Raw genomic sequence first — 125000 nt, forward strand, 5'->3', positions numbered from 1 at the left:
AGGTGAGTTTAAGGTCCCATACACTTTTCTGGTTCATGAGTGCAGAGTAATGGTCCAAACCAGTGCTGTGGTCCCCACTGGGTAGTGGTCCAGGTTCTCTTTATTCATCTTCATGGCCAGTTGGAAGTGGATTCACATGAGGATTATGGAATAGGGTATGGTTACCATCTCCCCAGGGAAAGGGCTTAGACCTGATGCGGAGATAGGGGTAGGTGATGAACTCAGGTCTCCCCTCCTCTCTGTGGTGCTTCAGGAAGATGTTCAGCGTGCTCACTCCCACCCCAGGAAGCGCCACAAAGTAGGTGAGGGCCTTCCACATGCGAGCTGAGCCCTCCTCACCATGGCGCCACTCGACACAGGCTGCTCCAGCTGCAGCCGGGAACGAACCTCGCAGCCCAGAAACCCAGGATCCAGCTGCTGCCACCATTTTCCACCTGGATCCAGCATTTTCTTAAGAAGTTAGGTATACTCCTAACCATACAACTTAGCCATTCCCCTCCTAAGTAATCCCTCCAGAGGAATAAACCTGGATGTGCACAGAAAGTCTCATACGTGAATATTCATAGCAACTCTATTCACAATAGCCAAAAATGGGGGAAAACAAATTTCCATCAGTAGACCAATGGACAAACGAAATATGGTATTATTCATATGCTGACCTACTAGTCAGCAATAAGAGGGAACAGACTATTCATACTTGGGGGAAAAGGATGAATTTCAACATCATTATGCTGAGTGAAAGGGGCAGATATCAAAGGGTACATAATGTATGATTCTGTTTCTACAAAAATGTTAAATTGCAAACGAATCCCTCATGACAAAAAGCACATCACTGGTTGCTGGGGCCAGGCAGCTTCACTAAAACTCAGGATTCCTGTTCGCAGGAGTAGCAGCAGTGAGGAATCTTTTGGGGCTGATGGAAATGTTCTGTCTTGACTGGGGTGGAGATTTCATGGATGTGTGTAACCACCAAAGCTCTTTGGACTGTACCCTTTAAATGGATGCCTTTATTGTGCATAAACTGTACCACAATAAGACTGATTTAAAAATCAATAGCAAGGGGCTTCCCTGGTGGCGCAGTGGTTAAGAATCCGCCTGCCAATGTAGGGGACACGGGTTCGAGCCCTGGTCCGGGAAGATCCCACATGCCGCGGAGCAACTAAGCCTGTGCGCCACAACTACTGAGCCCCGTGCCACAACTAGAAGCCACCACAGGGAGAAGCCCGCACACCACGCAGCAACAAAGACCCAATGCAACCAAAAATAAATATGTAAAAAAAAAAAAAAAATCAATAGCAGGGACTTCCCTGGTGGCGCAGTGGTTAAGAATCCGCCTGCCAATGCAGGAGACATGGGTTTGAGCCCTGGTCCAGGAAGATCCCACATGCCGCAGAGCAACTAAGCCCGTGCGCCACAACTACTGAGCCTGCGCTCTAGAGCCCGCAAGCCACAACTACTGAAGCCCACGCACCTAGAGCCTGTGCTCTATAACAAGAGAAGCCACCGCAATGAGAAACCTGCACACCGCAATGAAGAGTAGCCCCGGCTCGCCGCAACTAGAGAAAGCCCGCAGGCAGCAATGAAAACCCAACGCAGCCATAATTAAATAATATTATTAAATAAAGTGTGTGCGATTCAATGGTTTTTAACATATTACATTATTAATTTTAAAACTGTGTTAAAACATGTATAACAAAATTGGGCACTGTAACCATTCTTAAGTGTACAATTCGGTGGCGAGAGTTACACTCACAATGTTGTGCAATCATCGCCACTATCTATTTCCAAAACTTTTTCATCATCCCAAACTGAAACCCCTTCCCAAGGCCTTGGTAACTCTAATCTACTTCCTGTCTCTATGGACCTGCCTGTTCTGCACATTTCACATAAGTGGAATCACACAGTAGTGGCGTCTGTGTCTGGCTCTCTCACTAGACACAGTGTTTTCAGGGTTCGTCTACATTACAGTGTGTCAGTGCTTCATCCTTCTATAGCTGAATGATAGTCCACGGTGTGGATGGACCACATTCCTTTATCCGCATCTGCCGATGGTCATTTGGGCTGTTTCCATCTTCTGACTAGCCCCCACCTTTGCTCCACTGGTTCTGGGGGAAAGAGAGATGGAAACCGCCCTGCATATCTACACGTCAAACTGTCCCCTCCAGTATTAGAAGAGCCCTCCTTTGTCCCCCAGCCTCAGCAAAAGCCCCCTATGCTATAAACCCTCTCCATCACCCCAGCCTAACCGACCCTCATCCTGCCCCGATCCCAACAGCACTTATTATCCTCACACATTTTTTTGTAAACGTTCTCTGGGGCATTTCAGTGAAACTAAGTTTATTTTGTATTTGTCTGGTTCTAACAACAAGTGAGAATGTTGAGATTTCAGGCATCGTACCCCAGACTTTCGTCAGATATTGCCAGGACGGCGGGTGCTGGGGCCCGGAAGCCCACCAGGTACAGTCCCTGGTGAAAGCCCCTCTCGCTGCTGAGAAGGAAGTTCCCATCCTCGGAGCCAAGAGGAGAGGCGGCAGGTGCTGGAGGAGGCCGCACCAACACCTAGGCCTCAGGCACCTGGACGTCACAGTTAACCCGCAGGTAGGTGAGGAATCACCAGGTACAGCCCACATCAGAACAAGAACCCCAAGAAGAGCACAGGCTGGGATGGGCCCCCAGCATGTGAGATCATGCCCTGCCCGCGGGGTATTCTGGGGCTGATCCTGCCAAGGCACCTTCAGGGCTGGGCCCACGTGGTTCCCGGGGATGTGCCAGACTTCATCACTGGCGTTTTCTGGAAAGCCCCATTAAAAAATGGTCATTACCTGTACATGACGACTCAAGAACTGAGTCCAGCGAGCAGCGGTTCTGTCTCAGGTAATAAACTCTCACAGGGAAATGAAGTTTTCTCAGGCTGGTCTTTGAAATAACCGCGGACTCTCTCCAAGAACCCCAGGGCTCTGCACTGAGCCGCAGCCTCGGGAGGAACGGCTCCCCATCCCCGTCACTCTCATTTTCTTCTCTTTTCAACAGACACTGGGCGTCTCTGCGTACCCGGCGCCCTTCTGGGTTCTTGGGCTGCGTCCGGAACCAAGTAAAGCAAGTCGGCTGCATCTCTCCCGGGGCGGAGATGGCGGGGGCCGCACACCTGGCTGGCAGGTGAGCCCGGGACCGCTAGGGAGGCGCCTCGCCTCCCCGCCGCCCCTCTGCCTCCCGGCCCGCGCCCAAGCATGGGGGAGAGTGAGAGGTGCCCGGGGCCGCCAGCAGGGGGCGCGCGCCTTCCAGACGCCCGGCTGCTTGACCAGTCGCGCATGAACCATGCGGACGCTTTCCGGCAGCATGGCGGAACCGCTTCGCCGTTTCGCGGCATTTGGCGACACCTGCGCGCGGCGGCGGGCGGCAGTGTGGCACCATGGCGTCGCTCTTCAGCGGGGCCTTGCAGCTGACGGACCTGGACGACTTCATCGCGCCGTCTCAGGTGGGCAGGCCGAGCGGCGGCCGTGCGCGGGGAGCCCCCTCCGCCGCAGTGTCTCCCCTGAGAGAGGGGCTCAGAAGCGGGGCTGCTGGGTCGCACAGCCCCGTAGCTTCCGCGTCCCCTTCCCGGGCGGCCACTGCAGCCAGACTCACCTAGCTTGGGGCCCGGGAGACCCTGCCGAGCTTCCCTGCCCATTTCCTTGCGTGTGAACAGAGTGGGACGGCCCCACCCCGCAGTGAGGGCTTGGGAGGTGCTCCGCTGGAGTCACCGCGGTGGTCGTCGTAGGTGTCGCCCCCGGGGGGGAAGACAGAGCTTGCCCCCAAAGGGGACAGGACAGCTTCACTTGAGAGCCGACCGCCCTTATCTGGTGTCCCCGCTTATCGGTTGCCACCAGCCGTGCAGGACCAGGGCTCGGAGGGCCATAGCTAAGCCGTCCCAGGAGGAGGAACGGGTGCGGCTGGTCCCGGCACAGCGGCAGGACGAGCTCGGACAGGCCTCCCACCAAGGCTTTCTGGGGCTAGTTCCCTTTGGGAATGCGATGGCCAGGGAGGTGCTCCTGTTGAGAGAGACCGCGAGAACTCCAGGAGTTGGGCAGAGAAAGGAACTTTCTTCCAGGAACTGGGTGGGGCCAAGCGTTCCTAGCGACCCCTTGGCTTCCTCCCAGCAGTCACTGAAAAACTGGCCACGGTGCCCCGCTAGACGTTTACGCTGAGGAAGGTGAGGGTGGGGGTTGGTGCTGTCTGCAGACAGGTTAGAGTGCAGGCCCAGTCAGCACCGCCTCCATCTGACTGTGACCTGCAGAGAGACTCTTGGTCGGACAGAGTGTCTGACCAGGCGTGAGTAGGGTAAGTAGTGACAAGATCCATAGCGCTAAGAGTGCTTCTGCTGCAAGAAGACAGGAATCAGGGCACAGTTTTCGTCCCAGGTGGTGGTGTGGCCATCAGGGTGCCCCTTTTCTTCCGCCTCTGTGCACTCAGGTGCCCGTTGGGGTTTCTTACTGGTATAGGATTGCATCAAGCCCATGAGGGTGGATAAGAGGCCGGGAAGTGGCGTGGCCAAGATCCACATCGAAGATGACGGGAGTTACTTCCAAGTCAGTCAGGTAAGTGCCAGCTCGGTTGGCCTGAACCACGTTTCACTGCTCCATCGAGTGATAAATGCAGGCGCCACAGGACCTTGCACGTCTCACCAGTACTTTCTCAGATATGTTCTGCAGAGAGCTCTTTGCAGAGATGGCAGTTCCCGCATCCCCTCCCTCTCTCCTTCTCTAAGTTGTAATTGTGTGAAATTTTCTAGTCCAGACCACTTGTTCTAGGGAACACCTACTTCCTTTGTAATTTAGCAATGACAAGATCCTAATCCGATGGCGTTAAAATTTACCCCGACTGTTTGCCATTTGGACTCTCAAGAACATCTGTGCTGTCCCAGGGAGTGCAGGCACCACCAGGCACGCTGGCCCGGGGATCCTGCCCAAGCAGGGGAGGAGCCACAGGATGGTTCACGGTAGGGCCAGACAGCAGGATCCAGAGTTCACAGGGAGAGAGCCACTGTTCACTCAGCCCAGGAGAGTGACGCAGCACCACACCATGGGTCCCGCCCAAGCCCAGCACAGCACGGAAGACTGGGTCCTTTTTAGGGACCCAGTGGGCGCTGCTCCAGAGCAGCAGTGGTTGATCTGGAGGGAAGTAGGAAGCACATCAGCCCCCTGCTCAGCACAGCATCACAGCCTGGCCTTGAGGCCAGTCCAACCTGGGAAAATGCACTGAGCTCAAATTGTGGCTTTGGTGCTAAGTAAGGCCTAGTGATCTGGGCTGGAAGGGAGTTCCAGTCTTGTCAGCCCCCTGGTCACACTCTGGGCCCCTGAAGCTCGCCTGGCCCTGGCTCAGACCACTCCTGTGTGTGCAGAGTGAAGGAGCTCTACTGGGATCATTTGCAGCTACGAAGAGTTGCCCAGCCTGGAGGCTGGCTTGAACACCAAGTTCTGCAAATGTCTGGCCGAGTCTGACACTGTGACTGCCCCTTGTGTCCCTCACCCACTCTTCCGTGTGTTGGCACTGGGCAGGCACAGCCCAGGTGGGCACAGGCTCCCGCCATCTCCTCCCTCTGCCCCTCTCCTTATGCCTCTGTCCTTTCTTCCTTAATCTTTGCCCTGCCTTTCTCTTCCTCCTCCATTTAGAGCCTGGCCTTGGGCATTTTCCTGTCCCCACAGCCCCGTGAGGGCAGCCTGGGGACCAACGACTGTCCAGGGCCTCTGTGATGAGTCAGCTACTTCTTTGCAGATTTAATACCCGTCTCCCACCCCTGGCGGGCAGCAAGCCTCTTCAGTATGATCTGACGTGCCAGCCAAGTTTGTACCAAAGTTAGAATTTGGTGCCACTATGAAAATCTAGAACGTGTATACATGTTTCTGCAATAAATAATTAATTTTTAAGAACTTACAGCACATAAAGCCAGTAGTTGGTTGTCAGTGTTACGAGACGGAGAATGAAAGTTTCTTGTGGGTCCCATCATCTGAGAGCTCCACGTCCTCATGCGGAGGGCCCTTGGGGTACCAGGTTCTTGTGCTTCCAGGATGGAGGGACGAAGAAGCTGGAGAGGGCCAAGATCTCACTGGACGACTGCCTGGCGTGCAGTGGCTGCGTCACTTCGGCAGAGACCGTGCTCATCACTCAGCAGAGCCACGAGGAGCTGCGGAAGGTTCTAGGTGCTAATAAGGTGAGCGGTGGGGTAGTCTTTGGGATGCCACTCTAACCCGACATCAACCCCAGCATCCCTCACTCGTGTTGTCAGGGCAGCTTATCTTCTCGTGCCCTTTGTCCTATGTCTCCTAGTGACTCCTGGCATTTTTAGGTCTCATCGGTGGGATCTCAGTCAATTACTTGTATTTTGACATTGAAGTGTTAACCCTAAACTTTAGGTTCTACGTGTTTGCAAAAATGACACGCCCTGATGGAATTAGGCTTGGAATCTGTTAAACACACAGGAATCTGTTAAACACACAGAGTGAGCGGCAGGTCCCTTGCTTTGCAGATGGCGGCGCCCGATCAGCAGAGGCTGGTTGTCATCTCAGTCTCTCCCCAGTCCAGAGCGTCGCTGGCTGTGAGATTTCAGCTGAATCCTACAGACACCGCCAGGAAATTAACTGCATTCTTTAAAAAAATAGGTAGGTGCTGAACCTTGGGTGAGCTCCAGCTTGGACACGAGGGCTGGTGGGGGGCTTGTCATGCCCCGCTGTCACGGGGCTTAAACGCATCAGAAACTCTATCTGAGGTTGACTTCAACTTGAAGTTTTGTTTTGATACGGAGAGCAGTGCCTTTTAATAGAAAACTGTCTGAATTCTGATGTTGTACTTCCCCGAGTCTGGAATTTACCCACTCCTAATACTGTTTTTAAACTATCACCATCAAGGCACATCTCCCAGGTCTGAGTTGGGTTCTGGCTCAGATCAGCTGGTCGACCTCTGTGTGCTGGGAGCCGGGCTGGGAGGATGTGGGGTGAGCCCTGGTGTCGGCGGCTGCCCTAGGCAGCACGCAGGGTTTGGCCTGGTCCCTGGCAGCCACCGATCTCAAAGGAAGGAAGGCCCAAGGACGCCAGGCTCTCTGCACACCAGCGTGTCATGTGATGCCCCACGGGAAGGCAGAGCCCTGCTTCCGGGGCGAGGTGGGCAGTGCCTGGGGCTGTGGCCATCCTTCTTAGGGTGAGGTGGGTGTTCCCTTGTTGCAGGGGCACACTATGTGTTTGATACCACCTTCTCGAGGAACTTCAGCCTTCTCGAGAGCCAGCGGGAGTTCGTGCGGCGATTCCGAGCACAAGCCGATTCCAAGCAGGCCTTGCCCGTGCTGACTTCCGCCTGCCCAGGTATGCTGATGCTGTGGACCGATGTCAACAGCTGGACATGGGTGACGGGAGTGCTGGGGGAGGGGCTCGTCAGCAGGCACTGCCTGAGAGTCACCTGTAGTCACTTCAGTTCCCAGAGGGGTGATCATAGGGACACCTGAGACACGTGTCGGCAACAGCAGAGTGGGGGCTCCTTAGTGGGCTCCTAACTCCTATACAAGTCGGTCCACCCCAGAAAGTCACACCCATGCCCTGCTCGCTTGCCCCACCACCCCCACCCTGTGTTGGCCTCAGGCTGGATCTGCTATGCGGAGAAGACCCACGGGAACGTCCTCCTCCCCTACATCAGCACCGCCCGGTCCCCGCAGCAGGTCATGGGCTCCCTGGTCAAGGACTTCTTCTCCCAGCAGCAGGTAACAGGGACATCTTACAGAATAAGCCAGACTGCAGTGGTCACGGACCCACACGCAGAACTGTGCTCCCAGCCGTGCCTGTGCTGTCACCCCCGCCTCAGCCTTTGCTGCTGGGGCCAGGCAGCTGCACCACTGCTGTGTTCTCCACGCAGCATTTGACCCCCGACAAGATCTACCACGTGACGGTGATGCCCTGCTACGACAAAAAGCTGGAAGCCTCCAGACCCGACTTCTTCAACCAAGAGCACCAGACACGCGATGTGGACTGTGTCATCACAACAGGTGCGGGGCCCCGAGCCTGCTGGCGCTGTGTGCCCAGCGTAAGGCCCAGCACAACCCCCCTGGCTCATGTTGATCACCCCATCTGTGAGTTGAGCAGCCTTGCAGAGGCTCCCAAATGCTTAAAAGAGAAACGAGCGCCCACCCGGGAGGCAGACGATCCAGGGAGGGTCGCTGTCCAGGGACGTAGTGCCCTGCCCACTCCAGGCGCATTGTGGGGCACCGTAGGGTCAGGCGCGTCTGCCCCACCGCAGCACCGGGAGGCCCTTCAGAAGTGGAGTTGCCTCTGGCTGGGTTCATTCTCCACTCACAAGCAGGGGCTGGACGTCTGGCCACTCACAGGTTGCTAGGGATGCAGGTAGCTGGGGGGGATCTTTCATGGTCTCTGTTTTTGTTGAGATTCAGCTGAAGAGCGTCTGTCTGTGCTGTGGTCTCATCGTAGGAGAAGTCTTCAAGCTGCTGGAAGAAGAAGGGGTCTCGCTGTCAGAGCTGGAGCCGGCTCCCCTGGACAGTCTGTACGTCGCACCTGCCACGTCAGGGGCAGTAAGCTCGTCCAGCATTGGGGTGCTCTTGACCTTGGGGTCACAGGTGTCCTGGTGGGCAACAGAAGGGACGAGGCAGGGGCAAGGGCAGGCACTGTCCTCCCCCCTCTTCTCTGCCTCAGCTTCCTTCTGGTTGGTTTTCCGTCTTCCCCGTGGTATGTGTTGGTGTCCAGAAGTGGTTGAGTTCACGAGATGGCCTGTGGACAATTGGCTGATGGTTATCAGAGCTGACCCCAACTTCATACAGGTCTGAGCTCCCCAGACCAGGTGATATGACGGAGGGGACAGTCCTTTTCCCCCAGAGCCTCCTCCTGACACACCCACAAAAGCCCTGGAGTCTGTGACTCATCTTCTACTTAGAAAGCAAGTGCTCTCAAACATGACAGACAGAGGTTACCCAGAAGCCTTGGTGGACAGCAGCCCCACTACCACCTGAGGCCATGCCCTCCTTCCCAGGTGCAGCAGTGTATCTGCCCAGGAGCCTACCAGCCATCAGGGTGGGGGCTCAGGGGGCTACCTGGAGCACGTGTTCCGGTATGCAGCCCAGGAGCTCTTTGGAATCCACGTCACTGAAGTCACCTACAAACCCCTGAGGTCAGTGGGAAGGGCTGGAGCTTGGGGCAGGGCAGCCTCTCGGGGCACCAGGCAGGAGCTGGGCCCTCCCCTCTGGCTCATGTGAAGGGACCAGAGCTCTCCAGCCCTTGGTCTCCTCATCATAGGGCTCAGTGTCCCCTACCCACAGCACAGTGACCCAGGGCCCCAGAGGCCCATGGTGGCAGGATGGTTTTCCTGGCACAGGGTGTGTCCCAACGTGAGTCCCCATTCCAGGGAGGGCGGGCTGGGGCCTTTGTCAGACCTTGGGAAGGTGGGGTTCCCATTCTACAGACCAGGAAACCAAGGCTGGGGCTGAGGCCACCTGCCCCACTCATTGAAGGGAGCTTTCTACCCTCCCCTGTCACTGTCCCCAACCCAAGAGGAAGCCTGGGCGTGCCGTGTGGACAGCCTGGTCTGTGTCCCCTCAGGAACAAGGACCTCCAGGAGGTGACTCTGGAGAGGGAGGGCCAGGTCCTGCTGCACTTCGCCGCGGCCTACGGCTTCCGCAACATCCAGAACCTGGTGCAAAAGATCAAGCGAGGGCGCTGCCCATACCACTATGTGGAGGTCATGGCCTGCCCTGCAGGTAGCTGCAGACAGAGTGGGCCCTCTGGGACCCCGTGTGCTGACACCCTCCCCTTGACCACACTTCTGCCCGTCCTTCTCTGCCACAGGCTGCTTGAATGGTGGAGGCCAGCTCAAGGCCCCCGACATGCCTGGCAAGGAGCTTCTCCAGCAAGTTGAGAGGCTCTACAGCATGGTCAGGACCGAGGCACCAGAGGACGCGCCTGGGGTCCAGGAGCTGTATGGGCACTGGCTGCAGGGCGAGGGCTCAGAGCAGGCCAGCCGCCTGCTGCACACAAGCTATCATGCGGTGGAAAAGGCTGGTTCCAGCCTCAGCATCAGGTGGTAGGAGGCCTCAAGGATCCACCCAGCCCAACACAGCCAGCACCGTGACTCCCAGGAAGGCGTGTGGAGTCTCCAGCAGGGAAGTCACCCGAGACCCCAGGGCACACCCCCAAAATGCTGGATGAGATGTGGGGACATTGGGACCCACATAGAGATGGGACTCAGGACCCCCAGCCAGTAAAGGTGACTTCCAGCCTGTGCTCACCCGGATTCCCCGCTGCAGGGGGCCAGAGGTTCCACCACCTTCTGGAACCTCTCCATGGGCCCAGATCCCTAGAGGTGCCCTGACTCCTCCTGGTTGTGGCGGCCTAAGCTGTGAGGGTTTCAGCTCGTCCTGTGAGGCAATAAAGGGAGAGAAAAGGGGGGGGTTCCTCATCCCCCATTTCTAGAGTCACCTGAAGCTGCGATGTGGAGGGTGGTGATAGGCTGGACCTGCCAGGCTGGTCAAGCTCACAGCAGAGATTGGGGAACCCTGCCACAATGGGCAGCAGAGGACACTGGCAGGAGACAGGCACCTGGCCCATGACCCCAGCTGGGGATGGGTGTTCCCTCCACCTAGAACCAGGTGTTCAACGAAGCTGCGGTCTCTGGGGCTTGAGAACCTGTGTCTTGGGGGCTGAGTCCAGGTGGGAAGGACTCTTGCTATCAGGCCTCAGTGGTCTCTCTGGCTGAGTCCTGTGTCCACAGCTGGACCCCCACTTAAGGGGCAGGGGGAGGGCAGATTGCATTCAGCCCACCAGGCCTGGCCCCGAGAAGCTCACTTCTAGTAAAGGGAACTCTCTGAAACCGGCTTCTCTTCAAGAGTGTTTACCAGCATCAAAAAAGAGGCCTTTCAAAGCTTTATTCAAAGTTCAGGAGCCCTGTGCACCCCACTAGGCTGCTTCGCAAACACCCAGGTCTCAGGGCTGACTGTGGCCCAGAGAGGGGCCCCGGGTGTCCAATACCAGGAAAGGCCAGGGTGCCCACCCTCTAAGGCTGGGCAGGGCTGGGAAGTCTCGATCCTCCTGTGGGTCAAGGGAGGAGGGGCGTGTGGCCCAGCCCACGTAGGGCTCACTTTGGCCGTGGCATGCTCAGGAGCCCCCACTGCAGCGCAAGGAGTGCCCGGGCCTGTGGCTGCAGCGGCTCAGCTGCCCGCTCAAAGCTTGCTCGTTCTCTGCAGAGCACTTCCAGGACTTCAGCTGGGGCGACCTTTCCTGTGAACTTGCGCACAGGCTCCTCTCTGCAGGGAGAGAGGATTCAATGGGAACCGCTGGGCAAGCTGGACGTGGCGGTGGAAATGAAGCCACTGTCGGAGGGCACTTAAAGAGCAGCCTCTCCCTGGTGCCAGACAGCCCAATAACCAGTCCCCCAACACCTCCCTCAGCATCCAAATGACTGCCAGGGAGGCCCAAAGAACAAAAGTCAGGCCCTGTGCCAGCCTGTTCAGCAGCGTGGCTCCTGGGGAGGACACAGGTCCTCCCGACACACACTGGCTCAGACCCTGCCATGGGCTCCCCAGCCTGCCCCACAAAGAGGGCCCGCATGCTGGCCAATACTCACGCCACCCTCAGGAAGGGGTTGTAAAGGAGCTCCTCGCCCAGGGTTGAGGGCACCGTGGGCACATCATCCTCATCCCTCTTCTGGAATGACCACAGGCCTTTGTCACAGCCTTGTCTGGCAGCTCCAGGCAGGTTGGCTCAGCTCACCAGTCTGGGGGCTTGAGCCTAGACCCTGAGGGCAGGCACTCATGGGCCAGACCTGCAGGCTGCCCAGCTCCCCTCCCTCACCAGTGGGAGCCTTGGCTGGCAGAATGCCCTGGACCAAGCCACATCTGGTCAGCCGGGTCGGTCATGGTGGACTCCCCTGCAGCCTCCCTGGTTGCAGTCCTACCCCACCCTCCAACCTTGCCACTGAGAGGGGAGAAGTGGTCACACCTTGGCCCACGATAGCTTGGCCTTCACGTGGTTGTTCCAAGGCTCCACTTTTTGTGCAAACTCGAGGTTGCCCAGTGTGTGCTCGTGACCACAGAACACCTTCTGGAGAAAGAAGGCACTTGGGGTGCACAGCACCACCACAGGCAGAGATGGGCAGAGACACTCACCCCAGTGGCCCAGCCCCTCCCCCCTCGCCTGATCCACTTGTCCCCACAGCTGGCAAGCAGTCATCCTGAACCCCGGCATAAGGCAGGTGCAGGGCGCACCGGTTATGTAGGAGGCTGGGCCCCATGAGAGGGTAAGGGGCAGGCTGCTCACTGTCTCAGGGGGCAGGGTGCCCAGGGTCTCCACCAAGCTGTGGTACATCTGCTGAGCTGTCGTCTCCAGGCGTGAGCCGCAGCCGGCCACAGACAATGCGTCCCCTGGGGAGTTGGGTGGGTCAGAGAAGGTGGATGGGGCAGAGGGAGGTGGGGTGGGTAGACGCAGGGCAGCCGGTACCCGAGAACACGGCGGGCGGGTCCAGACACTCATCTTCCCACAGGAAGTAGCTCATGTGGCCCAAGGTGTGGCCGGGCGTCAGGAGGCAGCGCACGTGGATGGCCCCAAACTATGGCAGAGGAGCAGGTGGGCCTGTAAGATGGTTGGGCCCAGGGCGCTCTCCCCACCCCTCCTGAGTGCACGCTCACCCGCAGCTCCTCGCCATGTGCCAGCCTGCGGGTCAGCGCACAGATGCGCTCATCTGCGCCCAGCACCACCAGGCCAGGCAGCAGCCTTGCCAGCTCCGTGTTGCCCCGGGCGTGGTCCCTGCGGGTGGGCGGAAGCAGGATCACATGGGGTCAGGGTAGGGGTGACACCCTCCTGCCTCAGCCCACCCTGATGGCACTCACCAGTGGTGATGGGTGGTCAGCACAGTTGTCAGTGATACCCCCTCCCGGCCCACGATCTCCAGCAGCTGAAAGGGATGGGAGTTAGGGAGATGCAGGTGGTCCAGGTAGCTGCCTGTGTTGGGGCGCCAGGCCCGGGTGCACAGTGCCCCAGGCAGGGGACGGGCCTGGGGGTAGGGGAGATCCAGCAGACAATTACTGAACGCCCAGCGCACACAGTACAGTTAGGCACCATACGCAGGGTAAAGAGGAGACCTGAAACGGCTCTAACCTCAGAAGAGACCCAAGATAATCAAGAAACCCTAAACGCTAAATAACCAGAGATGAGACAATAGGGGAAGGATCTGGCCCCGGCAACGTAGTCTGGAGAGCCTCTCGGAGTGTGGACTGACGGTCGCGGCCTACGATGCCTGGGCCCACAGCTGTGCTCCCGCCGCCCGAAAGCTGCCCTCACCCTTTTGGGCACGGCCACGTCCACGGCCACAGCCTCCCGCGTGTGCTCTTCGATGACCAGGTACATGTAGTTGTCCTCAAGCACAGGGATGACTTTGACCTTCATGGTCGCAGAGCTCAGCCACCCCGAGCCTCCTGAGCCCCTTTCTCAGGGTGGGACTACCCTCTCCAGACCCTAGGCAAGGCTGTGCGTGGGAGGGGTCAGCTCCACAGACACTCTGGGGGCCAGGAAAGGAACCGCGCTCCCTGCTCCCGGACTTTCCCGAGGGCCCTTGAGGAATCCCAAGCTCCCGGCTTAAGCTGACCTGCAGCTGCGGGGACCAGTCTCTCGCCAAGACTCAGCCCACCGCAGGCCCCGCCCCCGCGCAGCAGGCCGCACCCCCGACGAACCGCGCCCTCTTCCGGCTCCGCCCACAGCCACGCCGCTGCCCCGGTAGGCCCCGCCTGCCTCCCAGGCTCCGCCCCCTCCCCAGGTGCCCTCCCGCCGCAGCGCAACCCTGGACCAGCCCCTCTCCAGGCCCCGCCCCTCAACGTCCTTCCGCAGGCCCCTCCCTCCCCCCCAGGCCCCCTCCCTCCGAAGTACGACCCCGGCCCTCCCCCTTTTCCGGTCGTCCACTCACCCCCTTGGGCTGCGCCAGCTGGTCGCAAGGACTACCTGAAGGACAGCCGGACAGAGGCGGGCCTCGGGCGCCTGTCACGGGGCCTGGACGGAGCGCGCCTCTCATCCGGGCCGCCGCCAACGGCCCGCGCCCCTGAGGCCCCCGCCCGCCGGGCCCGCCTGGAACCTGCGCTCGCGGGGACCTGAGCACGGTGCACGGAGCACACGCGTGCGCGGGAGGGAGCGCGCGCGTGCGCGGGAGGGAGCGCGTGCGTGCCCGAAGGGGGCTGCGCGCACGTCTGGCCAGGCGCGCCCGGAGCTGCGGCGCCTCCTCCGCGAAGCCCTCCTGGCACCGGGCTGAGACAGTCCTCCTGAGTACCCCGGACCCGGATTGGGACGTCTGAGCCCGCTTCCGTCAGGTTGAGGGGTGCAGAGATCTGTCCAGTTTGTTTGCCTGCCCGTCCAGTGCTCAGCGTAGGGACCTAATGAGTGTGCGAACCCACATGGTACCGCAAAGCGCGCTGTGTGAGGACAACAGTAACAGCAGCGGCATCTCCATACCATGCGCGCTGTCCCACACCTCCCCAAGCTGGGCCCTTCTATGCATTCGTGGTTCCATCCGTGTCCCTGATAAATGCTGGGGTGCCGATCTGCGTTTCCCAGGCAAGGAAAAGGAAGCCGGAAAGAATGGATCGCCAAATATGGAAGAAGTTGAGAGTTTGCACCCACCTCCCCAACCACTGAACTGTCCTGCCTGCCCTCGTGGGCGGGGCCCCGGAGTCTCCTGGGGACAACAGAGGCCTTGGCAACACAAACCACCGTGTTGCAGCAACAGGCCAGTAGTCGAGGCGGCACCAGGCTTGGGGCAGCCCAGAGTCCCTTTTGTCTATGGAGTATGTGGCAGCCCCAGGCCCCAGCCCAGGGGCCCCACCTCGGGCCACCAAGAATGTGAGTCCTCCCAGGACGCTGCTGCTTCTGGGCTCGGGGGTTCTCCCTGTTCCCTCAGAGACCAGGAGGGGTGTAGGTCCTCCCAGGACCTGGGCCTGATCCTGGCTGTGGGAGGGCCTGCCCCAGCTCTGCCAGGCTGAGGGTGTGGGAGTGGATGGCTGGTGGCTTCATGAGAGTGGAGGACACAGCCCAGGTCTGAGACGCACCTGGGGTGAGTGGTGGTGCCTCCCTAGGTTCTGCCGCGGGCCGAGACCTGGCTGCCAGGAGTCCCTGGGGCTGCCCCAACCTGGGCCACCAACCTTGAGACAGAGGTTCTCTCAAATCTAGAGCTGAGTGAGGAGCAGCGGCTGCAGGTGGGTGTGGGGGCCCTCGGGCACTGGCAGGAGGGAGGGCATCCCCAGGGCCCCACAGGCCCCACCTCTCATCCTGGCCATCCACAGGTCTGCAAGGAGCTGGTGGACCTGCAGATCAAAACCCATCGCCTGAAGGAGCAACATGAGGCTGAAATCTTCGAGCTGAAGAGTGAGGTGCGCACTGATGTGTGCCAGCCTGAGGGCATGGGGGGAGAGTGCACACTTAGTGCCAGAACTGTGAGGGGTGCAGGTGTGCCCCATGTGACTGTGCACACGCAGTGTCTGTGAGTCCCCACCTGTCCTGTGTGTGCTGTGTCCCTGTGGATGCCCAGATGGATGATGACCTGGTCACCCCGCAGGTCCTGTGGCTGGAGAGCCGGGTGCTGGAGCTAGAGCTGCACGGAGAGCAGGCAGCCCCAGCAGAAGCTGATCCGGGGCACCGCCAGGCACTGGCACAGGAGCTTGGGCACAAGGCCTCGGGGCAAGGACACTCCAACCACCACAGACTCCAGGTCACCATGAGCGCATGGGTGGAAGCTAAACGGGTCCAGCAGGGGAGCAGTGAGGCTGAGACCGGCTCTTCTGTGCAGGCACAGCCCAAGGACTTCCTGACCGCTGAGAACGAGCAGCAGAAGCTGGGGGATGGTGTGAGTGTGCAGCCACCTAGCCCGGGAATCTGCTGAAGTTTCTCCCAGCCCAGGGTGGAGGTGGGGCAGTGCAGGGGACCCAGAGCTTGGGCTCTCACCCAGCCAGCCCTTGTGTACCCCGCAGCCACAGCGAGAAGTAAATCGGGCGCCAGAGCAGCACAGGGCTCGGCAACAGGCACTGGAGACGCGTGTGTGAGTGACTGTCTCAGCTGGAACAGGAGGGCCCAGCAGGGCACAGTGAGCAAAGGAGCTGTTCTTAAGGGGCAGAAGGAGTCACCTGCCCTAGGCCCGGCTAAGCCTCATACCCATGTCTGCAGGGCAGCCCTGGGCTGGCAGCTGCAGGGAGCCCAGGAGGAGGCCAGGACAGCTGGGCAGCAACTGTCTGCACAAGCCTTGGTGAGGCCCACCCCTACCTGCTTTGAGGTCTGGCTCAGCAAAGGTCCACCTTGCAGGATATAAATTCAGGGCCATCTCCACCCCCAGGTATTGTCTGCCTGCCGGGGCCAGCTCCACCAGGCTGAAGCAGAGAACGCCCGGCTGCAGCTGCAACTCAAGAAGCTGAATGAGGAGTACGCCATCCGACTGCAGCACTGCGCCCGAGCCGTGGCTGTGAGCACTGGGCCGGTTGGCCCTGTGTTGAGTGGGAGGCCTCTGGGTCCTGGGGAGCCCGAGTCTGGCCTGGGTATGCTAGACCACTTCAGAGAGACTCTGATCTTGTGGGAGACTTCAGGCCCACCCAGCATACTGTCGTCAGACCAGCTCCATGGAGGGATTTGGTGGGGCGGGGGGAGGTGTGGACCCGCTCCAGCCCGGCCCTATCTCCTCCAGGGGTATGCAGATGGTGCAAGCCCGAAGCCTGCATCCACAGCCCTTCGGACATTCCTGGAAACCACTCTGGAGGACATTCGGGGGGCGCATCACAGCCGTGAGCAACAGCTGGCCCGGGCTGCTCGCACCTACCGCAAGCGCCTGGCAGATCTGAGCCGGAGGCACGAGGAGCTGCTGGCTACCCACAGGTGGGCCCATCCCTGAGCTGGGCACCGGGGTGGGATGGCCCTAGGTGACCTGGTGCGGGGCTTAGTGTGCAACAGGTGCTGGTGGATCCCAACAGGGCACCCAGGACCCCCAAGGCTACCTCTGGTGCAGCCACCTCAGACGTGGAGCCGCCGCCCCTGCACATGGTCACCAAATTCGGCCACTTGAGGGAGGACCAGGCTAGGCTGGAGAAGCAGCTCCAGAAGCTCCAGGCCCAGGTGACCCCTCCCTGCTGCCCCACAACTCACCCCAGGACCCATCCCAGGCTCAGCAAAGCCCCAAACCCAGGGCCTCTGAGCAGCCTGCCTCATTCAGCAACCACTGTTCTTGTTCCCACAGAAAGAACCCAGTGAAGCCTCTCAGGGGAGCCCATTGGAGCAACAGTGAGTACCTGGTATGGGTGCTGGGGAGACCCATTCATTTATCCTATGAACTAACTGTTTAGAGGGGTTCTGGTTGCTGCAGTGAACAAGGTGGCCTATCTGTACTCTCCAGTCTCAGACTGCTTACGAGACACTAATAATCGCAAAAAAAAAAAAAAACCAACTGCCTGGAGAGAGGAGGGACTACTCTCCTGGATGGAAGGGGGGCTACCCTTGAATGGGAGGGTCAGGGAGAGACCCCCAAGAAAGGACACTTCAGCTGAGACTCGGAGGGCCCATAGCTAAAGACCTGTGGTGGCATGGACGGTAGAAGTCTTGACCCCAGGACAAGGCAGGAGCAGGCTACCAGGTGACCTTCACAGCCTTTGCCTCTGCACCTTCATGTTCTCAACTGTGCAGCAGGCAGAAGCTGGGACAAGTCGCCTGCCTGGGGTTTTGGGAAATCCCCCAGCATGGGGGGAGCCCCCCCCAATAGCATCCTTACAGACACTGGGGTCACTGTCTCAGCTGGCCTTGTGGCTTAGCTTTCTCTGAGTGGCCAGTGGCTGCCCCCATGCACAGATGGCTCCAAGCCTCACAGGGCCCATAGTGGAAAGGCAGCCCTATACTGTCCCAAACTCGCTCCCAGCAGGCACCTCAAGGACCTAGGGTCCCTGGCTTGAGAAGGGTCATTGGTCAACACCTGGGTCCATGCCAGCTTTCATGCCCACCCCTCCTCCTCCCCTCACAGGGGCCTGGAAGCTGCATCCTGGGCCCAGATCCGCCAGAAGCTACAGGACTTCTCCCTTGGCACCCAGGTAGTGGGCAAAGCCTGGCCAGAGGCCCCTCCTCACAGTGTGCCCGGGCTCATGGCTTATGTTCCCCCATTCCAGGCAGAGTTGGAAAGGGAGAGAGCACAGCTACTAGTCCGAGCCACGATGGCTGAGGAACAACTTTCTGAGCTACAAGAGTACGTGGACCAGCACCTGGGCAGGTGGGCTCTAGAGGTGGGCTGGGTAAGACCCAAGGACCTCAGTCCCAGGCACTAGCAGCAGGGCTTGTCCACAGCCAGGTGGTGACTATGCCTAGTTTCTCTGAGCAGATACAAGCAGGAGATCCTGAGGCTGAGGAAGCTGGTGGGTACAGGGAACTCCTGGAAAGCGGGGGCCACACCTCCAGGCAAGCCGCAGCACCCAAGGACCCGCAGCCGTTAGCTGGTCAACAGATAAACTTGGAGCAGAATTCTTCACAGCCAGCATGGAGCCCTCCCCACAGCACCCCCTTGGGAGATCATTCCACCCAGCTCAACACCCAACAAAAATCAGGCTGGAACCCACTGAGTCTTTATTGTGTCCAGTCAGCCAACCTGAGAATTGGGGGCTGCAGGTACGGAGGCAGAACTAGGCCCTGGGACAGCCTGCCCAGCTGGCCCACCGCTGCGGACATCATAGGCCCAGACGCGGTCCAGGCCCTCACCCAGTAGAGCCACAGGTTGCCAGGTGGGGAGGGGGAAGCGCCCAGACACCACTCGGGCTCCCTCAGGCAACTCTGCCTGTAGCTTGTCCTCCAGCAGTGGGAGCTATGGGGGAGAGGGGAGGTTGGGGTGGGCAGGGTGGAACACAGCTCCCCCTACCCAGCTCCTCCAGGCCCAGCACCTACACTGGTGCTGGGGATGGCTTGGGCCTCCCATGGGGTCAGCAAACCCCAGACCTACCACGCTAGGAGCCAGGAACACAGACACATTGTAGCAGTCCCTCAGGCTCACCTGCAGGAAGAGGAAATCACCCCAGCAGGCAGGGAGGTTTGATGAGCATGGGGTAACTGCAGCTTCCAAGTCCCAGCTCCAGCCTGCCCAGGTGGCAGAGGTACCTGGCACTGTCAGCAGGGTGGCCAAGCTAGAACTGGAAGCATGGAGATCAGGGGTGGGGTCTGAGGGGGTCCAGGACTCCCTGGATTACCTTCCAGAGGTTCTCACGGCGGTAGCTGACATTGCCCGCACATCCTGCCCTCCAGGCATGCAGCCACGCCAGCCCCACCAGCCACGGGTTCAGCTCATAGCCCACAGCTGGGCGGAGACCGCACTTGTGGGCAGCCAGCACCTGTGGGCACAAAGAGCATCAGGACCAACAGATGGGGAGGTGCGCTCGGGAGGGGTCAGCAAAGACGCTCCCCAACACACACACACACACACACACACACACACACACACACACACAAACACGGTCCTTACAATCCTGCCGTCACCAGAGCCCAGATCCACCATCTTTCCTGGACGGCCTCGCAGCAACGACAACACGTGCTCCACCTGCCTGGCACTCGCGCCAACATAAGGCACCTGTACAAGGAAACAGGCGGGACTGTGAGGGTGGGGGGCCTGCCTCCTGGGCTTCCTTTCTTTTTTGTGGTATGCGGGCCTCCCTCTGCTGTGGCATCTCCCGTTGCGGAGCACAGGCTCCGGACGCGCAGGCTCATTGGCCATGGCTCACGGGCCCAGCCGCTCCGCGGCATGTGGGATCCTCCCAGACCGGGGCGCGAACCGGGTTCCCCTGCATCGGCAGGCGGGCGCGCAACCACTGCGCCACCAGGGAAGTGGGCTTCCTTTCTTAAGAGTGGCCTATCTGGTCCTACCTGAAGGAGGTCCCAACCCACAGACGAATCGGCCCTGGAGTAGCTGCACCCTCCCCCTTAGCGCCACACTCCATGCCCCGCCCCCAGCCCAGGCCCGCCCGGCCGGCAGCTGGTCCCCACACCCCTTGGCCCAGCACCTGCAGCCGCAGCGGCACGCGGCGGAAGCCCGGCTGCAGCAGCAGCGCCCACACGGCGTAGGCGAGCAGGCCCGAGCCCGCCGCCACCTGCAGCAGCTCCAACGCGCCTAGCCGCCGCTCGCGCAGCTCCGTCAACGCCTCGGCTGGGTCGTCCTGCTCCATGGCTGCGGGAGAGCGGCTCAGGGTCGCCCCACCTCAAGGCCCCTCCTCTGCTCAGGTCCGAGACCCTCATGCCCCGGCCCGGACCTGGAAAGGGCCGTCCTACCCACCGCCCCCGGCCTGCGCGGCGCCCCTCTTCCCCGCTCCGCGCGTACCAAACCCGAGGCGCCGCGCCGGAAGAGGCGGCCGCGGCGAGACACCGGAAGCGGCCGGTCCGCTCGCGTTCCGCTCCGTCCGGGTCCAGGGACCCTCCCGCGGGTTCCGGACCGCGGAGCCCTGGGGTCCGGGGCTACCCTCGCGGTTCTGGCTGTACAGCATCCTGCCTGTAGCCCACGCCGCGGATGGTTGCTGCGGGCCTGTCCTGGGCGCTGCGGACCCCTGGGGCTGCACATCCCAGCGCGGGGAGACGCCCGAGGGAAGCGGTGCCGTGGATCCAGTTGACTGGCAGCGGAGGCCCGTGCGGTGTGGCTGGAGCCCAGGGGCGGCGATCAGCCCGGCGTGAAGGGCTCACCGGGGAGACGCCGCCCCGCACACCCCGATAGCCAGCCAAGCCCAGGAGCAGTCGCGGGGAGGCCACCCGGGCCCCTCCCACGGCTGAAGGCAGGCAGCCCGAGTGCGCGGGAAACGCAGGATGCGCAGGGTTCGGCGGGGGCGGTGGGAGTTTGAGCTTGGCTGAGGGGCAGGGCGGAGGGGGTTGATAAGGAGAAATTTAGCAGAACCGAGAAGACAGATGTTGGCTCTCTCTGAGCGTCATGGGAGGGGAGCCGGATGTGAGGTGTTGGGCGCTCTGGCAGCTGGCCCAGTCAGGGGGATGGGAGGAAGAGCCCCAGGAGCTGGGGAGACCACCTTCCTTCTCCAGAAAATGTCACACACACGAAGAAAGATTGAGTTCTCGGAAGTGACCTGATGAAGCCTGGGAATGGGAGAGGCAAGTGGGGGGACAGAGCCAGGACCCCCTCCTCACCCCACCCTGAGGCCAAACGTCCTTGAGTGGCAGAGACTTGTCTGCACACAGGCCCTGGCCTGGCTCCTCATCCATCCACGGCATCGGTCAGGAGGGACGGAGGCTGCCTCAGACAATGAAGGCATGCTGGAGACCACTGCCCCCATCCCCAAGTGCAGACTGCCGCACACTTGGCCCCAGCTGCCTCCACTTGGGAAAGACAGGTGTTCCTGTGGCAGGAAACCCCGGTGCCCTGCTCCCAAGACCTGAGCACTGGAGAGGAGGAGGGCTGCTCCCCATCCCCATCTCAGAACCTACTGTCTCCTTCCTGGCTGTCACTGGGCCCTACCCATAAAAGGAGGATGTGCACTGGGCTTACACAGCATCCCAGTCTTGTCTCTTTTGTTCCTTGTATTATTCCTGGTGCCTAGAGCAGCACCTGGTACCTAGAAGAAACTCAATAGAAGCTGGTCGACTGAATGAAGGCACCTACCCTGACTCCCCAGTGTGCACACCCAAAAGTCCCTCACCTTCACACCTGCACCCTGCTCCTCACCTTTGGGTACTGGGCACTCGAGTGCATACCTGTGTGAGTGCACATGCCCAGAGGTGCCCCAGAGGCACCTGCTCCCATAGCCCCAGCCCTCATGCTCACCCACACCGTTTCCCCTTGGCCACTCCCCTGTGAGCAGGCATGAAGCCCCTGGCCCAAGCCTTCCAGGCTCCTCCCAGAGCATCCGGGGGCTCCTCTGGCCCTGTCAGCCACACCCACTTCTGCCCTTTCTGCTCCTTTTGCTGGTTGCAAAGCCAACACTTTCTCTGGAGGAGGGTGTGCGCATAGGAGGCGCTTCCTGGGGCAGGTGGGCAGAGGCCAGTGTCCAGCCTAGGGCCCAGCCCAGAGAAGATGCCCTACATTTTTCTGGACAGATGGTCCCAGAGGTAGTCCAGTGACCACACTGGGTGTGGCCATGGGCCTCTGTCCAAACAAGGCTGTGGGGAGCTGGCCAGAGAATTAGGGCAAGAGCCAAGGGTGAGGTGCTCCTCAGCACTGCAGGGGAAACACTCCTCGGGTCGGGGTCTGCATGGGCAGTGCAAAAGCCTCCCAAGATGGAGGAGGATGACAGGAGAGCACACTCACCTCCTCCTCCTCTGGTCTTTACTGAGATACTCCCTGGTTGGGGGAGGGAGAAACAGGGATACAAGGGTCTGCAGTCCAGGAGAGAGGTCCAGGCTAGAGATCCAAATGGGGGGTCATCAGCATGTTGATGGTATTTAAAGCCAGAAGGCTGGCCCAGTTCTCCAATGAGGGAATGTCGGAATGTGCGTGGAGAGAAGGAGAGGTCTGGTGCCTGAGCTCTGAACAATCCATGGGTGCCAGTTTGAGTTTGGGGACGCGAAAGGGCACAGCAAGGAGCCTCAGGAACACCAGAAGGTGGGAGGAGCCCAGGGGAGCCTACCATCCGTGGTGACTGTGCTCCCACCACAATTCTCACCAGTCCCCACAGCAAGTGGCCTGTCCAAGTGAAAGGAGTGTGTACCTGACACGAGTGTAGCCTTAGACAGGCCGCCCCACGGAAACTCCAGGGCAGCCACTGGAGTGATGCAGTGTCCACAGAGGGTGTGGCAACATGAGGCACCTATATCGGCCGAATCTGGCAGAAGTGGCCCTGTGTATCCTTGTTCCTCTCCCAGCCTCAGTTCCTGCCTGCAGGATGGCAGGGCCCCTTCTCCAGCGAGGGCTGCCAGGCAGAGATGGGAAGTTGTTTCTGGGGCTCAGCCCAGGCACCCCACCAGACCTGAGCTGTGGCCCCTCTCTCCCAGGAGCTGTGGGGCTGGGTCAGCAGAGTCAGCTCCCTCTGGGTTCAGTAGTCCCACGTGCACCCCCATCCTGGGGCCTTTCAGCCTCAGGGCCGTCAGCTTTGTCCAGACCACACTGGCCCTTTATGTGGCTGAGGCTGGAGAGGAAGGCGGGGGCAGCGACAATGAGGCCAGTGGCGGGAAACGGTCCTTAGAGACCCCATTGTGTGCCCCCGCCCACTAGAAATGGGCAACAAGCACGACCCTGCAGAAGAGACCCCACAGCCGTCAGGATGCTGGGCACGTTGCAGAGGCCTGTGGACAGAGGGGCCCATTCTTCCCCAGGGGCAGAGTGGGGCCAGGATGACTCTGCTGAGCTTGTAGCGAACCATGAGGGGAAGTCGGTGGCCCGCCAGATTGCAGCCCCTTCCCTCAGGTTGGGAGTGGTGTCGCCTGCCTCCCCCTACAAGGGCCTCCACCCGCCTCAGACCTCGGGTGTTATGGCCACTTTTTCACTCCCACTCTGAGCAGTGGAATCACCTGGCATTGGGGGCAGCAGAGCTGAAGGTGACGTGAGTGGGGAGTCCCTGCATGCCCCTACCCAGCAGCAGCCCCTCTCCAGGGTGTGGGCTGGGTGGCCTTAGATATGGCACCACTGCCCCAGAGCCTCAGTCTCTGGCTCTGTGAAGTGGGAACTGGGCAGTGCTGGGGGCTGTGGGAGAATAAAGTGAAGTGAGGCAGGCCCAGGGCTGGGCTCAGGCACGAGCACCCGATGCACATTGGCTAATGCAAGCAGCATTCTTATTGGTTATTGCTATTACCTCGGAAGCAGTTGGTACTGTGATGCCCTCTGGAGGCCACCCCCCCACCCTCCTACCCGCCCCTCCCCAGCACCCTGCTCCCAGGCCCCTCAGTCCAGCACCACCTCACAGGGATGGAGGTGGTCAGCATGGGCAGCCGTGTAGGCACGGCTGAATTCTTGGAAGCGGGGTGCACAGCCCAGCCAGGCCTCACCGAAGCGGCTCCAGCCCATGAAGAGGAAGGTTCCAGGGCCAGGGTGGACACCACAGTGCAGTGGGGTGTGAATGGAGGCCTGCGCCTGGCCCCCAGGGCCCCCCACCCGGAACAGCGGCAATGTCTGGCGGAGGACACGGGCGGCGGCCACGGTGATAACAGACTCCTGCAGCTCTGTGTCGTGGGCAACCCCGTGGATGGTTCCATGGATCACTGTGGGGACACATGTTGGCCAGTGGCATTCAGGGGAAGGCAGGCCCCTGGCTCACCCCACAGCGGGGACACTCACCAAAGTCGCTGGTGCACACGGCCAAGAGGAGCTCGGCATCACTGCAGGGTCTGCAGGCAGCTGGCATGCAGGGGAGGTCATGAGTGGCGGCCCTGCCCTCTCCAGGACTACCCGAGCCCTCCCCCAGCTGGACACAGGATAGAGAGGGCAAGCTACCAGACCCCCCATCAGGGCCTGATGGCAACTGGGGTTCTCAGGGATCATGTGTACACACCCTGAAGACACCCTGTACTTGGGGTGACACTGCAGGCTCGTGTATGCATCACACACACGCACAGACACGGGCCTGGGGGCTGTGCCCAGCATGCAGGAACAAAAACCCACCGAGCTGGAGCTCAAGGGTCTGGGTGCACGAGGCACATGCTCTCGCACACCCATCTCACAGGCAGCACCAGCAGGCGGTAACCCCTTGGTCTCCCAGAGCTGCTTCCTGGGGCCCAAAGTCACCGGCCCAGCCCACGTGGCAGGAGGTTATGGCGGATTCGAGGGTCAGGAGACGGAGCAGAGACCCCCATCCCCTGTGAAGTTAGGCTCCAAGCTCCAAGAGAGCAAAAAGCCGGGCCTGGTGCCCTGCCGGGAGGCGGGGCTGCATCTCCATGGTGACCGGGCTCACAGTGGACTTCTGTTGTACTGGGCTGGGGGAGGGGAGGGAGGTCACCGCTGGGCCAGGGAGCCCTAGACAGCTTTGGCCGTAATCCCCTCCCCCAACCCTTCAGGGACCAGGGGCCCGGGTTGCCCCGCCCGGCCTCCCCTTCCGGGATTCTGCCCTCTGTCAGCAATTTCCCTAACCCGCACGGTGAGGGATTGCCCCTCCCCGCCACACCTGTCCTGGCGCTGCTACTCACTAGCTGTGTGCCTTTGACAGGCTGCCTCGGTTTCTCCCTCTATACAGTGGGGAGGACAGGCAGGTTCCCACCCAGCGAGGCCAGGGAGCGACTCCACGACTCCCGCCGGTCCCCACCGAGACCTGCACTCACCATCTGCACTGAGGCCGTGGGCCTGCGGAGGCAGCTCTGGACTCCCGTCCTCCCGCAGTTCGAAACGGAAGGAGGCCACGCGACGGCTGATGTCGGGATGCGGGGTGGCCTGCAGGAAGAGGGCCCGGCGCTCGCGGGGACCCCAGCGCACGCATCGGCCCCCGGCCGGGCCTGGGCCCTCGGCCAGCAGCAGCTCCAGCACGCCGCCCGCCCGCTCCGCGAAGACTTGGGCGCCTGCGAAGGGCCGCGCCGGCCGCAGGCAGGCGATGCCGGGCCGCGCGCCGGGGTCGGAGCCGCCCAGGGTGAGGCGCAGCGCCCCGGCCGGGTACAGCCACTCGATCCCGCCCTCCGCACAGGCCAGGGCGAGCTGTCCCACGCTGCCGGGCTCCTGGGTCAGGCCGCTGCGGACCGGACGGGCGGTGCTGAGGCGGGCGGCCGGCGTCCATACCCGGCCAGCCCGCTTCCCCTGCACCCTCTCCCCGCAGCCATCAACAGCTGCGTCCACTTTGTGGAGAAGGAAACTGAGGCCCAGCGTTCTGGGACTCGGCGGGGGGCGGGGAGGGCAAGGATTCGGTGCCGGATGGGAGCGCCCCCCTCCCAAAGGGCTGGCGATACATCTTCCAGCCCCCTCCTAAGGGGCGCGCAGAGTCCCAGAGGGTTGGCCCGCGCGGGGGTCCAGTGGGGCTCGTACCTGCCCCTCCAGCTGCAGCGGTCCTCCGAGTAGCCGGCGCGGGCTGCCGTGGCCAAGAGGCCGAAGCAAAGGGCGCAGAGCAGCGCCGGGGGCGGCATGGCGCGCGGCGACGCGCGGGGGCGCGGCGGGAGCAGCCGGGGCGTTGGCCCCGGCCCCGCGCAGCCCCCACCGCCCGCGCCTGCCGGCCGCCCACCCGGCCGGGAGCCTGGAAGCTGCTGGGAGGCAGTGGGCGGGCCGAGCGGCCAATTGCGCCGCGGTGCCCGAACTTTCCACCAATTGCAACGGCGCTCTCGGGGGTGGGCGGACCAGCCCGTGGCCCAGGAGGCGCTGGGGAGGGGGCTCAACGGCCGGACGTGTTCCATGTCACCTCCTCGAGGTACCCCCCTACTTCCCCCCCACACCCCCGCCTCCAGCCTCGCCTTGCTTGCCGTCCTGGTTGGGCCACTGTCCTCCAAGCCCGGCCACTGTCCTCCAAGCCCTTGGCCGGGGTGGAGGTAGTGCCCACTGGAACCTCTGGGGGAGGGGAGTTCATCTGGGTGGCTCTCTCCAAGACTGGTACCTAGGCTTCCATCCCCCATCTCTCCCTAACCTGGCCCTGGTGACTTCCCACAGGCCACGCTGTAACCCAGCGATGAGGGTCCAGGCACTGGGGCTGCAGGCACCGTGGAAAAGCAGGAGCAAGGACAGCCCTGAGCCCCAGAATCAGGCCCCTAGTAGGTCGGGACAAGCTGAAACAGGGCCCACTCTCATAGAGGAAACTCCGTCCCCAATGCCAATGTGTAGACCAGGGACCGGGTGGGTAGTAGGTTGTCAGGTAGGGACTGGAGAGAATGCCAGACAACAGGGAGGAGCAGACAGCCTTGGCCAAGGCCCTGAGGTGTGGACCCGGTGGATGGGACCCAAGAGCCTGGTGAAACCGTGGCGTCAGATTACGGAGCCCTTAGGCACAAACCCAGGACTCCAACCTCACACTGGAACCCTTGGGATCACTGAAAGCTTTAGCTGACATAGACTCTCTGCCGCCTGTGGGTGTGAAGTGTTTTTTTTTGGCTGTATTGGGTCTTTGTTGCCGTGCGCCGGCTTTCTCTAGTTGCGGCGAGCGGGAGCTACTCTTCATTGTGGTGCGCGGGCTTCTCTTGTTGCAGAGCACAGGCTCTAGGCAAGTGGGCTTCAGTTGTTGTGGCACACGGGTTCAGTTGTTGTGGCTCGTGGGCTCTAGAGTGCAGGCTCAGTAGTTGTGGCGCACAGGCTTAGTTGCTCCGTGGCACGTGGGATCTTCCCTGACCAGGGCTCAAACCCATGTCTCCTGCATCGGCAGGCGGATTCTTAACCACTGTGCCACCAGGGAAGCCCGGGTGTGAAGTCTTTACCCCACTGTCCCCCCAACCCCAGCCCTCCTGCTGCCCTGGGCCAGAAGTGCAGGCTGACAGATGAAGGCAGATGGTGCCAAGGGGAAGGGGGGCATTGGAGCCGCTGCCAGACTGAGCATACCACTGCCCCCTCCCCTGGCTCCAGGGCCCTTCAGGGCCAAAGAGGGGCAAGGCATCCTCAGGGCTCAGCTGGCCCCTCGCCCTGGGCAAGGTGGGGTGGGACCCAGCTATCAATCATGATAGCCCAAAGGTGGACACAAGCCAAGTATCCATTGACAGATGATGGGTAGACAAAATGGGGTCTATCCATACCGTGGAATATTATTCTGGTTAAAAAGGAAGGAAATTCTGCCACATGCTACAACATGGATGAACCTAGAAGACATTATGTTCAGTGAAATAAGCCAATCACAGAAGGACAAATATGAGTCTATTCATTTGAAGTACCTAAAATAGCCAAATTCATAGAGAAAAAGTAGAATGAAGGTTGCCAGGGGCAGGGGGATGGGGAGTTGGTGTTTAATGGGGACAGAGTCTTCAGTTTGGGAGGATGAAAACGTTCTGGGGATGGTGGTGACGGCTGCACAACAGTGCGACTGTACTTGACACTCCTGCACACTTAGACATGGTTAAGATGGTTTTGTGTGTATTTTACCCAGTTACAAATTTAAAAAGGGGTACACAGGGCCTGGTGCTGGGCACATTGAAGGCAAATGAGGCTCCACTAGAAGGAAGGGAGCGGGCACCCCAGTCAGCTGCCCTTGCTGAGACAGTGGGTCCACTTCTGGCGGGTCACTGGGGCCCTGACTGCCCTTGCATAGGCCTGGGAGGCGGACAGTGGGCTCCAGGCGCCCTCTGGTGGCAGTGTGAGGAGTCAGCCTCAGACCCACCTCCCACCAGTCTGGGGCCCCTGGCTCCCCACCCTCCTCCTCCCCCGGAAAATGGGCTAGTGTCCGTGGGTGCCTTGGAGGGGTTCCTAAAGGTGACCTAGTCTGGAAAGGACTGAGCTGGCCCCCTCAACACCAGGCTTCCCCTGCCTTCTGCCCCAGCTGATTCTTCAAGGGGCCCAGTGGTGATGCTGTCATCCACAGAAGACCACAGAGGCTGCCTCTCCTCACAGCTCCTGGCCCCACGCCCTGTGTGTGCTTCCCTGAAGCACCCAATGTCATAAGCCATCAGAGGTCTGCCACCCACAAGACAGGGCACCCAGAAGGCCACGCCTGGCCTTGCTTGCTGTGGGTGCAGGAGCAGACATGCTCAGTAAATACCTGAAGAGTGAGTGCATGGATCGATGAATGATACCCCAAATCTCAGGTAACTCCCCCAACATCTGTGCTCGGTTTGGAGGCTCCTTCATGTGCCCCCAGCTCCAGACCCTTCAGTGCCCTGACCCTCCAAAATGGGCCTCTCTGCATTCCCACTCAAAACCCAAGTCCTGGCAGAGGACTGGAGCAGATGCTGGGACAAGGAGCAGTCCAGGTGAGCCCTGCCCCTCCAGCAGGGGAGGCAACCCCACAGGGTAGGGGGCACAGGTGAGGAGCACACGTGACCGAGGGGGTGCTGGGCTGGCCAGGGCCTGTGAGAGCAACACAAAGCCCAGACAGAGGCAATGGGGGTGGAGGGATGGGAAGAGTGCCCCAGGTCTGGATGGAGCTTAGGGCCAACCAGGGACAGGAAGCTGGCCAGTGGGAGGTAGAACTTGGCTTCGAGGGGACAATGAGCCTAGCTCCTGAGGAAATGGTGAGAAAGCCCAAAAGGGTCAAGTTCTCCCAATTGCCCAAGACCTCCCACTTGGGCTCCCATTTCAGCAGAAGCGGGGGAGAGGGAGAGATGGGGGCTAAGCAGAGGCCAGATCAGCCTTGCCCCAAGCTGAGCCTGTGGCCGCCCAGACCCCTGCAGCCAGGACCTCTTGAATGTGTGCTCTAGTTGGCCCAGGGCAGGGTGCTTGCACCCCTTGGAGGGGCTGGGAGCAGGGGACAACGGGAACATTTCCCACAACTGAGAGCCAGGGGGTGCCAGGAAGCCGCCATCAAGTGACACGCTCCAGTGGTGCCCACCATGAACGCTGGCCTGGAATGCTCCTGACCAGCCTGACCTAGGGAGCCCTAGGGTGCTGGAGTGACCAGCCCTCCCAGAGACCCCATCAGGGAGACAGTCATATCTGCCAACTCTTCCGGGTAGCCTGAGCTGGTTCCGCTTCACCTGCACACCCACCCCACCTTCACTCCCAGGTGGAATCTGGCCTTGCCCACCTATGAGCCTGTACCTTGGAACACATGACAAGTTGCCTCCCTTGATGAGAAATCCACCCCCCTCCCCGCCCCACATACACCTTGCATCTTCTCTAGGAGCCAAAAACGCAGCTGCAGATTGATTTGCAGCTGAGCTAAAAATAACTGCCAGGCTCCAGCCAGGGCCCGGGAAAATATCCCATTGCTAGGAGACGTTACTGGGAGACCAACATTGCTAGGCAACAGGGTTGCCATGGTGACAGCTGGGCCCTGAGTCATCCTCAGCCCCGGCTGCTCCACCCCCCTGCCCCTGGTGAGTCGGGCCTGCGTCCTGGGAGGAGGGAAGGCAGGGAGCAGAAGCTGGAAGCAGCAGAGAGGCCTGCTGCCCACCGCCCGCCACCCACAGCTGCCAGGGCCACCCCACGCTGTGAGGTTCTCACTTCTGTGGGCGCCCATCTGGCTTCGGTGGTGAGGACTGTCAAACACACTTGTGGCCTTCCCACCCCACATGGTCCCCTCCCCAGGCACTCTCGGGGCTCCTGCCTCTGGGTGGGGAGCAGAAGCAGTGAGGGGCCCAGTGTCCATGTGGCCCCACAGCTTCAGAGCCGGCCTAATCACTAGGGAGCACAGGGCTCTCACCACCTGTGCTGCACTAGGATCTTCAGGGCAACCCCTTGGACCCCAGACTCATTTTCCAGGCGGGGAACTACTTGTCTGAGGCCCCATCCACAGAGGGAAGACTTGGGCCCAGGCATGTGGTTCCAGGGCACACATATCACCCCAGAACTCCCAAGGAAAGGCCTGAGGACCTGTGAGGAGCTTCAGGGAGTTTCAGAGCCACTGCCCCAGGCCTCCGGAGCCATGAGGGTGACCTCCTTGTTAAGAAGCCCCATTCCCTGATGTGACAGTGGCTCCCTCTCTCATAGCCTTCCAAGGTCTCAGATCCTCACCCCCTCATGCTCCAGAGCTGGAAAGCCCCAGCTGCCTGGACTGGGGAGACTCCTCCATGCCTAGGCATCAAGACAAGGGGTGCTCCAGTTGAGGGGTGAAGGTACTCCAAGTGAGGGGATGCTCCAGATGAGGGGTGCTCCAGGTGAGGGGTGCTCCAGGTGAGGGCATGATCTAGGTGAGGGACATGGTGCCTTCCTGGCCCTGGAGGGAGGCCTGTGTAGCTGAGACTCCAAGAGCAAGGGGCCAGGTACAGGGCAAGGCTGTGGGCTGGCAGTGCCAGAGACTCAGGGCTTTGCAGGCTGCAGCAAAGAGCAAACGGAGCCCTGGGAGCAAGGGGACCACATCTGCACTGTAAAGTGATGCCCCCTGCACCTGGGAGAACAGGTGGGGGCAGAGGTGAGCAGGGCACAGGTGTTCAGGAGGCCCCCACAGCAGTATGCATGTCCCTCTGAGCAAGATCTCTTCACTCAGATTCTCCCAAGGCAGGTGGCCTCTCGGGCCCCTTTGAGGGCATAACTTGCTCTCTGCCTGGGGCCCTGGCACTGCTGAGGGGCAAGAGCCCCTCAAAGTGCAAAGTGAAGTCCTGCCTACCAGTCAGGGCACTGTCCACATCGAGGTCCGTGCCGACCCATGCCTGCTCTCATGGGGTGGAGGCTGAGCACACAGTGGACATGACCCGATGGGTCAGAAAACACTCTCCCGGTCACCCCGAAGTCTTCACGCACCCCCTGCCTGTCCCACCAAGCCTCCCCCTTTGATCAGTGTCAGCAGGATGGTGACTCTTCAGTCCCTGCCACACAGAAGAGCTGCCTTCACCCCCGCCAGCATCCCACACACAGCCAGAGTGGCACCCCCCAAACCAGCCAGGGACAGGCCAGCCTGCTCCCTCTCCACTGCCCTCACCTCACACCAGCCCCACTGGGTCCTGCTTCCTGTCAAAATGTTGCAAACAACAGCTGGTTTCATTTTCTGTCAAGACTCTCAGTGGGGCTGCCTCTCTGCCCTGAGGCGCTTTCCCTGGTGTGAAAACCCAGCTTTGCTCTCCCTGCACCTGGGCCTTCTGCCATCTCCATTCCCAGGAGGTCCCAGGATGGGCAATATTAGCCTCTGTCTGAGCCAGCTGGGAGGCCTGGCATCCCCAGTGGCCCAGACAGAGCCCTCCACCCCCTCCTGCCAGGCCCCATTGTACCCCCCCAGCCTGCCCTATAAAGCTGCCACCACCGCGGCCTCCAACCCATTCCAGAGGGAATTTGCCTGGCTCCTTAGGCCTCAGGACCTTTGCACATCCCTTCCTGAACAACTTCGTCTGACCTTTCACCCTTGGGGGACTCAGTTTAAGCGTCTTGTTCTCAGGAGCCCCACTCCCACCACCACCCTCGCGGTCACCATCACGTGGCCCTCTTGAACGTTCACCGCACTCGTCACTCTCTGAAATGATCTACTGGTCTCTTGTTTCTCGGCTCTGCGGGTGTGCAACTGCGCTCCTCACTGAGGGAGGTTCCTGGGCCTGGCACCCGGCAGGTGCGCGGAAGATGCGAGGGCCGCGCAGGGGGCCTGGCCACCGGCTCCGCAAGAGGGGCCGGGAGGGGGAGGGTCGGACGGCCGGCGCCCAAGAGCTCGAGTCCTCTCCGCCCCGCAGGATTCGGGGTCCCCACAGCTCCGCAAAAGGCAGGGTTCTTTCCACCCGGCTCTCCCTTTGCGCGTCCAGCCCTTCTTTCGCCTTCCTCCCTCTCCCTCCCTCCCCTGCCCTCCTCTTTCCTCCCCGCCCCGCCGTGCGCCAGGGTTTGTTATTGTGCGGGCGCCCGTGGCGAGGGGAAGCGGGGGTGAGGACCGGGCTGGCGCGTGCCCGCGCGCGCCGCCGCGGGAGCGCGCTGTGCGCGCGGTAGGGCGCGGCGGGGCTCAGCATCCTCAGCGCCCCAGCCCGGGCTCGCCAACCCGGATTGGCTACCGGCGCCGGGGGCGCGCGAGGGAGCGGCGCGTAAGGCCGGGCGGCGGGCGGGCGCGGCGCCGCCGGCGGCTGGGGAGGAGCGCGGGGAGGAAGGCAGAGGAGGAGGGCGGGGAGGAGGAGGGCGGGGAGGAGGGAGAGGGGAGGGAGGAGGCGCCCGCCCGGCTCCCTGCAAAGCGGCCTTATTTATCTGGGCACAGCCTCAGCCTCCCCGGTGGGAGGCTCGGGGCGGCCGATCCTCTCCCACCCGGGAGCTCCTCTTCGAGGCGCTGCAGAGGGGGCCCGGCCAGGCCGGGCGCGGGGCGCCGGCCGGGCCCTGCCTGCCAGACCAGCACCTCGGCCGCCTCCCCGCTTCGCCGGTGCCCATGCCGGGCTCCCCATGACGGGAGGACGCCCGGTGGACAGCGTGGCATGAGCCAGGAGCCCGGGCCCAGGTAAGGTGTGTGTGCTGGGCCAGGCTTACAGGGCGGGTAGGGGTCCAGGCCACAACACCGCGGAGGCCACAATGAGCATGAGGCGGGGAGGGGGCTTGGGACAGCGCCGCCGCCACCCCCGGAGGGCTTACGTAACCGCAGCCCCTTCCCTGGCTGCTGCAGCTGGGCTTCCAGCCCTGCCAGGCCTTCCCGCAGCCCTTCACCCCAGTGGCTGGCCTGTCGAGGCCCGATCCCCATGGCAACTGGACCAAGGCTGGGGGTCGGTGCCACTGTGCTGTTCCCCTGTGGAAGCCGAATTGCAGGACCCCAGCTGGGTTGGCTGGGTGAGGTCCTGGACCCCACTGCACTCTGGGCTCCCCACCCCAGCACCATGAGCTCCTGCGCCTGTGAGACAGGTGTTATATACAATTACACTCCAGGAGGAGCTTGTGAACGCGTGGCCCGGTGGCTGATCTGCCTCTGGACACCTGAACCTGGCCCTGTTTGGAGCTGCCACAGTGGGAAGACGAGGCGAAGGGAGGGGGCTGGCCACGTGCCTGGCTCTGGAGGAGGGGTTGGGCGATGTCCAAGGCTGAAGGGCCGCAGAAGGAGAACTGGGCACCCTGAGACTGCTGGGGGAGGGTCTTGTCCTTCTGGGAGTTTGAGTGGGTGGGGAGAGTCCCCACCCATGACCCCAGAAGGAGAGAAGGCCTGGTTGTTGGAGCATCAGAGAACCCACAGCCCAGTGGCCACTCCTCCAGCCCCTCCCAGCCTCTGCACAGGAAGCCTTCCCTCCACGGAGAGAGCAGATGGCAGATGCTGCTTCACCTGCCGCCTCCGAGGGCCCACTGACCAGGGTCAGCTCAGGCCTCCCTGGGGCCAGGTGGGGCATGGGGCCCTTTCTTCCAGCAGACTCCTTTGAGGGATACTGGACAGCAGCCTTGGAGCAGAAGGCCTGAGCTGGGTCAGGACCCTGAGAGGTTTGGGGTCCCACAGACCAGGGCAGAGGCCTGATGGAGACCCACTGGCTTGGCAGGAGGTGGCCACAGGGCTGGACCGAATGCTATCTGGGGAGAAGGGAAATTCAAGCCCCAGTCATAAACACTGGCAGAGCAGGGAGGGCTGTTCAGCCCTCAGGGACCCCAGGATTCATCTGGCCCAGTGCCTGCCACGTCCACGGCCTGACCTGGCTCTCCCACCTCTACCACCCCTCACCTTGGGAGGCCTATGGGCACCTCTAACGCTGGGGAGGTTCATGGGACAGATGCCACCCTGCAGCTCACACCCGCTTCCAGGGCACTTGCATGAGTCCTGATTCCCCCTGCTCAGAAGGAAACAAATGGCCCCGAGGTCAGGGCACCTGGGACACTCAAGACAGCTGGGCCTCAGGCAGGCCTTCTCAGCCAGGGAGACACCTCACCTAGAGGTCGGGGAAGGGGTTCCTTGGCTGGCACTGTCAGCTGTCCACAGCCCCCATCTTGTCACACGTGGGAGCTTGCTGCTGTGTCTCAGAGGGCTGGCTCAGGGGAAGAGCGACGGTGGCAGCAAAGGAAGCACTATGGGGTAAGTGGGTGGCCCAGAACCTTCCCTACCAGTGGCCCGGGAGGAGCCTTAGCCAGACCAGCTGAAGAGGGTGGGCTCAGGCCACATTCCTTCCCTTGGCAGTGTTTGAGGCACTAGATGCCCCAGGCCTAGGCCCTGTGGGGCTCAGGTCCTTCAGAGCAGAGAGGCCAAGATGAGGACTGAAGCCCAACACCCACCCCCGAGGCACCCGGCCCCACAAGGCCGAGCTGCCCTGAGTTTGGCCTCAGGACTTGGTCTGCTGAGCACCGACTCAGGTCTCTCCTGAGGCCCACGTGCTCCCTTCCCAGAGCCCCCAGTGCACGGGTGGGGCAGCCCGCACCCCAGAAGCATCTCCGAGCTGGGGGCGGGAGGGGAGCGCTGCTGCTAGGACGTGTGCAAAGTGGCAGGGATGTGAATGTGCCTGAGTCACAGGGCTTGTCATGGAATTTGTCAGCCTGCGCTGTGTCCCCAATCCCAAACTATCCTAGCTGTCAACCCAGCCTCTGGGGCCACCACTGCAGATCGACCTGATGTGAGTTTTTCTGGCTACCAATGCCCTGCCCAGCTCCATGGTCTTCAGCTGGCAGGGAGAACTGGTCAGTGCAGGTTCTACTGGAGCCGGGCCCCCCAGCATCCAGGGCACACTGCCTTACGTGGGGGCATCAGGGATGAAGAGACCTCTGAGCTTAGGGCCATGAGGAGTGGGGGGTTTCCTGGGCATGAGCAATCTAAAAGAAGAGTGTCCCAGTGGTTGACATCAGCTTGCAGCCTCTGGAAGGAGGGCAGGGGCATGACAGGGGCACGCTGGGAGAGACCCCAGCCGAGGAACCCAGGCTGGGAGGGCACAGGGACTGAAGCAGAACAGAGCAGAGAAAGGAGGCAGCAGCAGGCTGGTGGGGGCCCGGGATTGCCCTCTGGACCACCATGCCTGACCTGAGTCTTGGGGTCAAATCCCAGCTTTGTACAACTTCTGAAAATTCACTCTCTGAGCCTCTCTCTCCCCACTTGTGGTCAGGCAGTGTTTGATGGGCTCAGACCAGCAGTGGGCGGGGGTGGGGGCCACGTGGTGCTGGGAAGAGCAGAGCAGCACCAGGCTTCCCTCCCTTCTGGTGCTTCCTGTCCCCTGCCCCCTGGGTCTGGCCAGATTATGGGGAACAGGCAGCCAGCTTCCTTAACTCTGCAGCTCTCAAGGGGGAGACTCAGTCAAAAAGGAGACATGAGCCGTCCTCTTCCCAAAGGTCTGAATAACGGCAAGGCCCACCCCAAGCCCCAGGGTCTTGGGAGCCTTCTCAGGGACTCTGGCATCAACCCCTCCCTCCCCTATGGACACTGGCCTCTGTCACAACCAGGACTGACAAGCTGAGCTACAGCTCTTCCACTGACTGCCTTCCATCCCGCCTCCTGGGCCTCTGTCAGCTGCACCCCTTTCTGCATGACCCTGATAAATGGACTGCCATTCTTTTCATTCAGCAAGCACTCAGAGGCCACTCAGTAGTCATGCTGTCTGTCCTCAAGGAGTCCCCAGCCAAGGAGAGGCAGACAGGTAGACAGTGATGATAATCCATGTGATGGCAGAGACTCTGGATATGCTTTCTCAGTGCTGGGGGGTCCCTCAGGGAGAGGCAGGGGCAGTGCTCACACTGAAGGATGGAAGAGAAGGAGCTGGCAGGGTTAAGGAGCAGGGAGGCCTACTGAGCAAGCAGGGGGACCAGCATGTGCCCAGGCAGAGAGGGGGAGGGGAGGAGGAATGCAGGACAGAGGGTCTGGCTGAACTGTAGGGTCAGGACTGGAAAGGGGCCAGAAGTGAGGCTGTAAGATGGACTTGCTGGGTCTCGGGGCCCAGTGACTTGACTTGCAGAAGAGGCAGCTCCTTATGAAGCCCCAGCATGGCAATCTGCAGACTCTTAGCCTGGAAGCCACCAAGGTCTGGAGTCCTCCCGCGAGCCCCTGGGACCCCCCCCATGCTTCACATGAGTCTGCTGGGGAAACACAGAGGCATGGTTAGCTCTCCCAAGTGGCACCCTGATCCAGCTCTGGCTCAGGCTGATGAGGACAAGACAACTAAAGTAGTGACCATCACCTCCGTCCTTCTCCTGGGGTGAACCCAGGACCCTCGAGCCCCTGCAGCCTATCGCAGGAGGAGGCCTCCCCCAGCACTCCACTCCACACAGAGACACAACACACCAGGGGCTGAGGCTGAGAACAGTGCAAGCCTGACCATCTTATTTTAAAAGGCTCTTTTCCTGGCGTTAGCTCCTGGTGCTTATCCCTAAGGGGGAAGTAGCCCCCAGTGGACTGGCAGCTGCCCCTTCCCCATCCTGGCAGGAAAATCCAAGCAGGTCCTCCTAGCCCCACTGGGTGCAGCAGGGGCAGGTACCGAGAAGGTGGGAGGCTCTGCAACCCGTCTGGCTGGGGGGATGGAGCCAGGGTCAGGGCCAGGCAGAGGGGCCCTCATCCCAGCCCCCCAGGGACCTCTTGCCTAACTGGCAGGCAGACCCATTTCCGAAGTGAACAGTGAGCATTCTCCCAAAGCCCTGACCCCTGGGCTAAGGTGTGGCTGTTTCTAGTTTTGAGCTAAAGAGCCAGGGCTCAGGCTGGGTCAGAGGCTTAAGGATGAGGAGCAGCTGGAGCACAGGAAGACCATGGACAAGGTTGAGGAGCGGCAGGGCTGCCTCTGTGGGAAGGCAGCTCCAACCCAGGGCATGGGGGTGCTGACCAACAGGCTGACCAGTGCCTTCTGGCCGGGGATGGGGTGTGGGATGAGGGGCAGTCAAGCCTTGGACACTCCCCACAGGCTGCTGAGGGCCATCTTTGGCATGGCCCCTCCCTCCTGTGGGCTCTTTTACATGGGCCAGTTCCACCCTGAGGTATGGAGGGTGGGGATGGGACTGTGGGTGTATGCAAATGTGAGCTCCTGTCGGGGACGGGAAGGGAGCCCCGCAGATGCCCGGGGCATACACGTGATCCCCCCAACTCAGGCGCTCCACGTGCACACCCATGGCTGGGAGAATTTTCAACCTAAATCGGCACTGCTCTTGAGTTATTTCTCCCCTGGTGCCGCCTCCGCCGCCTCCTCCTCCGGATCTTAGCCGAGCGGGCGTCTCCTCCCCCCGCCCCACACCCCAAGCCTCCAGGGCCCCTCCCAGCTCCAGCTGAACTGGGTTTGCCGGGCCGTACCCCTCCCTACCCCACCCCGCCGCTGTCCGCGGTGGAGAGGGCCGGGCCTGGACTGGCCTCCTAGCCCGCGCGAGGCGGCTGGAGGGGCGCTGTCCATGGTGCTGCCGCCGGGCGTCAGGCCGGCCGCGCCTGCTCTGCAGGAAGCCGGCGTGCCCCGCTCTGGGGACACAGAAGGTATTCAGGCTGGGGCTACCCCTCTGTACCCAGCACAAATCGCAGGAGGGAGTTGCCAGGATAGCCTCTCCACTGGCCCCAGGAGTGGGGCAGGGGCAGTTGTGGGCTTCATCCTGTCCCTCCATGAGGCACTGCTGTCCCAGGATGGTCCCCTCCTAGGTACTGGCATTAAGCGATATCGGGCAGCCCTCATGTCAGGCCACCCCTGCCACTGTGGGCAAACTGTACCTCCTGGGAACCTCCTGTTCCTAATCTGAAAACGGTGGTAAGAGTAGTGCTTTCCCCTGTGCCCCCCACCCAGGCTGCTGTAAGGTTGAAATACACAATTATGCCGGTGGGCATTCAGCAAATGTTGTTAGGGATGTCGTGTATCAGCCAGTGTGAGGCTGCTATTACCTGGTCATGAGCTGTAGTGAAGGGGCAGCCAAGGTGTGGGAGCCTCCTCTGGGGAGGGAGGCCCTGGGGTGGACTGCCAGCCTGGAAGTGCATGGCTACCAGGGCAGGAAGGCCTTTGGACCCAAAGCTGGTTGGCAGCCGTGAGGGCCACATGTCCCAGTAAGACCCTTGGACCCAGCCCAGGATGCACCCCCTCCCCAGATGTGGAATACTGGCAAGTGTTGTCCTGTCCAGGGCTTGGACGCCAGTGGAGGGTGTGGTGCTGGGAAGAGCAGGGCAGGACCACTGGCTCCCCTCCCTCCTGGGAGCTCCTGTCCGCTCACCCTTGGGCCAGCAAGCTACGAGCCATGCACTGCACGTAGTCCTTGTCACATGCCGTCCCGTGGGGCAGTATTGTCACTTCCCAGACTTTGAAGTGAGGAAAGTGAGGTTTGGAGAAGGAAGTGGCTCCCCAAAGCCACATAGCCAGAGTGGGGTGAGCCACTGGGTACGCTACCTCCTCGCTGAATGTCTGAGGTGGGGATGGGCAGGAGATCTGGAATGTGGGACAGATGGTAGTGCTGTGGGGGTCCTGCTGCCCCTTCTCTCCAGGGTCGTCTGTGCCCAGTGCCCTCTGCCACCCATTCACAGCCTTGGAGGCCTGAGGAGGGGAGCTGGGGGTTGGTCTCAGCCCCCACCCTGTGGGAAGCTCCCTACACATAGCCTTCCACAGCCAGCTCAGCGTCCATGTCTTGGCTCCACCACTTACTATGACCTCAGGCAAGCAACTCATGCTGCCTCAGCCATGATTTCCTCATCTGTACAGTGGGTACAGTCATCACATCATCGTCCTCAGTGGGTTGAGTGGAGGATTAAAGAAACAGTATGTGTGCAGGGCTCACTGTGCTGGCATCACGGTAAGCACCCTGGGAAGACACCTGCCTTTTCTCTGGGTAGATTCTGAGCCACAGAACCTCCTGTAGCCACTGAGATTCTCAGAGGCTGGTGTGTGAGTCTCAGATGGCTTACTCAAACCACTCCAGACAGCTACGCTGGCACCCCATAGAGGAGTGGCCAGAGAATGCCCCAAACCCTCAGTTCCCCAGCCCCTGTCCAGCAGAGGCAGGCCTGGCAGACATTGATGGTGAGCAGCACAGGTAAAGGGAGCAGTCATGGGCGAATGTCCCTCCATCTCTGTTCTGTCATCTGTAAAATGGGAGCCATAGTACCTAGGTATCGGAAAGCTCTGTGAGTGGGTGGAGGTTGAGCTCAGTGCATACAGTAGGTGCTCAAGGAGTGTCGTGGTCATGACCAGCCCTGCCTTCCTGTAACTGCTCAGTCAGGGAGGAAGGGAGGAAGGGACTTACACTCAGATCCTTTCTGTTGGGTGGTTCTGGGAATGGCATGGGAGGGGACGCCCATGGATGGAAAGGAGTCCAGTTCTGCCCTGGCAGCAGACTCACTACCCTCTCCTGGACCCTGTCTGCAGACCGAGCGAGGAAGATGTCGAGCCCGGGCGTCAACGGCGACCCCAAGCCTCCATGCTTGCCTCGCAATGGCCTGGTGAAGCTGCCAGGCCAGCCGAACGGCCTGGGCACAGCCAGCATCACCAAGGGCACGCCGGCTGCCAAGAACCGCCCCTGCCAGCCACCCCCGCCCACCCTCCCACCACCCAGCCTGGCTGCCCCGCCACCCCGGGCTGCTCTGGCCGGGGGCCTGTGCCCCCAGGCAGGGCTCCCCCTTGGTGGACCAGCCTTAGCCCCAGTGCCCGGGCCCCCGGTAGAGCGGCCGCCACTGGCCACAGACGAGAAGATCCTCAACGGCCTCTTCTGGTACTTCTCAGCTTGCGAGAGGTGCGTGCTGGCCCAGGTGTGCAAGGCCTGGAGGCGTGTGCTCTACCAGCCCAAGTTCTGGGCGGGCCTCACGCCTGTGCTGCATGCCAAGGAGCTCTACACAGTGCTGCCTGGAGGTGAGAAGGAGTTCGTGAACCTGCAGGGCTTCGCAGCACGTGGCTTTGAGGGTTTCTGCCTGGTTGGTGTCTCCGACCTGGACATCTGTGAGTTCATCGACAACTATGCCCTCTCCAAGAAGGGTGTCAAGGCCATGAGCCTCAAGCGCTCCACCATCACTGATGCCGGCCTGGAGGTGCGCACCACCACTGGCCCAGAAGGGCAGGGATGGGGGGCAGGGCCAGGCAGCAGCCACTCAGCACATGTGGGGGGAGTAGGAAGAAGCTTGGGCACACAAGCAGCAAAGCAGCCAAGGGTGGGGTCGGTGTCCTGAGGAGTGTAGCTCTGGGGTGGGGGGAGCAGGACTGGCTACATAATTTGGGGGACCAAAATGAAAATTCGGGTTCCTTGTTCAAAGATGACTAAGAATTTCAAGACAGCAACAGCAAAGCAGTCAATTAAATGCGAGGCCGTGCATGCCCAAGAAGCTCACATTGGGTAGGGAGGATGCTGGAGGAGGTGGGAGGAACGGGGCAAAGGTCAGAGAAGCAGCTGTGGAGGCAGGCCCTTCCCCAGGACCTGGACTCTTAACATCACATCATTAACACCTATGGCTCTGAGCACCTGCTCTGGCCAGGCCCTGGACTCCCAGGCCCCCTGTGCCCTGCCTCCTCTTTTAGATGTTGTTCAAGTGTAACGAACACACTGTAAAGTGCACTTGTCGGAATACAGCTTGATGCACGTTTACACCACATACACGCTTAAGAACACAGCTTCCTGCCCCTCGGCAGGCTCCTTCTGCCCTGTCTCCTACCATCCTCACCATGCCCTGGGGGAAGGGGCGTGTCTGGGGAAAACGTGGTAGGGTTGCACCCTGGCGAGGGGGAGGTCAGGGCCTCCTGACCCCGCGCCTGCCCGCCCTCAGGTGATGCTGGAGCAGATGCAGGGCGTGGTGCGCCTCGAGCTGTCAGGCTGCAACGACTTCACCGAAGCTGGGCTGTGGTCCAGCCTGAGCGCGCGCATCACCTCGCTGAGTGTGAGCGACTGCATCAACGTGGCCGACGACGCCATTGCGGCTATCTCTCAGCTGCTGCCCAACCTGGCTGAGCTGAGCTTGCAGGCCTACCACGTGACGGACACAGCACTGGCCTACTTCACGGCACGCCAGGGCCACAGCACGCACACGCTGCGCCTGCTCTCCTGCTGGGAGATCACCAACCACGGCGTGGTCAACGTGGTGCACAGCCTGCCGAACCTCACCGCACTCAGCCTCTCTGGCTGCTCCAAGGTCACCGACGATGGTGTCGAGCTTGTGGCTGAGAACCTGCGCAAGCTACGCAGCCTCGACCTCTCGTGGTGCCCACGCATCACTGACATGGCGCTCGAGTACGTGGCCTGCGACCTGCACCGACTGGAGGAGCTCGTGCTGGACAGGTGTGCGCGTCCCCCACCCCGGGGCCATGGAGGGCAGGGCTGGGCGAGGCCTGCCGGACCTCTAAGCAGGGAGCCTAGTGGACTAGTGGACAGGCCTATAGCTAGAGTAGGGCTGCAGCAAGAGGGGGGTGGGGCGGGGCCCTCATAAGAGGCCTGCCTAGTGTGGGCTATAACACGAGAGCAGGGCTGAGCTGTGTCCCCCTGGTAGGGAACACCACCAAGGGGTCAGGTGGGGGCGGAACCTGGTGGGGCGGGGCATGTTGGGGCAGGAGGGGAATTCACGCCCGGGACACTTCGGGAAAAGGAGGAAGGGGTCGGGTGTTTTGAAGGTGGGCAGCCTCCTTCTGTTGCGACCACAGGTGTGTACGCATTACGGACACTGGCCTCAGCTATTTGTCCACCATGTCGTCCCTTCGCAGCCTCTACCTGCGATGGTGCTGCCAGGTATCAGCCCTCCATGCCTCCAGAGATTGGGGAGTAGGCAGGGGAGGTGGGGGGCACGGGGAAAGCCCCCACCCAGACAAGCCGCTGACCTGCACCCGGCCCGCTCAGATCCTTTAAGGAAGTCTGGGATCCCTCCACACCCAAGCGGCCGACGTAAGCGAAGCGCAGAGTCCCCAGGGCCTCACCGACTCCGTGGGGAGCTGAGAACCCTCGTTTTGAACCCACCCCCTGCCCCCTATGGCCTGACCCCAGGAGTGGGGCTCCCTCGGGGCGCGAACGGAAATAGTTAACTCGCCCCGCCTTCCCGCCCAGGTGCAGGACTTCGGGCTGAAGCACCTCCTGGCCATGAGGAGTTTGCGTCTCTTGTCTCTGGCAGGTGAGACACCCCCTGCCGCCCTCCTGTGACCACCCACCCCCATTAGTCCGACTCCGCCAGCCCTGTCGGGTCCCCTGTGCAGACCCATACCTGGTGCTGACTCGCTGCGTCCCAAGTCCCAGTCAGAAGGCGGAGACGCCGGGCAAAGTTTAGCCCGGCCCGGTCCTGCCCGGCCCCCGAGCTCACTCCCCCAGCCCCGCCCTCCGGAGCCCTCGGGCCGCGCCCACTCAGCCGCCGCCCCGCCTCCCGCCCGACGCAGGCTGCCCGCTGCTGACCGCCACCGGGCTGTCGGGCCTGGTGCAGCTGCAGGAGCTGGAGGAGCTGGAGCTGACCAACTGCCCTGGGGCTACCCCCGAGCTCTTCAAGTACTTTTCGCAACACCTGCCCCGCTGCCTCGTCGTCGAGTAGCGCGGGGCCTCCCCGCCTCTCGGCCCCTCGCTCTCCTCCCGGCCCCGCCTCGAGCAGGGAGGGCGGTGGGTGGGCCAGCCCCGCGCACGCACGCACGCTCGGGGAATTTGTGCATGCCCCTCGCACCCGCAACTGCACGCCCGCCCTCCACAACGCCACAGCCGCCGCCATCGTTTGCCCGCCCGCTGGGTGCGGGGGGCTGGGGCTCGGTCCTGCGGGCTCTTTGAGCTCGCCAGACGGCCGCCCCTACCGCCTTCCCCGCCACACCCCGCTGTCTCCCCCACCCCTGGCAGGGCCCAGGGGGATTGAGGGGAGCTGGGTCCCTCAGGACACAGGGGCCCGGAAGAGACCCCAGGGCTTCCCGCATCTTCCACTGCACCGCGCCTGGAACCCTCCGAGGGTTGCGAGGGGAAACAGGCCGCCGCCAAAGCCATGGCCCACCCAGGAGCCCAAGTCCCACCCGCCCTTCCCCCACCTCATACCAGCCTGACCCCAGCGACCTCCCTTCTTACATGCCGCCGTGTGAGACAGGCCGTGCTCGCCCCATCCCCATCCACTGGCATAAGGTCCTTGGGCCCTGGCCAGGCTAGGGCAGAATTGGATTAAGAGAGGGACCGCTGGGCTGACAGTGACCTTGGCATAATCAACATTAGCCCAGCTGGCTCCAGTCCATCTCAACCCAGGGGTGGTACAGCTACCTTGAGAGACCTGAAGCTGGAGCGACCATCAGGGCCTGCAGGCCTTGGGAGCAGTCCTGGGTGGACCCTGCCCCGCAGCCCCTGTAGCCAGCTGGGCCCAGGCCCCTCAGCATCACACTTCACCCAGGGCAGGTATCCGTCAGGTGGAAGCTGGAAAAGGGGGCCCCAGCCAGCGGCTCCGATCTTCCAGTGGCCAGCTCACCCTCAACACCCAGAGGAGGAAGGGCTCCTTTCTAGCCTCACACCCCTCCCCAGCTTCCCAAACTTCTACTTGCCCACATGGGTTCACCGTGTTCTGTCCAATCCCAAGATATTGGGAGGTCCCGGGGGTGCTGGCACATCTTGGCAATTACTGAGGAGGGGGCTGGGACCCCTTTCCATCCCAACCTTGAGCCCCAGGATATACAGCACCCACATCCAACCTTGGGACACTCCCCCCACCCCCCCATCCGGTTGGAAGAGAGTAACCAGTTTCCAGAGAGCCAGAGAGTGAGAGAGAGAGAGAGAGAGAGAGAGAGAGAGAGAAAGAGCGAGCGAGAGATGCTGTTGAAGAGAAACAGTTCAACAGCCCAAAGATTTCCCTGCCCCTGGAGCGCTGGCCAGAGGCTCCAGGGCTGAGGTGGTCAGGAGCCAGTTTCTTCAGCCCCTCCTCCCCACAGCTCCCTAGTGGGGAGGGGCAGCTGTCCATTTGTCCAAAGTATTAATGCAACTGAAGCTGTGATATTTCCAACGACTGTAGGAGGAAAAATTAGGGGGAGAGAGGAAAACAAAACCAACCAACCCCTAAAATCATTTTCTTATTGTACATACGACCTCATTCTCCTGTATATGCGGAAGATATAACCTTATATTTGGTAAGTGTTTCTTGTGCTATTTTATCACGTGACCTGTTTATAAAAATATATATTAAAAAAGTTGTAAAAACATATGTCTGAATTGGTTTTAGGTCATGACGCCATGGTGGGGGGAAGGTGTATCTGTCCTGAGTGGCCCAAGTCTGAATTTTTGTGCACCTCTCAACTCAGCAGACTTACTGGTTCTTTCAACAAACGTGCAGAGGCTGGTAACACTGTGCCAGACTGGAAACCCAGCAGCGACCAACAGAAGGTCCCTAACCTCTCACTGCTTCAGGGGGGGAGAGACACTAAAATCATTACACATAACATTCCCTCCATAATATCTAGGATCTAGCCCATCCTTCCAGAAGGGCAAGAGTGAGGCCTGTTTCATGCACAGGGTAACTAAGGATAGGAATGGGTCAGGGATATTCTAAAACGGGTCCGCAACACCCCCCCACTCCCGGCCGCACAGCAGGAGGTGAGCGGCAGGCGAGCAAGCAAAGCTTCATCTGCCGCTCCCCATCGATTGCATTACCACCTGAACCATCGCTCACATTACCGCCTGAACCTTCTCAGCCCCCACCCACGTCCGTGGAAAAATTGTCTTCCACGAAACTGGTCCCTGGTACCAAAAAGGTTGGGGACCGCTGTCCTAAAAGATCACACAGTGCAGCACGGACAGACCAGGGCTCATACCCAGGAGAGAAAGGCAGGCTCAGAGAGTCACTGATTGAGCTGAGCCGCTTGTGTGAACAGGTCGGGTCAGGCACTCGAGCTCTTGGAGACAGAGACAGATGTGATCCCTGCCTGGTTGAGTTCACACTCGTGTGCAACAGATGATAACCAGTATACAAAGGAATGGGCTGTGACAAGCGCTGTGGAGGTGACAGTGACTGGAGAGGCCACGTTAGATGGGGTGGCCAGGGAAGGCCTCTAAGAACGTGACATTTAAGGTGAACTCTGAAGGAGAAGGAGAGGCCTTCTGGAGATGGCAGCGGGCGAAAACGTGCAATGGCCATGAGGCAGGGAAGATCTTGCCCAGCTGGAAGAAGGGCTAGAAGCCGCCGTGGCTGGAGGTGCGCGGAGAGAGGAAGAGGCCGGGAGTTTGCGATTTACTCACAGCGCGGTGGGGACTTATGGGGGACCTTAGGCCTTAGAGTGGTACCTGACTGCTGTGCGGGGTTCAGATCAGGGGGAACGAGGAACCGAGGGAGAACCGTTAGAAGGCTGCTCCTGGGGTCCCGGGGAGGGCGAGAAAGGAGGCGGAGACGATGGAGGGATTCAGGACTAGTTTAGGGATGCCTGGACTTGCTGATGGACCTTGGGGCAGAGATGAGCACTAGCATTAAAACACTGCGATAAAAAAAAAAAAAACCACCACCACTCGAGGGCGGAACCGGGGGAGCCCCTCTACCCTAGTCCTGGTCAACCCTTCCGCCTCCACCAGCGCAGCTCCCTGATCCGGAACTTTTGTGGCGTGGGAACCCGCCTCCGGCGAGGGGCTGGCAAGAAAAGGACCACGTCCGGCGGGGGGCGGGAAAGAGACGGGCTGCTTCCGGCGCGGCGGTTCCTCCCCGGCCCGGCAATTTTAGGAAATGGTTCGGGTGCTCTCGGAAGAAGAGACTTCTCCGTTCGGCTGGCTCTGTTCCCGCTGCCTCCGCTCCACCGCAACCTCCGCGCCGCCAGCCTCTCCTGCCTCCGGTCCCGCCAGAGCCCCCCCCCGCCCCCCGCCAGGCTCCTTAAACAGCTCGGTCCTTGAAGTCCCTCTGTATCCCTCGCGCCTCTATAGCCTGTGTTCTCCCGGCTTCTCTATCCTTCTGCCCCCCTTCCAGAGGCCGACTTTGCGGACGGTGGGAACCACCTGGCTTCCCGGGCGGGATTGACTGACCGAACGTCCAGTGACTATCCTAATCTGGCAGTTGGGGAGTTGGAGAGGTGGCCTGGCCTGGGACTGACCAGGTAGCGTCTTCCCCAGAAGTCAGACATGGGACTGACTGGCCTCAGGGCAGCTATGGTGCCTTCTGACTGCCCAGCCAGGGTGATGGAATTTGCCTGTGAGACTGACTGACTAATGGTGGACTGCCCTGGACTAAGCAGTTTTGCAGGAACCACCCAGGGTAAAGGCTCTGAACTGACAGGTCCCTACCCCCAGTGACCAGCCCTGCCAACTTCACTGACCTATCCCCACCACCCGTGCAGCCATGGAAAAGATGTCCCGCGTGACTACAGCCCTGGGTGGCAGCACGCTGACGGGCCGCACCATGCACTGCCACCTGGATGCACCAGCCAACGCCATCAGTGTGTGCCGTGATGCGGCCCAGGTGGTTGTGGCAGGCCGCAGCATCTTCAAGATCTATGCCATTGAGGAGGAGCAGTTTGTGGAGAAGCTGAACCTTCGTGTGGGCCGCAAGCCCTCGCTCAACCTGAGCTGTGCAGATGTTGTTTGGCACCAGATGGATGAGAACCTGCTTGCCACAGCGGCGACCAATGGCGTCGTGGTCACCTGGAACCTGGGCCGGCCGTCCCGCAACAAGCAGGACCAGCTGTTTACGGAGCACAAACGCACGGTGAACAAAGTCTGCTTCCATCCCACTGAGGCCCACGTGCTGCTCAGTGGCTCCCAGGATGGCTTCATGAAGTGCTTCGACCTTCGCAGGAAGGACTCTGTCAGCACCTTCTCGGGTGAGGCCCTTGGAGGCGGGTCGGGCAGGTGTGCATCTCTGCAGGTGGCTGGCCTGTCTAGGCGGGTTGAGAAATGCTGTGTGCATCAAAGGCCCTCAGATGTGCTCTCAGAGGGCTTCCTGGAGGAGGAGCCAGCCGAGCTGGCACTGGAAGAGTGGGTGGAGGTGAGCAGGGCAGGGGCAGGGCAGCGGTAGGCCTGGTGGAAATGTGAGGGGTACCTGGAGTGTGGTCACAGCTCTGATGCACTTATGGAGTCAGCAGGAGTCAAGGCTGACTGTGAGATCAGGGAGAGAGCAGGGCCTGAGCAGATCCACAGCCCACCTGGGCAGCTGAGCAGAGGGTTTGTTTTGCTGTCTCCTCTTTCCTTGCCTCAGAGCTCCAGGCCACCTTATTGCACAAAGTCTATCTCCAGGGTCCTCAGCCCAGGGAAGCAGTGGGGAGTGGTGCACTGCTTGGTCGCCCCCCACCTCCCCAGTTCTCTTCCCAGCAGGCCCAGCTCCCTGACAAACCCCCTTGAGCCAGCTCTCCCTTTTCACCTCGATAAGACCAAGTGAAGCACAGGGCAGAGCCCAGAGAGAATCTGAGGGCCTCTTAAGACAGACCTTGAGCCATCTGTGCTGGGGAAAAGCCGGACACTGCACTCAGAGGCTCTTGGTGTGGTGGTCCACAGGGCTGGACGTGTACCCTCAAGGTGTCCAATGCTCTGGGGCTGACCTGGCAGCTCCAGCTCAAGGTGTAGGGACTGGGCAGATCCTGGGGCATCCCATCCATGCCTCTGTGGGCCTGAGGCCCCCGAAGAATTGTATTCGGCCCACTGAGGCCCCTGTTCATTCAATGCTCTTGATACCTGGTCCTGAAGCCGACCACAGCTTCGCCCAAGGACTGATGTCAGGTGTAGAATCCAGGGAAAATCGAGGTCCAGGAGTCTGTGTCAAAAACCACCCAATGGGGCTTCCCTGGTGGCGCAGTGGTTGAGGGTCCGCCTGCCGATGCAGGGGACACAGGTTCGTGCCCCGGTGCGGGAAGATCCCACATGCCGCAGAGCGGCTGGGCCTGTGAGCCATGGCCACTGAGCCTGTGTGTCTGGAGCCTGTGCTCCGCAACGGGAGAGGCCACAACGGTGAGAGGCCCGCGTACCACAAAAAAAAAAAAAACCCAACCAACCACCCAATGTCTTGTGTCCCTCTCACCAGCCCAGGCTATTGTGTCTGCTCTGCCAGGCCTCTCCTCGCCCCTGTCCACCCTGGGCAGGACTTGGCAGTATCTACTCCACCCTCTAGGCCTCCTGGCCTGTGCCATGGGCAGGCATGTGACACCAGTCCACATCCATTCTCAGGGATCCCCCTTGGTTGTTGGAGTCCCTGTAGGTTACCCACCCACCCATCCCCAACTCTCCCTCCACTGACGTCCTGCCCACAGGCCAGTCTGAGAGTGTGCGTGACGTCCAGTTCAGCATCCGGGACTACTTCACCTTCGCCTCCACCTTTGAGAACGGCAACGTGCAGCTCTGGGACATTCGGCGGCCCGACCGCTGTGAGAGAATGTTCACGGCCCACAATGGGCCTGTCTTCTGCTGCGACTGGCACCCCGAGGACAGGTGTGGGGTGGGATGGGGGCCGGGGCAATGGGGCAAGATGGGTGGGGCTTATGGAAGGGCTCTCTCACTGCCTCAAGACCTGTGAGACAGAGTGGGGAGCCCTCCCACCCCAAAAGAGGTCACTGAGGACCTCACGGGCCTTCCACAGGGGCTGGTTGGCCACAGGTGGGCGTGACAAGATGGTAAAGGTCTGGGACATGACCACACACCGCGCTAAGGAGGTGCACTGCGTGCAAACCATTGCATCCGTGGCCAGAGTCAAGTGGCGGCCTGAGTGCCGCCACCACCTAGCTACGTGCTCCATGATGGTGGACCACAACATCTACGTGTGGGACGTGCGCCGGCCTTTTGTGCCAGCTGCCATGTTTGAGGAGCACCGCGATGTGACAACAGGCATTGCTTGGCGCCACCCGCACGATCCCTCCTTCCTGCTCTCCGGCTCCAAGGACAGCACCCTGTGCCAGCACCTGTTCCGTGATGCCAGCCAGCCTGTTGAGCGTGCCAACCCTGAGGGCCTCTGCTATGGTCTCTTTGGGGATCTGGCCTTCGCAGCCAAGGAGAGCCTAGTGGCCACTGAATCAGGGCGCAAGCCCTACACTGGGGATCGGCGCCACCCAATTTTCTTCAAGCGCAAGTTGGACCCTGCCGAGCCCTTCTCAGGCCTCGCCTCCAGTGCCCTCAGTGTCTTTGAGATGGAGCCTGGCAGCAGTAGCATGAGCTGGTTCGTGGACACGGCTGAGCGTTATGCCCTGGCTGGCCGGCCACTGGCCGAGCTTTGTGACCACAATGCGAAAGTGGCTCGGGAGCTTGGCCGCAACCAGGTACATAGGGCTGGGCTGAGGGCCATGATCTTGGTGCAGGGTCAGGGAGCTCCTCTGACTGCTGCGCCCAGACGCTGCCCTGAGTTCAGTGCTCAGTTCTGGTTGAGGTCACCACCGGCTCTTGCCCCAGTAACTAAGGGTGTCCAGAGCCCCAAGTGGGCCAGATGCCAGTGCCATTCCTGGGATGCAAGTCTGGGGTGCTGTGGGGTTGGAATCCCCGCTTCTGGCTTATCCTTGCTTTTAGACTTCCCGAGGTGTCCAGCCCTACAGAGAAGGCCCACACTGCCTCGCTTATCACCTCCCGGGGACCCCAGGCTCATTTCCATCTTTCTTTCTGTGCCTCTACAGGATCGAGGCTAGGGTTTTTGTCTTTCCATGGGCGTCCGTTTCCCACCTGCGGCAGGCCAGGATATTGGGTCCCTGGGGCAGCTGAAAGCTGAGGGTTTGTGGTTCCATCCAGGCAGAGGGGGGCCTGCACGGGGCGCCAGGGACCCAGGACCCCCGTGAGTGACCAGTGCCCACCCCTAGGTGGCGCAGACATGGACCATGCTACGGATCATCTACTGTAGTCCTGGCCTGGTGCCCACCACCAACCTCAACCACAGCGTGGGCAAGGGCAGCTCCTGTGGCCTGCCACTCATCAACAGGTAGACACCTGGGGGTGGCTTTCCCCAGAGGGTGGGATTGTTGGGGCCCACCTATCCATTGGCCTTCCCTGCCTCCAGTTTCAATCTAAAGGATATGGCCCCAGGGCTGGGCAGTGAGACTCGGCTGGACCGCAGCAAGGGTGACGCACGGAGTGACACAGTGCTGCTAGACTCCTCAACCACGCTTATCACCAACGAAGGTAGGCTGGGAGCAGACGTAGGACATTCATGGGAGTGAGACTGGGGCCTCCCAGAGTGAGCTGGCCTTGCAATGCTCTCCCTCCCTCGGGCAGATAACGAGGAGACAGAGGGCAGCGACGTGCCTGCCGATTACCTGCTGGGTGATGTGGAAGGTGAGGATGACGAGCTGTACCTGCTGGACCCGGAACACGCTCACTGTAAGTGGGGGCTTGGGGAGGGGTGGGGCCAGGAGGCGGGGCCAGAGGCTCATACCCTGCCTACCCCCCACCCCCCGCCCGCATCGCAGCCGAGGAGCCCGAGTATGTGCTGCCCCAGGAAGCCTTCCCACTGCGCCACGAGATTGTGGACACCCCACCCGGGCCTGAGCACCTGCAAGACAAGGCCGACTCGCCCCATGTGAGTGGCAATGAGGCAGATGCAGCCTCCCTGGTGCCTGTGGACTCTTCCTTCTCACTCATCTCCGTCTCACACGCACTGTACGACAGCCGCCTGCCGCCTGACTTCTTCAGTGCCCTGGTGTGCGACATGCTGCGCTTCTATGCGGAGCAGGGCGATGTGCAGATGGCCGTGTCCGTGCTCATTGTGCTAGGTGAACGCGTGCGCAAAGACATCGACGAGCAGACCCAGGTGGGTGACAAGGTCGGGGGGGGGTCTCCCTGGAGCAGCTACTACCCCCAGGACTACCCCTGCACGCCCCGCCTGCACCCGCCCCTCTGTCTGTACCCAGCACACTTGGGGGAAGCTCCTCAGTGTCCCCGAAACCCTGGTCTCTTACCTCCTTCCTCCCCTCCCTGCACCACCAGGAGCACTGGTACACGTCCTACATCGACCTGCTGCAGCGCTTCTGCCTCTGGAATGTGTCCAACCAGGTGGTCAAGCTCAGCACCAGCCGTGCCATCAGCTGCCTCAACCAGGCCTCCACCACCCTGCACGTCAACTGCAGTCACTGCAAGCGGCCCATGAGCAGCCGGGGCTGGGTCTGCGACAGGTGCCACCACTGCGCCAGCATGTGCGCCGTCTGCCACCACGTGGTCAAGGGTCTGTTCGTGTGGTGCCAGGGCTGCAGTCACGGTGGCCACCTGCAGCACATCATGAAGTGGCTGGAGGGCAGCTCCCACTGCCCCGCCGGATGCGGCCACCTGTGCGAGTACTCCTGATCCGCCTGCCGGACCTGGATGGGTGTGCGGGGCTTGTGAACCAAATAAAGGAAGCGAGAGACGTATTGAGGCTGCCTGTCACCCGGTCGCGTCGCTTACAGTCCAGTCCCCGCGCGGGCGACTCTGGTGGGCGGGTGGCAGTGTGTCCACGGGAGCTGGCAGAAGCCAATAGCAGCTCTTGGCGCGACCTTCGTCCCGCCTTCCGGAAGTGCCCCCTCTTTCCAGGACGGGCCAAAGGAAGCCGCTTCCGGGAGCCGGCCTGTTGCCACGACGACGGAGCTCCCGGCATGCCTCGCAGCGGCGGGCTATGGCGTTGGGGGTGCGGCTACTCCTGTTGCTCGCGCTCTGGACGCTGGCGGTTCCGGCCCGGAGTCTCCGGGAGGCAGGCGACGGAGGGTGGTGAGCGGCGCCGGGCGGCAGGGCAGAGCGGGGCGCGCGGCGGGGGCGGCCAAGGGCACTGACCAGCTGTGTCGGCAGGCGGCGGCCCGGGCAGGGGGCGCCGGCGGCCGTGGCGGAGGAGGAACGCTGCACCGTAGAGCGCCGGGCCGACCTCAGCTACGCCGAGTTCGTGCAGCGGTAAGTGCGTCCTCTTGTGTAGCCACACCTCCCACGCCCGAAAACCCTGTGGCACCGTCACCCTGCACCGCTGAGGCCGCGCACTGGTCGCCGGCCCGTCCTCCCGGACTTCCTTAGGCCGCTTCCCCTTGAGCTCGTGCGAGTGCGTGTGGGCGGGGGCGGAGGATGGGCGCGGGTCAGACTGAGGCCGTGATTCCGCCTTTTCTTCTAGCTATGCCTTTTCCAGACCTGTCATTCTGCAGGGGCTCACTGACAACTCGGTGAGTGCTCACGCTCCTCGCGACCACCACTCGCCCGTGCTGAGCTTGGCCCCTGAGTACTTTCCCTGCCCCCGCAGAGGTTCCGGGACCTGTGCTCCCGTCAAAGGCTGCTGGCCTTGTTTGGGGACAGCGTGGTCCGGTTGAGCACTGCCAACACCTACTCCTACCAGAAAGGTGAGCTGCCCCACCCTGCAGCCCAGCCTGCTTGCCAGCATCCTGAAGGCAGCACCAACCAGTCCTGACCAACCCCTTTCAAACTGCAGTGGACCTGCCCTTTCAGGAGTATGTGGAGCAGATGCTGCACCCCCAGGACCCCTTCTCCATGGGCAATGGTGAGCCAGACGGGTGGCCATGGGGTGGGGTGGGGTGACTTAGGAGTACCTAGGTGCCAAGATTCTTGCATCCTCCTGTGTTTTCTGCTGTCAGACACCCTGTACTTCTTTGGGGACAATAACTTCACGGAATGGGCATCACTTTTTCGGCACTATTCTCCACCTCCATTCAGCCTGCTAGGTACCATTCCTGCTTATAGCTTTGGAATTGCAGGTGGGTGCCCTGCAGGACCAGGGGATTTGGGAACTGGGTGGGGGAGGATTAGGCTTGGTAACCAGCTGCTCATAACTCACCACACAGGTGCCGGCTCTGGGGTGCCCTTCCACTGGCACGGGCCCGGGTTCTCAGAGGTGATCTATGGCCGAAAGGTCAGCACAGGGTGGGGCTGAGACTTTGGGTTCACTGACCACAGCACAAAGAGTGACCTTGCTGCTCCCACCCTCAGCGCTGGTTCCTGTACCCTCCTGCAAAGACACCTGAATTCCACCCCAACAAGACCACACTGGCCTGGCTCCGGGACACATACCCAGCCCTGGCACTATCTGCACGGCCCCTGGAATGCACCATCCACGCTGGTGAGGTCAGTGGCTGGCAGACGGGCCAGGGTGGGCTGGGCCAAGGGCCCCCAACCAATCCCTGTGTCCCCCCCACTCCCAGGTGCTGTATTTCCCTGACCGATGGTGGCACGCCACACTCAACCTCGACACCAGCGTCTTCATCTCTACCTTTCTCAGCTAGCCAAAGGGGGTGGCTGGGGAGCCCGTCGCACACCAGCACATGCCCCTATAGTGCTCACAGATTTTATTACAGGGACAGAGGTGGCAGTGGCAGCCTCAGCCCAGCCCACTCTCACCCGCTGTTTCTGGCCCAGAAGGGGGATGGGGGAGGCTCGTGACCCAGCAAAACTGATGGGGGTGGGCTTGGGGACACCAGGACAGGGATCTAGGGACACAAACTATGTACAGTGGCTAGAGACTACTGCCCAAGGCCCTCCTGAGCCAGGGTACTGGGCAAGGCGGGTGAGTGGCTCACACACCCGCCCTGCCTCAGTAGTCCTCCACCCAGCCATTCTCGGAGATGAACGCGTCAATGACCTCTTTCATGGCCAGGTTGGGGATGAGCTGTTCCTGCGTCAGGGGGCTCCGAGTCACAGGGTCAAAATGGCCCACACGCTGCAGTGACAACAGAATCAGAATTAGGAGGTGCTCAGTGGGTGTGGGTCCTGCTCCCAACTCCCATGGGCCCTCACCTGCAGGTGCTCCTCAATGTCCTTGCGGTCGTAGGTGATACCACTGGGTGTGATGCAGGGCTCCCGCATCAGCTCAAAGCTGATCTTGCCACACAGGTAGTCGGGTATATCTCGCTTCTGCAGCACACAGTGTCAGGTCAGGGGCTGGGAAGGGGCACTGCTCCGACTCCTGCTACCCACAGACCCCAGAAGACAGGCAGCTCACCTTTCTCTTCTCGTCTACCTGGGAGAAAAGCTCATCCATGTCTGCCAAGTACTTGTCCTGCAAAGAAGCAAGCAGCTATATGTGGGCCTGACACCCCATCTCCCTTCCCCAGGCACCGAAACACAGACCCAGCAGGAGCCAGGGCCACCTCACGTCCGTCACACGCATGCATATACACACAGGACCCACACTTGGGCTGGGGCACCCTCACATGCTTGGCCTCAATGCAGGCCTGCTGGGCCCGGAGGTGGCCATCGTCCTCATCACCCTCATGGTTCCGCTGACACTCTTCCAGCTCCCTGGAGGTTGACCAAAAGCTGATCAGAGATGGGTCTGGCCAGGATGTCAGACTCCACTCCAATCTTAGGCTCATTCAGGCCTCATTCCCCTCCATCTCCTGCGTGCCAGAGTTGGCCTTCAATAAATGACTGTGTTCACGACTCAGAGTTAACCTAAAAGTGGTGACTTCCGGGGGCGCCTGTCATCACCACAGCCCACCTCTCACGCTCGGCCACAATGAGCTGTGTGAGGTAAGAGTGCAGCTCGTTCTCCTGGTGGATGCGCCGCTCCTCAATGCTGTTCCAGCGCTTCTTCTTCGCAATACGCAGAGCACTGGGGATGTCGTCCCCAAAGTTGAGCCGCTGCTCCTTGGCCAGGTTGTAGGCTGGAGGAATAGAGGATTTGGATAAACCGCCAGCCAGTCCACCCGCCTGGTCCCAGGCACCAGCCAGCCTGTAAGCCCACCTCGCTGCAGGTTGGCGATAGCCTCATCATAGCTCTCCATCTCCAACTGGCATTGCCCCAGGAAGAAGTGTGCCTTCACAGACTGCCCGTCCAGCTCGAGGGCGCGCCGGCAGTCAGCCAGGGCTTGCTCATGCTGCTGCATCTTCAGGTAGCACAATGCCCGGTTGGTGTAATACACCGCCACCAAGGGATTCCGGGTCTGGAGGACAAGGGCAGACCAGCCAGCGTGAGGGAGTGAGCTCAGCCTACCCCTCTGTCCCAGCTTGAAGCCCATACCTAGAATCAAGACACTACAGGTTTCTCAGCTTCCAAGCCTCTGGGTTCTGAGGGAGGGTGGAGCCTACCTGAGCCCACCCTCTGGACTCCAGTGAGTCTTGTGAAGGTAGCTTTTCCAGATCTGTGGAAATCACCAGCTTTGGGCTTGGACTCCTCAAGGGGCAAGGGTCCCTGGCCCCCAGCCGAGTGGGCCTCAAGCACTCTGAAGCTCCCACCCGCCACAGTTCTCTGGCAACCAGCACTGGCTCGGGAGCCGTAGCCTTGGCCCCTTTGGAACAAGATCATCACTGAGTTCTCAGAGCCCAAGCACCACCCCCCTCCGAAAGTCGGGCGGGGGCGGCCAGACAGGGGCTCCAGGGAGGACGCGGAGGCGAAGCAGCAGTCCGGCCCCTCCCCTGGCTCGGACGCCGGCCCCCTCCCGCGGCGCGGGCGCACTCACGATGGCGCGGCCATAGCAGGCCGCCGCCTCCGGGTACTTGCGGCCCACGAAGAGCCGGTTGCCCTGCTCCTTGAGCTCCTGCGCGCTCGGGCTCTTTTCCGGGCTGCCGCCGCCGGCGCTCAGCCGCGCGCCGCCCTCCTTCTCCTCCTTGCCCTTCATGGCGCCGCGCGGCACGGCCTGGGCTCCGCTCCCAGGCTCCGCGGCGGGCCCGCCCTACGCCCGCTGCCCGAGCCCGCGATCCGCTCAGGCCCGGTCCAGCGCTCCGCCACCGGAACTTCCGGCCGTGCAGGTGGGCGGGGTCAGCGGGAAGGATGGCCTGCGGGCGGGCGGGGCCGCGCGTGCACCAGACGCGAGGCGGGGGCGGGGCAGGGGCAGGCGGGGGAGCATGCGCTCGCGGCGACGCGACGCGCGGCGTCTGAGGGCTGAGAAGCGCCGAGGTCGTCGGGGCAGGAGCCCGATCAGGCGCTCCGACGCCCCGCCCCCGAGGCTCCGCCCAGGCGCGTGGGGATGGCAGCTGCCCACGGGCTCTGGGGCTGTGAGGACCCGAGCAGCTGGGCCGCCGTCCTGGGGTGCCACGGGGAAGTGCTGCAAGCGCGCGCGAGCCCCCATGGGCGGCTGGAAACCCTGGAGCGATGGTAGGGCAGTGGGGACATCAGGCGGGCTGGCCGACCCCCGTGGCTCGGATTCCCCGTCACCGCCCTTCCCCAGGTATCGAGAGTTGCCCGCGGCCATCGAGGGCCGGGCGGAGAAGCACGTGACACGCGACAAGCTGGAGCAGCTGCTGGCGTGGAAACTGGCGGTGAGGAGCTTCCCACGTGGGGGACGGAACCTTCCGGGGCGGGACGTAGCGCCGTGGGCGTGGCTTCCTCCTGGGGGCGGGCCCTCGCGCCTTGGGGCGGGGGCGGGGCCCCTAGCGAGGTCCAGCAGCCATGACCCCAGACCCGACTTGGCCACCGAGGGGCCGCTTTCGGCCGCGCCTGCAGCAGCTCGTGACCGCCGACTCCCCGGAGCTGGTGGTGCAACGCTCGGCCGCCGCCTTCCGTCTCCTGCCAGACGTGAACGCAGCGGTCCCGGAATTGTGCGCCCTCCGGGGCGTGGGCCCGACTATCACCTCGCGTTAGTAGGGAGAGCTGGGCGTCCCCCCGGCGAGGTCGTGGGCGGGACCTGGCGTGTTAGTGGCCTTATCTGTGAAATGGCCAGACAGCCAGATACGTGACACCGAGAGTTGTTGGGAATGGCAGCCCCACGCCAAGGTGGGGCTGAGTGCTGTCCATTTACTTCCCGCGGCAGTCCTGGCTGCCAGAGCTCTCGAGGTAGCAGCCTTCATGTCTGAGGAGGCAGTGGCCGCAGTGCCCGGTCTGCCAGCCCTGCAGTACACCCTGAAGCACTAGCTGCTCTACCTGGGCCGGGTGCAGGAGTGTGCCACAGCCCTGAGCCAAGGTGCAGTCTGTTGGCGGCCAAGGAGGGCATCCAGGACTCTGGTCAGGGTGATGTGCAGAGTTATCCAGCAGGGTAGGGTGACTGGTGCCTCTGAGCCCCAGACTCCCTCTGCCCCTCCCCAGGCAGTGCCTCAGGCTGTGGACCCCTCACCGTGTGGAGACAGCACTGTGGATCTGGGCTGTAGGGCAGAAGCTGTGCCCTGACCTGCTGCCTGACCTCGGTCCCAGCCTGGCCACCCCTGAGGACACCAGGCCAGCCAAGACGCACAGGACCCAGGCCTACTGACTTGGCTGTGGCCCAGGGCTTGCACACCTACCCTGTGATCTCAGGCCACAAGTCTTTGGACAGGGGGCTGGATGCTGTAGGAGCTCAATAAATGCTTGCTGAACTCAAACCTGACTATGAGGCCCATGACCCTTCCCAGGGGCTCCCATCTCCCATACAGAGACACCTCATGCTGGGTGCAGAAAAGCAAGGGGGAAGCCCAGGCTGCTGCTTGTGTGGAGGGAAGGGCCCTCACAGTTTGATCAGTGAGTTGGGGGGAGACCAGCCCAGCCCGCAGTGCCCCAGTACACCCACCTGGTGCTGTGTAAAATATTTATTCATTCTCCAAAAAGGCTCAGGCTGCAAGTCTCATGGGAGAGGCCAGGGCAGGGTCTCCTCTGGGGCCACCCTTGGGGACCTCCACCGCTCAGCCCAGTCCAGCAGTCCTATCCCTCCAGGCCTGGGAGGGGGCGGCCAGGGCTGGTATAAGGCTTGGCCTGGAGTCAGTGGGCCACAGGGGCCACCTGCACCCACCAGGAAGAAGCAGCCTCAAGACATACACTCACAGAGGACGAACATGCAGGCCTCCCTAGTGGCTGGCCCACGGATGCTGCGCCCTGGCTGGTGTGGCCCTGGGAACTCGTCAGGGTGGCGGGGGAATGTGGGCACCCAGTAGGTCGTAGGCAAAGATGTTCCAGAAGATGGCGAAGAGCAGGAAGGTGCCATAGGCAAGCAGCACCACCCACCAGCCACACTGGTCTCGCAGGCGCTCCTCATAGCTGCGCAGGATGGTCAGGCCCATGCTGACACCCACCACCGCGCCCGCCAGGTGTGCCATGAAGCTGGGCTGTGGGCCCGAGGCAGGCAGTGGCGGGGAGAAGCGCAGCCACACGGCCCGGCCCACCTCGGAGCTCACTACAGAGGGAGGCAGCAGGTGAGAGGCACCCTAGCCATAGGCTGAGGCCCCTCCACCCTGGCTCCCTACTTACTGCACACCAGGGCCAGCACCATCCTCAGCAGCTTGTAGGGACATCTCATCCCAGCCCAGTTCTGATGGGGTGTGAATAAAAAAGGCTGTGAGGGAGGCCTTATAGGTCCCTCCCCGCACCCCACCACAGGGGCTGCCCCGTTACCATGACGACATTGGCCAGGTGTGCAGAGCACAGGGCGTAGACCCCGCCGGAGCCCCCCACCACAGGGGCCCGCATGTCAGTAATGGAGACGGTCAGGGAGCCTGTGTGAGCAAGGGGAGAGCCGTGAGGGTGAGGCCCACCGGTGAGGTGGCCAGGGCGCACGCACCTGCCTCACCTGCCAGCACACCAGCCAGGTAGAGCAGGCTGATGCGGAGCAGGCCATGCACCATCTCCAGGGGCACCCCGATCATCAGCTGCAGGAGTGCGTTGAACCCCAGCTGCTCCAGCCTAGCCATATGGGGCAAATGGGTGTGAAGGGTGGGGTCCGCCAGGGGGCTACCAGCCCCTTGCCCCCACCTCGAGAGGCTGAGCCCTCCCAATCCAATCTGAGGGGTGCCAGAGGTGGGCCCACTCACCCAACGTGCATGAACATGTAGGTGAGAAAGCGCCAGGCCCGAGCACGGTGGCCAGGGTGGTATACGAGGGGGCTTTTCATGTACTCGGGGTGGTAGGTCTGCAGCACCCACTTGTTGAGACGGGCCCCGTAGCACAGGAACACGATGATCTGGGAGGGACAAGCGTGGGAGCCAGGCAAGACCAGGAATGAGGGAGGCTCCCGGGGTGGTGGGCGGTGGACGGGCAGGCCCACCTGGGCGAGGGTGACCGAAGCCATGAACACGGGGGGTGGGCAGCTGCGGTGCCGGTAGAAGTACCAGTGGCGGTCCACCTCTCGGGGCAGGATCTCGTAGGCCACGTAGCGCACGAACCGCTTGTAGACACCCAGGCCTGGCTCGTCCAGCAGCCCGTCCTGGGGCAGTGCCCGCTGTCCATTGGTGATGGCCCGCTTGAAGCTGCTTGAGCGCTTGCTGCTGATCTGGGGGGCGGGGCCTAGGCATAGGCCACCATACTCCCCCCATGGCCGCCCCTCCTGAGTGGTCCACCCAGCTCGTCACAGGGTCTGAGGCCCTGCCCCATGGCTATAGCCCTCCCCGATGGGAAGGGCAGGGAGGAGGGGCCGCCTGCCCAACCCACTCCAACCAGGGCACTGTGCCCACACCCCAGCTGTCCACCCACTGTGGCACTGACCAGGTCCACCAGCTCCTGGTAGCAGACCTGGCCCCGCTCGTTGCTCTGGGCCAGGGCCACCAGCATGTCCAGTTTGGCCGGGTCCAGGGGCAGCTCATGGCGGTGCACCAGGCCAGCGAAGGTGTCCGCACCGATGAAGCCAGTGTTCTCAGGGTCCAGCTGCTGGGGTCGGGGGGCCAGCGGCCAAGGTCTGAGGGTGGGCTGGGCCCCACGACCACAGGGCTGAGCCACGTCAGGCGGGAGAGGCAGGCTCCGAGCACCCTGGGTCCAGGCCCCTGTGCCCACATGGTCCCAGGAGCTAGCTGTAGGCACCAGTACCTAGGTACCCGGTCTCCAGCCCCGCTAGCTCTCCAGCGGTCTCCCCACCTCATTTCTGCCTTGCCCATCCTGGAAGGGTAGGACCAAGGTCTGAGGGCAATCACCAACTCTCTTGCCCCTCCCCAAGCGCCCTAGTGTGGCTCGCCCTTTCCTGGGGTCTCGTGCAGGGGGCCAAAGTCGTGCAGGGAAGGGGCTGCGCTGAGGGTTTCAGAGCTCCGTCCCCCGGGCCCACCCAAGGGCGGAGGGCCGGCAACGGGGGCGGTGCCGGCGCCCCCCACCTCTCCACGCACCTGCTCCTGGATAAGCTGCAGCAGCGAGCTCCTGTCCATAGAGCCAGGCCGGGCCGGGGGCCGGGGGCCGGGGGCCGGGGTCGGCGGCCGCGGCCGGGAGGGGCTTCTCTGTGGACTACTCCGCTCCGCCCCGGCCCTCCGGCTCCGCCCACTCCGCTCGGCGCCGCGTCACGGAGCCGCCTGCCCCCGCCGCACACGCCGCCGCTGCCAGCCCAGCCACTCGCGGTCAGGACACGCGCGCGCCCCGCACGCGGACGTGCCCGGGTAAGAACGGCGCGGGGCGCTTGGCTCCAGTGCCGGCGCCCCCACCCCCACCCGGGCTGCAGCTGTTCGTCCCGCGGGGCAGCAGCCGGGAAACTGAGTCACGCGCGGCATGCAAGCCCCTTCTGCGCACACCCCTTTGCCCCGGGCTGGGCCTCAGCGCCGATGCCACCTCCTCGGGGAAGGCTTCAGGGAACAACCCACTGCTGGGGACTCCCCTCGCCGGGCTCCCTGAAGGCACCTCCCTCCCTGCCAGACATGCTTAACCGTCCTGGCAACAAGAAGGCTCCACGGCCCCAGCGGCGAGCACTGAAGCCAACAGGGTAACTAGCAGGGTTGAAGGAGGTCCCTGCAGCAGGCCCTGCTCAGTGGGTGGGGACCAACACAACTTGGGCTGGAGGTTCCTGACTACTCCTGTGGCCACAGTGCTAAACTGACCCATGGACATGGGGGTGGGGAGTGCCCCCAATGGACAAGGCCCCAGCTGGGATGGAGAGGAGCCCTACTTCCCAGGGAGGACAGGTAGAACCTCTACAATAAGGAAGGTGACAGGCTATGGGAATGTGTAACCATAGCAACCCCTGACAGCACCGCTCAGAACGCCTGTGCAGCTGAGCCTCAGGACAGATGCAGCAGCTAGAAGTAGCATCCTGCCCTGCCCAGCTTTAGTAAGAACTACACCAGGGGTCCTCAGGTCACTGGAGCTGGGGGGCCAGCGGGATGGTTGAGACAACTTCAGGGTGTGACCCCCAGCCCCTACTGGGTCAGGCCTGAGCATCCCCTGCGGAGGAGGCAGCTCCCCTGCCTCTAGAAACAGCTTGTCAGGGCTTGGGGAGGGGCCTGCCTTGCAAAGAATGACTAATTACAGGAAGCAGAGGGGGTACTTGTGTGGCCAAGGCCCTCCACCCAAGCACACCACATACTGCCTCTGCTCCACGCCCAGAATGCACGCCAGAGTGAGCACCTAAACTCCAAGCTGAGCCCCCTCCTCAGCCCAAGAAAGGGTCTCTGTCCCCTTGTCCTTAGGCTGGAGATCTGGCTGTCTCCTGCCCAGTGGGAGGGGCAGAGGCCTCTGGGTGGGGTGTGAGAAGCAGGGCAGCTCCCCCAGACCAGGGCCACCTCGCACACCAGGACATTTCAGCACATCCCAGAACCCCAGATCCTCAGCACACCTCAGCCAACCTGACAGGATGCTGAGGCTTGCATACTGGATACACCTGGCTGTGGGGAGGGGTCACATCAGGGGGTCCTCAGGTATCAGGCCCCCTCCAGCCTCTAACCCTCAGGCCAGCAGGGACCTCAATGGACCTAAAGGCTCTGAGGCTGCAGCTGGGCCATACCCTGGCCTGAAACCTCAGGATGGTGACCCAGAGAGGAGGCGGGCGGGGGAGGGGTCAGGAGTAACATTCCCAGCCCACAACCAGACCAAGGACACGTTTTAGTTAATTCAAGAAGTCATCCTCAGAAAGCAGGACCCAATATGGAAAAGACACAAGTGAAGTTTAATCAGGAAACCCAATCTCATACGTCTTCTGGGAGAGGCACAGCCCAGGACCTGTCTTCAGATTGGGGGGTGGGGGTGCGCACAATGGTCCAGCCATTTCTTGCCTCCACGCCCCTGCCTTTGGCCCAAAGCTCTGCCTTCTTACCCCCTTCGTACCCTCTGGCCACATGGGACCAGGAAGGAGGAGTGGAGCCCTGAGAATTCGGGTCTGGGGTCACTGACTTCCTCACCCACACCTCCCGGTCCCTCCAACACATGATGCCCACAGAAGAGGGTCATGCCCGGCACCTGCAGCAAGGCCGGACACAGGCTGCTGGGAGCCGGGGCCACCCTCAGGGCTGAGGCAGGGATGGGGCAGCAGGTGGACTGTCCTCAGGAGGAAAGTTGAGAGGGTCTCCACCCCGCCCCCAAGCAAGTGGCCCCACACCAGCACCCTGAGATCAGACTGCGGGGTCTGGGGCCTCATCGGCTCTTCACCAGGACCCTGTAGAGTGAGAAGCTGAGAACGGCAGCGACGGCAGCCCCGACGGCCCCCAGCGCCACCCGGAGCCAGAAGGAGGTGGCGTGCAGCTCCCCGTGGACAAGGTGTCTGCAGAAGAGAGGGGAGTCTTGCTGCTGTACACCCACCTCCGTCTCCTACGAAGTCCCAGAGCCCCACTCAGCTGTTCCGTGTCAGTGCCCAGCATGGCAGGACCCCCAGACGAGAGGGCAGGCTGTGAGGCCAGGCCCCGAGGGCCCCGCCTGGGCATCGGCACGGGCACCAAGGCCCACCCTGCAACCTTGACTGACTCCAGTCCTGACACCACAGCTGTGCCACTCTCCTGGGACAGGGAGGGGTCTCCCACACAGGGACTTCGATCCTGGTACCCACGGGAAGGCGGCCATGGTGGCGAGCCGGGTGAAGATGGCCGCGCGGGGCTCGGCTGGGCCGGCACAAGAGAACAGGGCAGGGGCGGGCAGCCGGTGCCTACGGCAGAACTCAGTCGGAGACAGACCAGGCAGCAAGACGCCTTCGGGCAAGTCAGCCTTGGAGGAGACGAAGAGGCAGGGGGTCTGCCTGTCCATGTAGTGGCGCTGCAGGGGGAGGGGCCATGTGAGTGTGCTGGGGGACACCTGCCCACAGCCCTGCTACGCAGCAGGGCCCCCAGGGTGGGCGGGACCTTGCCTTGTAGACACTGGCACACAGCGAGAAGGACCTTGGGTGGCTACTGTCAAACATCAAGCAGGCGATGTCACAGGTGGCGTCGGCCGAGGCGGTCAGGAGGCTGTCTGCGCCCACCTCACACAGCTGAACAGAAAGGGTGGCCTCAGGGGCACAGGCTAGGTCTCCCAGCCGCGTTGGGCGGCTCCCTCAGCGTGCACGCTCTAGGCCTACCCTGGGGACCCCCGCACTCACGATCAGGTACTTCTCCTGCCCGTTGACCTGCACGGTGTCGATGGTGTAGGCAGAGGACTCCCCAGCAGGCTCCCCAGCATCCTGGTGCAGAGGAGGGACGCCCTGAAGCTCACTGCTCGGACTCTTTCCAGAACCCCTGCCCCCCAGGTCCACGCACAGCACACACGGACACTCACCCCCAGGCCATGGCCGAGGAAAGCCTGCAGGAAGGAGGACTTGCCCACTCCGCGGGCCCCCACCACCTTGCACAAGAAAACGTTTCTCTGCGTTTGTCCCTTCTCCTGGTCCAGCCTCTTCTCCCGGGTGACTGTGGGCAGGGGGCAAGGATGAACGTGAGGGAGGGGCTGCCGAGGAGGCACTGGCTGGGGGCCGGTGTGAAAGCGGGCACCCACCTGTGATGGCGTGAGCCTGGGAATCCTGCTCGCAGAGGGTGGGGAAGCCGAGGTAGCCAAGGTGCTCAAGACAGTGCTGGACGTCCAAGTAGGTCACCAGACTTGGGGACGGGAGAAGTGGGGATGTGGCATTACAGCAGGGCAGAGGGTGAGGCCGTGTCTCAGTGGGTGAGGGCTGCACTTACGTCCACTGGCAGAGATACCCGTGCAGGGGCAACCGACCGGCCTCGGTGCGGACCGTGCGAGGGAGCTGGGGGCCCCAGGGAGCAGCAGGAAACACGGTGAAGAGGCTCTGCAGCTCTGCTGGCGAGAGGGCGCCATCCCGGTCCTGTGGGCAGAGGAGCTGCAGTGACATGTGCGGGCGGGAGGCCGAGGGGGGGCTCAGTGGGGCCCAGCGCCCTCACCTGGTCATGCTTCTCGAACATCCTCTGCACAAACTGGTAGCCGCGGTGGTTGAGCTCGGTGCTGCATCCGGGGGGCACACGGAGCCTGCGGGTGCCAGGATGGGGGTGGGGCTGTGCACACCTCCTTGTGCTCCGCAGGGCACCTCCTCCGAACACAGGCCATCCAGGCAAGCAGAGAGTCCCCCCGCCAGGGAGAGATAACCCGATGGCCCCCAGCACAGGGTCCAGGAGCCCCAGGCCCCATCCGACACAGATGGGAGGCGAGCCCGGAGCCCAAACGCCACTCACGGTGGGCAGAGGTAGTTGGCCGTCAGCTCAAGCGAGTCGCCATAGCCAAAGCGCCTCAGGATGGTCCACGTGGTCTCGTGGCGGCCTCGCTGGATGAAGAGTGTGTTCAAGAAAAGGAAGCCTGCTCAGGAGAAGCAGAGAAGCGAGTAACACCAGACACAGCCGGCCTTGCCCCACACCCCACGCCTGGGGTAGGCAGGGTGTCGGGCCTCACCGTCCAGGGTCAGCCGGTCATCCCGCACGCCTCCTGCCACATTCTTGCTCACCACCATCTTCACGTCCTCCAGGGCCTGCGGGGCAAGAGGGTGCCCAAAGCAGGACATCTGCTTCCGAGAGAAAGTCACCATTAGTCAGCCAGCTGCCCTCTCCATCCGTCACAAGGGCAGCCAAGGCGTGGGGTGCGGCTGCAGCTGGGAGGGTGGGTACCACCAGGAGACAGAAGGGGGCGCACCTGGAAAGCGTTGAGCTCCTGGTCACTGAGCACCTGGTCCATGTCCTGGTCTGAGAGCCTGAAGATGCGTGTGAGGGCCTGGGCGCACTCGGGCATCAGCTGTGGGGACAGTGGCTCAGCACCCCCACTGCTCCCTCCTGCTCGCCCTCCCCACCGCTGCCTTCAGCCCACCTGCTTGGCCTCAGGGTCATAGAGGGGGGCCGTGGGGTGTAGCACGGCCTTCTGTGCGTAGTAGAACAGCTCTGAGATGTTTTTCAGGTTCTTCGCCGAGCACTGGGACACGTGGGAACAGACTCAGAGGGGGAGGCAGGGAGGCCCCCTGTCCTTGCCTCTGCGGTCCTGGCACCCCCGGGGCCCTGCCTGCTCACCTCCACACAGGTCTCGATCTCAGGGAACTGGCTCATGATGGGCAGCACAGCCTCCATGGAGCCCCCTGGCCGCAGGTCCGACTTGTTGCCCACCAGGATAATGGGGACCCTGGGGGAAAGACCCACGGTCACCAGGGATCAGGGAGCTTGCGGGGCCCAGCCCCCTTCCCCAAGCCCTGCCTATTACCTGGGCCCCCTCTTGGTATCCCCATTCACCAGTGGGATCCATTTGGTTCGGATCTGAAAGGTAAGACCTGGCCATGAGGATGGGGCCCTGCCCAGCCCACAGCTCCCATGTGGAACTCTCACATGGCTCGAGGAGAGAGGGGCGAGATTGAGGGCCACTGAGAGCCAAAGTCACAACCACTGGCAACAAGACCAGTGGAGAAGAGCAGCGGGCAGGTAGAACCTCATCTGATCCTAGCAGTTCCCAAACACCCACAAAAGGCCTGAGATCAGCAACTCCTCCCGCAGGCCTAAGAGATTCAGACGCAAGGCCATCCACGCTCTCGGCAGGAGACAGGGTCATGGGAACTCGGGGGAAGTTTTGGGGGCCCTGGACAGGGTGGCTCCGTGAAGCTCCCCAGTGGGGCCAGCTACGGGTGCAAGTTGCCCAGAACCCGGGTCAACTGAGCGTCTACCTGTGGTGTGTGCAGAGAACAGAGAACAGGTGGATGACCAGGCTAGGCACCAGTGACAGAAAACTGGGATGGACAGAAAGTTCCCTCGCTCACCTTCTCAATGGTGGCCTCCTCAGACACGTCATACACCACGCACACCACGTTTGCCTGTTGGGGGCAGGGAGAGGGATTGTATGGTGGGATCTGAAGCTCCCTGTTCCACTCACAAGCTGGACAGGACAGAGCTCAGAGACTGGGGGAGCCCACCCTTCCAGCTGCTCCCAGGCCGAGTCACTGGCTGTTGGCTACTCACACCTCAGGCCAGCCCTTCCCTACCCACTTCTGTTGCAGATGCCAGGCCCCAGCACTGCAACTCTGATCAGCGAGTCCCCTGAGGACTCAGGACACAGCCACCCTTAAACTTGACTCCTCAGTCCCAGCCTCAGCCCTTCGCTCCCTGGTCACTACAGGGAACAGCAGACAGAGAACAACAGCACAAGATGGGAGATGATGGCAACACAGTGGCTGTGGCCTGTACCCTTGCCCAGTGGCACCCCCCCAGGACACAGCAGATGCTGCAGGGGCAGCACCCCCACCAAGAGCTTGGTCTGGGCACAGGTCCTCCTATGCAGAGGAGAGCAGAGAGCTAGCTGTGCAGCTGACAGCCCTGGCCATGACACCCGGTGCAGCCCAGAGGCCCAGGACAGTGGACTGGACTAAGGAGTAGGGAATGGGGGTCCTGGGCACAGGGCTGTCCAAGGAATCACTTTCAAGGACTTGGAGACTGCTCCCCAGGGTCCACCAGAAGAGGGAAGGTTAGGCACGGAGGGCTGTGGGCTGGCCAACCACACATGCAGGAGGAAGGAATGGGCCTCTCTCCTGGCTCCCAGCAGAGTGCATCACACGGACCCCAAAGACTCTCAGTGCTAACAGGTCACAACAGAATTAGCGAGGCTGCGGACACTCTGGGCACCTTAATCCAATCCCTCAGAGAATGAAGCCGATCAAACCAAGGCAGCCATACCCCCAAGGCCTGAGTCCTGACACCCGTGCCCAGCACCCCCTTCCCCAGGACCCACTCTACCTTGTGAATCTCGTCCTCAAGCTCCTCGACTGTCTGCTCAGCCTCTGGGTGGAAAAAGAGACCCCACTGCAGACCTGCCGGAGACGCCCGCTCCCGGGCGCAAGCGCGGGCGGGCGGCCTCTCTACCTGAATAATCCACGATGTGGGTGGGCACCTTCTCTGGGGTGACGTCCGCGGGAATGGTGATCTCTTCTGCCCGTGGGGGGACCTGGGGCAGACGCGGCCGTGAGGACAGCCGGGAAGGGCGCAGGGCGGCGGCGCCCGGACCTGGGCCCTTCTTGGGCGCGGGGGCGCGCTCGGCCTTACCTCCTCAGGGAACTCCTCGCCCACCAGCGACAGGATCAACGACGTCTTCCCCACCTGGGCTGCGCGGGGCGGCGCGGTCAGTGCGGCGGCCAAGGTCGCGGCGCCTCTCCCCACTCCGGCCCCAAGACCCCCAACCAGGCTCGACCCCCGCCCGACCCAGGCGCCTACCTACCCTCGCCCAGCAGCAGGATGCGCACGTCCCGCTTCATGCTGGCCGCCGGGAGCTGCAGCCCGACCCCGGTGCAGGCCCGGCCCCCGCCCACGACCGCGACCCCGACCCCAGCCCGCGCTGTAGCTACGCCCGCACTTCCGGCCCCCGCCCGCGCAGCCACACTAGCGAGACGGGCGGGCCAGACCGGCCTAGCAGCCCGGCGGCGCCACCGCGTGGGCGCGCCGGGCACTGCCGGCGCCACACCTGCCAGGGCGGCGGGGCCTTTGCCCAGTGCCGCCCAGCCCCCGCAGCTCCTGTTCAGGCTCCCGCGCCTCTTGCAGGGGTCAGGATCCCTGGCAGGGAGCAGGAGGTCTAGAGGTTGGGCAGAAACTGAGCTCAGACAGTCTGGAGTGACCAGGAGACAATGCCTCAATGCAACACCCACATTTATTTGAACTGTACAAGGTAGAAACAAAAGCCCAAAGGAAAAGAGGCAATAAGCACTTCATACATGTTCAAGGTCTTGATGATTTGCACACACTCCTGGGCCGCCAGGTGTGGAGGGGTGAAGCCCACCCAGCCATCCTGGCCCAGCACAAGGCCCCCGGCCAACCCAGCTTCTCAGCCAAGCCTCTGCCCAGGCCAGGTGCCCGGCTGACCAGCAGGGCAACACCTGACCCCGCACTCCCCACTGGGGGTCAGTGGCCTGTGACTTCCCACACCAGTATCTCATTGTGGGCTACCGTGAAGAGCAGCCGAGCAGATGGGGCAAACCTGCACAGGTGCACCGAGTCATCATGGCCAGCAAAGTCCTGCACGGCCCCCGACACACAGTCCACCAGCCTCAGCACACGCTCTGCCAGGGGACAGCATGGAGTGGGCTGGGGCAGGTAGGGTGCTGTGGGCCCTGTGCCTGTGTCTGTATAGTTTCAGGACCCAGGGTTCCTCCAACCCACCATGGCTCTGTCTCCAGCTGGGGCCAGTGCCTCATTGGGGGAACCTGGCACCCCACCCCCCTCATTTCCTGACCCTATCTAAGACTCCCCTGGAGCAGGTGTCCTCACCCCACTTTCAGGGACGAGGGGTACGGCTCAGTGTGGGGGCACAGGTGTACCCACTGGGACCCACTCAAGACACCAGCACTCACCAGAGAAGCCAATGGCCATAAGGTGGGCCCCAGGGGACAGGCTCATGGACACAGCCAAGAAAGGCAGTGGGATCTTCTCCATCACCTGCAGACAGCAAGCATGAGGCACTGGGCGGGGGTTCCCGTGGCCCTGAGACCTGCCCCTCCCCAGCCCTGGGTCCCTCAGGCTCCCAGAACCACACGGAGGGGTGCACGTGCCTGCTTCTGGCGGAGGCTGTAGAAGATCACCTCATGGTGCACACCAAGGCCCGCACACACCAGCAGCGCCTCATCCCAGGGGCAGAAGGCGGTGAGGGAGGGCGGAAGGCAGCTGGGAACCTGTGGAGGGCACAGCACATTGTGGCAGGGTGGGGGGCACCCCGCCCACAGGGCCACCGGGACTCTTACCTCCGTGAGGGCGGGCGCTGGGAAGCTCAGCCAGTCCACGAGCTCACAGCAGTCCTGCAGCCAGTTGGAGGCCCAAACGCTGACCTGCTGGTCCCCGCTGGCAGCCAGCCACAGGTCCACACCCTCTGCCCCGAAGTCTCCATACTGGGGGCATAAAGGCTGGTGGGTGCTGCCTGCCCTTCTCTCCCATCCCCTTCCCTGCCAGCACCCTCGGCTCAGGCCGGCCCTGCAGGCTCATGAGGCTACTTCACCTCTCTTCTCGTGCTCTGGATGGTGCAGATCGGGGCTCCCCGATGGTCACTCAGCACACGGAAGGTCATCCCCGTGCGAGGGTGACTCACAGCCACGAGCCCATCCTTGTCTCCGGAGAGGATGGTCTGACCTGGGTGAGGCAGAGACCACGCTGTTACTTGCGCGCCCCTAGCCCTCAGCCCAAAGGTGTGACCTGGGCCAGGCAGAAGCCATGCTGTCACCATGAGCCCGGCCTCACCGTCAGCAGAGAAGGCGATGGCCGTCAGTGCAGCCGAGTGGGGATGCATCTTGAGCTCCATCGCTATGTGGGGGATGCTGAAGAGCCGCAGCGTGCCGTCACTGTAGCCTGCTGCCACCCGCTGCTGTTCTGGGCGTTCACAGGATGGGGGGCTCCAAGACAGGCAGAGGCAGCTCTGGGGACCCACGGTGGGAAAACATCAGCACTCCCCTGGGGAAGGGGAAGGGGCCCAGGCCCAAGGCCACAGACAGACACCAAGGCTGGAGGGAGAATGAGGCTGCCGGAGCCCCGGGCGTGCACCCCAGCCCCAGGCGCCCCGCAAGTACCTGGCTGAGCACCTGGAACTGGATCAGCAGCTCCATGCTGGCCACGCTCCACACCCTCACGCTCCCATCGTCACTGCACGTGGCACAGTGGGACTCGCTGGGGCTGAAGACCACCTCGTTCACCTGTGAGGAGCCACCACTCTACCTGAAGCCCATGGCCCTCAAGCAGAGAGGGAACACAGCATGGCCAGGTCATTCATGAGAGCGTCCATCTCCCCCTCGAGCTTACCTGGCCCCGGCCCCCCATATGGCACAAAGAAACTGTCCTGACCTCCCTCCCTCCCAAGTGTCCCCACACTAGACCTGGGTGGAATCCAAATTGCAAGAAGCCCACCAGTCAGTTGAACTTGACAATCCACTTGCTGGGACGTCACAGAAGTAACTGTCCTGACAGAACCTAGAACATGGGACTCCTAGGGGGCCACTCCTGGGCCTCATCACAGCAGGGGGGGTGGGGCTGAGATTGTCGTGTTTGTGTGTGTGTGTGCGCGCGTGCGTGTGTCATGTGTATCGAGGGACAAAAGTTGTGTGATTACACAGAGTCAGGATCTCTGGTGTAAAAAAAAGGAGACAGGCCATGCACCAATGAGGTAAAAAAAATAGCCGAGTCCTGAATGTGAATTTCAAGCATAAGTATAAACTCCTCATGCATTTTATCTTAGAAAAATAATAATTTAGGTCTGTTCGGCTGAGAAGTGATGGGCCCCTCTGGGCCTCAGACCGTGACCTCTAAGCCCATTTCCCACTGGAGCGGCCACAGGCTCTGGAACAGCCAAGTCTGATCTTGGGCGGAGCTGCAGAGGGAGAGGCTGGAGCACCTGTGGTCCACTGAAGAGGGGGACCACCAATGACCACCAGCTCAGGTCAAGAACTCAGCACCGTCGAGCTCATACCCTGGTGGGTGGATAAACTCATCCTATCTGTACCACAGAAGCGTATTTAGCAGTAAATAGGAGTGAAGCACTGACACTTGCTACAACTCGGATGGACCTTGAAAACACGATGCTCAGCGAGAGAAGCAGATAGAAAAGCACCACAGAGTGTGTTTCTGTTCACAGGAACCATCCAGAACAGGCAAACCGACAGAGACAAAGTAGGTGAGTGCCTGCCAGGGGCTGGGTGGTGAGTGCTTAATGGGTGGGGGGGTTTCCTTCTGGGATGAAAGTGACTGCGGTGATGATTGTACAGTTCTGCAAGTGTTTCAGAAACCATTGACGTTACATGGGTGTGTGGCCCACAGATTATACCTCGACGTAAAGCCGTTACCAAAGAAAAAGGAAACATGTAACCCTCACTACATCACACAAGAGTTTCTTTGTTGGCTACTGTTACCCCTGAACAAATGAACGTAGAATTTTTTTAAAAAGACTCAGGAGCCAACTTGAAGACCCTGCCACCAGCCGAGACCAGGACTCCATGAGCATCAAGAGAAAGTGACGGTGGGGAAGCCAGACCCACGTTTCCACCCACCAGCCCTTAATAGCTCTCAGAAAGTAACACATTGGCTGCTGCTGGGGAACCTGGTCCACAAGGGAGAGACTCATCTACCTCTGCCCTGTCCCAGCCCTGGGAAATCTGAGAGCTCTCAAGGCCACTTCCCTCCTGAAGGAACGAGGGATCAGACTACTGCCACCTGCAACTCCTGCCGCCAGACAAGGGCATCACTGGTGGGAGATACAGCGCTCCCAGAAGGAAGTGACGTTGGGACTGGCTGGCCCTGACTAGACCCTGGCCCAGCTTCCAGACCCCTTGGACCCCAGGGAAGCATGTCTAACAACGGTGGTGGAAGACTTCAGGGTGGATGACCAGTTTTCTTCAACACGTAAACTATAAGAGAATAAAGTGGCGGGAAAGAGGAAGGGTCAAGAAGGCCACAGGGCCTGGGGCTGCTGCACGCGGACACCGGACACGGCATGGACCCCGTGCCCACGGGGAGGGGGCGCGTGGTTCCGGGGGTGCAGCTGGTCCTGGGAACGCCTGGACACTCGCAGCTGCGCTTGGGCTGGGAGCACCCTGGGGGCGGGGACGGAAGGAGCACGCGGCAGCTGCCCGGCCCGTGCGGGCTGGGATCCCCTCAGACATCCTCGGCGGCAAGCCGGTGGCCCAGCAGCCTCACCTTGCTCCGGTGGCCGCTGATGAGGCGGGTGCTGGTGCCCTCAGCCCAGCTGATGTACCAGAGCGTGCCTGCTGTGGTGCCCACCACACCCATGTCCATGCTTTCGTGGAAGACCGCACTCACGACGGCCCCGTCAAGGGTCAGTTCACGCTCCATAATCACAGAGCTAGACCTGGAGGAGCAGGGGGTCAAAGGGGTGGCAGCAGCGAGAGCCGAGGGAGCCAGGTGGTTTGGCCCACGGGCCCTGGCCTTGCACGAGCATGTCCCCTGGGGGACGGGCCCAGCTGGCAACAGAGTGCCAGCTCCCAGACACACTGTGGATGCTCACCTGGCCCCGGAGCCCTTGCGCCTCAGCTCCGGCACGGCCCCCACGGCCCACAGGCGCAGCCGCCTGGTGTTGCTGCCACTGACCAGACGCGCGCCCGAGCACAGCAGCACTCCTGGGGGACAGGAGATGCCGTGAGCCATGTCCCCAGATGCCTGGGACTCAAGACGGTGTCCACCGCCCCAGCACTGGGACTCCCAGGGAGAACCGAGCCCCAAGCTGTCAAGGGCCACGGGGGCTCCGTCAGACACCCACCGATCTCACCGTCGTCCGCCTCCCAGGCCAGGAAGCAGCGGCTGGCACACATGTCCCAAACACACACCTGGCCAGCATTGGAGCCGCAGAAGAGCAGGGGTGTGGTCCCGTAGCAGAGCGAGGTCAGCTCGCACCCCCCCACCTCCTCAGGGATGGGCTCTCGGTGGACCTGGAGGAACACGAGTGCAGTGTGGCTCAGTGATGCCCTGGGGCCCAGCCAGACCCCATCCTCCAAAACCTCCTCTGAACCCTGGCACCTGGAGGCTGACGTCACCCTCACGCTGCTGCAGGAGCCACAGGGTGACAGCACCCTGGCCCACACAGGCGAGCTCGCCGGTGTCCCAGGGGTTGAAGGCCACGCCGTGTACTGGCTCTGGGAGGCACGTGGAGGACACAAGCTCGTAGGTGGCCGTGCTCCACAGGGCCAGGGTGCGGTCGCCATAGTCCCCTGGGGGAGATGCACAGTGACCACGTCAGCTGCCCAGGGTTCCCAGGACAGGCAGGGGAGTCCCGAGACCACTGTCCTCCGCCCCTGCCCTGCTGACCCAGCGTGACGAGGAGCCTGTCGTCTGGTGAGAAAGCCAGGGCCTGGACAGCAGTGTCGTGATGAGAAAGGAGCTGCCGACAGGAACCCCCCGGCACGTCCCAGACACGGATCTGGCAGCGGGAGGCAGTGCTGCTTCGGCCTGAGGCAGAGGCCAGCACCTGGCGGGCAGGTGGGTGGGTGGTCAGCAGGAAGGGTGCAGTCCACGGGCCCGTTCCCGCTCTGGGTAAAGGGCTGCTCTGGAAGCGAGAGCCAGCCACACGCAGTTCAAGGAGCCAAGCTCCGAGGCACACCTCGGCCCTGGGCATTCAAGGCGGGCTGCAGGACAAGCACCTGGGCATCGTGGCTGAGGGCCAGCGTGGAGATCTCCTCAGTGTGGCCGAGCCAGTGCTGCTGGACACCAGAGTGCAGGTCCTCCACCACCACCAGGCGACCACATGTGTAGGCGAAGAAGCCTGTGGGCAGGGAGGAAGCGCCCGGCCCATCAGCCCCACAGCCCCAGGCACTTATGCCCACACCCCCCAACCCCACCCCAAGGAGAACTCCTGCTCACAGCAAGAAGTGCCACCAGGAGGACATGCCCGCCCTGCAGCCCAAACCACCTGCAGGCCCCTCCATGGGGCCTGGCCTAGGGGTGGACAGAACTGAGCCCGCCCTGCAGCATCTGGGCCGTGGCCCCCACCTGTGTCCGGCCTCCAGACCAGGTTGGCGCGCCCATTCCCGTTGTAACCCATGACGGCCTTCAGGTGCAGCCGCTCATCGCCGACAGCAGGGAAGGAGAGGCCCTGTGAGGAAGTGGACTCAGGATGCTGGCGCCGGCCCACCCAGCCCAGCTCCCCAACCTCAAGCTCTGCCCATCAGGCCGGGAGTGGGACTGAGCCTTGGTAGATGCATGCTCCCAGGAGGAGGCAAACAGCAGGAACGTGGGCACCAAAGTCTACACGCGGTGGCCAGCGGGACTGGGAGCCTGGCATGCAGCATGCAGACAGGGAGGCAGGAGGAGGAGATGGGGAGGCGCCTGCTGGTGGGGAGGTGAAGGGGAGCCAGGACCATGGAGTGAAGCGAGTGTGTGGGCTCAGCAGGACACGCCTGGGTCCAGTCATCGCGTGACAGTGAGAACCTTAACCAGCCCAGTGAGAACATGGGGCTCAGGGCGGAGGAGTGACCCGTGCGGCGACTGCCACCAAGGCCTGGGCTGCTGTCAGCTCTGGGAGCTGCCCCAGGGAAACCCCAGGGAACCTGTGTCTACCGGGGAGCAGGAGTACCCCCAGACACCACAGGGCCATGCCGCCTGGACCCCTGGGCTTCCAGGATATCCATTGGTGGCAGGGACTATGAGGACGCCCCACCCAGCCAACCTTGGCCAGCAGGGAGGCCTTGTAGCGAGCTGTGAAATGCCGATAGGAGTCTGGGCGAGTGGGGGGCTGGGCCCTGGCTCGTCCAGTGCTGCAGGCATCTGTCAGGGAAGGGAATGAGGCTGTGAACCCCCAGGGACCACACACTGACCCTCCTTGCAGTCACCCTGCCCTGGCTGGTCAGACACTTGGGTTCAAAGGGTACAGATGAGCCATGTCCCATCACCCACCTGGCCCAACAGGGGCCTTGGGCTCTCCATTTGCCCTGTAGGTGACCATCCCTTGTCTGCCAGGGGCAGCCAGGTCTGTCCTTAGGCCACCTGGAGTCCACATGGTACATGCAACTGGGCCCTGGTCCAGTTATGAGTGACCCTGCCCCACCCTGCTGCCCCTCCCCTGCTTACTGGGCCAACCACGGGGATGGGGAGGCCTGCCAAGGTCCCAGGGGCCCCCCATGGGCCCCCAGGCCCCATCACCGGCCCTGCCAGCCTCCTTCTGCACCAGCACAGGTGGGCCTGAGGCCTGGCGGAGACCCTCAGGGCCACGGCTCTCATCTGACATGGAGAAAGCGCCTGAGGAGGGTGGGGAGACAGTGAGACGAGGGAACAGAGCACCCCCATGCCCTTGCCCCTCCCCCAGGCCAGGAGCAGCAAAGCATGTCTGGATGGGAGCCAGACGCACATCCCCTCCAGGCCCTCCCAGGACCCCTGCCCTCACCATCATGGTCCTTGGGGGGCCTGGCACAGATGTCCAGCCAGGGTGGGGACGCCTGGCATGGCATGGGCACCTGCTGCCGGGGAAGCCCATTGGCCCCGGACACCATGTCCTCCAGCTGTCTTGTACCCAGGCCTGAGGAAAGAAGGAGCTCGGCTGAGCTCAGGGCCCGGGGATGGCAGAGCAGGAGGTGTGCCCAGCCCATCACGCCCAACCAGCTCTGCATCGGGACCCCCAGGAAAAGAACAGCACTGTGCACCCACAGCGGTTACAGTGCCAGCACCAGACATCACCATAGAGCCTGCCGGTGTGGTGGGACCACTCACCAGCTTCGCAGGTTGGGGGGGCCCCGGGAGAGCCTTGGACGCTGCAGAGGTGACAAGAGAGATGGTCAGGTGGGGCGGAGGGGTGCAGAGGGAGGCCTGGCAGATGCATGTCGAGGGCAGGAACTTGCCTTCCTGGAGGGGACTTCTCAGAGGGGGCCAAAACGTCCCAGAGAAAGATGGCGTCTCCCACACTAAGGAGCTGCTGCTGGTCGGGGGTGAAAGCCACGGCCCGCACAGGCTCTGAGTGGCCGATGTACACCTGAGGGCAGCAGTGTGGCATATAGAGACCACTGAGGCACAGCTGGAGACACCTGGCCACCAGACTGCAGACTGACCAAGAGGACCCCAGCAGGCACTGGGGAACCTCAGGGACTGTCCTCCACCCTCCTTCCTACCTGCTGTGCGCCCACCCAGAGCACACACCTGGCAGCCAGGGCCGGCCTGTGCTGAGTAGTCCCACACCTTGATGGCCCGGTGGGCGGCTGTGAGCAGAAAACGGCCATCCCCGCTGAGAGCTAGGACAGAGCAGGCCGCAGGGGGGACACAGGACAGCTGTGAGAGAGGGTGATTGCTGAGGGAAAAGGTCGGAGCACACAGGACCACCAGTTGGGGGAGCCCCCTTCTCACAGAACACAACCTCTAGGGAGCAGCAAGCGGCCCAGGGCCTCCCGTCCTCTGGGCACTGCGGGCACCAAGGCCGGAGCCGGGAAGGCAGGGGAGGCCAGGCCACCAGCCGCAGTCTTGGGCTCACCTCCCGGACCAAACGGCCCGACGTGGCATCTAGCACTGCAACCATGTTAGAGGACGTGGACACCACCAAGTGGCCAGGGGGTGCGGGGCCAAAGCAGACGGCCACAGCTGAGTCCAGGCGGCTGCCAGCCAGGTCCAGAGTGCGGATGTCAACCCTCAGCAGCTGAGGGAGAGCAGCAAGTGTCCTCACCACGACCTCCGGCCAGAGCTCGAGCCCCCAGAGCTGGGGCCCGGGCCATGGGCAGCCTTGGGCACCCATCCAGCAGGCTGCCCACAGCTCACATGTCCTCTGTGCCATGAGGGGCGCAGGGCCCAGTTCCTTTCTGACATGAGCATGGCCTCCCACCCTGGGAAACCCGCAGCCGCCAGGGTCAGGGTGCCCACGGGGTCTGTGGGCCAAATTGGCGTGGCTCCGCCCTCACTGCACACAGGGAGGGCTCCAGTTGACTCACCTCATCCAGTGAGGTTGTGTCCATGACGGTCACCGTGTACTTGGAGGGACCCACAAAGGCCAGCAGGCGGCTGTCCCCACTGACCACCAGGGCGCTGGGGCTTGGGCAGGCCTCCTGGCACACCACGTTAGCTGCCGGCACATGGGGACAGGCAGTCAGCTGGGTCGGGGGGGGGGGCGGGGGCACCAGAACAGACACTGGTCAGAGACCTACTGGTGCGGAAGACACCAGCCTGGGCTGGGCAGATCCCACAGCAGCCACCCCATGGGGCCTGGATGTGAGGGCACCAAGACACCAGTGGGCACCACGGACTGCCAGGAAAGCTGGGGGCTCTCCCAGAGTGACCACCAAGTGACCATCTGGCTGGCCCGAGTTACAGTGGCCATGGGAGGGGGCCGACTCCCCTGCTGGCCTGGTGCTCAGGCTTCAGGTGCTCACTTCCTCCTGGGGAAGGGTGGGCACAGACTCTCACTGATCTTCAATCTCGGGGGGCTGGTGAGTCCTAAAACCACACTTGGCTCTGGGGGTCTCAACAGTGCGACTCTGAAATGCAGTACCACAGTCGGGGGCACCACGTACCCCCACCCCCTCGGGGACCTGACCAGGGGATGGCTGGGAGGCCAGAGAGGGGCTGGGGCTGGGCCTGGTGGCCTGACCTGCCACACGAAGGATGCGGCACCGGGGCGCGCCGCTATGGTACTGGGCCAGGGAGCCCCGAGAGCAGGAGCTGAACAGGAGGCTGCCATTGGGGCTGGCGGCCAGGCCGGTGATGGCTCCGCGGTGACACCTGCACACACACACAAGACGACGCTGCCTTGCCCCTGAGCTGCACCTTCCCAGACCTCCTGCAGAATCCCCGAGGAGCAGCAGAGGGCGGGGCTTCCTGTAGACAGCCCTCCCCTGCACTGCCCGGTCTCCCACACTCCCCAGGGAACCCACAAACCACTGGAGCTTCCACCTCGATCGTCTGTGGGGCCAGGGCCAGCTGGCCACCCACCTGTGCTCCACTAGGATCTCGGTGGTCTCCAGGCTGAAGGAGCGGACAGCCCCGCTGCTGAAGCCACAGAAGAAGGTAGGCTGGGTAGGGTGGAAGGCAACAGCACACGGGGCCTCCTCCGGAGACGTGAAGTCGTACAGCTGGAGGACGGCGCCATGTGAGGGCGGACAGGCTGGGGCAACCAGCTGGCCACAAGGCCCGAGAGCCAGTCTCTCTCCAAATGCCTTGAACCTTCAGGCCCCAAACACAGGCAGAAGGACCCAGGGCCCCACCCACCGGGCCTCAGTGTGGCCTGCGGCCCTCCAGTCCCTCCCTACTGGCTGGCTTCCCTCCGGCCACACCCCACCTGCTGCAGGGTCGCTAGGTCCCAGATGCGGACAGTGTGGTCCTGGGACACAGTGGCCAGCTGTCCCCGGCTGCACTCAGTGGCAAGGGCCAGCACCGGGGCGGCGTGGGAGCGCACCAGCATGCTGTACTCCTGGGACAGGATGTCCAGGAAACCCAGGTGGCCCGAGGAGGTGGTGGACAGCACACGCAGGCCGTCAGGGCTGATGCGGACGGAGCTGATGGGGCCCTCATGCTCTGCAGGCAGGGTGGGTAGGTGACCGCCCAGGCCTGTAGTGGGGTGGGCCCGGCACCTGGGCCAACCAGGGCAGGCTGACCATATCCACGCTGTGCCCATGCCCAGCCCCCCTGCCCAGGACTCTGAGGAATGCGCTTCCCTGCTGCTTGGAGCCCCATCTCCCTGTGAGCTACAACAGATGCCTCCCCTGTGACCACCCACTCCTGGGCTCGGCAACGGTGGACCCCAGCTCAGGACACAGCCCCTTGGAGCCCCATGACTGCCGTCCAGCCCGGGGACACAGCCCTCCCGCAGCAACCCTGGTTGCAAGGTGATGTCGAGGCCCCACCTGCCTCCAAGAGCACAGAGGAGAAGTCCAGGGGCCAGAGGCGCAGGTAGCCGTCCTCGGAGCCCACGGCACACTTGGCCTGGGAGACGCTGAGGCTGCTGATGGCGATGCCAGGGCCTGGGTCGGGGGAGGCACGGTCAGCCCAAAGCGTCAGGGCCGCTCATCCCAACACAGCAGGGCCCACCTACCTGAACTGAAGGCCTGCTTCTGTGGGAGGGGGCCACCGGGGGTCTGCGTGGGCAGGAGGCGGCGAGCGTGCCGCACAGCCATGTGCTGGTGGTCAATCTCCAGGATGTGGCCGCTGCGGCTGCAGACGTAGCTGCCCAGAGACGCAGAAGTAACAAGTGAAGGAAGAGGGGCAGAGGGGCGGGGCAGGGAATGGGCGGGCCCTGGCCATTGGGGGAGGGAGGGTGGGGCTCACAGTGTGTGGCCGTCCTGGGCCTGCCTGAAGGCCAGGTCAGTGAACTCCAGCGCGTGGTGCTCCCCCAGGTCCACGGGGCAGGAGCGCAGCCCCCCACCTCGCAGCCGCCACAGCCGCACGCTGCCCCGCCCGCACGATGCCATCCTGCGAGGGGTAGGAGGTAAGCCAGGGAGAAGGAGCCAGCTCACAATTCGCGGGTCCCAGCACGGAGGGTGGGCAGGCGGGCGGCCAATCACCTGGTTTCGTCGAAAAAGGCCACCTCGAATGCCTGGATGTCAACGTCGCTGTGCACCTTGGTGAGGATGACGGCCTCTCCGCCTCGCCCCACCTGGGCTGTGCCCCACACCACCACCGTCTGCAACAAGTCCCCGCTGAGCACCCACCACCCGCCTGGCCTCTCCCACAGAAGCAGGCGCGTTGGCGGTGGGGAAGTTGGCCCCTGCGGCCCGGAGGAACCTACATGTGCCCATCCGGGGCTTCCACAGACATGTGTATGCAAAAAAGGAGAAGACACAACCACGAGTGGGGGAGAGGCCCCGGGTGAAACACCCAACTTCAGAGATGCTGGCATGTTAAACACGCCCAACTCAGGCGTGGGGGACTTGCCACCGAAAAGAGTGAGGCCACTCAGTCAGTCAAAGATCAGCTTCATTCATGAAGGAGTAAAACAGACACTCTGTGGCAAGGATGGCGCAGGGGTGCCCAGCGGGGCTGGGGGAGGCCTGCGGGGGACCCTTGCTGCCTGTCTGCACCCCAGGATGGGCTGCCCCACCTCCCCAGCCTGGCCCGCTTACCATCCGCCCGTGGCGGTCCTTGCCGACACCACAGAGCACCTCCCCGCTGTCAGAGAAGCTGCGGATGGAGAGCTGGAGGTCAGTGTTGCAGGCACAGCCCCCAGCCCCATCGGAGACCCTGCACCCACCTGAGGGAGCAGACGGTGTGGACTGGGCTCTGGAACAGGGACAGGCACTCCCCGGTCTGGAAGTCCCACAGACGCAGCATGCTGTGGGGCCGTGCCTGGGCTGAGGCCAGCAGGGAACCACTCCCGTCCAACGCCAGGGCAGAGACCTGGGGGGCAGCAGGGTGAGGGAGGTGTGTGCCTGCAGAACAAGCCACCCCTGGGCCAGGGTGCCCACCTTGTCTGTGTGGCCAAGAAAGAGACGCTGCTCCCGGGTGTTGACACACAGGACGACGATGACCGCATGGCAAGGGTACACGACGGCGGCCCCATCCCGGGTCCAAAGGGCCTGAGCACAGGGGCCAGAGGCTGAGGTCACAGGCTGGTCGTCTTCATCCCCCCACGCCAGCACTCCCCCGAGCCCCACGCACAGAAGTCAATGGGATGCACGCGCCAAAAGAAGAAAGAGCTCGGGTGCACGTGTGCATAGGCAGGGCTTCCTCTAAGCCCTGTCTGCAACACAAGAAACTTTGGGATTCAGGTGACAAAAGGCCAGAGAGCCCACAAAGACTCGGAGTTCGTGTCCTGGAAGGCCTGGCGAGCACATAGCATCCTCTCCGGCTGCTGTCCCTGCAGGGTCCCACAAGTCTCGCCCATACCGGGCCCCACTCGGCTAGCCGACACACATCAAAGCTTTAAAGAGTGAGCAAGGGCTCTCAGGTCTCTGGAAGCTTGAGTGATTGGACCAGCACCGACCTGGCTGGTATTCACGACACAAAGGGACGCCTGCGACGGGATGTCATCACGTCAAGGAAGCACCGAGCGTGTGAGGATGTGGGCAGGGCTGGGTGTCCGCAGCGGTGAAGGGACCCGACGCCTGGGGGAGCTCGGCTGTCCACACAGCCACCTCAGGGAAACACGGGGTATGCCCACTGTCCCCTCTGTGTATTTGACACTTGCACGACCCAGCAAGAACAGAGGACCCCTCACCCATTTGGTGCTGTGACCCCCAAAGCCGATGACCCCCTTGAGCCTCAGGACCGGATCCGGGAGGAAGCTCTGAAATAGGCAGACTCACAGTGAGACCCCAAAATGGCGAGACTCCTGTCCCACCAGGGCTGCCCCACCCAGAGCTGGTGCCTGCCTCCCAAGAAAGCCACCTGGCTCTAGTGCCTTCTGCCAGCTACTCTATGGCAGGAAATCAGGGATCCAATCACATTGCTAGACCCTCCAGGTACCCCAGTCCTGCGCCTGCCTGGAGCCTGAGCCTGCCCCGGCCCCAAACCACTGGGGCTGGGGTCAGGGCACCAGCCCCCTCCTTACTCTTTGTTGAAAACGATTCTTGCCCAAAGCCACCTCCTGTTGGTTCTGCTTTCTGCCAGGAGACTAGATGGGAAGGGACCATCTGCCCCACGCGTGTTCCCAGTGGGCAGAGGCCCAGCAGCCCTCCATCCACACCTCGTCCACATCCCACCCCCCTCGGTGGCACAGTCCAGCCCCACCTTCCTTGGGAAAAGCACTCACCTCTTGTGGGGACGCATCCTCTGGGGCCGTGGGCTCCACAGTCGTCTGATGCACAGACAAGTGAAGGCTGTCACTGGCCACGTGCTTGTCAGTGGGCTCCACCCAGGCCAAGGGCTCCTGGCTACGGCCACTGGGGCCACCCACACTAGAGACCTCGGAGCGCTCAGAGGACATGCTGACTTCTGGAAGGGGCCTGGGCACAGAGGGGGCCTGGCGGGACTTTGGGAGGACAAGTGCCTGTTAGCACCCTGTGGCCACCACCCTCAGCCCCATCTCCGAGGGCACAGGGCACTCACGGCTGTGGGGCCATGCTTCTGGACCATGAGGGCCAGGCTGTCCTGAACAGGCTTGCTGAAGGCCGCTGGGTGAGAGAGAAGCCGTGGCACAGGCCCCGCTAAGACTGCAATTGAGAAGAACCCACTGAGCAGAGTACAGACAAGCCTGTGAGGACATGGCCACAAGGCACTGGGCAAGGGGCAGCAGTGGGCCCTGGCCTTGCCTACTCTGCAGGAGGGAAGCCACAACAACAGCTGCAGCCCACCCTAGCGTGGGCCCCGGCACCCCTTCCCAGTTGGAAAGCTTGAAGCCACTAGGCACCCTAATCGGAACCTCCCACACTGGGTCTGGGGTCTCGAGACAGCCTCCCCTCACCCTTGCAGGCATCATGCTGCTGCATTCACCTCCCCAGATGCAGCATCAGGCCCCCCTCTCCCACCGAGCTCCATGGGCCCTTCAGGCCTGAACCTGGGTCACCGCTGGCCCCATAGGCCCACCTGCCTCAGAAGGGGAACAGCTCTTCTGAAATGCCTCGGAGGGTGCTTTTGAGCTGTCGCTTGGAAACCTCGGTGGGGTGGAAGGACAGTCAGCTTCCAGGGGCGGCCCTGCCGTCCCTCCACCCAGCTGCCCTCCCTCCACCCGGCTGCCTTCAGGACACAGGCAGAGCCGCTCACCGGATGTGGACATAGTGGTCATGCCAGCTCTCCCCTTTCGACACGGGGAATGCCATTTCTCGAGGTATGGGGGTGATGGGCAGTTTTGCACGCCGGGCTTCAGCGACAGTGACAGCTACGAAGAGCAAAGTCCAGGGAAGCCCACCCAGCTCCCTCTCCCAGCCCAGACAACACCAGGTGCCAGCCAGCAGGGTACTGCCTGGCCACCAGCCCAACCACCACCTCCCCCAGTGGCTGCCTTGGGAGCTGGGAGGCTCAAAGATGGTACAGCATGGGCATTTTCACCAAGTGCCAAGGAGGGTGTGGAGGCCAGCACACAGGAAGTTACAGCAGGTGGGATGCAGGCTAAGCACACCTTTAGCCCTCACCGGGATCGAAGCACAGGTCACTGGTGTAGAGGTTCCTGACCAGCAGGCTAGCACACAGTCTGATGCTCTTGAGGTGACTGTAGCGTCGGTTCAGGTAGACCAGGAGAATGTCATGCAGGTCGAGCTGCAGGCAGGTCCAGCGGGCACCAGGGGAGCCCACACCTGCCAGGTGTGCAGGACAGGAGCAAAGGTCAGAGCCTACCTCCTCACCAACTGGCCCACAGCACTCTCTGTCCTCGGCCTGTCCCCACTCTCATGGCCACAGCCACGCACCCCTCCACCCAGGCTGTCCCTGGCCTGCCTCCCCACTGAGCCTTCTGGCTGGCTGCCTCTCCCAGACCATCTATGACCCGTTCACACCTCATCTGCATGTTACCTTTCCTGGGTGTCCCAGTCTCACAGATGAAAGGAAACTGAAGCCATGTGGCTGTGGACTTGAACTCCTTGAAGAAATTGGAGAATGACACTCGGATGACCTGGCTGTCCTGTGGGTATACAGCATGGCCGTGATGAGAGGAAACTGCAGCAGGAGTGCAGGGCCCCCACCGGCAGCTCCCGCTCTCCAGCTTGTAACCTCGGTACACAGGTCCAGGTGAATGACGAAATGCTTGGCGGCCAGGGGCCGAAACAGCACGTACAGGTAGCGTCCGGTCAGCCCCAGGGACTGGGTGCTGGTTTTGGGGAGCTGGATGTAATTGCCAGCAGAGACAGGGCCCCGCACGCGGTACACCGTGCACTTGAGGGTCTTGTCCTGCAGAGAGACACGGGAGGCGTGGCGTCCCGCTCAGCCCCACGGAGCGCCAGGAGGGCTGCAGCAAAGCGGCCCAGGAGACAGAGGAGAGGCCGCCGCTCCTGCTGCCAGGCGCCCCGGCCCACTTACCGTCACGACGGCCACGTCGCCCTCCTTAGAGGACCGCTTCCACTCGTCCACCTTGAAGTGTCTGAAGACGTTGAGGAACGGCTGCTGCCACACTGGGGGACACGGGGGTGTGAGGTGCCAGACCCACCGCGGGTGTAGGGAGGGGGCCGGGGCAGGGTCTGCGCACTCCCCAGCTGTGACAACCAGCGCAGCGCGCGGACTGGGCTCCGGGCGAGTCTCAGCACCAACCCGTCCGCGGCAGCGCCGGATCTCGGGTCCCAGACCCCGGCGCCCGGCCCCGGGCCCCGAGCCCCCGGCCCTCCCGCCGCGCGCCGCTACCTCGGGCCATGGCGCCACCGCTCGCGCTTCCCGCCTCGGCCGCCGCGCGCCCCACGCAGAGCACGCAGTGCGCGCCTAGCAACGGCCGCCTGGCAACGGCGCCACTTCCGCCGTCACGGCGGCAGGGCACGTGATCGCGCTTCCGGGTCGGGGCCTGACACGTGACCGCGCGACGGGGCGGGGACTGGCGAGTGACCGCGCTGGGGGTCTGGACCCCTCACCTCACCGGCTTTTTCTCGGGGCGCCCCAAAACTTTGCCCGACCACTTACTCTTTTCTGCTGTCGTGCCCCGGGGCATAAGGAGTCTCCGCCCCCAGGCTTCTGCGGCCACGCCCAAGCCGGGACACCCTGGGAGTACTCTAGCGCCACCAGCTGTGGGATCCGGGGAGGTTCCTGACATCCTCTGGGAGTCATCTTTGTATAGGGAATGAGACGCAGCCCAGAAATTGTGAGCTGACTTGGCAGGAGCTGTCCTCACCTACCCTGTTGCTACCTAGCCCTCTGAAGGCACGAGTGTCAGACGCAGGCAAGGTCACCTGGCCCCACAGGTAAAGCAATGTCCTACAGGACCCCAAGGGCTCCCCACCAGACCTGGAGGATTCAGAGACAGCACCAGGCGTCCTGAGACCTGACTGCAATTCTGGGTGGCTGGGGCACCATCTCAGGGCCAGTTATGTAACATTTTTGGGTCTTGAGGCCAGGTTCAGACACCTGCCAATGGCTACGGGGGTGGGGGGATGTCAGGTGGGGCAGGGTGGCGTTTACAGACTTATATGCAAAATGACCTGGCCCAGGACACAGGAAGGCAGCTGGGTAAGAGGCCGGGCGGCGGGGGGGTGACACCAGATTTAGACAAAGCTTCAGCTGTGAGGAGATGAGGCTACAATGGAAGGTTGGGCTGGGCCTGGTGCTGGGACACAAGCGCCCTCTCCCGCATCCACCCCCCACCGTCCCCAAGTAAAGGCCTTTCCAAAGGGCAGTTTCTCAACTTTATTAGCCTGGAGCTCCTCCCTGCCAGCCCCACAGGCTGGTCCCCGGGCACAGTGAGCAGGACTGAGGTCAGACCGTTTCAACCCCTGGCCTCTGGCAGCCTGGAACAGCTGGGCCAAGGGGTCAGCAGGAGCAAAAGTCCAAATTCTGGCACTTCAGGTGTGGCCGGCTCCTGGCCAGGCCCAGGGTGAAGCACGGCCCACCGCAGCAGGTGGACAGGGCGCCGTGGTCCTCTCCTGGCAGAGGGTCCAGCGTGGGGCAGGGCCAGGCCCTGCACGGGCAGCGTTCCTTCCAAAGCTGCAACTAGGAGCAGTTGGTGATCCTGGCCAGGAACTGCTGTGCCCACCACTCGTCCAGGTCGATGGGTACGAAGTCTGCGGGGGAGCAGAATGCTGGGCAATGATGCACCTCCCAGGCTGACCAGCGTCTCCCACCTCGAGCTGACCACAAGCCCCTCACCCAGACCCCAACTGTAGCAGACGCTGGGAAGAACTGGGTCAGGCTCCAGTCCTCTTCCCAACCCCCTGGGGCTAGAACCTGGCTGAGCCAAATCAGGGTTGGAGGAGGTGGAGGGGACACCCTGAGGGTGGGGGAGGGCTCACTCTGCAGCCGGGGGTTGGGGGTCCTCTCCACGTATTGCACTGGCCTCGGCCCGCTCTCACCGGCTGGGCCACCACCCAGCTGCTGCTCCACTTGCTGCCAGGCTGTGGGGAGAGGATGGTCAGGCTGAGCCAGGCCCCTGGCACCATGTCTCCCACCCCAGGGCCTGGTGGCTACCCTGGACCCCAGCCCAGAACTGGGAGTGGGCAGCCTGCTGGATGGTCACAGGAGAAATAGGCAGAGAACCCAGGAAGAGCCCAGACCTCTGGCAACTTCGAGTGAGGTTACAGTGGAAAAAGGACCAGTGGCCCAGGTCACACCCTCGGGCCTCAGCACTACCTTCGGACACAAATCGGACGTTCTCCTCGTGGGCCAGTGTGTAGGTCTCCTGGGTTCCCTTGAGGGACGGGGATGTGGCAGGTGGCCGCCGGCCATTCACCCGATTGAACACGAGCCTCGGCCCTGGACTGTAGGAAGGGGGAGGAGATGGTCAGCAACTGTTCCAAGCCCAGGTGTTACCTGGCAGAGCTCCCGGAGCAGCCTCAGGCCACCCTCACCACCCCTGGGCCAAGCCCAGCCTGGGCACTTCCCTGAACCACAGGAAGGCTGTGTGCTGCAGCCAGTGGCCAAGGCCTTTCTCGTGCAGGCCTGCACCCCCAGCAGCTCAGCTCACAACTGCAGCCCCCTACCCTGAGCCAGGCCTAAGACTGTGGGGGTAGAGTGGGGCCTCTTTGTGTCCCCAGATCCCCTGCAGAGCTCCATGCTCAAGGCACATAGGTGGCCCTCCAAGGGTCTCAGGCACCCCCACTGCCACCAGCCACCCACCTCCCCTGGACCAGCCAGGCCTCCATCAGCCCAGGTTTTGACCTGAGTTAAGGTCACTTGGCCCAACCCCACCCACCAGGCGCAGTTCTTGGCCACTTTCTCCCCCACAGAAGTCTCTCCATCTCACAATGCCCCCCAGTGTGGGATGAAGGACCCAAACAAGAGCTGGCGGCCTTTGCCCTTTCTTCTCCCAGCTGCCCCAGGCCCCCAAGGACAGCTCCTGGTCTGGCTAGACAGCACCAAGTGCTGAGTGGGCCATCCTGAGTAGGGAGGGTGTGACTACAACCCTGGCCCACCCCTGCAGGCCCCAGACGAGGGGCTATGCTCTTGCCCACGGGGGCAGGAATGCTGAGTGAGGAGATGGCCCTGGGTGCTGGAGCTCGGCCTGGTGGGCATTCGATGTCCAGGTGGCCACTGGGCCCATCCCAGCCAGCTGGGCCCAGGGCATTGGTGGGCTGCCCTGGCCAGTGGCAGCTGGCCCAGCCCTGTGCACATGAAGCCCGGGACAGGGCCGTGAAGAGTGCGGGGCCCACACCTACAGCAGGAGGTGGGAGCCGGGAGTCCTGGGCTGCACGTGCCACTCCGCCAGGCACTCGCGGTCCCGCCGGCCTGCTCGCCATCCTGGGCTCAGGTGCCCCACCGCCGCTGGGGTTTCCTCCTCAGTTGAGAGGGGCACTAAAATAAAGAGGAGCGTCTTGAGGGGCACCGGTCCCACCAGCTCCAGGCTGGCAGGGTCGGGTGGCCACATAGAATGTGGAGGGGCAGGGCTCCTCCCAGGCCTCAGCTATACCAACCAGAGGGCATAGATATTTGTCCTTAACTGGAACAGCCCCTCGCCTGCTACCCTTAGCCCTGCAAGGCCGCAAACTCTAGAAAAATTTGGAGACTGAACATGAAAGAAGGCAAAAAAGAATTGCTGTCAAAGGCTGTGAATCGCAAGTACCTAGACAATGGCCTGGCCGGGGCTGAGAAGGGGCCCCAGCAAGCGGGCGCCTGACCACCCGCTGCCGGCAGTTACATAAGGCGGTTCTGCGGGCCCTCTGGGGGAAAGGGCGCAGCTCCCTGTGCACCTATGGACGAGTCCGTCTTCCCCACCCTTCTCGGGACTGGGCCCGCAGGAAAGCCCCGCCCACAGGCAAGCTCCGCCCACGGCAACAGCAGCACCGGAATCCCTGCTAGGTGCCTGCTGATACAGGCCTCGCTTCCTTTTACTTAACCTCCTTCACTACCCTCCAATGTAGACCACCCACCAGTTTTCAGCCCAGGAACCTGGGCTCAAGAGAGAAGTGACCTGTCCAAGGTTACATGTGGTGAGTGGGTGGCAGCATCAGAACTCTATGCCTGTCTGACCCCAAAGCCCACAACCCAGTAGAGCTTCCAAGCCCCCTCCCCCACCAGTCCACCTCCCCTGCACCATCAGGTGGCCCCATTTTCTCTTCTCCCCAACAATTGATCTTATTCTTTCTCGTTGGAAGGTAGAACTCATCACAGGCACAGACTCATGTGGCCTGTCTACCACCACGGGCAGCACCCGGCCAGAATCTGAGCCCGGACATTTAGCAGGTCAGATGCTTTGAGCACCTGTGGTGCACCAGGCACAGAGGGTGCAGCAGTGGCTCAGACTCCTTCCTCCTGGGCAAAGTCTGGGTGAGGGAGGGTGGACAGGAAGTCTGGGTGGAGTGATTTCAGAAGTTTCAGGGGCTCCTGGTGTGGAGGACCTGCTGGTTGCTCTGGCCTCCCAGCAGGGGTACTCTTCAAGGTCCCTGAGACTGGCAGGGGGCAGCTCAGGGGAGGAGTGACCTCAGAGGGAAGGGGGGACGGCATGACCAGCACACACTCTGCCTTCCTGCCGCTCCCCTGCACTCACAGTGCCACACAGGACTGCGGCAGGCTGAGGGGCCAAGCACCAGCACACCCCTGAACCCCGGGACCTGGCAGGTTGCAGCATCTTAAGGGCTCTGCTCTGTCTTTCCCATCTCTCTCCCCAGCACCCTGATCCTGCCACAGACGCACATTTCCTTCCCCATTCCCCAGCAAAGGGGCCATGGAGGAAGCAACAAGTTTCTCCAGGTAAGGGGGCGGGGCTACACACCTATGCCTTATTCCCTCCCCTGGGAGGGAGGGCAGCTGTGAGGACCAAGGCTGATGTCACAGCACAGCTGGGTCCTGGGATGTGCCCCCCAGGGTCCCACTCACCCCTCTCCCCAGGAGGCACTTGTGGCCGGCCTGGAACATTTTCCTCACTAGGACCAGTCTCAAAGTGTCAACATGCTCCTAGCAGGAGGCCCATGGAAAGGGCCTCAGCCAAGAAGGGTCCTCACAGGCTGCCCCCAACCTGTGGCATCTGAGGCCAGTAACTGAGGGTGAAGGCCTCAGCAGGCCTGCAGCACACAGCCCCCACCTCTTAGCCAATCCTGGAAGCTGTTTGTCCTCAACTTGGGAAGAAATCCCAAGGCCTGGTCAACGCTGCCTCGGGGCCCTGAGTCTGCTGCCCCCACCCATCCACAGCCCAGCTCAGGAGCCCTCAGGCCTGTGTGGGCCTGGACTAAGCCCTGGGCCCAGAACATGCATAGAATAAATGAAACCAGAAGCCAGGACCTGAGCCAGAAAGTGAAAGGTTCAGTCCTGGGGGATGGAGAATATGACCTCCAGGTCACAGTCACTTGGAGGCCAAAGTGGTTGAACTGAGCCTCCTACAGCAAAACTGCTGGTCAAGAAAGGCGGAAAAACCACAACTCCAGAAAGCCCCGAGCATCTGCGGGGGTCTCCGCGCCCAGCCAGGGTGTTTGGAGTAAAGGGCAGAGGCGAGCAGTGGCCTGGCAGAGCCAGAGGGAACCACGTGCACTTCTCCCCCACCTGCCCCACAAGCACGGCGCTGGCAGCCTCCAGCCGCGGGCAGAGGCAGGCCACCTGCAGGCCAGCGTCCTGGGCCACCGCGCTCCCGCCCTCTAGGGCGAGTCCCCAGCAGCTCGTCTCAAGCCTTGGCCTCGCAGCCCAAGGTCGGCCCAGGCACCTGACTTAGCCGCCTGGAGCCCCTCAGATCCAGGAGCCGGTCGGCTTTCTCCCGACTCGGTGTCCGCGGGATCCCAGAGGACTCGGAGGTGTGTCACGCACATCCAGTCCAGCCCCCTCGGACCCAACCAGGTGCCAGGTGAGGCGGAGGTGCGGGGCCAGAGCTGCACGCGCGGGCGGGGTCGGCGTGCTCCGCCCCCTCCGCGCCCGCCCGGAGCATGTGGCCCGGTCTCCGCTAACCTTTCCCCAAGGTCACCCTCGCGGCTCCGAGGCGACCGGCGGGGGAGGGGAGGGCCGGGCTCCGACCGCGGCCGCGCGTCTCACCTCGACAGGGGCCAGGGTCCCGGCGGCTGCTCCCGTGGGGGCTGCGGGGTCGGCGGCGCGAGATGCCGGCATTTCAGGAGCTCGCCGAGCCTGCTCTCCACCTGCTGCTGCGTGGGACCTGCAGGCACGGGGAGGGCGCGTCAGCCGCCGTCGCGCTGGGGGCGGGCAGCGCGTGCGGAACCCCGGTCGTCCTCTCCCTACCTTGCCCGCCCCCGCTGCGCACCTGTGCGCCGCTGCGCGACCAGCTTGCTGGGTCCCTTGGTGATGGTGTACATGGTGCGGAGGGGCCGCAGCGCGCCCGCACCCTCCGCGCCCTCCCCGCCCGCCGGCCCGCGGCCAGATCTCGCGCCCTCCGCCCGGCTGGCACTCGGCGGGTGCCGAGGGCGCGGCCCCTTTAACGGGCGGCCGGCGCTGCGGGGAGGGGGCGGGCCCGCCACACACCCCCGGCCCTTAAAGGGCCCGCGCCGAGGCACGCGGCAGGGGTGGAGCTTGGGCCTTTGGGAAACTGGCTAGACCCGCGGCGGGGCCCGAGGCTGGGATTGGGCGGCCGCAAGCAGCGCCCGCCCCTCTGGACCAAGGCCTAGGTCAAGGAAGTTCCCTGAGGCCTGCGCCGTCGTCCGCCACAGGAGGCCAGGGGAGCCATAGGCACACAGAGGTGGCGAGGTTCTGGCCCAGGCCCTCGGTGATGTCCAAGGAGCTGAGGCATTGACAGACGCTGGGAGTGATCTATGTGGACCCTGGAAGCAAGGGTATTCCCATTCACGTCGGATACCCTCCTCCAAGGGGCCTGGGTGGGCCTGGGCCAGTGTGCCGGTTCACCCAGTCATGGAACTGAGGGGGTCAGAGATGAGAAAAGGCGGTCAGCTCCCGGGTTTGGGCAGACATGACGCCCTGGGAATCTCCCTTTCATCCCATGGGGCAGGAACAGAGAGTACATTCTGCCGCAGCTCAGCCTTCCATGCTGATGTTTGCCCCCAACCCCAGGGAGGCAGGAGGTCGCTTACCAATCCAGGAGCATCGTGGGGGCTGGATCCTGGGGGTGGAGAAGGCGGGCGAAGCAACCCAGTTTATGTCATCCCACAGGGGAGAAAGAGCACTTACTCCTCCAAACCCCCCAGGCAGTGGGGTCAGCCTCAAGACCTACTTCAGTGACAGTGCCTCAGGAGGAGCCAGACCTGCTGGAGGAGAGGGGCTGCTGTGCCCTAATCTGCCAGGCAGCGCCTTCCCAGGGGGCTCTACCCACAGGGTTCCTTCCTGAGGATTAGATAGAGATGCCCCTTCCTCCCAGTTCACAGGCTGCTTAGGGCTGCCTCAGGCTGTCAGTGGGGGCAGGGTCATCACAGGGTCTCACACACAGCAGCCTGGGTTGGGGGCGGGGGAACCACACAACTCTTGGGTTTGTGAGCCTGAGGGCCTTTTGGATTCTGCTGGAGGCACCCATCCTCCCTTTGGTTGAGTTCAATCCTTAATGCCCCCTCCCCCCAAAAAACCAAACTCTGCCCAGGGTCATCCAGGGGGTGTGGCATCCGCCTCAGAGGCTTGTGCAGCCACGTTGGTCCCTCAGGGCTCCTGCACTGCTCCCACAAGTATTTGGGGAGGCTCAGTCGGGCCAGCACCAGAGCCTGGGGTGTGTCTCAGTCTGGGAGCCGCTGCCCCAGGGGGCAAGGGGGCTTCCCCTCAGCACTGTGGCCCAGTGGGTTCCTGGAGGGCACCTAGCCCAGCTCCCCCCACACCCCACACCTGAGCGGGCCTGAAGCCTCCCACCCAGGCAGGGCTGAGAAGCCAGGTCGGGCTAGAGCGCGTCTTTCTCCTCATATCACGTCCAGACAACAAGTAGTGTGTACAACATGGCTGGGGGTTAGGGTGGGGGTGGGGGCAACCAGCAGGAGGATCCCCCCACCGCCCTACCCCATGCACCTGTGTGGCTGCTGGTCGAGGTTGGGGGACTGGGCCTGCTGGGGCTCCTTCAGGGAAGTCTGCTTCCTGGGGCAGCTGGGCTGTCCTTCCTCCCAAGTCCCCCGTAGCCTCTTGGCCCTGCGTCTTGTTCTACCCAAGGCCAAAGGATAAGACCCCTATCCTCAGCCCCAGCTTCCCACTCTGTGGGGCTGGGCTGAGCAAAGCCTGTGACCCTGAGAGGGGAGAGCATGTCCAGGGAGTCTGGGCACGAGCACACCCCCTGGCCAAGCTGGCCCCCCTTCCCACCCGAGGTGCCCATCCCTCGTCCCTCCCCCCAGCTGTGTCAAGGCCACCACACTCCTGCCCTGCGTCATCTGTGCTGGCCGCCCTAGTCTCCCTGGTGGCCTCGAGCACAGTGCTAACTCACTCAGGCTGGGGAGACCCCGCAGGGTGAGGGGCCTGGGTGGGCCTGTGTCCTGAAGGCACATGTTCTCGGCAGAAGGAGCCAGGCCCTGGGGTGGGGGAGTACCTCCCCCCAGGTTAACATGAGTTGAGAGCTCCTCGTCTCCCAGGCACCCTCTCAGGCCAGCGTGAAGAGGGAAAGGACAGGGCCTGTTGCTGAGCAGATAGGCCTGGCCTTGATGGTGGCCAAGGCTGCTAGACTCTAATGTCCCAGCCCTGCCCACGGGCCCTGTCTGAGGTCAAAGTTTGGGTCCAAGACCCCTTGGAAGGGCTCCAGGAAAGAGCAGAACAGGAATGGTCCCGACCGGCAGGAGAGGAGGGGGTGCAGGACAGGCTGGGCCTGGGGGAGAAGTGAGAGAACCCAGAGGTCCCTAAAAGACACTGAGCTAAGGGAGAGGGGAGCCAGGGAGAGAAAGGCCCAGTTGTAGGGGGCAGGCAGCAGCGGAGGGCAGGGAGGAGGGTGGGGCTGATCTCCCCCTGAGGCACCTTTCCAGCCTCACTGCTCCCAGGACTCAAGTGTGAGACCTGCCCTGGCCCCGGGACAGAGCCAAGGGGCATGGGGAGGGCCCAGCCAGAGCCTGGGAGAGGTCAGGGTCTGGAAGGGCCTGAAATCAAGATCTCAGTTTGGTTCTCCTGTTAGGGTAGGAACCCTGGCCAGCCTGGCCTTCCCTGGACTACACTGTCCATGATGGTAGGCCAGCCTGCTAAGCCCCCATAGAGACAGTGTCTTGCAGCTAGCAACATTCCCTATTGTCAGAGAGGCTGGAAACCCATCCTGGAGTTGGAGTCATGGGCAGTTGAAGAGGAGGCAGGGGCCTCACCCAGCAGGCTGAAAAAAATGGGTGTCATAGTAAGGAAAGGCCTTTACCTCACTGATCCCAGTTAATCATAATAAAAACAAGTACGGTTTTTCTCTTCTGAAAGGCTCTAAATATGATACTAAAATGTCATGTTAGAGGAGAAAGAAGTTTAAGTTTTCAGTCGTCCTCCATCACTTTCCAGATCTGAAATCCATGCCCTCACCAACCCAGACCAGAGGATGGGCTTCTGCCAATACAGGGTGATCAGTGGCCCCCAGGAAAGGCTCTGGCTGGATGCTGCCACACCTGCCACCGAGTTTCTAGGGATTGCCCATTCCTTTTTTTTTTGGCCTCGTGGCTTGCAGATCTTAGTTTCCTGACCAGGGACTGAACCTGGGCCCTAGCGCTGAAAGTGCCAAGTCCTAACCACTGGACCTCCAGGGAATTCCCAATGGATTGCCCATTCCCATACCCAAGTGCAGTAAGTTGAACAGTGGCCCCCCAAAGATACATCACCCAGAACCTCAGAACATGACCTTATTTGGAATAATGGTCTTTGCAGATATAATTAAAGCAAGGATTTCGAGATAAGGTCATTCTGGATTACGATGGGCCCTAAATCCAATGATGAGTGTCTTTGTAAGAGAAAGGAGAGGTATATTTGGACACAGAGAAGACCAGGTGAAGACAGAGGCAAAGACTGCAGTGAGGTGGCCACAAGCCCAGGAACGCCTGGAGCCACACAGAAGCCGGAAGCTGTGATCACGAAAGGGCTTCCTGTAGGGCCACTGGAGGGAGCTGACATCTTTATTTTGGGCTTCTGGCCTGCAGAACTGTGAGAAAATAAATTTTTGTTTTAAGTCACCAAGTTTTGGGGTAATGTGTTATACTAGCTCTAGAAAATTAATATACAGAGGGAAGCGGTAGTGGGTGAGGGTGAGGGAATGGGAGGGGAAGTGCCCAGGGTGCAGCACTGGAGGGCTTGGGAGGAAGTTCAGTGAATGGTGGGCATGTGGGCCTGGACCTCAGGAAGGAAGCTGGACCCTGCTGTTGGCTCTGGACATCACGGGGCAGCACTAGGGGGGCTTACTCCACAGCCCTCTGTAGATGAGCATGACTAGCAGGAGAGGCCCCTCTGGCTCCAACAGTAATCCGCAGAAGACACAACCCCAGGAGGTACCACTGAGCACGGGCCCGGGTCTGGGGCACTTCCAGGTGTCCCATGTTCAGCATCCCCTGGGGGACTTGGACCCTCCCAGAGTCGGACACACATCCGGCACTTTACAGGAAATATGTGCTCACACTTGTTCACGCAGCTCACACATGCTCACGTGCATGCATTCACACACACACGCACTGCAGCAAAGGCCACCGCTTGGCTGCGCCCAGCTGCTTCTGTCCCAGGCTCTGAGCTTGGTGAGTGCGGAGGGCGGGTGTCAGTTCGCACAGCATCCAGTCCAGAGCGATGAACGTGGCAGGGGGACGTCAACCTGAGGTCAAGTGCCATTAAACAGAAGACGTTGCAGGGCATGTGGGCAGTTCCTCAAGCAGCACCATACAGCATGGGGGAAGCAGGCTCCTTCCCTCTTACAGGACATGAGTGTAAAGGAAAAACTTCTTTTTCTGTACTCACAACACTTCTGACACCAAAAGTGTGTGGGGGGGGTGGTTCTTACTGGTTCTCTAGTGAGAACGCTCTAGTTCTCTTTGGACACCAACTGGATGTCCGACAATTTAACTGGATTCTAACTCTAACTGCCCAGCGTCCGCGCAGACCCACGGGCTGAGGGCTCAGTCCCTCAACACCACCCCCCACCCCCGCAGACGCCAATGAGGAGTCTAGGCCGTCACCTGTGCTTCTGACCAACCAGATGTAAGTCAGGGTTCCCACTACCCCCTCCTTGGGTTCCATAACTTGCCAGAATGGCTCACAGAACTCAGGGGAACATTTTACTTATATTTACTGGTTTATCATAAAGGACACGACTGAGGAACAGCCAGGTGAAAGAGATGCCCCGGGAAGGTGTGAGGAAGGGGTGCGGAGCCCCCACGCCCTCCCTGGGGGCCACCCCCCCAGCACCTCCAAGTTCACCATCTGGAAGCTCCCTGAACCCCTCCATTTGCGGTTTGTATGGAGGCTCCATTACAAGGGCAGGGCTGATTAAATCATTGGCCATTGGAGATTAGCTGTGTCTCCAGCCCCTCCCCCTCTCAGGAGTCAGAAGTCTGAGTGGGGCAGAAAGTTCCAACCCCCTAATCACAGGGTTCCCCTGGCAACCAGCCCCCATCCTCCAAGAGTCACCTCATTGGTATAAATCCAGGTAAGGCTGAAAGGGGCTTGTTATGAATAACAGATGCTCCTCTCACCCCATCACTCATGAAATCTTCAGGGTTTTAAGAGTTCTATTCCAGGAACCAGGACGAAGACCAATTATCTATTTCTTATTATACTATATAATATTACAGGGTGGCCCGTACCCAGGAATGCCATGTGAAGTCACCAGGAAGCGTGGTGCCTCTCGAGTGGGCAAGGAGGGATGAGGGGCCTGGTTGGTGAGGCCTCAGATGACCACTGATCATTACAGGTGAGGGTCAGGGATTCACATTGAGAGACACCTCTTCTCCACCTGGAGACACAGAAAGTGCTCAGCCAACAAACTAAGAGGTGAGGCAAAAGTGAGTCAGGTAATGAAAGCTCAGGGCCGTGAAATGGGAAAGTCAGCTACGAGAAAAGGGTGGTCGTAATGCAGAATGCCAAAGGGGTTGTCTGGAGGCCGGCCCACTGAGTGGAACTTTCCCATCTCCCGTCCCTAAGATGCAAGGTTGTCCTCCTTTTCTGACCACATTCAGACAGTGGCCTCTGGTCCCACTCTGCATGCCCCCTCGACAGCAATCCCAGGCTAAAGTCTCGGTCAGTGCCATTCTCAGAGCTCTTGCCAGAGCGACGTTGGGTATGGGGGGAGGGGTGTCTCACGCGAGAAAAAGTGCCCAGCAAAGGAGATAAGCGAGTCGTGACTGCAGAGCACGGTCTCCAGCCTGCTGAAAGGGCCCCTTCTGAGACATGGGCCCCAAGAAGACAACCAGGGTAGAACCGTGAACACAACAAATCGGCCTCCGACTTGACTCAAAGGTCACCGACCCCTCACAACATCCGTGAACCCTAGGCTAGCGCTGGTCATCTGAGTGTCACAGAGAAGCCCTGAGCATCACAGTCTCAGTTCCGGCAGGCTGGGCCCGCCCCTCCCGGAGCCCCACCCACCGCAAGGAGCCCCGCCGAGCACAACCTCGCCCACATAAGAGCCCCGCCCCAGAACCCCGCCCAGCTGCAGCCCCAGCCCCGCCCCAGCGGAGCCCAGTCCACCACAGGGAGCTCCGCCACACAACCCCAACCACCCGCAGCCACCGCCCAGCCAGGAGCCCGCCCCAGCCAGGAAAGCCCTCCCATGGCCCCGCCCCCACAATTCCGAATGCCGCGGTTGCCATGGTTTCCACGGAGCACGCTCGAATCCAGTCGGCTACAAGCCCACGTAGCTCATCCCCGCTCCTTCCCCTCGAGCGCTGGGTGCCCGAGCGACACCCCGAGACCCCCGCCAACCATCGCGGACCCCGCCAAACCTGATGCGCCTAACCATTAGCGACGCATGCGCGCTAATGTCTCTGCGCGGAGCCGGGGAGGCAGGAGTGGGAAGGGTAGTGGGGGGAGGCTGGTAGTTGCGTCACAATCTCCTAAGTCTCGCGGGCGAGATTATTCGCAACGGCGCCGCTGGTGTAGTGGTATCATGCAAGATTCCCATTCTTGCGACCCGGGTTCGATTCCCGGGCGGCGCAAGTCGTATTTTTTCTTTTCCCTTAACTCAAGAAAACCCCGAGAGATTTCATAAAGGAAAGAAAGACCTAGAGGGAAGTATCCCATTCCGATGCGACACGAACGAGACAACTTTGGAGTAACAAGAGCTATGAAAATGTGCCAGGACATCCACAGGCACCGGGTGCTGAGCCAATGGGCGCCTGTAAACCAGCCCCCCAATCTCCTCGCCCCGTCCCCCTGCGGAGGCCGCGGCTCGCTACCCGCCTCTGCGGCTGCGGGGCCTTTAAGGCGCGGCGCGTGTCCTCCTGGGAATTGTAGTCCTTGGGTGTGTGTGGGGGGGGGGGGCGGGGCGGTGGCTGCTCGGCGGCCAGGCCACAGCTCCCGACGGGCACCGCGGCGCCGGGCTACCACTCCCGACGGGCCCCGCGGTACCACAGCACCACTCCCGACGAGCCCGGTGGTGCTGGACTAACACGCACAACGGGCCCCGCCGCGCGGGACTAGAAAGATGCTGGTGGCGGCGGCCGCCGAACGGAACAAGGAACCCATCCTGCGCGTGCTGCGGCAGTACGTGGACCCGGCCCAGCGCGGCGTCCGCGTGCTCGAGGTGGCCTCGGGCTCTGGCCAGCACACGGCCCACTTCGCGCGGGCCTTTCCCCACGCCGAGTGGCAGCCGTCCGACGTGGACCAGCGCTGCCTGGACAGGTGCGGCGGGAAGGCGGGACCCCGGGGGTGAAAATGTGCCCCCATCCCGCTGCCCTGGATCCCCACGCTATTGTTATCCTTCTAAGCCTCCCCCAAATAGGGTTGCAGAAACGGCTGCACAGGCCACCCCACCCACGGGCTGCCTTCCCGCAGCATCTTGGCCACCACTCAGGCCCAGGGACTGCCCAACGTGAAGGCCCCGCTGTACCTGGACGTGAGGTGGGATTGGGAGCAGTGGGGCGGGATCCTGCCGCAGTCTCTGGACCTGATACTCTGCATCAACATGAGCCACATCAGCCCCCTGAGCTGCACCGAGGTCTGTGGGAGCGTGGGTGAGCTACCCAGGGGCCACCCACCTGCACCGTGCGGCATTCCTTCCCCTGCACTGGGAGGGAGCGGGATGCCAGGTTTGCCCTGAATCAGAGACAGAGCACTCAGGCCGGGGGGAGGTCAGGCTGAGATTCCAGTCCCGGGCCCAGGGCTCTTTTGGGCCCTGGGGAAAGCTCCTTACTGCTGTCCTGCTTCCCCCACTTCCCAGGGGCTCTTCAGAGCAGCAGGACACCTGCTCAAACGCAAGGCGCTCCTCATCACCTATGGGGTGAGTGCTCCTGCCTGAGATGGGCCTCTCCTGGCAGGACGACCCCAGCCGGCCTTGGCTGTCCCTGCCTTTCAGGACTCCTTTCTTGTCTCCGTATTTTCTGTTGCCCTTTTCCCCAGCTTTCCGTTATCACGGAAACACACCCAGGCCCTCCCCTCTCCAACACTTCTCTGTCATCTGCCAGTCTTTCTGCACCCCGTTGGCTCAGCAGCTGGTCCTCAGCTGTCCCCCTCTGGGAAGCAATGATGGGTGTGTACTTTCCATTCTGTGGGTGCCATCCTGCAAGTCTGCCCAGTGGATGACAGGGGATGGCTGAGCCTGTGGATAGCGGACAGAATCATGTTCTTCGTCTCCACAGCCCTATGCCATCAATGGGAAGATTTCTCCCCAGAGTAACGTGGACTTTGACCTCACCCTCAGATGCAGGTGAGAGCTGGGTGGGTAGGGGGTTTGGTTGGGGGACAGGTGGGCTGGGTGACCCCCCAGGCCGATTCCACCTCCTTCTCTCCTGCAGGAACCCAGAGTGGGGGCTGCGGGACACGGCCCTTCTGGAGAACCTGGGCCAGGCCAGCCGGCTGCTCCTGGAGAGGATGGTAGGTGGGGAGGACTGTGGTCACAGGCAGCCTCCCTGGGGACCAGGAGCAGCTTCTCCAGCCAAAGTATCTCCCCCAGGTGGACATGCCAGCCAACAACAAGTGCCTAATTTTCCGGAAAGAGTAAACCCCTTCTCCGCCATGCCTGCGTCCCTGGGACAAACCCAGATCACCAGCCCCTGCCATCCTGGGCCAGACTATAGGGACTGGCCCTCCCCAGACTGGGGATTCTTAGCCAGTGGCCACAGGGCTGCTAAGAACCTGAGAATAAAGTGTTTCCTGCTGTCCCATTGTTGGTATCTGCCATGCCTCCTCCTGGGAGCACCCCTGCAGGGTGTTGGGTGGGCAGGCTGTGTCTCCAAGGGTTCCATCCTGGGGACAAGAAGGGTCTGGCCTGTGGGTCAGGGCTTGGGGGCATCCTGGACTCTGCTGCTCCACTCGGGCAGAGAAGGGAGGGAGGGAGGAAGGACCCAGGGACTGCTGAGACAGGACTGAGCTGGCTACCTGGCCCTCCAGCCGTGGGAGGTGGCACCCGCTTCAGAGGCTGGTCCTCACTGGTGCTCCCTGGTGACCTCAAACTGGAGCCAAATCCCCATGTGGTGGCAGGACTCCCAGCACCGGCAGGCTATGAGGTCCAGGACGTTTTTATTCAGGCGGAGGGTGGGGAGGACAGGGCGGGCCGGGAGTGGGTGATTTGTGGGGAGGGCCGGGTGGGCGGGCTAGTCTTGGAAGCGGTTGAGCAGCTCGCAGGCCTTCCTCTCTAGCAGCTCCGAGATCTTCTTGACGCGCTTCTCGCTGGCCGCGCGGACGTAACTGCCTGCGTCCAGCATGGCCACGCCGTCTCGCACCTCGCCCATGATGACCAGCGGGCTGTCGCCAGCCGTCACATTGGGGCAGGGGCAGGCTCGGTCCATACCACTCAGCGTCACCTCCAGGTACTTGGTGCCCAAGAGCCTGAGGCCCATCTTGTCATCCTTGAGCACGTCGTCCAGGGCCACGCGAGCAATGCCGCCACTGCCCGCCTCGGGCTCCTCCAGCACCTCCGTGAGCCGCCCCACAATGGCGAAGTCGCTGCGGCACAGGCTGAGCGCCAGCTTGCTCCGGAGACGGCAGGCCCGGCAGGGCGGCGTTCGCGGTACGGGGCAGGCGTCCTCGCAGCTCTCGCGGCTCTCGAAGTTGTTGCCATTGCCCTCGCAGCCGCTGTACTCAAAGAGGTGGCACTGCTGTAGCAGCGGACTGTAGGCCCAGCGCGGCTCCCAGCCCTGGCAGGGGCCCTGCACGGCCGGCAGCACGCAGGCGTCCCTGGGGCCACGGGCGCAGGCCTGCTGGCACGCCTCGTAGGTCTCGAAGCCCTGGGCACCTCCGGCACAGCTGCCAACTGGGAAGGTCATGCAGCCGCCCCGCTGCGGGTCAAAGTGCCAGAGGACCTGGCCAGAGGGGGTGCCGACACAGGCCTGCGTGGTGGGCAGGCATTGGGCTGGGGCGGTGGCCACTGGGGCCCCGTCCTCGGCCGGCTCCCGCTGGACCACGGAGAGCGGGAAGTCGGCCCGCAGCAGGCCAGCGGCATTGCGTGCGGTGCACGTGTAGAGGCCGGCGTCCTCCGGCCTGGCATTGTAAAGCACCAGCTGCCCGATGCTCGTGACCACCACGTTGCCATACATCTGGTCTGGCCGCATGATCAGGTTCTCCCGCTGGTCACTCTGCTTCTCCCAGGTCACAGCGGGTGGCGGGCGGCCACTGACGTCGCAGTGGAGGCTGGCTGTGCCCCCTACATACACTGCCTGTGGGGAGGGGCTGCTGTAGAGGGCAGGCGGCACCAGGGCATCCCCGGGTGTCGGGCGGGCGGTCGTCTCGGGGGGCCCAGGGCTGCTGGGTGGCCTGCTGAGGACGTGCTTGCAGGGCACGACATGCAGGCGGAGGCCACGCAGGCAGGCCTCGGCGTCCATGTAGCAGCGGTTGTAGTAGGTGAGGCCATCGGAGGCGCAGGTGAAGCTGGGCTCCTTCTCACAGCGGTCACGGCAGCGGCACACAGGCTGCCCATCCCAGATGTCACAGTCGGAGCCCTGCTGTGGGCACACGAAGCCATCACATGAGGCCGCCAGCTTGGGTGTGGCCAGGCCGCCGTCAGGGAAGCGGGCTGCCACGCAGCTCTGCAGCCCACACACGTTGGTGCAGCACTTCTCAGTGGCAGCGCAGTCCTGCGGAGGGGGCGGGGGCGGACAGCTCAGCGGACACCCAAATACCCCTCCCCCTTCAGCCCTGCCCCAGCATGCCCAGCGAGGGCAGCGGTGAGTCCCCTGCTACCTCTCCCTGAATCTGTTTCCCCTCTGGGAGATGAGCAGGTTTGCTTTCCATCTGGACAATAAACTACAACTGTCTGGCGCACCCATCACATAGGTCATCTCACTGGACCTCACGGAATCCTCAGACCCCTGGTCCCCAGAGCAGCTTTTGTTATTATCCCATCATACACATGAGGACACTGAGGCTCAGGGAGGACGTAAAACGTGCTCAAGGCCACTGCAGTGGTGCAGGGCCGGGCTGCAAAGGCGGGACTTCCAAACAGGTTCCCGCCTCTCTGCCCCGCTGGACCTGAAAACAGCTAGTTGCGGGGTGGGGGTGGGCAGGTCTGAGGAGTGAGAAGGGGGCCTCCAGTTTTCAGACACATGAAGGCAAAGACTGGGGGTGGCTGTCTCCAGGGCCCCTCACATGGAGCACAGTGTGAAACCCCAGCAGAAGAGTGGGGAGCCCGAGGAGGAAGTGACTTCCAGGGTTGAGGGTGTCCTCTGCAGGCAAGGCCTGGGGCGTGGGGGAGGTCCGGGCTTCTCCCATGCTGACCAGGGGCCCCCAACGTAGTCTGTCTCCCCCCAGGCTGGGCCAGTGGTGACAGTGCCTGTGCTCACCTGGTCTCTGACGCACTCACGCTCACAGGTGCTCTGGGCGTCCACCCACAGGTTGGGGCTGAGCTGGTTGGGGCACACACCCGGGTGGCTCCCGGGCCCCGGTGGCAGGCTGGCCCCCACAGTCAGCCCAACCAGGAGCAACAGCAGCAGGAGTGGCCTCAGGGCCGGCATGGGGACCGAGGGACCAGGGGGTGGGGGGGTGTGGCCTCTAGCCCCTCCTCAGGCCCTGCCGATCCCCACTCCCTGCAGGCATCCACCCTCCCAGATCTGTGATCGGTGCCCCTGCCCTCTGCCCCTGGACTCCCCTCTGTCCCCCAAGGTTGGAGCTCACAGCAGACGCTCAAGTCTCAGGCTGGGTGGGTTCCGGGTCTCTCCGAGCTGAGTCTGTGCCTGTGGCACCGGCCCCTCCCCCTCCCGGCCCCTCTGGTCAGCTCAGGGCAGGGGGCGGGGAGAGGAGAGGAAGGCTGGGGAGGGGCCAGCGCCCAGGAGCACAGAGACACTGGCCATGAGGGTCACCAAGGGGCGGAGAAGGGCGGCTCCGGCCGGAGAGGGGAGGGGGAAACGCTGTAACCGGAGTCCCTCCTCCCTCCAGGCCCTGGGATCAAAGCTGCCCTGCAAGACGGGGCGGGGCTGGCCAACCCCTCTGGCTCCCCCATCCAACCCTGGGCCTGGGTCTTCCCCAGAGCAGGCCAGGCTGGCCTGCCACCTGGCAGTCACTACGTCCAGGCAAAGGTGCAGGGGCTCTGCGTTAAGCCCAGCAACGGTGGGGTTCTGTTCCCTTCCCAAGGAAGATTCCACAACCTTCCCCATACACCTTCTCGTGGTCACACCGTGCCAGCAGGTCTTGGGGTCAAATCTAAACCCTTCCTGCTGGAGGTGAGGCCTTTGCAGCACAAAGGTACCTGATGGGCATGGCCTGGGGGAGGCTGAGGCATGGCAGAACTTTGCATTTAGAGAGCCTGCTTCCGCCCCTGCTGAAACCCAGGCACCTGTCTCCTGGTCCAGGCCCTTCCTCAACGGGTTATGGTGGTTGCCAAAAAAGTGGGGTACTAGAGCAGTGGGCAAGGAGGGAACGGCCTGTGTGTGTGCTGGCCGGCACAGGCGCCGGTCACAAGGGCTGTGGACACTAGAGACGTGGTGAGGGTGTGTACTTGGACTGATCTGAATCTCAGCGGCTGTGTGTGGCCCTGCGTGGGGCAGCGCAGTCCTGAGAGAGATCAAGGGCATCTAAGAGCACCGTGAGAACAACGTGTCCCAGGAGGGCTTAAGGAACTGCAAGGACCCAAAGGTCTTCGCCTGCCCCTCCAGGCCCCTGTGACGTTCAGGAAGGATGGAAGCTCCTCCTGGGCGTGGGGGCATCGGGGAGATCAAACGCAGCCACTGCCAGAATGTGCTTTTCCCAGGGATCTGGAGCCCCAGGAGTGCCTGCTCTGAGACTGGATGGGAGAGTGTCCTGTGACCCTGTTTCTGACTGGCTGACCTGAGAGGCAGGGTAATAAGAGCCTGGTTTGGTCCAAATGAGACCAAGAGACGCCCCAGGTGTGGAGGACACCATGGGTTCCCTGCCCTGTATAGCCACCGCCAGAGGCAGTGGTCTCCAAGCGTGGGGGCTACGTTCAGAGCAACTGCACCCCCTAACCCCAGCCCTGCTGACCTCCAGGGTGTCTGCCGCACCCCTGGGCTGAGCCCTACATACCCTTTTAAGTGGGTGGCTCTCCCACTGAGGGTGCTGGCCCCAAGGCCTGGGTTCTCAGTTGTGGTCTCGGGGGACAGTTCTTCCGGTCCACCACCTGCTCAAGCAGCAGAGAGAACCTGGTAGGCCCTGCCCAGGACACTAGTGAGGGCTCAGTATCCCAGGTTCCAGCCCCGGGGGCAGCAGGCAGCAGATGGTCCCAGCGGCCATGGGTTGGACTACTGCACAGGCAGGAACAGCTGGGGAGAGCTGTTTCCAGGTCCACATAGAAACGCAGGGAGGCCTGAAACCCTTCGAAGCTCAGCAAGGCAGTCATGGGGGATGGAGCAGGAACAAAGCAGCCCTCTGCAGTGCCACCCCTCCACCCACCACTCAGCCCAGTGGGTTAAAGCCAGACTTTCATTCACTCACAACGCAGCCTGGAGGCCAGAGCTGAATTATGTTTACTGTACAAAGAAAATAAAACTGTCCAAAACGAGCCCAGGAATAGTGCAAGTGTGGACAGCAGCAAAGGGTAGTGTTGATATGGTGAATGCAGGATCGTCCGTTTCCTCAAAACAATGTCCAAAAGAAGCGGCTCCTGCTGGCAGGACAGGATGGGTGGGGCCTCCTCTGCCCACACAACCCTGCTGGCAGCCAGGCCTCAGCCAGGATCCTGCTCACAGGCACTGCAGCCCCTCCCCACCTCACCTCCCATAGCAGCCCTCGGGGCACCCACCACAGAACAGTCCCGAGCAAGGGGGTCACAGGCCAGGGAGGGGCCCGTGGGCAGGAGGTAGAGTTGAGCACCAGTGTGACCTGTGGCCACGTCACCAGCCAGGTGGACGGAAGGAGGCCAGGCCTCCAGCTCAGGCTGGCTGGTGGGTCCTCGAGGAGGGGCTCAGCGTCCACCACTAAGAAACGGGTGAGAAAGGTTTTGGTGACGTGTCACCTCACAGAGGGGTGAAACTGGGTGAGGAGCAGCTATGGGATCACACCCAAGGTCAGAAGACAGAAGCTGGCCAGAGAAGGGTCTAGACACCCCAGGAGGCAAGTGGGGAAGGCTCAGTCCAGACTTGCCCAGGGCCTGGTGGCCCCAGTGAGCACTGTCTACAAATAGCTCTGTGTCAACTCGGAGAGACGCTGAGCCAATTTCATGCAGCAACAGATGTAAACGGAACCGAAGGTGCAGAATCACAGAAGGAAGGTTGATGGCTCCCACGTGGGGAGAGAGGGAGCTGGGGAGGGACGTGGGGGGTGCACCCCGCTTCCCTTCCCCTTTTCCAAGCAACGTGGGAACCTGCAAGTCGCCCCTGGCTCTGAACCCGTAGCTCTATGACACACACGGATGTCATTCAGGAAGGCTGGCGGGAGCCCTGGAAACTGCAGCTCCACCACCCAGACTACTGGGGCCCCCGCATCCTCAGCACATGGCGGGCACACTGACCACCATGCTCAGAAAGGCCGACGCATGTAGCTGGGGAGTCCAAGATTGCTGCCCAAAGCTTCCACATGTTCTCCACTGGCCCCCACACAGCCCATAGCCCCATGTGAAGTGTTATGTGAATTCAGATTCAAGCCTTGATGGTGGATTCTTTCCCATCTTTGCCTCCAACACCTCCTCTCTCCCAATGTCCCAAAGCTCGTCCCCTCAGCTGTCATGGGTTCACGGTGTGGTTGCACGGAGGCTTCCTTGCTGGTCCTTTAAAATTGTATAAAAGGGGTGAACCATCTTTTACATAAATAAGAAAGGGAACCTGGTCTCCCAGTCCCCAGGGACAGCCCCCTCAAGGCTGGGGCCAGGCAGAGCCGCCTCCGGGGGTCTTCTCAGCCACACCTCGGGGTCCTGGGCGTGATCTGCCACCATCCCAGCAGCATGGCCCTCCACTGTCCTGTGGAGCTGGTCTGGCTGAGACCACCAGCCTACTAGGGGCATCCCCACACTTCCCAGGAGGGACTGTGTGGCCAAAGTTTTCCCTGCACACAGCGCTGGGCCCAGCGCCCGGCCGGGAGCACTCCCCAAGCGTGAGCCCTCCCAGAGTGCATCTGGATGGGGCATGGCCTGCCGAGCTAGGAGATCTTGCAGTTGCTCCGCGAGCAGTTCTGGGGTGGGCTCTGGGGTGGTCGGATGGACTTGGACCGCTTGAGGCTGTTGCCCTTGCTGCCGCCGCCCCCTGCTCCAGTAGCCAGTGAGTAGGAGCGCCCGTGCATCATAACAGCGTTCATGCCATTGGCCATCGAGAAGGACTTGAGGTGGCTCTTGATGGTGACAGGAAGCGGGAGCTTGTCGATGAGGTGCACGGGGGTGCAGGAAACGATGGCCCGGCAGCAGAGGTCCTGCAGACTGAACACTACAGGTGGGGGTCAGAAGATGGGGGGGCGGGGTCAGACCGTGGGGAGGGGGATCAGACCATGGGGAGGTGGGCGTGAGGCGCGGGGAGATCTCGGTGGCCAGTGGCAATCTCTCCAGCAGGTAAGCACAAGTGACGCCTAGAGGGGGCTGGGGATTGGGGAGGTCTGCAAAGCTCCCAGGGTTCCTGAACCAGAACACCCCCGGACCCTGCCCCTGCCCCAGGCATGCAGAGAGCAGCCACCGGACGCCCTGCTCCCGTTTCATCCCTGGAGCCACGGCACACTGAGAGGTGCCCTGGGAGACCCAGCAGGGCTCGGCGGTTAGACCTCCAGCCCCTCAGCCTCGGCGACTACTGAGATTCCCTGGTCGCCTTGGCAGCTCTGCTCTAGTGGGACTGCTGAGTCCAAGGGCCTGGGAGGCAGAGCCTGGAACCTGTCCGCCTGCTGGGGGTGGGACAGGTCACAGCCCCGCCCCTCCTGAGCCACACCCCCAGCCCCACAACCGGCCCCGCTGGGCACACTCCTCACCTCGGTTGGGCCTCCAGATCTTCTCCATGCCGTGCCGCATAAGCACGATGCGGGACAGTTCGGTGAAGGACTCGATGACGTTGAAGTTGCACAGTGGGCTGACCTCGAAGAAGGTCATGCAGTTCTTCTCCGCGTAGGCACGCGCCTGCTCTGTCGGGACTTGCCGCTTGAAGGCCAGGTGCAGCCGGTTCCCAACCAGGATCCGGGGGACCCCGGGTGCGTGCTAGGTAGCGCACAGGACTCAGCAGAGGCATGAACGTGGGACGCCCCCTCTCTGTGCTGCCCCACCCCGGGGGGCCCTCTGTCGCTTCTGTGATGAGGTGGGGCTCCTTGGGGCACAGGACCCCACTGGGAGAGTGCCATAGCAGTCAGTGCATGAGAAGATGCAGAGCTGGGGCACAGGAGGGGCTGAAGATGGGGGTAACAGAGTCTCCTCATGGGGGATGGGAGCGCACATGCTGGGGAGGGGGTGACCCTGGAAGGGGGTGTCCACAGGAGCACACCTACCTCATCGATCTCCTTGATCCACCGGTCAATGCCGTCGAAGGACCAGCGGTTGGTGATGTCATACACCAGAAGGATCCCCTGCAAGGGAAACGCAGGCATTAGGAGGCCGAGGGGCCACCCGGATGTAAGGGGTCTTGTTCAGGTTTGGCCCTACACCGCTCCCTCCCAGCACAGGCAGGGCCAGGGACACTGGGGCACCAGCCAAACAGCTGTCAGGTGGACCATACAGTTTACTCAACAGGAGGCATCGTGGGAAATGTGCTTTGAGCTTTCCTCTTGCGTTTCAGGGTGGCTCTGTGCACAGGGCTCAGGTAGCCCTGTCCCTGTCTCCTCACCGTGGGCCTGGCCCCGTGGCCCTGGACGCTGTCCGTGTGTGGGGGCCGCCTGACTGTCAGGAATCTCATGGACTCAATACTGCCTCCTCCCTCCCCTTGAGGACTCAGTTGGGGTAGAACTGGCATTTTTTCAGTGTCTTTCCTCCAAGCACGTTGTATTACCCTGTGATCATTTAAAAGTCATTCGACCTAAGACAGGTGCACACAGGACTACATATGGTGAGGGGCTGTATCGCCACACTACCCAGCAGTGCATTCTTCCCGGGGGGGCACCGAGCAGAGGTGTTTCTGAGTTTTCCAACCCATACTTGCTGAGGACTCCAGTCACTCTGGCAGCTGCCTCCACAAGCCACACAGAGGATTTGCTGCAGGGACTTTCCTGTCACGTTCCTTAGAGACCAATTACTCCATCTGCCCAGCTCTCCTTGTCATCTGTGCCTGGTACATCTCAGCGGGGACCTGTCACGAGCCTCAGGAAGGCAACTCCAGCAAGTGAGTGTGGCCCCCAAGCCCACTGCCTCTGGCCTTACATCCCACCCTGAAGCAGTCTCCGCCAGAACCCAACCCCAAGCAGGACTCACACCCCTCCCCATCCCAGGAAGTCTTCATTCAGCCCACGTCTCTATCACACACAGGGAAGGAGAAAAGTGCATCTGAGATGGAAGGAACAGGGCACCCTCCATCTCAAAATGAGGAATTTTAAAGCCTTTCCCCTTAAAAATGTCCTTCAAATTCCAGAAGATGAAGTCCTGTTAAGACAAAGGTTGAGATTACTTTAACCCATCCTGGTGGCTGCTGCTCCCTGGATGGAAAGTCTTGCGCAGAGCAGGGCGGAGCTGCCTGCTAGGGAGGAATGCCAGGCCTGGAGGGGAATCAGTTGCTGTGGTGGTCGACAGAGTACACTGACAAGGAATTCATCCTGTTCCTGGGGGCACAGGGACCAAAGCCCTCTCCCTTGGTGTTGGGATGGGGGTAGAGCCACCCGCCTTCCAACTCGGAAACTCCCTTCTAAAAAATAATTGAGGACGTATCTAAAGACCCAGCCTTGCCGGATGCTCCTCATGGCATCGCTCGTAAGACAAAGATCAGGAAACAAACTAAACGTGCGGCCCCCAGGGCTGCTGAGCAGTCCAGCGAAGTGCAGACTCCCCTGGCAGGCAGGCAGGCGATTAAAGTAAGGATTCACTTGAGAGCACCTGTGCTGATCACATGCATAACAGACTGCAAGGCGACAAACACAGATCCCAAACGTTACATACAGGGCAGTTTTTTTAAAAATACAAGTATAGGGGCTTCCCTGGTGGCGCAGTGGTTAAGAATCCACCTGCCAATGCAGGGGACACGGGTTCGAGCCCTGGTCCGGGAAGATCCCACATGCCGCGGAGCAGCTAAGCCCGTGCGCCACAACTACTGAAGTCCACGTGCCTAGAGCCTGTGTTCTGCAATGAGAAGCCACCACAATGAGAAGCCTGCACCCTGCAACAAAGAGTAGCCCCCGCTCACTGCAACTAGAAAAAGACCGCGTGCAGCAGCGAAGACCCGATGCAGCCAAAAATTAAATAAATGAATAAATTAAAAAAAAAAACAACAACAAGGGCTTCCCTGGTGGCGCAGTGATTGAGAGTCCGCCTGCCGATGCAGGGGACACAGGTTCGTGCCCCGGTCCGGGAAGATCCCCCTTGCCACGGAGCGGCTAGGCCCGTGAGCCATGGCCGCTGAGCCTGCGCGTCTGGAGCCTGTGCTCCGCGATGGGAGAGGCCACAACAGTGAGAGGCCCGCGTACCGCAAAAAAAAAAAAAAAAAAAAAAAAAAAAACAAGTATAAACACTCCACACACCACACAGAAAAGGTTTCTATGGACGTGACCACACATGGAAGGGCTGGACGGGGACTTACTTTCTTGCTTATGCTTCCTATGTAATGTTTATTAATTTTTTTATTTTTTGGATTCTATCACCTTTATTAACCTACCAATGTTACATTTTATACATAATATCTAGTTGTGTTCTCAAAGGGATCTACTTTAGGGGACTTCCCTGGCGGTCCAGTGGTTAAGACTGCACTTCCATTGCAGGGGGCGTGGGTTCAATCTCTGGTCAGGGAACTAAGACCCCACATGCCGTGCGGTGGGGGGAAAAAGAAAAAAAGTATCTACTTTAGTACATCGTGTTAATAGTAAAAAGCCAAGAAGATGGATGAACTTCAACCTAGCATTTTTAAAAAAATAAATTTATTTATTATTTTTTGCTGCTTTGGCTCTTCGTTGCTGCATGCGGGCTTTCTCCAGTTGTGGTGAGTGGGGGCTACTCTTCGTTGCGGTGCACAGGCTTCTCATTGTGGTGGCTTCTCTTGCTTCGGAACACAGGCTCTAGGTGCACGGGCGTCAGCAGTTGTGTCTCCTGGGCTCTAGAGCGCAGGCTCAGTAGTCCTGGTGCATGGGCTTAGTTGCTCCGCAGCATGTGGGATCTTCCTGGACCAGGGCTCAAACCCGTGTCCCCTGAATTGGCAGGCGGATTCTTAACCACTGCACCACCAGGGAAGTCCCCAACCTAGCATTTTAATATCCTCTGGACAAGGCAAGCTAGAAAAGTCAATCATGTAAGAGTAGTGTTCCAAAATGACTAGGAAGCTGCTACTTTTAAGCAGGGGAGGAAAAAAACCTTTCATTTTGGTCTTTTATTTCCCCAGCAAATTGTACTTTCAATTAACAGCAACAATGATATCATTAAAAAATGCTCTGCTTTTAAAATTTCTGTACTTCAGTACGAATTAAAATAGTAGTACTGGAGTCTTTTGGGAGTGTAACTGAGCCTCTTTATCGATAACCTGGTCCAGGTTGGGTATAGCCCTAACCGAAGGGAGGACGGCTACGTGCATAAGGATTAGACCCACTTGGTATTTCCAGGAGGTAGAGTGAAACCTGGTCTTGGTTGACAGGACCCGGGTTGGCTTGGAGCCATACTGGGTTGTAAGGCAGGGGCCACAGTGTAATTAGTGGGCTGTAAGTCTATGGAGGGTGGGTAACTGCTCGCCTGGTACTGCTGAGCCGGGTGAGCAGGCAAGTTGCTGAGACTGACCAGAAACGCCAGGAGCCGGTGCCTGAGAAGTTGGTTGCCGGCCATGTCGCTGGAACTGCTGAGGCTGTTGAGGTGCATTTGGCCGATACAGCCTACATACTGAATACCATTCTGCTGTAGTGGCTGGGAGGTGCCTGTGGCTGCTGAGTGCCATGGCTGGCCTGCTGCAGGTACTGCTGGCACATCTGACCTTCACTCTGACCTGCTCGAGTCTGAGCTCCTGTACATGGTGGCTGCTGTGGCTGAATTCCTGGTGGGTAAGCTGCGGAGGAGGAAGCAATGCTGTTGCGAGTTCCTGAACAGTCTTCTTTCTGCAGGAGCACTGGGTGGCCCTGAAACCTGATCATCTGTTAAGCCGAACACTGACAGGACATTTTTATTGATTTCACCTTGTTTTTTTTTTCCCCCTTAGATATTTATTTATTTAATTTATTTATTTGGCCATGCCAGGTCTTAGCTGCAGCATATTTTTGTGGAAACTAATGCCTGTGGCTGGCGATTTTTAGTTTGGCCGGTCAAAAGGTTAATTCTGTTATTTCACTAACACTTCGCAGGTTATCACATTCAACAGTTACACCTGACACGAGTAAAGTCCTCTAATTTTCGAGAAATGTTGTCTTCGATCCACTTTTCTGCAGAAGCAAAGGAGTTTCATTTTCACTTTCCGTATCAGAATCAATCACTAAGGTTTTTTCTCTTTTTGTTGGTCTACTATTCACATCGTCTGAATCAGAACTATATTCTGAAGACCTATCATCTTCTGAGACACTAGTGTATATGTCGCTTGGACAATCAGAGAAAGCATCTGCATAAAATTCACCGAAATAGTCTACTTCACTCAAAATTTCGCGATGCGTCATTTTTGAAAATTTTACATTTATAATATACACAAGGTTGGAACAAAAACCTAACGGAGCAAAATATGAATGATAACGACAATCGTAAGTTGTATAATGAACCCACGATCAATTTTAAGCTCTAACAACTTTGCATGGTGATGTTAATTGTATCACTCTCTAAAAACATATTGATGCATCTCCGGTCAATAATGTGTTAACCGCTTGACCACCAAGGAAGTCCCTCACCTTGGTTTTTGAAAGGATCAAAAGCCGACATACTTGGGCTCCCCTGGTGGCGCAGTGGTTGAGAGTCCGCCTGCCGATGCAGGGGACACGGGTTCGTGCCCCGGTCCGGGAGGATCCCACATGCCGCGGAGCGGCTGGGCCCGTGAGCCGTGGCCGCTGAGCCTGCACGTCCGGAGCCTGCGCTCCGCAACGGGAGAGGCCACAACAGTGAGAGGCCCGCGTACCACAAAAAAAAAAAAAAAAAAAAAAAAGCTAACTTACTTCCTGCCATAACCTGAGTAGACTGTTTTCCAGAAGAATCAGAGGCAGCAGGCATTTTTTTTTTTTTTTTAATGTCCTTTTCTAGCAGCAGGCTTTTCTTTCCTACCATTCACAGTACCATTTTCAGGAATGTTGGTGGACGGTCCTGGTCCTCCAGGTGGTTCCAAGCTATCCAATAAGTGATTCACTTTATTTAGAAGTTCTATCAGTTCTCCATGAAGATATTTCACCTGACTTGATTCAAGGGGTGTTGGTTGGCAGTTAACAAATAATGTCGGTTTCAGTATCCTACTACACTGAATAGCAAAGGAAAGGTCAGAACTATCAAAAACTGTTATAAGGGGCTTCCCTGGTGGCGCAGTGGTTGAGGGTCCGCCTGCCGATGCAGGGGACACGGGTTCGTGCCCCGGTCCGGGAGGATCCCACATGCCACGGAGCGGCTGGGCCCGTGAGCCATGGCCGCTGAGCCTGCACGTCCGGAGCCTGTGCTCCGCAACGGGAGAGGCCACAACGGTGAGAGGCCCGCATACTGCAAAAAACAAAAACAAAAAACTGTTATAAGATCTCCATCTTCATGTTTATATTTACTGTAATTCCATCATTACTCAGAAGTTTTCCTCTGAAGAGTCGCTGCATCATTAGCACTAATTCATCATAAGTATTATCTTCCTTATGAATGGGAATTCGCTGAATATCCTCCCCAAGTTGAGCTTTGATGATTAGCTTCCCACTCAGATTCAACTGCCCAATCATGGTGGACTTCAGGATGTTCTATATATAAAAGTCTAGAGAAAGATGGTTTGTCCAGGTCACTGCTGCCGCCCCTCCACAGGTCTCCGCTATTGGGTCGGTGCGAGGCTGCCACTGCTGGACTCTGGGGCATTGGGGGAAGGCTGTGGTCACAGCCCACCTGGTCGCCCTCCCCAGGGCCGCCGCATCTTGCTGGCAGGCTCTTACGGGCCCCGGCCAATCACACAGACCCACCAAGCCTAGCGAAAGCTCGGGCCAGTACTGGCAGGTGGGGAAAGAAGAGGGGTGGGCCTAAAAGCTCAAGAAAATGAGGAGAAGCCCATTTCTTGGGTTCAGGCTTCAACTGCACCCTGAGGCTGTCGAGGAGCCTGCCCCTGGCTGCTCCCCCTGACTGGCACCAGCCTCTGCCCACCACCAACAACCACCACTTAAGACAGGGCAGGGTGATGACAGAGAGGTCACAGGAGGAAGGACACAGAGCTGGTCACACTGCAGACAGGGACCAAAGTGATCATGGGCTTGGCAGGGAAAAACACCTAGGGTCGACCACAGGTGGGATAGCTGAGAAACCAAAATGAGGCTCCTGGTTACCAGGACCACCCCCTCAAAGGACTCCAGAATCAGCTGTGTATCTCAAAGAGCCAGAGGAAGGGCAAAGAGATTCTCACTATATTTCTTTTCTTTTTTTTTTTTTTTTTTGCTTAGCTTTTTAAAAGTTAGTAAGTACTCTAGGGTATAAATAGAAGCTCTGGTCCCTTAACCCTCCCAGGAATCGCCTGTCTTTCAAGCATCTCCCAGGCGTTTCCTAACCCAGACTGGGTCATGGTGCAAACCGCCTGGCACCCGCAGGGCCCCTTCCCCACAGCAGCCAGCACCTCATGCCAGGCTCATCAGCTAGCACTGCTGTTGGGTCTCAGGTAATGCACCTAATTTTATTACAAACATCAGCTATGAACCTCTGAGTACATGCATATAACTCGAGCTATAGGAGAGAATCTCTGGATGTGGAGCTTGGGCCTAGGAGTGCGCACCCTTATTGTTGCCAAGGTGATTTATTGAGCTTATACACCAAAAAACGCACAGGTTTTAGGTATGAACAGTTTTATGGCTTTGGACACATATATATACCTGCACAATCACCACCCCAACTAAAGCACAGAGGTGCGGTTTTTAATTAAGTTAGTTTTGGAGTGAGTAATGCATTTGTGTGGTAAAGCTGCCAAGGAACCAGAGGCTGTGGCTGAACACACCTGCCCACGCTCATATGCATGGGCTCTGCCCAGAAGCCAGCTCACTGACAAGGGGAGCAGCCGTCAAAGCTGCTGACCCATAGCGCCCCACCCAGGTGGGGCCAAGTGGCAGGCTGGTGTCCTAGTCAGCACTCGCTGGATGGTAAGCACGCACCCAGACCACTCTCCACGAGAAACCCGAAACCCTCCCTCCAGGAGACCAGTGCCTGACTGAGCTCCCCCTGGTCCTAATCCAGCTGACCCCAAACCCCAACTAAACAGGACGTCGCCCACCCCTGGCTCCCTCCACACGCGCAGCCCCGGGGGAACTGGCGCAGGGGACCGCTCTCCCCCTGAGCGGGAAGCATGGACCTCCTGGGCCACGAGTGGCCACCTCAGACCTCGGCAACAGAAAACAAGGGCCACAAGACAGAGAGGGCCAGGGGTTGGTCGGTGGCTCTGTGGCCTGGGCCCTGAGAGATCTGTAAGGCCTCTCTGTTCTTAACCGAGGGTAGGAGGGTGACAGGAAAAACAAGACTTGGGAAGACAGTTATGCCAGTCTGCACCATCGGGCCGCACAAAGCCATGCTGATGCCAACTCTGGAAAACACCAACCAGGCAGGATGGAAACAGGAAAGGCGAAGCACTACTGTTTAGGTAGGAGCACCCACGGTCAGCTTTGCGGCCAAAAACCACCTATCCACCCACCATCCTGGCCCGAGATGCGCACTCAGAATGTTCAACTGGCTCCTCCAGCCCAGAAGCAACAAGAACCTCTGGAATTAGCACAGAATTAAGCGCAAGCAACGACACATACACACTGCTGATTGCTCTGGAGAGGATGTGGACGTGGTAAAGGTGTTCCCTTCCCCAAAGCGCGTGCTCTGGCAAACGCCCAGGTTCTCAGGCGTGCCCTTCTGTCCCGCTCCGTGTTCACATCCGAGCAAGCAGACATCTGAGCCAGTTCAGGTTCAGTCTCCCAGGACCTTCCTTGGTATTTCCCAATCGCCCAATTATCATAACCCAAAGTAACTACTCCCCTTATCTCTTCCTTTTCTTTTTTTATCGAAAAAGTAACAATGTGGGTGCCATAAAAAACTGGGAAACATTCAAAAGCAAAGGGAAGACAACAGAACTCATCAGTAATCCCATGGTCCAGAAATAATGAACACCTCCCCTCGGAACATGGCTTCCTCACTTCCTTGTATGTATGAATCATTGTCAGGGTCCCTCCTCTACAGAAGGTGGCCCGCGGGACACACTCCTTGGTGCTCAAGCACTCCCCGTGCGTCCTCTGAGGGCCCGGCTGTGAGGGCCTTGTCCTTCCTTAACCTCACATCCGGTACCGTCCACACCTGAGGGCTGCTGTCCCTGACCACCCAGCACCAGCTGCTCCAGGTGGAACTGCCAGGTTAAGCACCACCTCTGCGGCCCCTCACACCAGGCACACACTGGGGGGTGGAGCCAGTGGACAGGCAGCACCACCGCAGGACGGAGCCTCTGAGCCCAGCCTGAGGGTCCTCCACCCACATTCACACCTCAGCAGGGAGGGAGGCGCTCTCACCACCCACCCCTGAGCAGACGTCTCCGGCTCAGGATGGGGAGCCTGGTCACCTGAAGACACCATCGATTCCTGCTCACCAGGCAGAAAGGACGCCCAGGGCTCCCCACTACCCAGGCCAGATTGAAGGGGTGACAGGCCCCACACAGCCAGAGGCCCTGACACGGGCCCATGGGCCCCCTGGTGGAGCACCCTGTCTGGGGAGAATGGTTGGACAGGGCTGACTGAGGGCTCTCCTCAGCAATTCCAGAAGCCCAAGGGGTCATGGCCCCACCCTGCACAGACAGGGCTGGTCTTGAATCCAGTCCCCTCATGCTGAAGCAGTGAGTGGGTAGCTGGTCTATTCACACAACTGCTTCTTCCCCTCCTTCCAGCCTTGAATCACACACAGACCCAGTCAGCATGCAAGCCCATCGTAGGGAGCCCAGGAGACACAGAGAGGGACGAGCAAGTCCCCAGGCTCCCCAGCGAGCCCCCTCGCCCCTGCGCAGGCCACAGCTTAGGTGCTCTTCCAGGGCAGGCCCCGCCCGGGACAGCCCCCATCTCGGCTCCCTGCTAATGCCCTGCCCTTTAGGACCTGAGGCAGCCCCTCCCACGGCGGCTCCAGCTCCCAGTCCCGCGGTCTGATGAGTGATCCAGACCGGCTCGCCCTGGGAGCTCCAGCAGCCTCCTCACTCAGCACAGGGAGGAGTCACCCCTGGTGAACCAGGTGATGGGGGACCTCTCCACAGTACGGGGTTCCCACACACCACCCGCAGCAGCTCTGGGCAGTGAGGGCCACAGGAGCTTGTGGGGCCCTGGCACCCTCTGAAGGCTGAGGCCCCTCCACTCAGGGGCATCCTTGTTTGGGCTCCTGGATGGAAGGCTGATGTTCAAACGTAAAACTTACTTGGAAAGAACCCTGCACATGGTGTCTGACAGCACCGCATGTGTGAGGAGAGCAGCCCCTCTGGAGAACAGCCTCAGAAGCACCGCTGGTCTTACCTGTGCGCCCCTGGAGTAGGACCTGAAGATGGTGCAGAACCTGCCCTGGCCCGATGTGTCCCTGAAACAAAGGGGGTTGGGGATGCGGCCCGTGGGACCCCAGCATGCACAACATGACCCCCTCCTACTCTGCTGCACATGCTGGCCAACTTCATGGGCCTGGGCACCCCAGGAGACTGCCCTGCGGGGCTGGAGAACCCCAAACCTGGAGGAACTTACATCTCAACTTTGAGGTTCTGGAAATGCCCTTAACGTGGAGCCCAGTAAAGGGTGAGGCGAGAGGGGCTGTGGCCCCTGTGGAAGTGAGTCTTTGTGGGCAAAGAGAGCTGGGCTCTGCCCGAACAAGCAGCCCTGGGCCTTCTGGTTTCTGCATCACGTTCCAGCCCATGTTTACACAGGGGCGGTATCAACAGCTAGTCTACTGACACGTAAACAGGGCGCCTTCCAGTCTCTTTAAGGATTCCTGAGTCACTTCACTTGGCTTCCTGGCCCGCGCAACAACTGAAGTGTGGCAGCCAGGCACCTTGGCCGCACAGCCCGACTCACCAGAGTTCCAGCTTGACCCGCCGGCCGTCCAGCAGGATGGTGGTGGTCTTGTAGTCGATCCCTGCAAGGAAGCAGAGGGTGTCTGAAGGACCCACCTGGCCAGGGCCCAGTCTCTGAAGCCAAGTGGAAGTGTGGCTCCAGCCCAGGGAGCCCAGCGAACCCAGCTGGCCACCCTCCTGTCACCCCAGAGGCCCAAGCCGGGTACCAATGGCACCGGCCAAAGGGAGGGCAGCTGGTCTCAGCATCGGCCCACGTCATGTGCTTCTCAAAGCTAATGGGTTTGCTGAGTTCTTGGGTTCACCGCAGCTCCCAGGTACTGACAACGGGAGCGTGCTTGGAGCATGATTTAGTAGTACAGTAACGTCTAAAATGCCATTTCTCTGGAGAGGTATCTGGAGAACCTCTGCTTGCCATGTCTTTCGTTGTTATTCTTTATACTTTTTAAAATTGAAGTATAGTTGAATTATGTTTCAGGTGTACCGCAAAGTGATTCAGCTATACATATATATCTATCCTTTTTCAGATTCTTTTCCATTATAGATTTATATAAGATATTGAATATAGTTCCCTATGTTACACAGTAGATCCTTGTTTATTATTTTTTTATACTTTTGAGCGAAAAAAGTCAGTCCAAGAAAGGTGGGTAGGAGCAGGGCCAGTGCTGGATGCATTACTGTAGATGTAAGATCTTCAACTGGTTTATGGGCCATCAGGAAACTTCCTAAAAGCTGTCTTTCCTCTTCTTCCCTTAAGCCTTAAAAATGTCATCAGCTTCTTGGCTGTTTATAACACTTGCTCTAAGAAGGCTTGGAAATGGGCATTTTTAATGCAGACACTGCTCTCACACATTGTATGTGCATGGGCAAAGCCAACCTCAGAGAGCTGCACGTGAAGCCTCTACCCCCAATGTCCTTCCATCTGGCTAACTTCTAACCATGTGTCAAAACCTGGCTCCCATCCATCAAAAGACACTCAACGGAATGAAAACACAATCCATGAAATGGGAGAGAATATTTGCAAATCACATATCTGATGAGGGACTGATATTCAGAAAATATGAAGTAATCCTACCACTCAACAACAACAAAAATCCAATTAGAAAATGGGCAAAAGACTTTCTCCAAAGAAGATATGCAAATAGCTAATAAGCACATGAAAGGATGCTCAACATCATTAACCAGTAGGGAAATGCAAATCAAAACCACATGAGGGTAAGCTGTGACGAAGTGAGAGAGTGCCAGGGACATATATGCACTACCAAATGTAAATTAGATAGCTAGTGGGAAGCTGCCGCATAGCACAGGGAGATCACCTCTGTGCTTTGTGACCATGAGAGGGGTAGGATAGGGAGGGTGGGAGGGAGGGAGACGCAAGAGGGAAGAGATATGGGAACATATGTATATGTATAACTGATTCACATTGTTGTAAAGGAGAAACTAACACACTATTGTAAAACAGTTATACCCCAATAAAGATGTTAAAAAAATAAAAATAAAAATAAATAAAAGCATAGAGAGAATTCTCTTCTCATACCATATAAAATCACTGCCTAGACAAAAGGAGACTCTCATTTATGCAAAGCAAAGGACCAAACAGGTGCGTCCGGAGCCTGTGCTCCGCAACGGGAGAGGCCACAACAGCAAGAGGCCCGCGTACCGCAAAAAAACAAAACAAAACAAAAAAAACACATGAGAGGTACTTCCCTGGTGGCACAGTGGTTAAGAATCCACCTGCCAATGCAGGGGACACGGGTTCGAGCCCTGGTCCGGGAAGATCCCACATGCCGCGGAGCAACTAAGCCCGTGTGCCACAACTACTGAGCCTGCGCTCTAGAGTCCGCAAGCCACAACAACTGAGCCCGTGTGCTGCAAGTACCGAAGCCCACGCACCTAGAGCCCAAGCTCCGAAACAAGAGAAGCCACCGCAACGAGAAGCCCGTGCACCACAACGAAGAGTAGTCCCCGCTTGCTGCAACTGGAGAGAGCCTGCATGCAGCAATGAAGACCCAACAATGAAGACCCGCCACAGCCAAAAAATTAATTAATTAATTAACTAAAATAAAGGAAAAACCACATGAGATACCACATCACACCCATTAGATGGTTATTATCAAAAACCCAGAAAGTAAGCAGCATTGGTGAGGATGCGGAGAAATCGGAACCTTTGTGCACTGCTGGTGGGAATGGAAAATGGTGCAGACACCATGGAAAACAGTATAGCATTTCCTCAGAGAATTAAACACAGAATTACCACGTAATCCAGAAATTCCACTTCAGGTTTAGACCGCAAAGAAGTGAAAGCAGGAAATCGAACATGTATATATTTGCACATCCATGTTCACTGCAGTATTATTCGCAATAGTCAAAAGGTGGGCACAACCCAAGTGTCCAAAGATGGATGAAGTCCATCTGTACAACAAAATATTATTCCACCTTAAAAAGGAAGGAAAGGGACTTCCCTGGTGGCACAGTGGTTAAGCATCTGCTTGCCAATGCAGGGGGAACATGGGTTCGATCCCTGGTCCGGGAAGATCCCACATGCCGCAGAGCAACTAAGCCTGTGCGCCACAACTACTGAGCCTGTGCGCCACAACTACTGAGCCCACGCTCTAGAGCCTGCGCACCACAACTACTGAAGCCCACGCACCCTAGAATCCACACTCCAACTACTGAAGCCCGTGCACTCTAGGGCACGCATGCTGTAACTACCAAGCCCGCGTGCTGCAACTACAAAGCCTGCGTGCTGCAACTACTGAAGTCCACGCTCCTAGAGTCTGTGCTCTGCAACAAGAGAAGCCACCGCAATGAGAAGCCCACACGCCACAACGAAGAGGAGACCCCAGTCGATGCAACTAGAGAAAGCCCGTGCACAGCAACGAAGACCCAATGCAGCCAAAAATAAAAAAAATAATAATAAAATTTTTAAAAAGTAATAAATAAATTGGGCTCCCCTGGTGGCGCAGTGTTTGAGAGTCCGCCTGCCAATGCAGGGGAAGCGGGTTCGTGCCCTGGTCCGGGAAGATCCCACATGCCGTGGAGTGGCTGGGCCCGTGAGCCAGCTGGCTGCTGAGCCTGCGCGTCCGGAGCCTGTGCTCCGCAACGGGAGAGGCCACAACAGTGAGAGGCCCACGTACCGCAAAAAAAAAATAATAATAATGCTCTTGCTGTGTAGAATCTTTGAAAACTAGACCCATCCCACCTCACTTGTTAGCTTAAATCTGCCTAAATTAATCTAAACTAGCTAGATCAGAATCACTCTGGAGTCCTAAGGGTTTACTCTGTTCTTGCATCTTTAGGAAACATGTGATTCTCTTCTCCCACCTCTGAAAAATTTGAAGGTTCCACCAACACCTCCGCAACGGGAAAGGCCACAACAGTGAGAGGCCCACGTACCGCAAAAAAAAAATAATAATAATGATTAAAAAAATAAAAAGGAAGGAAAGTCTGACACATGCTACAACATGGATGAACCTTAAAGACATTATGCTCGGTAAAATAAGCCCTACACAAAAGGACAAATCCTGTATGATCCCTTCTATGAGGTCCCTAGAGCATCAGATTCAGAGACAGAAAGTAGATAGAGGTCGCCAGGGGCTGGAGAAGGGGGTGGGGAGTTAGTGCTTAGTGGGGACAGTTTCAGTTGGGAAGATGAGAAAGTTCTGGAGCTGATGGGGGTGCCACTGAACTGTACACGCAAAAATATTAAAAATGGTAAATTTTATGTTGTGTATATTTTGCCACATTTTTTTTTTAAGTGCAAGAAGATTCTCCTGCACATATTCTCAAGCTAAAGAAACACTCTTCAGGGAGGAATAGAACTCAGGCCGTCTCCACCGTCCTTCCTCTGCATCCACCCCTCCCCCCAACTGTCTGCTGATAACCCACTTCTTTGGGTGGAAACTCTTGGAATTCTCTGTCAAACAGGAAGCTCAGATTTGGCCCAGGACACCCTCCTTTCAGTCCTGGCTCTACAGCTGCTGTGAGCTGGGCCCCATGAGGACAGTGTTGGAAACAGCAACTTCCAGGAAGGCTGTGGATGGGGATGCCCATCCTCTATGTAATGTCACCTCCATGTGGTGGACCAGCCCAGCGGGCTCTGGCCATGGGGACTAGACACCCTCCGCCAAGGGCAGCCCCCATGAAAGGACCCCGACCGAGGTGGCACCATGGCCCAAGGGCCCAGCCTGGAGCTGCAGGAAGGAGCGGGCGCCCAGGAAGGGCCCAGGAGGAAGCAGGGCACAGGGAGCGGGGCTGCTGCCCTTGCCCGCCTCTGGGGAGGACGCCAGACTCTGCACACCGTGAGGCTTGCACAGCCGGGCGCCTTGCCCACCCACCACCTGTGCCTGACCGACCCCTTACTCATGACTTCAACTTCAGAAAGGATGACCAGTCCCCACTCTCCAGGGGCTCTGCTCAAAGCTCTGCCAAATGCCCGAGAGAGACCTGTGGAGACAGGCACTCAGAGCCAGGAGCGGGCACCACGGGGGGGTCAGCTCTGCTCTCCTCCCAGCACGCGCCCCCGCGCCTCCCACAGTCCAGCAGCTGGGTCAGAGGGCTCCTGGAGAACAGGGTTCCCAGGGAATGGGCCACTAAACCAGTGAGACTCCCACCCAGGAGCCCTCCCCACAGCGCGGCACTGGCACCCCCAGAAAGGCTGAGCAGCCTTGTGAGGGGACTGAGAGCAGTGGACGGCAGGTCCCCACAGCAGACAGCAGTGTCCAGCTGAGAATGGCCGGGGAGCCGGCTGTGCAGAAAACACGGACAGGCTGCAGGCTGACATACTCCCTCGGAGGTCAAAAAAAAAAATCTCAAGTAGGGGACTTCCCTGATGGTCCAGTGGTTAAGACTCCACACTTCCACTTCAGGGGGTGGGGGTTTGATCCCTGGTGGGGGAACTGAGATCCCACATGCTGTGCGGTGCAGCCAAAAAATTTAAAAAAACAAAACAAAAAAACTCACGTATATTTTTCATGCTTGCTCTGCCTCTCACCTGCCCACCTCCCAAATCTGGATAAAAATGTACCGTGTGCTGTATAAATTCATAGAAAATACTGAGACGGCAAGTCCAAAGAGAGGCCTGCCCGAAGAGGCAGCACCTCCTGTAGGCAAGGATGGTGCCAGCCGGACTCCACGGCTGAACCAGCTCCGACAGCTCTAAGGTCTCAATATCTGCTGTTGCAAAACTTCGATCACCTCTCCCTCACCTCACCCCAACCGTGCTCGAGAACATGAGGAACAGAGGTTTCATGGAAAGCATCTAACACCTTGTACAGCACAGGCATGACTGCTAAGAACACAAACCAGCTCTCAGGAGCTGGAGCAGTTGCCCGGTGCACAAGGGGGCGGGGGCAGCTCACACACGAGGAGGGGTCCCCAGGTGACCAGGCCTCAGGCTCTAGGACTGCAGACACTCCCTTGATGGACACAGGGCTTGGGAGGCCACCAGGGGCCAGAGTAGACCTCCTGTGTCCCCACTGGGGGCCGCCCAGCCACTTGGCCCCTGGCTCGGTGGTCCCTGCTGGCCCCTCACAGCCAGGCTTCAGGTCTCTGCACCTCCCAGACTGCCAGCCCCTCTCACCTGAGGTGTTCACGAGTTCTTAAGAAGGTCTTCCTACTGTTTCATGGGGCTTCTGAAAGGAGTGCAATTCACTTGACACAAGAGGCTTTTTAAACTTCTACTGTCCACCAGGCACCCAGCTGTCTCGGGCAGCACCCTGCCAGGACCTGCAGCCTGAGCATTCAGATTCCCACCGACGCGTCCCTGCTGGCTGAGTATTCACGGCGCAGCACCGGTGGCTCTCGCTCTGTGCCGAGACCCTGACCCGCCCCGCACAACGTGTGGGCCCCACCCTTACACCACGTTTTGCAGGGATGCTTCCACCTTGTGAATCACAGGAGATTGTGTCTTGTTTGTTCAGAATTTTAACGAGAATTGTTCACCATTTTGGAAAAAAAAATCACATCACCCACAGTAATACCTATACGAGGTACATTTTCCTCGTCACTTTCTCGCCATGTTCCTTGGGCTCCTTTTCTCCTGCATGGCCAGTCCTCCCTCAGGAGTCACACTTCCCACATCTGTTGGCACCAACTCAGAACAAAAGACCCCTAGAAAATTCATCTTCACTCCACCCCTAGGAAATTACAAGGTAATCAGGGCAAAGGGAACAAACCAAGTTAGTTCTCAGCTTCAGCTTGTGTGTACAAATCAAGACTGCAGATGTTTTAAAGCCTAGTTCTCCATCACTCCTAGGGAGCAGAAGCCGGTCAGAATGAAGACCATTAGGCACAGCCTGACTGACCCCCGGGTGGAGGCATTTCCCACGTACCTGTCCAGGCTCAACTCAGATCCACCTGCAGGGAATGGCGAGGAGGGACGTCCCACCACACAGCACATCCCCCAACCTCTCTTCTGTCTTTGTCTGTTCAGTCAGCACTAAGTGCCTAACCATCCAGCTACTTTCCAACAACATGAAAAGCCACAGGACAACTTGTTAAAAATTCGTAACAGGGCTTCCCTGGTGGCACAGTGGTTGAGAGTCCGCCTGCCAATGCAGGGGACACGGTTCGTGCCCCGGTCTGGGAAGATCCCACATGCCGCGGAGCGGCTAGGCCTGTGAGCCATGGCCGCTGAGCCTGCGCGTCTGGAGCCTGTGCGTCCGGAGCCTGTGCGTCCGGAGCATGTGCTCCACAACGGGAGAGGCCCGCGTACCGCAAAAAAAAAAAAAAATCATAACAAAGAACAAAAACTGAGTGATAAAAGACTGAGTTAGGAATGAAAGAGAAAATGTTAATCAATGCCTTCCTCTGCAGTATTAAATCCAGCACCTGAAACTGGCACGCAGCTCCCGGGCAGCGTGGCCCCAAGCACACGCCCTCCCAGGCAGCAGGGGAGCCTGCGGTTTCACGGCGGGGGCGGGCTGCAGACGCAGCTCGGTCCCCACGCTGGAGGAGCTGGTCTTCCAGTAGAGCTGACAGACCTCGCCTCCTGGACCCAGTCAGGCTCCCCATGCATTTCCAACACAAAGCCAACGCACAGCGTCAGGGCGCTGCTCCCAAACCCAAGACAGGCAGCCGCTGTTCTTAGTGTTACTCCTTAGGGAGGGAAAATAAGGTTTCGCCAAGTTCCCAGAGACAGACAAAAACAAAAAAATGTCTAGGTCCCCTTGGAATCAGAAAAAACTTCCAGTGACACAGGCAGACACACAGAAGTGTCTGGGCCCACACACTGCCGTGCAGGCAGCCCTAGGCTAAGCGGTCCTCCTGGACATGCCTGACCATCCTTTACACGTCCTCCCAAGGGGGAGGCCACAGCACAGGCCTCTGTCAAGGCCACACACCTCGCACCATGGCATGCGTGGAGACAGAGGAGGGTCTCAGAACAGTAGGTGGGCACAGGTCCCGCCTCCTGGCACTCCCACCCCAAACATGCCCCTCCCGAGGGTAGTGGGAGCTGAGACTGGCTTCTGACCCTTGGAATAGGGCCGAGTGACGACGTCCCCGCCGTGATCACGTTGCACAGGACTGTCCTGCTGCTCCGTGAAGCAAGCCGCGCCGGGGAGAGGCCCGTGGCCAGGAAGGAGGGTGGCCGGCTGCTTCCAACGACCACATGAGCTCGGAAGGGATTCCATCCCAGCCCACACCTGAGCACAGCCTGTGAGAGACAGAGGCCCTGTGAGGCCCGGCCAAGCCATGCCCAGATTCCTGACCCACAGGAACTGGACGTTAATAAGTAGGTGCTGTTTTAGGCCACTCAGTTTGTGGTATTTCTTGGTTGGGGTGAATTCCACAGACTGGGACTTGCAAACAGCAGACATTTATCTCCCACTGTCTGGAGACTGGGAGTCCAAGACCACAGCGGCTGCAGATTCTGTGCCTGGTGGGGCGGCTTACCACTGTGTCCTCAGGGGCAGAGGGGGCGAGGGAACTCTCCATGGTCTCTTTTACAAGGACAACAACGCGCCCTCCTGACCTGATCACCTCCTGAAGGCTCCACCTCCTAAGACCACCACCTGAAAGTCAGGTGTAAGTGTATGAATTTGGGGGGGACACACGTTCAGTCCACAGCAGTAACTAATCCTGGCAGCATCTTGCAGAAATGCAAACGTGCACTCCTCCGACGAGCCTGTAAAACCCTACCAACACAAAATAACTAAAAGAACCTTTCATCAGGCTGTGGTGCGAGAGTCCTAGTCCCTGGAACCTGGGGACATGCTTCCCACAGGGCAGAGGGGCTTTGCAGATGTGATGGGTTATAGGCCTCAAGAAGGGAGAGGACCCTAGGTTACCCGGGTGGGCCCAATGTCATCTGGAGCCCTCAGAGTGGGGACCCTTTGCCGGCGAGTCTGACAGATGAGACGGAAGGAGGGTCCTGACCTGGCTTTGGAGGTGGAGGAGGGGGACATGGTGAAGAGTGCAGGTGACCCTGAGAAGCTGGGACAGTCCTCTGTTCACAGCCAGCAAAGGAAGAGGGACCTTGGTCCTACACTGTGACTGATCACTACACCTACAAAACAGTAAGATGACGAGGTACAGCAGCAACAGAGAGAGAACGTCCCAGGGTAGCAGTAACCGATGGTATTCACCTCAGCATCGCTTTCTATTATAAACAGACTCAATACAGGCTAAAAATCCACCCACTGGGAGGATTTAACAGGAGGTGATCCACAGGATGGAATGCTGTATGGCCCTCAGCATGGCGAGGACGGAAGCAGGATATAGAGCGAACACGACTCTCATACCCTCCTGATGGGATAGAAACTGCAGGACTGCTCTGGACCACTGGGTGGTATCTACTAAGGCTGCACCTGCAGCCCAGCAATCCTACCCCTCACTGCTTCCCAGACAGAAACACAGACACTCACTCACCAAAAACACGTGTGAGAATTTTCACAGCAGCACTACTCAGAGTGACCCAAACACGGAAAGTCTCCCAAAGCCCATGTGCAGAGTAGATGAATACACTGCCGTCCTCATGCG

The 125000-nt window shown here is 60.8% G+C and overlaps 17 protein-coding genes, 2 long non-coding RNA genes, 1 other non-coding gene and 1 pseudogene across 56 annotated transcripts; 9 read left to right on the forward strand and 12 right to left on the reverse strand.

The window, feature by feature from the left end:
* The first annotated feature begins 3369 nt into the window (after nucleotides 1-3369).
* On the forward strand, nucleotides 3370-10216 carry CIAO3 (cytosolic iron-sulfur assembly component 3). Of its 2 annotated transcripts, XM_007130341.4 has the most exons (11): nucleotides 3370-3475; nucleotides 4479-4574; nucleotides 6044-6187; nucleotides 6503-6635; nucleotides 7197-7331; nucleotides 7605-7723; nucleotides 7876-8005; nucleotides 8445-8517; nucleotides 9001-9138; nucleotides 9567-9724; nucleotides 9813-10216. In XM_007130341.4, the coding sequence occupies exons 1-11, from the start codon at nucleotides 3410-3412 to the stop codon at nucleotides 10049-10051; spliced, it is 1431 nt and encodes a 476-aa protein (XP_007130403.1). In that variant the 5' UTR covers nucleotides 3370-3409; the 3' UTR covers nucleotides 10052-10216. The 2 variants fall into 2 exon arrangements, with proteins under 2 accessions (XP_007130403.1, XP_028339828.1); XM_028484027.2 differs by lacking the exon at nucleotides 9001-9138 and having other exon boundaries at nucleotides 9813-10162.
* Nucleotides 8530-14363, reverse strand: HAGHL (hydroxyacylglutathione hydrolase like). 10 transcript variants are annotated; one of them, XM_028484029.2, is made up of 9 exons: nucleotides 13918-14363; nucleotides 13299-13482; nucleotides 12848-13011; nucleotides 12647-12764; nucleotides 12459-12567; nucleotides 12279-12382; nucleotides 11961-12062; nucleotides 11587-11666; nucleotides 10433-11266 (listed from the first exon to the last, which is right to left on the reverse strand). In XM_028484029.2, exons 2-9 carry the CDS (start codon nucleotides 13401-13403, stop codon nucleotides 11098-11100), a joined length of 951 nt encoding a protein of 316 aa, XP_028339830.1. In that variant the 5' UTR covers nucleotides 13404-13482; nucleotides 13918-14363; the 3' UTR covers nucleotides 10433-11097. The 10 variants fall into 10 exon arrangements, 8 of the variants coding, with proteins under 8 accessions (XP_054938377.1, XP_028339830.1, XP_028339833.1 ...); XM_055082402.1 differs by lacking the exons at nucleotides 10433-11266; nucleotides 13918-14363 and adding an exon at nucleotides 8530-8741 and having other exon boundaries at nucleotides 13299-13854; XM_028484032.2 differs by lacking the exon at nucleotides 13299-13482 and having other exon boundaries at nucleotides 12848-12912.
* A 338-nt stretch (nucleotides 14364-14701) lies between these two features.
* CCDC78 (coiled-coil domain containing 78) lies at nucleotides 14702-18581 on the forward strand. 5 transcript variants are annotated; one of them, XM_055082401.1, is made up of 14 exons: nucleotides 14702-14843; nucleotides 15077-15196; nucleotides 15284-15370; nucleotides 15556-15708; nucleotides 15787-15843; nucleotides 15968-16035; nucleotides 16161-16239; nucleotides 16327-16452; nucleotides 16672-16859; nucleotides 16955-17096; nucleotides 17218-17261; nucleotides 17992-18058; nucleotides 18134-18234; nucleotides 18343-18581. In XM_055082401.1, the coding sequence occupies exons 1-14, from the start codon at nucleotides 14784-14786 to the stop codon at nucleotides 18452-18454; spliced, it is 1404 nt and encodes a 467-aa protein (XP_054938376.1). In that variant the 5' UTR covers nucleotides 14702-14783; the 3' UTR covers nucleotides 18455-18581. The 5 variants fall into 5 exon arrangements, 4 of the variants coding, with proteins under 4 accessions (XP_054938376.1, XP_054938374.1, XP_054938375.1 ...); XR_008616543.1 differs by lacking the exon at nucleotides 16955-17096 and having other exon boundaries at nucleotides 15077-15370; nucleotides 15556-15843; nucleotides 18343-18427; XM_055082399.1 differs by lacking the exons at nucleotides 16955-17096; nucleotides 17992-18058 and having other exon boundaries at nucleotides 15077-15370; nucleotides 15556-15843; nucleotides 18343-18427.
* Nucleotides 18568-20797, reverse strand: ANTKMT (adenine nucleotide translocase lysine methyltransferase). 2 transcript variants are annotated; one of them, XM_028484035.2, is made up of 6 exons: nucleotides 20320-20464; nucleotides 20006-20169; nucleotides 19471-19575; nucleotides 19199-19339; nucleotides 18955-19005; nucleotides 18568-18819 (listed from the first exon to the last, which is right to left on the reverse strand). In XM_028484035.2, exons 2-6 carry the CDS (start codon nucleotides 20165-20167, stop codon nucleotides 18598-18600), a joined length of 681 nt encoding a protein of 226 aa, XP_028339836.1. In that variant the 5' UTR covers nucleotides 20168-20169; nucleotides 20320-20464; the 3' UTR covers nucleotides 18568-18597. The 2 variants fall into 2 exon arrangements, with proteins under 2 accessions (XP_028339836.1, XP_028339837.2); XM_028484036.2 differs by lacking the exon at nucleotides 18955-19005 and having other exon boundaries at nucleotides 20320-20797.
* Nucleotides 20798-23697: 2900 nt separating this feature from the next.
* On the reverse strand, nucleotides 23698-26453 carry METRN (meteorin, glial cell differentiation regulator). Of its 2 annotated transcripts, none has more exons than XM_024123732.1 (4): nucleotides 25876-25984; nucleotides 25185-25585; nucleotides 24208-24267; nucleotides 23698-24131 (listed from the first exon to the last, which is right to left on the reverse strand). In XM_024123732.1, exons 1-4 carry the CDS (start codon nucleotides 25971-25973, stop codon nucleotides 23815-23817), a joined length of 876 nt encoding a protein of 291 aa, XP_023979500.1. In that variant the 5' UTR covers nucleotides 25974-25984; the 3' UTR covers nucleotides 23698-23814. The 2 variants fall into 2 exon arrangements, with proteins under 2 accessions (XP_023979500.1, XP_023979499.1); XM_024123731.1 differs by having other exon boundaries at nucleotides 23815-24131; nucleotides 24208-24257; nucleotides 25175-25585; nucleotides 25876-26453.
* Nucleotides 26454-32521: 6068 nt separating this feature from the next.
* On the forward strand, nucleotides 32522-44309 carry FBXL16 (F-box and leucine rich repeat protein 16). The gene is made up of 6 exons (XM_007130343.2): nucleotides 32522-32806; nucleotides 39564-40219; nucleotides 40949-41457; nucleotides 41817-41901; nucleotides 42214-42277; nucleotides 42537-44309. Exons 2-6 carry the CDS (start codon nucleotides 39578-39580, stop codon nucleotides 42683-42685), a joined length of 1449 nt encoding a protein of 482 aa, XP_007130405.2. The 5' UTR covers nucleotides 32522-32806; nucleotides 39564-39577; the 3' UTR covers nucleotides 42686-44309.
* Nucleotides 44257-51478, forward strand: WDR24 (WD repeat domain 24). Its single transcript, XM_007130351.4, has 8 exons — nucleotides 44257-46904; nucleotides 48324-48501; nucleotides 48650-49322; nucleotides 49851-49969; nucleotides 50048-50169; nucleotides 50263-50367; nucleotides 50457-50797; nucleotides 50974-51478. Exons 1-8 carry the CDS (start codon nucleotides 46424-46426, stop codon nucleotides 51325-51327), a joined length of 2373 nt encoding a protein of 790 aa, XP_007130413.1. The 5' UTR covers nucleotides 44257-46423; the 3' UTR covers nucleotides 51328-51478.
* A 94-nt stretch (nucleotides 51479-51572) lies between these two features.
* JMJD8 (jumonji domain containing 8) lies at nucleotides 51573-53292 on the forward strand. Of its 7 annotated transcripts, none has more exons than XM_007130345.4 (9): nucleotides 51573-51726; nucleotides 51805-51903; nucleotides 52115-52163; nucleotides 52241-52337; nucleotides 52427-52495; nucleotides 52590-52709; nucleotides 52797-52864; nucleotides 52942-53076; nucleotides 53154-53292. In XM_007130345.4, exons 1-9 carry the CDS (start codon nucleotides 51635-51637, stop codon nucleotides 53232-53234), a joined length of 810 nt encoding a protein of 269 aa, XP_007130407.1. In that variant the 5' UTR covers nucleotides 51573-51634; the 3' UTR covers nucleotides 53235-53292. The 7 variants fall into 7 exon arrangements, with proteins under 7 accessions (XP_007130407.1, XP_007130412.1, XP_007130408.1 ...); XM_007130346.3 differs by having other exon boundaries at nucleotides 51593-51726; nucleotides 52797-52846; XM_007130348.3 differs by having other exon boundaries at nucleotides 51593-51726; nucleotides 52590-52676; nucleotides 52797-52846.
* On the reverse strand, nucleotides 53283-55687 carry STUB1 (STIP1 homology and U-box containing protein 1). Its single transcript, XM_024123550.3, has 7 exons — nucleotides 55410-55687; nucleotides 54695-54893; nucleotides 54449-54614; nucleotides 54162-54249; nucleotides 53951-54007; nucleotides 53746-53862; nucleotides 53283-53668 (listed from the first exon to the last, which is right to left on the reverse strand). Exons 1-7 carry the CDS (start codon nucleotides 55566-55568, stop codon nucleotides 53543-53545), a joined length of 912 nt encoding a protein of 303 aa, XP_023979318.1. The 5' UTR covers nucleotides 55569-55687; the 3' UTR covers nucleotides 53283-53542.
* Nucleotides 55688-55727: 40 nt separating this feature from the next.
* LOC112064838 (uncharacterized) lies at nucleotides 55728-57230 on the forward strand. Of its 3 annotated transcripts, XM_055082396.1 has the most exons (4): nucleotides 55728-56044; nucleotides 56118-56208; nucleotides 56368-56525; nucleotides 56972-57230. In XM_055082396.1, the coding sequence occupies exons 1-4, from the start codon at nucleotides 55917-55919 to the stop codon at nucleotides 57132-57134; spliced, it is 540 nt and encodes a 179-aa protein (XP_054938371.1). In that variant the 5' UTR covers nucleotides 55728-55916; the 3' UTR covers nucleotides 57135-57230. The 3 variants fall into 3 exon arrangements, with proteins under 3 accessions (XP_054938371.1, XP_054938370.1, XP_054938372.1); XM_055082395.1 differs by having other exon boundaries at nucleotides 55734-56208; XM_055082397.1 differs by lacking the exon at nucleotides 56368-56525 and having other exon boundaries at nucleotides 55734-56208.
* Nucleotides 57231-57756: 526 nt separating this feature from the next.
* RHBDL1 (rhomboid like 1) lies at nucleotides 57757-59998 on the reverse strand. 3 transcript variants are annotated; one of them, XM_007130352.2, is made up of 8 exons: nucleotides 59941-59998; nucleotides 59333-59494; nucleotides 58896-59120; nucleotides 58663-58811; nucleotides 58422-58534; nucleotides 58247-58347; nucleotides 58103-58163; nucleotides 57757-58028 (listed from the first exon to the last, which is right to left on the reverse strand). In XM_007130352.2, exons 1-8 carry the CDS (start codon nucleotides 59977-59979, stop codon nucleotides 57757-57759), a joined length of 1122 nt encoding a protein of 373 aa, XP_007130414.1. In that variant the 5' UTR covers nucleotides 59980-59998. The 3 variants fall into 3 exon arrangements, with proteins under 3 accessions (XP_007130414.1, XP_007130415.1, XP_007130416.1); XM_007130353.1 differs by having other exon boundaries at nucleotides 59333-59491; nucleotides 59941-59979; XM_007130354.2 differs by lacking the exon at nucleotides 58896-59120.
* Nucleotides 59999-61684: 1686 nt separating this feature from the next.
* RHOT2 (ras homolog family member T2) lies at nucleotides 61685-67306 on the reverse strand. Of its 6 annotated transcripts, XM_024123592.3 has the most exons (19): nucleotides 67187-67304; nucleotides 67015-67073; nucleotides 66835-66916; nucleotides 66709-66752; nucleotides 65739-65792; nucleotides 65192-65244; nucleotides 65005-65113; nucleotides 64808-64909; nucleotides 64637-64735; nucleotides 64400-64508; nucleotides 64186-64306; nucleotides 63898-63982; nucleotides 63679-63821; nucleotides 63494-63594; nucleotides 63278-63408; nucleotides 63102-63182; nucleotides 62871-62993; nucleotides 62577-62779; nucleotides 61685-62294 (listed from the first exon to the last, which is right to left on the reverse strand). In XM_024123592.3, exons 1-19 carry the CDS (start codon nucleotides 67221-67223, stop codon nucleotides 62168-62170), a joined length of 1863 nt encoding a protein of 620 aa, XP_023979360.1. In that variant the 5' UTR covers nucleotides 67224-67304; the 3' UTR covers nucleotides 61685-62167. The 6 variants fall into 6 exon arrangements, with proteins under 6 accessions (XP_023979360.1, XP_028339823.1, XP_023979359.1 ...); XM_028484022.2 differs by lacking the exon at nucleotides 62871-62993 and having other exon boundaries at nucleotides 67187-67305; XM_024123591.3 differs by lacking the exon at nucleotides 61685-62294 and having other exon boundaries at nucleotides 62301-62779; nucleotides 67187-67306.
* A 299-nt stretch (nucleotides 67307-67605) lies between these two features.
* WDR90 (WD repeat domain 90) lies at nucleotides 67606-83663 on the reverse strand. Its single transcript, XM_028484021.1, has 42 exons — nucleotides 83620-83663; nucleotides 83302-83393; nucleotides 82996-83172; nucleotides 82798-82906; nucleotides 82422-82583; nucleotides 82054-82168; nucleotides 81877-81944; nucleotides 81400-81503; nucleotides 81104-81322; nucleotides 80570-80638; nucleotides 79818-79928; nucleotides 79604-79749; nucleotides 79476-79533; nucleotides 78918-79036; nucleotides 78682-78825; nucleotides 78449-78579; nucleotides 78261-78377; nucleotides 77696-77931; nucleotides 77350-77489; nucleotides 77009-77139; nucleotides 76353-76483; nucleotides 75902-76063; nucleotides 75574-75702; nucleotides 75279-75409; nucleotides 75151-75191; nucleotides 74828-74959; nucleotides 74515-74682; nucleotides 74114-74211; nucleotides 73438-73540; nucleotides 73089-73210; nucleotides 72757-72916; nucleotides 72469-72659; nucleotides 72212-72380; nucleotides 71960-72071; nucleotides 71632-71803; nucleotides 69516-69638; nucleotides 69190-69364; nucleotides 68951-69081; nucleotides 68700-68843; nucleotides 68511-68630; nucleotides 68313-68397; nucleotides 67606-68021 (listed from the first exon to the last, which is right to left on the reverse strand). Exons 1-42 carry the CDS (start codon nucleotides 83627-83629, stop codon nucleotides 67864-67866), a joined length of 5415 nt encoding a protein of 1804 aa, XP_028339822.1. The 5' UTR covers nucleotides 83630-83663; the 3' UTR covers nucleotides 67606-67863.
* Nucleotides 83664-83888: 225 nt separating this feature from the next.
* LOC114484868 (uncharacterized) lies at nucleotides 83889-93177 on the forward strand. The gene is made up of 4 exons (XR_003678235.2): nucleotides 83889-84167; nucleotides 87514-87597; nucleotides 88023-88104; nucleotides 93091-93177. It is a non-coding gene; the product is annotated as an uncharacterized lncRNA (long non-coding RNA).
* Nucleotides 84595-89750, reverse strand: MCRIP2 (MAPK regulated corepressor interacting protein 2). 2 transcript variants are annotated; one of them, XM_007130355.3, is made up of 5 exons: nucleotides 89594-89750; nucleotides 89371-89488; nucleotides 85549-85676; nucleotides 85212-85313; nucleotides 84595-84983 (listed from the first exon to the last, which is right to left on the reverse strand). In XM_007130355.3, the coding sequence occupies exons 1-5, from the start codon at nucleotides 89643-89645 to the stop codon at nucleotides 84913-84915; spliced, it is 471 nt and encodes a 156-aa protein (XP_007130417.1). In that variant the 5' UTR covers nucleotides 89646-89750; the 3' UTR covers nucleotides 84595-84912. The 2 variants fall into 2 exon arrangements, with proteins under 2 accessions (XP_007130417.1, XP_028339827.1); XM_028484026.2 differs by lacking the exons at nucleotides 89371-89488; nucleotides 89594-89750 and adding exons at nucleotides 86574-86709; nucleotides 89048-89192 and having other exon boundaries at nucleotides 84814-84983.
* Nucleotides 93178-93284: 107 nt separating the features above from the next.
* Nucleotides 93285-95400, reverse strand: LOC114484867 (uncharacterized). Its single transcript, XR_003678234.2, has 3 exons — nucleotides 95007-95400; nucleotides 93886-94018; nucleotides 93285-93361 (listed from the first exon to the last, which is right to left on the reverse strand). It is a non-coding gene; the product is annotated as an uncharacterized lncRNA (long non-coding RNA).
* Nucleotides 95401-96285: 885 nt separating this feature from the next.
* Nucleotides 96286-96356, forward strand: TRNAG-CCC (transfer RNA glycine (anticodon CCC)). Its single transcript has one exon. It is a non-coding gene; the product is annotated as a tRNA-Gly (tRNA).
* Nucleotides 96357-96697: 341 nt separating this feature from the next.
* Nucleotides 96698-98522, forward strand: METTL26 (methyltransferase like 26). 5 transcript variants are annotated; one of them, XM_007130356.4, is made up of 6 exons: nucleotides 96700-97041; nucleotides 97128-97373; nucleotides 97580-97639; nucleotides 97998-98065; nucleotides 98154-98232; nucleotides 98312-98522. In XM_007130356.4, exons 1-6 carry the CDS (start codon nucleotides 96845-96847, stop codon nucleotides 98340-98342), a joined length of 681 nt encoding a protein of 226 aa, XP_007130418.1. In that variant the 5' UTR covers nucleotides 96700-96844; the 3' UTR covers nucleotides 98343-98522. The 5 variants fall into 5 exon arrangements, with proteins under 5 accessions (XP_028339841.1, XP_054938368.1, XP_007130418.1 ...); XM_007130357.4 differs by having other exon boundaries at nucleotides 96704-97041; nucleotides 97195-97357; XM_055082393.1 differs by lacking the exon at nucleotides 98312-98522 and having other exon boundaries at nucleotides 96699-97041; nucleotides 97128-97357; nucleotides 98154-98237.
* A 320-nt stretch (nucleotides 98523-98842) lies between these two features.
* Nucleotides 98843-102943, reverse strand: WFIKKN1 (WAP, follistatin/kazal, immunoglobulin, kunitz and netrin domain containing 1). The gene is made up of 2 exons (XM_007130358.4): nucleotides 101136-102943; nucleotides 98843-100430 (listed from the first exon to the last, which is right to left on the reverse strand). Exons 1-2 carry the CDS (start codon nucleotides 101304-101306, stop codon nucleotides 98952-98954), a joined length of 1650 nt encoding a protein of 549 aa, XP_007130420.1. The 5' UTR covers nucleotides 101307-102943; the 3' UTR covers nucleotides 98843-98951.
* A 295-nt stretch (nucleotides 102944-103238) lies between these two features.
* On the reverse strand, nucleotides 103239-116083 carry RAB40C (RAB40C, member RAS oncogene family; the record flags this gene model as incomplete). The annotated part of the gene is made up of 5 exons (XM_028484038.2): nucleotides 103239-105158; nucleotides 105688-105910; nucleotides 106195-106272; nucleotides 115477-115537; nucleotides 116023-116083. Coding segments are annotated over 5 exons (704 nt in total), but the record flags the coding sequence as incomplete, so codon positions are not given.
* LOC102982698 (protein TFG-like) lies at nucleotides 108309-110910 on the reverse strand (annotated as a pseudogene).
* Nucleotides 116084-125000: the final 8917 nt, after the last annotated feature.

Source organism: Physeter macrocephalus, unplaced genomic scaffold, assembly GCF_002837175.3.
Source record: "Physeter macrocephalus isolate SW-GA unplaced genomic scaffold, ASM283717v5 random_105, whole genome shotgun sequence".
Taxonomy (NCBI): Eukaryota; Metazoa; Chordata; class Mammalia; order Artiodactyla; family Physeteridae; genus Physeter; species Physeter macrocephalus.

What these genes read in the sequence shown, in the direction of transcription:
- CIAO3 (XM_007130341.4), top strand. Translation starts at nt 3,410, where the DNA reads ATGGCGTCGCTCTTCAGCGGGGCCTTGCAGCTGACGGACCTGGACGAC. An exon ending in AGGTTCTAGGTGCTAATAAG is followed by an intron (nt 6,188 to 6,502) that starts GTGAGCGGTGGG and finishes CTTGCTTTGCAG; the next exon opens with ATGGCGGCGCCCGATCAGCA. An exon ending in GGTCATGGCCTGCCCTGCAG is followed by an intron (nt 9,725 to 9,812) that starts GTAGCTGCAGAC and finishes TCTCTGCCACAG; the next exon opens with GCTGCTTGAATGGTGGAGGC.
- HAGHL (XM_028484030.2), bottom strand. Translation starts at nt 14,022, where the DNA reads ATGAGAGGCGCGCTCCGTCCAGGCCCCGTGACAGGCGCCCGAGGCCCG. An exon ending in GCACCCTGCCCCCTGAGACA is followed by an intron (nt 12,063 to 12,278) that starts GTGAGCAGCCTG and finishes TTCTTTCTCCAG; the next exon opens with AAGGTGTTCTGTGGTCACGA. An exon ending in AACCCCTTCCTGAGGGTGGC is followed by an intron (nt 11,267 to 11,586) that starts GTGAGTATTGGC and finishes CTCTCCCTGCAG; the next exon opens with AGAGGAGCCTGTGCGCAAGT.
- CCDC78 (XM_055082401.1), top strand. Translation starts at nt 14,784, where the DNA reads ATGGAGTATGTGGCAGCCCCAGGCCCCAGCCCAGGGGCCCCACCTCGG. An exon ending in TCTTCGAGCTGAAGAGTGAG is followed by an intron (nt 15,371 to 15,555) that starts GTGCGCACTGAT and finishes GTCACCCCGCAG; the next exon opens with GTCCTGTGGCTGGAGAGCCG. An exon ending in TCCAGAAGCTCCAGGCCCAG is followed by an intron (nt 17,097 to 17,217) that starts GTGACCCCTCCC and finishes TTGTTCCCACAG; the next exon opens with AAAGAACCCAGTGAAGCCTC.
- ANTKMT (XM_028484036.2), bottom strand. Translation starts at nt 20,482, where the DNA reads ATGCTGTACAGCCAGAACCGCGAGGGTAGCCCCGGACCCCAGGGCTCC. An exon ending in GGCGCGGCGCCTCGGGTTTG is followed by an intron (nt 20,170 to 20,319) that starts GTACGCGCGGAG and finishes GCTCTCCCGCAG; the next exon opens with CCATGGAGCAGGACGACCCA. An exon ending in GCCGTGAGAACCTCTGGAAG is followed by an intron (nt 18,820 to 19,198) that starts GTAATCCAGGGA and finishes TCTCCCCCATAG; the next exon opens with CTCCCACTGCTGGAGGACAA.
- METRN (XM_024123731.1), bottom strand. Translation starts at nt 26,453, where the DNA reads ATGGGGGATGGAAGCCTAGGTACCAGTCTTGGAGAGAGCCACCCAGAT. An exon ending in CGCTGCAGCTGGAGGGGCAG is followed by an intron (nt 25,586 to 25,875) that starts GTACGAGCCCCA and finishes TCCGGTCCGCAG; the next exon opens with CGGCCTGACCCAGGAGCCCG. An exon ending in CGTGTGCACCAGCGACTTTG is followed by an intron (nt 24,132 to 24,207) that starts GTGAGTGTCCCC and finishes GTGTCCCCACAG; the next exon opens with TGATCCATGGAACCATCCAC.
- FBXL16 (XM_007130343.2), top strand. Translation starts at nt 39,578, where the DNA reads ATGTCGAGCCCGGGCGTCAACGGCGACCCCAAGCCTCCATGCTTGCCT. An exon ending in TCACTGATGCCGGCCTGGAG is followed by an intron (nt 40,220 to 40,948) that starts GTGCGCACCACC and finishes GCCCGCCCTCAG; the next exon opens with GTGATGCTGGAGCAGATGCA. An exon ending in ACCTGCGATGGTGCTGCCAG is followed by an intron (nt 41,902 to 42,213) that starts GTATCAGCCCTC and finishes CTTCCCGCCCAG; the next exon opens with GTGCAGGACTTCGGGCTGAA.
- WDR24 (XM_007130351.4), top strand. Translation starts at nt 46,424, where the DNA reads ATGGAAAAGATGTCCCGCGTGACTACAGCCCTGGGTGGCAGCACGCTG. An exon ending in GGGAGCTTGGCCGCAACCAG is followed by an intron (nt 49,323 to 49,850) that starts GTACATAGGGCT and finishes GCCCACCCCTAG; the next exon opens with GTGGCGCAGACATGGACCAT. An exon ending in GGACCCGGAACACGCTCACT is followed by an intron (nt 50,368 to 50,456) that starts GTAAGTGGGGGC and finishes CCCGCATCGCAG; the next exon opens with CCGAGGAGCCCGAGTATGTG.
- JMJD8 (XM_007130345.4), top strand. Translation starts at nt 51,635, where the DNA reads ATGGCGTTGGGGGTGCGGCTACTCCTGTTGCTCGCGCTCTGGACGCTG. An exon ending in CACCTACTCCTACCAGAAAG is followed by an intron (nt 52,338 to 52,426) that starts GTGAGCTGCCCC and finishes TTCAAACTGCAG; the next exon opens with TGGACCTGCCCTTTCAGGAG. An exon ending in CCCCTTCTCCATGGGCAATG is followed by an intron (nt 52,496 to 52,589) that starts GTGAGCCAGACG and finishes TTCTGCTGTCAG; the next exon opens with ACACCCTGTACTTCTTTGGG.
- STUB1 (XM_024123550.3), bottom strand. Translation starts at nt 55,568, where the DNA reads ATGAAGGGCAAGGAGGAGAAGGAGGGCGGCGCGCGGCTGAGCGCCGGC. An exon ending in CCTGCTATGGCCGCGCCATC is followed by an intron (nt 54,894 to 55,409) that starts GTGAGTGCGCCC and finishes CTTGTCCTCCAG; the next exon opens with ACCCGGAATCCCTTGGTGGC. An exon ending in ACATTGAGGAGCACCTGCAG is followed by an intron (nt 53,669 to 53,745) that starts GTGAGGGCCCAT and finishes TTGTCACTGCAG; the next exon opens with CGTGTGGGCCATTTTGACCC.
- LOC112064838 (XM_055082395.1), top strand. Translation starts at nt 55,795, where the DNA reads ATGCGCTCGCGGCGACGCGACGCGCGGCGTCTGAGGGCTGAGAAGCGC. An exon ending in TGCTGGCGTGGAAACTGGCG is followed by an intron (nt 56,209 to 56,367) that starts GTGAGGAGCTTC and finishes TTGGCCACCGAG; the next exon opens with GGGCCGCTTTCGGCCGCGCC. An exon ending in GGGCCCGACTATCACCTCGC is followed by an intron (nt 56,526 to 56,971) that starts GTTAGTAGGGAG and finishes GCCCCTCCCCAG; the next exon opens with GCAGTGCCTCAGGCTGTGGA.
- RHBDL1 (XM_007130352.2), bottom strand. Translation starts at nt 59,979, where the DNA reads ATGGACAGGAGCTCGCTGCTGCAGCTTATCCAGGAGCAG. An exon ending in ACCAGGAGCTGGTGGACCTG is followed by an intron (nt 59,121 to 59,332) that starts GTCAGTGCCACA and finishes CCCGCCCCCCAG; the next exon opens with ATCAGCAGCAAGCGCTCAAG. An exon ending in TACATGTTCATGCACGTTGG is followed by an intron (nt 58,535 to 58,662) that starts GTGAGTGGGCCC and finishes CCATATGGCTAG; the next exon opens with GCTGGAGCAGCTGGGGTTCA.
- RHOT2 (XM_024123591.3), bottom strand. Translation starts at nt 67,223, where the DNA reads ATGAAGCGGGACGTGCGCATCCTGCTGCTGGGCGAGG. An exon ending in ATGACCCTGAGGCCAAGCAG is followed by an intron (nt 64,736 to 64,807) that starts GTGGGCTGAAGG and finishes CTGTCCCCACAG; the next exon opens with CTGATGCCCGAGTGCGCCCA. An exon ending in TGTGTGCCAGTGTCTACAAG is followed by an intron (nt 62,780 to 62,870) that starts GCAAGGTCCCGC and finishes CTCCCCCTGCAG; the next exon opens with CGCCACTACATGGACAGGCA.
- WDR90 (XM_028484021.1), bottom strand. An exon ending in GCGACGTGGCCGTCGTGACG is followed by an intron (nt 83,173 to 83,301) that starts GTAAGTGGGCCG and finishes GTCTCTCTGCAG; the next exon opens with GACAAGACCCTCAAGTGCAC. An exon ending in AGGGTGACGTCAGCCTCCAG is followed by an intron (nt 72,381 to 72,468) that starts GTGCCAGGGTTC and finishes GTGTTCCTCCAG; the next exon opens with GTCCACCGAGAGCCCATCCC.
- MCRIP2 (XM_028484026.2), bottom strand. Translation starts at nt 89,150, where the DNA reads ATGTGCGTGACACACCTCCGAGTCCTCTGGGATCCCGCGGACACCGAG. An exon ending in GCTCCAGGCGGCTAAGTCAG is followed by an intron (nt 86,710 to 89,047) that starts GTGCCTGGGCCG and finishes TCTTTATTTTAG; the next exon opens with TGCCCCTCTCAACTGAGGAG. An exon ending in CCCCAACCCCCGGCTGCAGA is followed by an intron (nt 84,984 to 85,211) that starts GTGAGCCCTCCC and finishes GCTCCCCCGCAG; the next exon opens with ACTTCGTACCCATCGACCTG.
- METTL26 (XM_007130356.4), top strand. Translation starts at nt 96,845, where the DNA reads ATGCTGGTGGCGGCGGCCGCCGAACGGAACAAGGAACCCATCCTGCGC. An exon ending in GACCAGCGCTGCCTGGACAG is followed by an intron (nt 97,042 to 97,127) that starts GTGCGGCGGGAA and finishes TATCCTTCTAAG; the next exon opens with CCTCCCCCAAATAGGGTTGC. An exon ending in GGCTGCTCCTGGAGAGGATG is followed by an intron (nt 98,233 to 98,311) that starts GTAGGTGGGGAG and finishes TATCTCCCCCAG; the next exon opens with GTGGACATGCCAGCCAACAA.
- WFIKKN1 (XM_007130358.4), bottom strand. Translation starts at nt 101,306, where the DNA reads ATGCCGGCCCTGAGGCCACTCCTGCTGCTGTTGCTCCTGGTTGGGCTG. An exon ending in GTGAGTGCGTCAGAGACCAG is followed by an intron (nt 100,431 to 101,135) that starts GTGAGCACAGGC and finishes CCCCCTCCGCAG; the next exon opens with GACTGCGCTGCCACTGAGAA.